Source organism: Euprymna scolopes, chromosome 21, assembly GCF_053919585.1.
Source record: "Euprymna scolopes isolate OS-2025 chromosome 21, ASM5391958v1, whole genome shotgun sequence".
In the NCBI taxonomy this organism is placed as follows: Eukaryota; Metazoa; Mollusca; class Cephalopoda; order Sepiida; family Sepiolidae; genus Euprymna; species Euprymna scolopes.
The window spans coordinates 36,333,813-36,477,991 of NC_136502.1; the positions used below are offsets into that span (position 1 = coordinate 36,333,813).

The 144,179-nt window shown below is 34.5% G+C and overlaps 2 protein-coding genes across 2 annotated transcripts; both read right to left on the reverse strand.

Annotated features, from left to right (window-relative positions):
- Positions 1 to 8,120: 8,120 nt before the first annotated feature.
- Positions 8,121 to 33,584, reverse strand: LOC145242105 (uncharacterized). Its single transcript, XM_080105020.1, has 2 exons — positions 33,522 to 33,584; positions 8,121 to 16,809 (listed from the first exon to the last, which is right to left on the reverse strand). Exon 2 carries the CDS (start codon positions 16,444 to 16,446, stop codon positions 14,632 to 14,634), a length of 1,815 nt encoding a protein of 604 aa, XP_079961146.1. The 5' UTR covers positions 16,447 to 16,809; positions 33,522 to 33,584; the 3' UTR covers positions 8,121 to 14,631.
- A 27,412-nt stretch (positions 33,585 to 60,996) lies between these two features.
- LOC145242764 (uncharacterized) lies at positions 60,997 to 120,548 on the reverse strand. The gene is made up of 4 exons (XM_080105903.1): positions 120,129 to 120,548; positions 109,524 to 109,564; positions 103,261 to 107,648; positions 60,997 to 66,842 (listed from the first exon to the last, which is right to left on the reverse strand). Exons 3-4 carry the CDS (start codon positions 105,414 to 105,416, stop codon positions 64,763 to 64,765), a joined length of 4,236 nt encoding a protein of 1,411 aa, XP_079962029.1. The 5' UTR covers positions 105,417 to 107,648; positions 109,524 to 109,564; positions 120,129 to 120,548; the 3' UTR covers positions 60,997 to 64,762.
- Between the last annotated feature and the right edge of the window lie 23,631 nt (positions 120,549 to 144,179).

The following is a 144,179-nucleotide window of genomic DNA, read 5'->3' on the forward strand; positions in this document are numbered from 1 at the left end:
CTAGATGGGTTGTCTACTATGGCTTAAGAGAGGCCCATCTACCTTCGAGAGAAGGATAGACCACACCAGTTTCCCAACTTAGTATTTAACCTCGCAGTACATACAACGCCTCGCCTTCCCAAATGGTCACCCATCTGGTACTGGCCAGGCTCAATGTTGCTTAACTTCGGTGATCTGGCGAGAACTGGTGTGTAAAGGTGATTGTGCCGAAGTGTCCCATTAGTTTAGTTACTCATCGAAAAGATATATCTTTATGTTATTGCTATAGAATCGTCCACAATATTGCTTCCTCATTGTCATTGTAATCGATCATGCTCCGCCCAAACTTCTAATCCAAACACTCTTGCATCATCTGTCAGTTTCTCCAAATCTTAACAGTTTCAGATGCTTGCTCACATATTCTGTTGATGCAATATTGTCATCGATATATTTGTCATCAGTATATGTTGACGTCGTTCTCCTTATTTTCTTATTCTAACGCAGCCCACATTACTACAAGTGCTACATTCAAGCTGAATTCTAATCTGGTTAGACAATACCTGTATCCTTTAAATATCATTGTCTGGTATGTCCAAAAGGATCACTCAACATGCATCTATAGGTATACCTTTCTGGTATCCAGAATTTCTGGCTGTCTCCATTGTCATATTTTCTCTGCGCAGACATCTACATCGCCAGTCAATAGATCAAGATTGTTGCTTAATTCATAATTCAGAAGGCTCTCATACAAACACGCATGCCCTCACATGATCTGGCATTCCTCCAATTAGAACTGAACAACTTTTGCAAATCTGTTAAATACATGTCTATAGTTTCACTGAGATGCAATACATGTGTGCCTAAGAGTTCTTCTTTGCCATAAATATTCAGTAGAAATGTTATTTAAAGTGAAAGTATAACAAACGAACAAAAATGTTATTTCAAAAGAAAGTATAATGGATGAAAAAATATATTTCAAACAAAATTATAACAAACAAATTAAAATGATATTTCAAACAAAATGGCCAAAATAATTTTGCCACTACAAATTACACACATATATATATATTTAAATAATGGAAATAGTATTTCAAACCATAGCATAACAGACCAGCAAAAATGATATTATAAACTTTAAAATGATGTTCCAACTGTCAACAAAAAAAGTCATGTTCCAACTTTCAGCAAAAAAAATGATGTTCGAAATTTAAAAATATTTCAAAGTAGTGTGATAGAATTTGCCCTTTATATTAATCAAACTGGATAAAAAAATATTCTTAATTTCAAAAGTGGTGCCGACATGAATTTTTATTCCAACAAATATAAAAAAAAAACAACAAACAAGTTAATGTTTTTTTGTTTTTTTTAAAAAGCTTTAATTAAAAAAAGTTTTAAATAGAAGAAGAAACAAAAACAAATAAGGAAGGAATCTGAAAAATGGGGACAGTTGTCGAAAACTTTGTCACGACACATGCATGTCTCATGACACATTGCATTAAAAAATGTCAGCAAAATATAAACAACTCACAACAACAACAGTTATCATTGTTAACACGAGGCAAAGCTTGAGATAAAAGAAACAAGCAGGATGTTTCTCATAAATATTGTGAGTTACCAGCTTCAGTGAATAAAGTGAAACTGGAAGCAAGTAATTTTTTTTTTTTTTTAAATAAAATAAAAATTTAAAAACTGTTTCTTCTCTTCAACATTCTATCTTCTGAACCCAACATATTATTTTCACATTTTTATTAACCTTTTACAAAAATTAGAGTAATCCACTAGTTTAAGGTTGCTAACTATTTATTGTGATAGTGGCACTACCCCAAAGGAACTTATTTGTTTTTAAATTCATAAATAAAAGGAGAGGGAGAAAAATATCTTGCTTAGCTATATAGTAAGATTTCACAGTTATCTCCCTTTGTTACATTCTTCAATACATTTGGACATTGGAACAGTACGATAGGAGGATGGAGAATGATGTTTCATTAATTCTTAGGACGACTCAACAGATATTTGTTGATATTGGACTTGAAAATTACTATGTTGCAGCCTGTAAAGTAGCAGTCCCACAGTAACATGTTCCACAGATACTAAGTTCTCGGAAAGAAAGAGTCTTTATGAAAGTTCCATTTGATTTTAGGTACACAGAGGAACAATTTACATTATTATTAGAAAGAATAATTTTCGTTGAGAAGGTTTTATAGAGGGGGTAGGGGTTAGAACTAGGCATCAAGATATGACGTCACAAATAGGAAGTCCGAAATGAGACGTGACAAAGAAGAGAGAAAAACATTCCTCTTTGGGTACTTTTTTTTACAGTTGTGTCTTCATTCGAGCTTCCTGAGAACGGGTAATGGGGGAGCTCACATGATGATGTCGGCGTTTTTATTTTATTTCATTACGTTATTGCAACTACAAGAGGAAAGGAAGACACAGAGACTCTGGCTGCCTCATCATCACTACAACTTCACAAGTAGTCCTGTATTTTAGCTTACCGGTAGGTGTGTAAAACCATTACACACCAATGCTGCAGTCATGATCATAGGTTCTTTTCGTTTGCTGATAAATTCACTCAGACACCAGGTTTTTTATATGAAAGGTTTATTTTAAAAAAAGAAAATCTATGAAAAACATCGGAAAGATAAACTTGTATACACATAAGAGATAGAGAGAGAGGGAGACAAAAAAAAAAAAAAAAAAACAGGTAGATAGTCATACTGTCCATACTGGCACCCATTGAAGACCTACTGGAAAGAATATGAATGCCTACTAGACACTATCCTCGAGTGTCTAAAGTTTTTTTTTATACAAGGGTTTGTTAGGACAACCTGGCTTGAAAATAATTCTTCCTTAAAAGTGATCCCTGACTAAATATTCAAAATAACATAATATTCGCAGCTAATTAAGATCCCCTCGGTATGGCTAACACACACCGGTATATATGAGAAATGCTGTGCCTTCGCGAAATGATATTGCCTATAGTAACAACATTAAGCTGGATACTCCACCAGACTAGGTGAATTCTTATCTTGGAATTCAGTAAGACCAAGAGACCACAAGAAAGATATATTTTAACATATTTCGATGGTCACTTGGGGAGGGGAAAATTATCTTCTCAACTGATGGAGGAAAGGTTGAGAATGGCTGTTTTAAATAAATCTTGTCCGCATTTCTACATAACTGTCGCATCTCTACTGCACTTTGCATTGCACTGATGGAAAATCCTTCTAGTTTTCTCCCCCCACCCCACAGTTTTTTTGTTCGGATATGATTAGAGAGAAAAAATTCAAAATATAGTTCAGACTAGAACAGCAGTTTGAAAGTTAAACAGCTACTGGAGAGAACCTGAATACCCACTAAACACTGTCCTCGAGTGTCTAAGGTCTCTCTGTACAGGGGTTTGTCAGGATAACCTTACAAAAGGATACTTTTCCCTAAAAGTAAAACCTGACTAAATATTCAATATCACATCGTATTCGCAGCCCAAATAAGATCACCTAAGTATGGATAACCTACAAGAACTCGAACACCTTCTCTGAGTGATGTTACCTCAAGTAAGAACACGGAGCCGGATAATCCATCAGACAAAGGGAATTCCTGTCTTGGAATCCAATAACACCAAGAGACCCCCCGCTAGTCTATATATATAAAAGGCAAAATGTGTGTGACCATTTCGTGTATGTCTTCAAAAGGCTTTTCTCGCACACGCTCCCAGGGTCGTTACTATCGCTTAAAACTTAAAACTGTGTATATAGGTTCTAGATAATAATATGTAGGATTTGGGAATGCATGTAACTTATAGATTTATTTACGTCGACTTTTACAAAATTATTGCTATTTTGGCTTCTCGCGTGTTGATTGGGCTTTTTAGTATAAATATGTGAAACTAAACTCAAACGACGTCTTCTCGGCATTGCGCCAGGAAAAACGTCCAGAAGCAATCAGCTTTGATCAGTTGCTATTCAATCTGGACAATTGGGAGCGGCTTTCCCCCTCCCCAACATCTGTTGGGGGAAGAAAGTTAAATTTGGTTAAACAAACCCAAACGCTGCGTGACTTCTATTTGACCTTCTTAATTAGGTCAAATGGAAGCAGCAGAGTTAACTTTTATTTGCGCACGCCTGTTTTTATAGTTGCTAAACGTTGTCTGTCGCTGTGGTTCAATGGTTAACTTAGCAGGGTTTTTTTTTCACACATTAATTTCCAACTCAAGGGTACGGGTTCAATCCTCATACACTCACCTACCAAAACATTTTTTTTATTATTTAACCCCCCCCCCTGGAGTTTTGATTTACCTCAAGACACCCGGGCATCGCCGGGTACCCCCCGCTAGTATATACTATAACATAAATGGTCAACTGAGAAGAGGAAAATTATGTTCTCGACTTCTTGCTTGCGTTTGAAAGATAAATGAGAACTTTAAGGAAACATTCGAATATTTATATACAATAGAACTCCGAGATATGATGGCCCTAAAATACGTTTTTTTCAGGTTATGATGTGGAATACAATGTTTTTTTCAACATGCTGACTTAAAGGCACACAATGGTGTAACCTCACTGTATATGTGTAATAAAATTAATTTTATTTATTACTAATATTTTACTTAATAATTTTTAGTATAGTAATGGGACGATTCAAACATTTTTCCCGATCCCGATATAATTACAGAGTCCGTGTTAAATTCCTGATTCCGATACAATTACTGATTCCGATTCTTCATAAATCTCTAATCATTTAACTATAAGATAGTTATTTCCGATTATTTTTGTAAAAACACACGTTAAATATGCAGAAATTTACCTAAACGTCAAAATACATGTGTGGTGGATGATCTATCGATTTTAGCTTTACTGGTAATTTAAAATCAATAAATATTTATTATTTCATCATTATTACCAACAATGAAAGATTTTGGTTTAAACAAAATCAAAGAAAAAAAAAAGACAATTAAAAGAATCATTTTGGCATCGGAAAATAGGTATCAATTTTTCTGATTCTGATACCCCAAATCTTCCGATTTTCCTGATTTCTGATTCTGGTTAATCGTCCCAACACTAATAGATATCTATTTTGAATTGTATATCTTTTAAGATGCACAGATTTAGATTTTTTTAGAAATTTTCCATCCATATCATTATAAAATTCGACCATTTATCACATTAACGAGATTATAACGTCAAATGTATATTCACAATAGAAGAATAATAGCTTTCTTATAGACTGCATATGTGATTGATGTTATAACACTAATTTGCATATTGCGTTGAAAAAAGATATTTACTTTAAAGCACTGATGCCATTTTAATATTACACGATTTCATTTACAAAAATTGCGTATTTTAGGTAAAAATATTTTTATATCATGTACTTCAAGTAAAAAGAGTCTTTCCTGTCACTTCTGGGGATTGTAATTCTTGGTTTCAATTTTTTTTTTTTTTCTTTTTTTTTTTACACAGTGATCACCACTTATCAAGGCCCGGAAGCAACTCAGGGATAAGGGTTATTGCAAGTACATTACGTTAGTGTGGAGATTTGATGAAGTGTTTACTTAAGGGGGCGGTTCATTAGCAATTTGTTAACGTTGCACTTGAAGACATCCAAGTTGTAGTCCGATGGGAAGCAGGCAGACGGAACAGAGTTCCACAGGCGTGCAGTTCTAAGAATGAAGCTTTGTTCATGGAATCCGCGTTTTGATTTTTCCCAGATCATGGATCTATCTAACAGGAAATTACTAAAATATATTTTTTTTTTAATGTATTTACTAGCAGGCTGCCCGGCATTGCCTGGTCGTAAAATCACTTAAATATGATATTTTGATTAATGCAGATTTCGTATTTATTATTAGACTAGCCTAGGTACCCGGCATTGTCTGGGTGTTTGGAGGTGTGTGTTGAGCAAAAAAAAAAAAAAAAAAAGTGGTAGTAGGTAGGCAGGCAGGCTCGAACCCGTGATGCGAATGCAGAAAAGAAAGAGAAAGAAAATCTGACGTCTTACCGCTACGCCACGACACGACCAGAAGTCTAAAGCGTTCAACTTTAACGTAGTCAATCAAAAACAAATGGCGTTGCTTTTAAACCTCCAAGGAAAGCAAATTAGACACAAGGTCGTTTTTAATGTGAGGGAACACCAGCTCCCCCAAAAAGAGGGCACTCTAGCAGTATCCAAATAAATAGTAATTGTCTCAGTATGAAGGGTTTCCCCTACATTGACCAAGGACCAATTACAGAACAGATACTACCCGGGCGAAAGGCCAGGCGGTTGTGTTCCAATAGTTTTGCTTTATTTATACGAAAAAGATAAACAAACAGCCGAGACGACGGCCCACGGTGGGAATTTTGTTTAACTTAATCAAAAAAAGATAGAGACAATGTCCGTATGTCAGATATTACGATCTGGGAAGTATGCAAAAACTTCTTGCCGAATCTAACCGACACGAGAAGCCCGATGCAAAAAGCTTTTCGTCGATATACACAAACGCTCGCATCCATTTTGCCCTTTATATAATTGACTAACGGGGGTGCCTGGCGTTGGCCGGGTGTTTGTAGGTGTGTGTGTTGGGGGGGGGGTAGATCAAAACAAAAATAATAAGCGAAGTAATAACCCTGTTTAAATATTAAAAAAAAAAAAAAAAAAAAAAAAACAGCGAAAAAAGTTTTGGGAGAGAGGTAGGCTCGAACCCGAAGCCTTGAGGTTAATAGTCTGATGCCACAAAGGCAGGGACTTGAGAACGGTCGAAAATAAGCGTTTAAAAATGCAGGTGGTTTTTTTCTCTGCTACTGCTATGTAGCAGTAGCAGAGAAAGTGAATTCACAGCGCGAATTTTGTAAGATAAAAGTTGCTGAAATAAAAGACATTTACAATGTTGTTTCGTAAATCATAGATATTATAATCTAAAGAGTATTATAATCTAAGGAGTATATAAAAAGTTCTAAGACATATTAACCCCCCCCCCCGGAGAACTCGCTCAAAAGAAGCCTTTGCCGGACATACAGAAAAAATTGCACACACACACACTAACACACATTTTGGCTTTTATATATATAAATTATATTGGATCCAATATATAGTAATGATTTAAAAAGTTTAAAAAAAAAAAAAAAAAATGAATTGTGCGCCACAACTGAAAATCAAAACCAAAACGTTTTGCTTACGATTTACTTTTTCCTTTAACATTAATGCCTGAGCTACAAAGACATGTTTGCTGCAAGACTAAAAATTAAAGGATGAACCAATAGCTATTATGTTACGCATGCATATTCGTAATGCTGTTGTTTGACTTTCACCTAGCAAATTCCACTTTTAATTTTCACACTTTTGCACTGATTTTCTCCAGCTAAAACCCAAATATAAAGTTTTGCATGGGTTCGAATATCCTATATATTAAGTTTCATATCTGTTGACCAAAAACTGACAGGAATTTGGTAAACAAAATTTTTTAAACAAATATATATATGCATACATAAATATATATATATATATATATATATAAAAAGAGGTTTGTGTTTACTATAACCTTTTTTCACAAATATTACACAAGTATAAATCATGTAGAATATCTGTATGAATATAATTACACATAATAGTTAACTAAAGATGATCACCTCATAAGAAAACCGAAAAATATAATAGGGAATGTTTAAAAGAATATGCAAATTAGCTAGATCTTCTGCTGATGAATGCAATTCCAAGACCCATATATAACAAAGTTGTATTTTCTTTTTAAATAAATAGAAAAAAGGGTTTTTAATATGAATATAAAAAAAATTATAGGATTATAGATGAGGATAGTTCTGCCTATGTCTTTGAAAACGTACCCTGAACAGTGTTTATCAAAATTGAGAGCGGTAAATTATACACATTCCTTATTATTCAAGTTCTTTTGTCTTTCAAAAACAATTAAAAAAATCATGACTTTAATTTGTGCTAATGTACATCATCCAGGGTCAAATTTACAAGACATTTACATGGCAAACTGAAATTTTTATGCAAGTATCAAAAAAAAAAAAAAAAAAAAAAATGATTTTCTCAGATATTATTTTTTTAAATAATTTAAGACTGAATCTGAAGTGATCAAAAGATATTCTTAAAAATATTCTTAAAAACATTGTTTCCAATGAAAAAATAAAAACTTTACAATATTTAAATCATTACAATTTTTCCTTTATTTATTTTTACATACAGTATGGAAAGGTTGAAAACCATTTTAAGAAACAGGACCAAAAAGGTTCTATGGCAAAAAAAAAAAAAAAGGGTTAGCATTAGTTAAAATAATTTTTAAAAAATGGGTTCATGGTTGGTATAACAGAATCTAATGACTAAAAGTTCTATATTTAATTTGGAAAAGGTACAACTCGACTGCTTATTCCTTCCAAGCTATCAAAAAAACGTTGGTATGGTGTAAAACAAACCAAGCAACTTTCTCCAACAAATAAATGTGTAATTTCAAGTCAAAGTTACTAATCAATCAAATATACATTGCAACAATTAAACCAACAGTGCTAACATAAAATGAGGCGGCTTTGCATGACTTCCTCTAAATTGAAAGTAAGCAAAAACACTGATTCTCGAGGGGGCGTTATTTCCACTAAAGGCGAACATTTTAGGACTATAAAAGGGAGGTAAATCAAGGAAATGGCTTCCAAGGGGAGGTACATCAAAGAAACGATTGACAAAACTGTAATTACAAAAAAATGAATTAAACTAATTCGATAAAAAATAAAAATAAAATTAACTGACAAATTTGTCAAGTGAACACATGATAACCATGCCACTGATGCACAAAAAAAAAAAAAAAAATAGAAAATAGCACTATGGACAGCATTTTTGTTAAATTCAAAGCAAAAACTCATCCATCTACAACCACTGTAAAGAATTTCCTTTTCTCCCTCTATGTACTTAAAACTAAACGGAACTTTAAAAAAATTTCTTATTTGTAGAACATAATACCACAGGCCCATCTAGTCATTTTCAAGTTCAATGTTAACAAATTCTTATTGAGCTGTTCTAAAAAAAAAAAAAAAGAAAAGAAAAAAAAACAAATGTTGCCCATTTCACCCATCGTTTTCCAGTCCTCTCAGAGTGTTGTTTTTTGTTTACCTGGAAAACTTTATCCTCGAGTGGCCTGATGCTAGGTAATTTTTTAGCATATTAAAAACAAAAACAAAAATCTAACTTTTTTTTTTTTTTTAACTTGCAGACTACGAATCTAAAAATTATCCCAGTTTTCTATACTGGGATAACCTCAAAGATGTTTTAAAAACATTTAAAAATACTACAAATCTGCCAAATTGTTCGACAACACTTTTGAGGGTGAAAAAGACAGTATTTAGAAATTGATACTATATTTGATGCAGGGATGTTTAAAAAAATTTTACACACGATGGAATAAAAGTAACTATTGCTTGACTAATAATTTTTCTAAATTTATTTTGTTCATAAAAAAAAAGATCCAATCGTGTAGAAATAGTTAAGATACAAATACACACATTTCTTTTTAAAGGATTGCACAATCTGTTAACAATTTTACTTCATGATTCTAATAATAAGCGTCATCATAGTCAGCTATCATTTTTTTTTTATTATTATTATTAATCACCACTTATCAAGGCCAAAAGCCTTTTGAGGATAGAGATGAATAAGAAAGATTATCGGTCAAATGATGAAAAATATTATGAGTGGATTGAATCACACCTCATGACAAGTATTTGTTGACCTGTCATGTTGTGGTTTGTAAGGAAACAGCTCCAATCTATGGTCCCGCTTCACCAAACTTTCATGAAAAACACTCGTCTATCTGAAACCATTATCAATAATTTCCCCTACTCTTTATCTGTGCCTAAACATAAACGTAGATTCCATGAACAAAGCTTCTTTCTTAGAACTGCACCCCTGTGAAACGCTCTTCCGTTTGCCTGTTTTCCAGCTAACTACAATTTGAGTAGTACTTGATGGGCAGAAATCAGAATCTCACAGTATTAATGCTGAAGTCCCTCAGGAGTTCATCCTGGGCCCAACTCTCTTCCTGATCTATATTAATGATCTTCCAAATCACATCCTTACATCATTCATAAACATTTATGCTGATGACACTACTATCTATGGTAGCACATGTAAGACTGTAAACGACCAAGTTCTCTCTGATTCTCTCTCCTCTGATCTTGAGCAAGTGGTACAATGAGGGAAGAGGTGGCTTGCTACTTTTAATGCATCTAAAACCAAGCTTCTATCTTTACATCATCAACACACTGATCCCCATCTGGCATCAATAAAAATGAATGGCTCGCGTCTTGGGGAGGCCTCATGTTTTGACAAGCTTCTGGGCTTGACCTTTACGTCTGATCTTAAATGGAATACATACATTAAATCCGTTGGCAAGGCCGTTGGAAAAATGGTCGGATCCTTCTATCGCTCCAGTAGATATCTCACTGCTGATGCAATTCTCTATCTATATAAGAGCCAGGTACGTCCAAGGATGGAGTACTGTTGCCACATCTGGGCAGGAGCTGCTAGAAAGGACTTATCCTGCCTTGATAGAGTTCAAAATAGACTTTGTAGCTTTGTGGGGGATGTCCTTTTCTCTTCCCTGCAACCTCTTTCTCACAGAAGAGATGTTGCGAATTTGTCTCTGCTTTATCGTTATTTTCATGGCAGGTGCTCGGCTGAGCTCCATTCTATGGTCTCCCCTCGTTAAACTTTCACAAGAAACACTCATCTAGCAGAAAACACTGTCAATAGTTTCCCCCCACTCTTTATCTGTGCCTAAACCTAAGCGTAGATTCCATGAGCAAAGCTTCTTTCTTAGAACTGCACGTCTATGGAATTGTCTTCCGTTTTTCTGCTTTCCAGCTGACTACAATATGGTTGTGTTCAAGTCTAACGTAAACAAGTTTTTGATGAGCGGTTCCATATAAGTTAACAAATTTACTGAATCTCCATTACTAACGGTTACTATATTGTCCAATTTCTACTGTACACTCTTTAACCCTTATCCTCGAGTGGCCTCTCGGTCTTGATAAGTGGTGATGCCTATGTAAAAAAAGAAAAAAAAAAGAATTACGAAAAACAATGAGGAAGAAAAATAATGATTAATGAAGAAATTTGTGATGTGTCTAAATTTAAATGCAGATTCCATAAACAAAGCTTCTCTCTCAGAACTGCTGCCTGTGGAACACTGTTCTGATGGCCTGCTTCTCTGATTGAATACAACATGGTAGCCTTCAAGTCCAACGTAAACAAGTTCTTGTTGAGCTGTACCTTAAATAATCAAATTCTGCCCAATTTACACCCTTAACAATTACTATACTACTACTTACTACCTTACATTCATTAACCCTTATCCTCGAGTGGCCTTTGGACCTTAATAAATGGTGACTCCCAAGTAAAAAAAAAAAAAAAGAAAGCAAATCAATATGTTATACTTACTAAAAAAAGAGATACGTTGACAGGGGAGATAATTAAATTTTATTACTTACATCATGTGACGAACGTAATTCAAAATGTCAAACAAAATTCATTCCCCGGATAAAATTTATCAAAAACAGTTTTTCATTAATAATTATTTTTCTACCTTATCGTTTTCCGTAATTTTTGAAGATGTTGCTATTCGTGACATGACAATTACGTAGGTACCATTTTTTTTACTCGGACGTTAATATTTTTTTTTCATATGTATAATATAGAAGCAGCAAAAAACAATTTGAGATAAAAAAAAAGAAACCGTCAACTTGATGATGAAAATCAGAAATAGACAAGCAGTTTGTAAAAAAATGAAAAAAAAAAAGAAAAAAAAAAAAAAAAGAAAAATAGTCATAATTATTTTCATCCAGAAAACTTCCACAGTCATCTACAGCTATTTCTCTGGCACCGTCAAATAAAAGACAGTTTATTTGGGAATATTTTGTATTGCATACCATAATGTTTAATATATTTTGTTAAATTTCTACTTATAGAAATCTATTAAACTATTTAGAAAATAAAAGAATGTATTCCAGAAATATTTTCAAAATAAACTATTTAAAAATATATATTTGAACAAAAAACATTCCACTTATTAAAAAAAAATGGGTTGATTTCTTTATTTATGATATAAAAACATAGTTGCCTGTGTGTATGTGATAATATGGTTGACCTGCAGCCATTAAGGAAGAAACTGGGAAAACAATGTAGAAAAAAATTCATCAATAAACAATGGACAGAAATTTGTTCTCAACATAGACAAAGATAGGTAAGGGTAGATTTTAATTCAGTGTATGATGAATGACTATAGCTAAAGCATAACAATAGAGAGAGATATTTAGTATTACAATGCTAGGGAGTGCCATGGCGTGCGACAGCCAATGAGTTTTTAACAACTCTATAACAATTTATGGATGACAAAGGTCAACTTAAGTCAAACTTTTTACAACAATAAGAGTTGAAAATTGAGTCGAATGCTTGAACAGTTAGAGAGAGATGTGGCTTGAGCTAGATTTGAAAAGCTTTGGGAGATCGAGATGAACTGACAGCAACAGACTAACCCAGCTTTGACAGGACGTAGATGTGAAGCTTAGCATGTATAAACACACACCCAGAGTCCAACCGACATATATATGATGCATTAGAGTCTGTGTTTTTCTTGTGTTGTGTTTTGTTTTATTTTTCTACTTGTGGACTCACGCATCACCATCAATGGTTGGCAGTTTGAAAAAGACGACAACACAACCAGAAGTAGAAAGATGAGAAACAAAATCACAGCAAACAACGTTTGGGGTTGGCGACTTGTCGATGAGGCCATGTCACAAAACAATACTTCTCTCTTTCGTTATCTGCAGCATATCTTTGATGAAATGCTAGGGCCACATGTATATGACATAATTACATTGACACGCTGATTCGCATTAGATCACTAATCTGGTCAGTATTAGATTAATCAATAGACAGAAATTTGTTTTTAACATAGACAAATGTAGGTAAGGGTAGATTTAAATTCAGGGTGTAACGAGTGACCAGGTGGAATGACCAATAGGTAAAGAACAATGGATTACTGGGGGGGGGGGTACTGTAAGTTAGGGGAACAATAGGGACGACAATCAGGGCTTTACGGCAGTCAGAGTTGAGAGTTCAGTTGGACTTTGGCTACAGTTGGAGATAGATCGTGGCTTAGGCTAAGTCAGGAAAGCTTTGGGAGACGTGGAAATGAACTGATGGCAACAGCCTCGATAGGATGTAGATATGAACCTTGGCATGTAGACAAACACACCCAGAGTCCAACCTACATATATGTGACGCATTAGCATCTGTGTTTTTCTTGTTTCCCGTGTTTATTTTATTTTCATACTTGTGAACCCATCTGCTCCCCATCGACGGTTGCCAGGTAAAAAAGGCGACAATGACATGGCCAGAACGAGAAAGATAAAGATGAAGGAGTAATCCACAGCACACAACGTCTGGTGTCAGCAGCTTGTCAGTGGAGGACTACATGGTAGTACACATGTGTGACTGTTTGGCTAAAACAACAAAACGAATACACCCAAAAGTTAGTATTTTCTTTATCGCCATTGCCCTGGATAAATAATATCTAAAATTTAGAAAAAGATTATTCATTATTTCACCTTAAACCAGCACACGTTTCGTCAGGGGATGCAGATTATGTACTAACCAAAGGGAAGTAACTTTGATTTTTTAATCAAGGAATTAATATTATCATGCTGATTCATTCCTTATGTAAATGTGGTATATTCAGAGAGAGGAATGGGCTGAACAGAAAAGCAAAAGCAGGGATAAGGAAATAGAGAGAGATAAACAAAGAAGGAGAAAGTGAGCGATAGAAGTTTTAATAGAATAGAAAGTGTATCTCAGGTTTACTTTCAGCAGCCACATAATTCTCACTTCCCTTATTTTGTCCTTTAGTTCTCACATTCCAGGAGCAATATTTCTGACAAAAGAGGAAGAATTGCTGTTTTCTGGGTCAGAATTTATTCCATCTACCACTTATCGTTGGCAAGTTTTTGAATTTGAAATAGCATTTTTGTTTTAACTTTCATCAAGTGGCTTCATGCCTTATCTGGATTGATTTCCATAAAAAAAAAAAATTGTTGCACTTTTGCCTTGGGCAACGCTGGGTGACCCTGCTAGTTTGTAATATAAAAAAAAACATTCAAATTATTTTTTAAAAAAAAAAGTTGGTTTTATTACTTGTACAAAAAAATAATTTCTAATTATAAAAACCTGTATGACATGTTCCTTAAAAATAAAAATAGTGAAAACATTAACTGCCTGCCCCCCCACAAAAAAAAAAAAAAAAGAAATTCTGACCTATAATTTAATGAACAGTTTTATGATTAACACCATGTATTTTCTATTTCCAAATCGGAAGCTATCATCAAGTAGACTGTTTCTCTTTTACCCAGTTTGAACAGGATCAAGTGAAAAAACTAAAATAAAACTTGGGAGTATACATCTATGTTTTTGCAGGTTCAGTATAATTAGACTGGGCTAGTGTTAAGGAGAGCTGGAGAATCATGCAGTATGACTTCCTGTAACAAAAAATGAACTAAAGTCTGATTTTCATAAATAAATGTCTGTTGAGTGTTTTGATGTCGTAACTATTCACAATTTCTCACACTTTTTGATCCATTATTATAAAATGGCCACATCTTCAATCAGAGGTGATCATGATAGTCCTACCATGTCGGTAGCGAGTAGGTTACTCATATTAAATAAAATCTGACTAGTATGTATATGGGCATGTGTCATCAGTTCTGAACTTGTTGCGAATGTCCTCTGGCAGATATTGCAGATAAAGTGTTGTTCATTGGCGTGAGTGCGGAAGTGTCGTTTCAAGTGTGAACTGTCGCTGAACTGCTTGCCACACACTTCACACGCGTATGGCTTGTTGTCCGAGTGAATGAACTGGTGACGCTTCAGGTGGGTCGAGGTAGAGAAGGTCTTTTCGCACACGGGGCACTTGTATGGACGGTGGTTTGTGTGCGTGTACTGGTGTCTCCTCACATGCGACATGTCCGAGAAGAACTTGCCGCAAATATCACAGCTGAATGGTTTCTTGTCGTCAGAGTGTATCCGACCATGTCGCTTCAGGTGGGAACTGTCTGTGAAACACTTGCCGCATGTCGTACACTTGAACGGACGCTCGTTGGAATGGATACGAAGGTGTCGTTTCAGATGAGAGTTGTCGTTGAACGTCTTCCCGCAAGAAACGCAGCTGAAAGATTTATCGTCCGAATGCGTTTGGGCGTGGCGTTTCAAGTGCGAACTGTCCAGGAAAGACTTGGGACATTGCCCGCATTTAAATATCTCCTGTTCCTGTTTCAAATGCGTCTGCCTGTGCGTGTGGAGAAGTGCACTGTCGGAAAATTTCTTCCCACAGTCGGAACAGGTGAACAGCTCCTGTTTAACGTGCGTCTGTGCATGCCGCTTCAAATGGGAACTGTCTGGAAATGACTTCGGGCAGAGGTAACATTTGTACGGTTTATCGGCCATATGAATCTGCATGTGTCGTTTAAGGTGGGTACTGTCTGCAAAGCTTTTCAAACATAAATTGCAGGTAAATGGCCGCTCGTTTGAGTGCACGCGTTGGTGCCGTCTCAAGTGAGATCGATCAGTGAACTGCTTCGAGCAGATTTCACACCTGAATGGTTTCTCACTACTATGCGACCACGAATGGCGTTTGAGGTGGGAACTGTCGACAAATGCCCGGCCACAAATATAGCAGGCGTACGGCCGCTTGTCAGTATGAGTCCACAGATGCCGTTTAAGATGGGTGCTGGTGAGGAATGCTTTCGAACAGAGATGACATCGGTGGGGGCGGTCAGCAGTGTGGGAATGCAGGTGTTGCTGCAGTAGCAGGCGGTCGCAGAAGTGCTTGTTGCAGAGTTCACAGACGTGTAAAGTGTTTTTTGGTAAAGCTGGAGTTACTGGCTGCCTCTCATCATTCTCAGTATGCTGCTGATCAACATGGTATTGCAACAGCGAGATAAGAGGGAAACTTTGCTGACAAAACGGACAAACATGCTGTGGTTTCTCATCTGTTTCGTTGGCATGACATTCGTAGTCAGTACTAAATTTGGACGGAGCATCTAGATGATCCGATTCAGTGCCATCAATATCACCTCCAGACGAAGCAGCAAGCGTTGGTGGGGAGTAAGAAGCTGATGGTGGGGGGGACGATGGAGATGTATGTTCAAGATCATTTTCGTGGGAACCCATGCCAGGATCAAAAATACTTTTAAGGGAAAAATCTTCATCTTGGACATGTTGCTCGTCTGTTGCAGTAAGGATAGAGCTGGAGATGGGCAAGTCAGGAGGCGAATATGGATGTTGGGGGTCATTCGTGGAAGTAATACTCTGGTCCGTCATTGAAAACTCTTTCCTGTCACCATGCGCCATCAAATGGACATCAAGCTGCGAACTTTTTGAAAAAACTTGTTGGCAAATGTCACAAATGTAAAGCCGTTCGGTTGTGTACATGTTGACTTTAAGTTTACAGATTTTCTTTTTTCTGTCTTTATAAACTGTAGTAGCTGTTAATCTTTCCCTATAATTTTCTTCCTATAAATTATCAAAAGTTCTATATTTAACACAAGGTTTCAAGCTGCTAGATAAAAAAGAATGTTTAAAAACTTTTATCAAACGTTACACAAATATACTTTTTTTTTTTTGCCTGCCTTTTTTATTATTATACATTTTTTCAGCATTCGAACCAATTTGAAGAAGAACGGTCAGTGCCCACCATGTGATTGCAGAAGGAGAAGTGTGTTAAATTCCAGAAAAGCAGAAGAGGAGTTAAATCTTTGGTGTGTTAGTAGTCCTACATCGTATTAGGTTGCACATCTGCAAAAGAAAATAATATATCATCTTATTATAATGGAGATTTGGTGTCTGTCAGTAAGCAAAATTATAACAACACCTAAAAGATATTGCATCATATTGAAAAATTATCATCTTATTTGTATACTACTATGAATCTTCTTCGATCCCATGCAATGCCATCACAAAAAAAAAAAATAACAATCTACTAAAATTGGTACAATTCATTTAAAAAGATCTTTGTAACAGCAGAAATACAGTAACAAAAGGATGACATTACACATTTAAAACAGAACGTTGACCATAAATTTATATCTATAAAAGTGAGAATGTGTGTGCGTGTGTGTGTGTGAGGACACTTCTCAACCTATATACTCAACAAATTGTTTATCTACAAACTTGAAATTTGGTATCTGGAGGATTCAGACAGGTGGAAAAATGTTAATCCATTTTCATTCCGAAAAAAAGAAAAAAAAAGGCTGCTAAGGAGTCGAATTTGAAAAATTGGTATGTGAAAGTTGTCGGATTTTTATTTGTTTGTCAACTATTTTACAAATGCGCATTCGATGCCGATAAAAATGACACCTTCTTTATGTTAAGAATAAGTAGGCTCAGAAAAGATTTTTTATAGATCGTGTCAAGCTGGTTTAATGGTTATCGTACTTGACTCACTGTCTTTAGGTTTTGATCTCAGCTAGAGTATTTTTTTTATTTTTTTTTATAAGGATTGAACTGTTTACAGAAAAACATAATACTCGTACGCACATGTCTCAGTTTCTTTCCGTTTTTTTTTTATTTCATTTTTTTTTTTTTTAAGAATTTAATGTTACGTTTAATACTGGGCAACACCGGGTACATCTGCTAGTAAATATATGAAAACAACCAAAGCGTGAAGAGAGTGATAAGTATAATAACGGATTTGTCTAAACTCTATAGAATACAAATTCATAAACTAATACATTTTTCTTGAACAAAGACAAACACAGGCAAGGAGAATAATTTTAGTAATAAAATGGTAGCTAAAAATTAATCTGGAGCAAAAAAATCTGGATCTGATACCCGGAATGTTTTGTTCTTATTTTTAAGGCAGGTGGTTTCAGATCAACACTGCTGGGGAGGCATGAGAAAAATTACTGTTTTGTTTTAAAATCCCCAAAACAGTTTTCCATGGTAAACAACTGCTGATCCCTAAAAAAATATTAAGATTAGCATAAATTCTTGGGAGCTAACTAATACAGAAATTATAAGAGATTGATTTACTTACAAAGTAAGGGGATTTTAAAATGAAGGGTTTAGAACTAAATGCGCCTGATACCACACTTCTCCAAACTATCCGATCTTCAGCTTTTCTTCTCCAGTCGTTGAGTTGGTTTGTGTTTTTCAAATGTCTCTTGAACACGTCTTTATAGTGCAGTTTCGATGCGCCTAGGGGTCGTGTACCTTCTTTGAGCTCACCAAAGAAAACTGCTTTTGGGTAGTCTGTTGTTTGACATGCGTGTGATATGCCCTGTCCATCTCAGTTGGTTTGTTGCAATTATTTCTTCAGCACTGGGCATTTTAGCCTTTTCTAGTACTTCAAAATTTGACACATGGTCTTTCCAAGAGATACGCATTAGATGACTTTGTTGTATCAGGTTTAATCTCCTGAAGTGACATCTGTAGAGAGTCCAGGTTTCTGAGCTGTACAGGAGTGATGGTAGGACAATAGCTCTGTGCACTTTCATCTTGGTCTTTAATCTGATTCCTCTCTAATTCCACAGACGGTCTCTCAATTTTCCGAAGGCTGATGCAGCCACTTGGATCCGTTTTGACAGTTCTTCATCGATTTTTCCAGTGTTTGTAATGGTACTGCCCAGGTAGGTGAACTGTTCAACTTCCAGCAATGGGGTACCATTCAGGAGTACTTTTCTGGGGTTAATCTTTGTGTCACAGGTGTCTTGAATCAAAACTTCAGTTTTCTTGATGTTGTTGTATATATATATACTTTTTTAATTACATTTTCACCCCAAACAAGGCACATTGCCACTTTGGTGTAGGGGGCTACTATCAGAGGCAACAACTACTGGGGTACTATTTTGGGATTTGGGCAGCAAGATGTTGGTTCACGTTACATTTGAACTTCTGCATGTCAGTACAGTTGGGGAAGCAGGGACCTGGAATGGAATTCTAGAGTCTAGCGATTCTGGGGAAGAAACTACTGGAGTAGAAAGATCTTTTACATCTAGGGATCTCTACTGTGTGGGGGTGGGATTTAGCTGCCCGTCGGGTTTGTCGAGAATGTCTACGTCGTGGGGGCACAAGTGTCTGCAGTTCGCCAGAGCATTCACCATTAAAATACTTGTAGAACAGGCAGAGGGATGCAACATTTCGTCGATGGGACAGAGGCTGAAGCTTAGATGACAGTTCAGGGCCTATCAGATTGGCGACTCTCTTTTGAACCTTGTCTAGGAGCGAGAGACTAGTAACAGATGCACCAGCCCAAATGTGACAGCAATACTCCATACATGGGCGAATGGTGGCCTTATAGAGGTACAGGATATTTTCTAGCACGGTAGAGAGAGCCTACCTTCTTCGCAGCGGCCCTGGCAATGCTTTCAATGTAATTGTTCCAATTCATGTTTCCTGTGAATGTTAGGCCAAGCAGTTTGAAAGATGTACTCTCAGATAAAGAGTCACTGGCCATTGCTATTGGTGGCAGAGAAGGTTTCTTGTAATTATTGAAGGAAACCAGTTCAGTTTTGGCAGCATTGAATGTGACCATCCATTTTTGGTCCCATTCCACTGCAGATTGGACATCATCCTCTAGTGTTTTTGCTATTTCTTTAGATATGTGTTCATTTGTTTTCCTGTCATGCCTGTTATAGAGTGTGGTGTCATCAGCATATATACCCATCTCAGAGGCAATTTTGTCGGAGAGGTCATTAATGAATATTAGGAACAATAGAGGTCCAAGGATAGACCCTTGAGGCACTCCCGCATTTATATCATATTGTTTAGATGTACGACCGTCAAGGACAAAAATTATATATATATATATATATATATATATATATTGCTGTATATTATATAGGAGTATTGCTGTCACATTTGGGCTGGTGCATCTGTTACTAGTCTCTCGCTCCTAGACAAGGTTCAAAAGAGAGTCGCCAATCTGATAGGCCCTGAAGTCAATATTAATTGCCCCAGTTAATTAAACTCAACGAATATCAGTATTAATAAGTGAGCATATAAATTATAATTTTGCAATAACTAAGACAACAATATATTACAACAGGTTAATCATAAGATGTATTTCTTCAGTGTTACAATCGTTTCTCAACCATTTGGACAAACTTAAACATCATTTCGTGAAAAGATATTCCAAAATGGCTAATCATCAGACAAAATACAACTTTAATATATATATATATATATATATATATATATATATATATATATATATATAAATATACACAATTTCTTATTTTACTAATACAAGCAGTGAACTCATCTCCTCTACCTTTTATTGATTATATATATATATATATATATATATATATATATATATATATATATATATACACACTAGACTACCCGTGACCCATTGGGTCAGTATGTTATATTAGTTATAGAATTCATGTATGAGCGTAACACTTGTGTCTTAAAGAAAATAGTTTTTTTTTTTTTACATAACAGAAACATTTCTATGAAAGTATATTAAAATGAAAAAAGAACATAGATAGATTTCTATGAGTGGTTCTGCTTATTATAATTGATTATTTTTTTTTAAACTTACAGTTACTGAATTATAAGTGGTTGGTCATACTTATAGGTAAATGTGCACTGAACAGATACCATAATACTTATTATAGTTAAATTCAAATTTTGATATATCTTTTTTTTTTCTTTTTTTTTTTACATCGTTCATTTCTGTATTACGTTTAAGTTACTTTAAACCCCACTCTTCCCATGTTAAATAATAATTTCGAAATAATAATGTTAATATTTCAGCCTCCCAATTGTTTTTTTCGGGGTTTTTTTCGCGTTTAAATTATCCAAATAAACAATTGTTAATACTGCCTGCTTTTTTTCTTTCTTTTATTTACATCATTCATTTCTGTATTACGTTTAAGTTATTTTAAACCCCACTCTTCCCATGTTAAATAATTTCGAAATAATAACTAATATTTCAGTGTGCATGTCATGCACGTATGCACAACTTGATGTCATAAACCGGAAAGTAGGTTACATATATCATTACAAGGTCATTTGAGTTTTATAATTATATATATATATATATATATATATATATATATATATATATATATATATAGAAAGAGAGAGAGAGATAGAGAAAGAGTTTTCTTTTCCGTTTCATCTATAGACTATTGCATGGAATCGATGTTACCGCATGTTTTTATATATTCCCCGTGCTATTGAGTTTTCTAGTTAGCCAATCAGATCTTTTGTTATTCAAACACCCAGTTATCACAGCCAATGGTTAAACATTTATCAGGCAGAGGTTCACTTGACCTCTAATTCATCTCTTTCTTTGTTTTTTTTTAAATGGGTCCCTATTTTCTTTGTGTTAGAACTGACCTAGTTTTAATCTTGTGTTTAGATATGTTACATTTTATTTTATACGTGTTTATTTTTTTGCTTATTTATTATTATCTATATATCAATAGGATAGCGTGTGTGTTATTTTGTGTGCCATGTTTACATCGGAGTGACTGTCGTTTAATTGTTACTAGCCCGGGTGTCTGGCATTGCCCGGGTGTTTGGTGGTGCATGCTGAGCAAGAAAAAAAATTGGTAGTAGGCAGGCAAGCTCGAACCCGTACAGCGAAGGACGTGAAAAAAAAAAAAAAAAAAAAAAAAAAAACGTGACGTCTTTGCCATTGCGTCCATTGCCAAACCAGAAGTGGCAAAGGTTTAAATTTAGGCTAGTCAATCGTAAAGAGGGGATGACTTGTAGAAAAGTGCCCAGTTGAGGGTGAAGGAATTAATGTTTTTAGTCAAGTTTTTGATATTTGTCGTCCGAAGGGTCGAGCTCCAAAACAACACTGATCTTGTAAAGATCTGTCGCCTCTGCCAAAAGTTTTAGGCAGACGTATATACATACATTTAAACAGACATTTTTTTTTTTTGTTGCAGATCATCTACTAGATGACTAGTTGTGTACAAATCCCAAGAATGATAGGAGCCTTCTTTCATGTCCAAAAGTGATACAATGTTCAACGAGCGAGATTAGAGATGCACCGCTGTATGACTTATGCTCTCTACCAATCCAAGTTATGACAACAGGACCATTGCCAGCATCCTCAAAATGCATCACTGGATTGCCACGAATAATAGGGACATTCCCAGAGTGATGAAAACAAAGTTTCTGGACACGATTATGGTCTTCAGTATGGTTTCAAGTCAGGGCCATATTATGCCATCTCACATCTTCAAAGTTGGCTTGAAAATCAAAACCAAAGTGCACTTGGATGTGTTGAAGAGTGTAGTGATCCCCTGGTGCAATCAGGTGGCCACTTGCAGGCCCTGGGTGTGGTAGCAGGATTCAGTGCCAGCCCACAAGTGCAAAGAGACCCAAGCTTGGCTTCAGAAGGAATGTTACAACTTCATACCTTTCTCTTAGTGGACCCTCTCCTTCCCGAACCTGAACCCACTGGACTACTTTGTTTGGTCATACATCGAGAACATCACCAACATGACCTCCCACAACACCAAAGCCAGCCTGATCACTGCCATCTGCCAAGTATTCATTAAGCTCCCGCCGACACTTCTGGAAAAGGCATGCTTGCAGTTCTAAACCTGTATCAAGGTGGTGATTGAGGTTCAAGGCGGCTACACTGAATAGATGTCAGCTCTACTACATAATCAAGTTACCTGAATTGATTTTTTCAATAAAAGTTTTAAAATAAAACTGTAGTGTTGTTTTTTTTTTTAGGATGACAAATTTTATCGTTTCACCCTGTATATGGGTTGTCTAAGTTCCTACATGTGCTGGCTTGCTACCTAGCTCTACTTACTTGTGACGTAAATACTGAAAATTTATGTAGATATATATATATTGTATGTAGATATTAGCGTTGGGATGATTAATCAGAATTGAGAATCAGAAAAAAAATTGAGACTTTTGGCAGTATCGGAATGGGAAAAATTTGTGCCTGTTTTCCAATGCCAAAAACGATTCCGTTAATTATCTTTCTTATTTGATTATTAAAAAAAAAAACCTTCTACTGATTGTAGTAATAACAGAATAATAAATATTTATTGATTATAAACCTTCTGTAAAACTAAAACCTATAGATTATCCCTCTCCCACGTGTGCTGTTATGTTTAAGAAAATATTTGCACATTTAACAGGTGTTTTTACAGTAATAGCAAAATAATAGCATCATTATAATTAAATATTTAGATATTTATACAGAATCAGAATTTGTAATTGTATCAGAAAAAATATCGACATCATCTCATTACTAATATATATATATATATATATATATATATTTGCACATGCAAAAATTGAATGCACGCGAGTGAAAACATTGCACGCGAGTGAAAACAATACAGAATATAATGGATAATAAAGATCTTACTATCATTGCCCTTACATTAATAAACGAAAAATCCTTGTTAAATGTGTAGTTTAGCGGCATAAATTATTTGATAGACAAAAAAATTATAAAAACTATTTTTATATAAAACACATCATTAGACCCAAAGGCTGAAATAAAACCAGAAAAAAAAAATTCATTTTTATTGTTTTTTCATCATTTTTTATTAGACTAAAATGTACTACATTCAAGGCTGCCATATTACTTTTAAAATTTGGCCTTTCTAAGGTTGACAGATTGGCCTTTTTAAAGCTAAATTTAGCCTTTTTTACACTTTTTCATGGAACCATGTTTTTGGCCACCATATTTTTTGTCATTAAAGAGCGTGAAAAAGGCCAAATTTGGCCTGAAAATGGCCAATCCGTCAAACCTTAGAAAGGCTAAATTTTAAAAGCAATACAGTGGCCTCGAATGTCATACATACATTTAGTCTAAGAAAAAATTACTTTTTTCTGGTTTTATTTCAGTTTTTAGGTCTAATAATGTGTTTTATATAAAAATAAATAGTTTTTATAATTTTTTGTCTGTTAATTTACGCCGCTAAACTACACATTTACCAAATCCTTTCTATACGAGGGGTGTGCATGTTCTCGTCAAGTGGTTCCAATATGGGGGATCAATTTATTAGAATGTTATATTAAAAACCGAGAACCCCTTCCAGACATTGAAATTTTTTTATTATTATTTGATAATATGATAGGTTCAATCGATAATAATCCGCTGAAAGAAAACAAAAAGAAAAAAAAAAATATGAGGGTGAGTAGCATTGTACAGGTTCACCTTAGTTTTGTTTCAATAGCCTTAAAAATACCAGGAAATATTTAAGTAATATTTAACGGTGAGACCTTTTCAATGCAAATCTTTAAAAAAAAAAAAAAGAAGTGAAAATTGTAGAGTTATAAATTCTAAGTCCGATCCCCACCCAAATGTTTGATGACTCCCCGCCACCAAACTTGAAAAAATGCTAATATTTATGTTTCTTTAATTGAAATATAGCCAAAAAGTGGGTGCTCTTTTTACGTTAAGTTTATATAAAAAAGTGATTCCCCCCCTCTCTAAAATGTTAAATCCCCCCCCCACACACACACACTCTAAATGCCTTTTTTTCTCATATCACCCGCAAACCCTATGCAGCGACATTATCATTTTTGGAATACGTACACACATCATACAAACTTTTCTGTATTTTCTTTAATAAGTGTCAATTTGAATAAGTATAAAATCAAACTACACTAATTTAGGCTTCTGTGTTTGTCGAAGAAGCCAGTTCTGAAAAATCCAAATAAAATTAGTGTATGTATACACGCCTTTATTTTTATTATTTAATATATATATATATATGCATATATATATATCTATAATATAAAGTTGAATGTCTGTGTGTGTATGTGTGTGTCTGGTCACGAATAGGCTCCTATATGGTTGACTATTTTAAAAAACTGATTACATATAATGATAGAAGATGTATCGAGACACAGGAATGGGTATGTTTGATCTAGCAGAACAGTGGTTCATTAAAATTGTGGGGTCTGCGTTCGCGCCTGGTCCACAAAGTATGGAAATAAAAAAATTTAAAAATTAAAAAAAAAAACGTTTACAAGTGTTTTTGATATAGATGTACATAAGAATACTTTGATAAGTATGTTTTAACTTAAATAGGGATGGTATAATAAAATTGTGGAGTCTGCATTCGCGCCTGGTCTCCATAGAATGGAAATAGGCACAAACTTTAATAAAGACTTTTCATATCTATCTGCTTAAGTATACTTTGATAATTATGTTTCAGTTTGAAGAAATATGGTATAATAAAATTATGGGTGTTCGGTCGCACCTGACCTCCATAGAATGGAAATATGTCACAAAGTTTAACAAGGTTTTTTAATATTGATCTACAGAATATTGTGATAAGTGTTTCAGTGTGAACAGGTATGGTATAATAAATTATGAGGTTTATCTATTTTATTTTTACTTTCATCATATTTTACTTTGGTTTTGATACCCCCAAATTCAACCCAAATTTACAACCCTTCCTTTTCATAACCTATCATACTTTCATTATTTTTTTTTTTTTTTTACATGGGGGTCACCACTTATCAAGGCCCGAAGGCCACTCAGGGATAAGGGTTACTGCGTGTACAGTAATCAATGAGATAGTATTGTAGTAATTATTAGTATTGGGGGTTTTGATAGAGTGTCTTACTTAAGGGGGCGGTTTTTCAGGAGTTTGTTTATGTTGAACTTGAAGACGTCCAAGTTGTAATCAGGTGGGAAACAGGCAAGCAGCAGAGAGTTCCACTGGCGTGCAGTTCTAAGAAAGAAGCTTTGCTCATGGAATCTACGTTTGGATTAAGGCACAGATAAAGAGTGGGGAAAATTATTGACAGTAGTTTCAGCCAGACGGGTGTTTCTCGTGAAAGATTGGCGAGGGGGGATGAGGGATTGGAGCACAGATGAGCACCTGCCATGGAAATAACGATAAAACAAAGACAGGCTCGCAACGTCTCTTCTGTGGGAGAGAGGTTGCAGGGAAGAGAAAAGGCCATCCTCCACTAAACCACAAAGTCTATTTTGTACTCTGTCAAGGCAGGATAGGCTGTTTTTAGCAGCTCCTGCCCAGATGTGGCAGCAGTACTCCATCCTTGGACGTACTTGGCTTTTATAAAGATAGAGAATTGCATTAGTAGTGAGATATCTTCTGGAGCGGTAGAAGGATCCCACCATTTTCCCAGCGTCCCTCGCAACAGATTTGATGTACGTGTTCCATTTCAGATCAGGAGTAAAGGTCAAACCCAGAAGCTTTTCAAAACATGGAGCCTCCCCAAGATGAGAGCTATCCATTTCAATTGATGCCAGATGGGGATCAGAGCGTTGATGATGTAAAGATAGAAGCTTGGTTTTGGATGCATTAAAAATGACCAACCACCTCTTCCCTCATTGTACCACGCGCTAAAGATCAGAGGAGAGAGAATTAGAGAGAGCTTTGTCATTTACAGCCTTTGATGTGTTGCCATAGATGGTCGTGTCATCAGCATAGATGTCAACGAATGATTTAAGTATGTGTTTTGGGAGATCATTGATGTAGATCAGGAAGAGAGTTGGGCCCAGGATGGACTCCAGCATTAATACTGTGGGCCTCTGATTTCTGCTCATCAAGCACTACTCTTATGAACCTATCAGAGAGAAATGATTTAATGATTGAGAAAACATTTCCAGTAATACCGTAGCTGGAAATCTTGTGAAGTAGGCCCTTATGCCATACCTTATCGAAGGCCTTCGATATGTCAAGAGCAATTGCCCTGGAAAGGAAACCTTTGTAAAGAGATTCACTAATCCTATGTGATATAACCGTTAGCACATCTGCTGTAGATCTTGCAGAGCAGAAGCCATATTGCATATAGAGTCCATTTTCTGTAGGCTGTTTTTGAACCCAGTCAACAACGGATATTTTTGCTAGTATATATATAAATATATATACACACACACACAACTATATCAGTCAGTTTCGTTTTGTTCCACAACTTTGCAAATTGTTCACAGAGTTTTAATTTAGAGCCGACTTAGTTTGTTGATGTTGGGGCACGTGATTTTATTTTTGTTTTTTTGTATACCAAAAAAAAAAAAGGGAAATTTATATTTTCTTTCTATCTTAACACCCACTTCTAAAATGACGACCTTTAAAGATTTCCAGGTATGCTGAAAACGAATATCACATTCAAATTTGGGGCAGATAGAGTAGTCAACCACCTCAGCAAAAATAACCTTCTTAGTGACATGCAATATGGTTTCCATTCTTCTGGATCTACAGCAGATGTGCTTATATATCATAGGATTAGCAAATCTCTCGACAGAGACTTCCTTTCTAGAGCAATTACTCTTGACATATTAAAGGCCTTTGATAGGGTATGGCATATAGGTCTACTTCACAAGATCTCCAGCTATGGTATAGCTGGAAATGTCTTCTCAATTATTAAATCATTTCTCTCTAGTAGGTTCATAAGAGTAGTGGTTCATAGACAAATCAGAAGCTCATACTATTAATGCTGGACTCCCTCATACATTAATGATCTTCCAAATCACATCCTTAGATCATTTGTTGACATTTATGCTGATGACACTAACATCTATGGCAGCACATCAAAGGCCATAAACGACCAAGTACTCTCTGATTCTCTCTCCTCTGATCTTGAGAATGTGGTACAACGGGGAAAAAAGTGGCTGGTTACTTTTAATGCATCTAAAACCAAGCTTCTATCTTTCCATCATCAATGCTCTGATTCTCATCTGGCATCAATTGAAATGAATGGTTCTCGTCTTGGGGAGTCTTCATGTTTTGACAAGCTTCGGGGCTTGACCTTTACTCCTGATCTGAAATGGAACACGTACATCGAATCCGTTGCCAAGGTCGCTGGAAAAATGGTGGGATCCTTCTATCGATCCAGTAGATATTTACCTGCTGATGCAATTCTCTACCTAAGAGCCAGGTACGTCCAAGGATGGAGTATTGTTGCCATATTTGGGCAGGAGCTGCTAGAAAGACCTTATTCTGCCTTGGCAGAGTTCAAAATAGGCCGTAGCCTAGTGGGAGATGCCCTTTGCTCTTTCCTGCAACCTCTTTCTCACAGAAGAGATGTTCCGAGCATGGCTTTGCTTTATCGTTATTTTCATGGCATATGCTCGTTTGAGCTCCAATCTATGGTCCTCCTTGTCTAGCTGAAAACACTATCAATAGTTTCCTCCGCTCTTTGTGTGTGCCTAGACCAAAACGTAGATTCCATGAACAGAGTTTCTTTCTTAGAACTACACGCCTGTGGAACTCTCTCCTGTTTGCCTGCTTTCCAGTTAACTACAATATGATCGTCTTCAAGTCCAACGTAAACAAGTTCTTGATGAGCCGTTCCCCTTAAGTAATCCAATTTTACCAAATTTACACTTCTAACAATTACTATGATATTGTTCTTTTGATCACTGTACACTCTTTAACCCTTATCTTCGAGTGGCCTCTGGGCCTTGATAAGTGGTGATTCCTTTGTAAAAAAAAACAAAAAACAAAAAGAAAAAAAAAAGTAATTTTCTGGATATTAAGACATTTTTTTCCAATGTATTACTTAATAAATGTTAGTGGCGTTCGCCATTCGCATGCGCATTAGTATTTGTTCAGTTGGGAAAAGACATGGTCTCTAGTGGGATTACATTGGATAATAAAGCTCAATATAGTGGAGCAAATTGCTGAAACAATCTTTCACTTGGTGCTTGTATCACTAAGTGAAAGATTCTTATGGGAATATTGAGACAACCTGCCCACTAATATTCAGAAAACTACTTGTCTGCCCCAAATTTAAATGTGATATTCGTTTTCAGCATACCAGAAGACCTATACAAGTCGTCATTTTAAAAGTGAGTGTTGAGGTGGAAAGAAAGTAAAAAAAAAAAAAAAAAAAATCCCCCCCCACCCCTAAAAAAAAAAAAAAAAAAAAAAAAAAGGGATAATTGCGTTTTCTAAAGCAAAATCTTAAAATACAAAACTTCAAAAGACGTCATGGCGGACGTTTAGGAAATTGATCCCGCTCTCCTTCCTCTAAATTCCACAATTTATATATATTTTTTTTTTCATGTTAATCTCATCGATTACAAACTTAATTTTCAGATTAAAAAAAAAAAAAATGACTTATTGAGGATCAGTTTTCGGTTATAAATTGAACATGTTGCTTTGTGACCATTACCGAGAAAAATATTGTCGAAATATTTTTCTTGGTGATGGTGTAGGTGTATCAGAATTTTTGTAGGAATTTTTGACACACCTAACACGAAACTGCGAATAAAATATAAAAATCTCGTAATTTCTCTGTTAAAAGTGGGTTATTTATTTTCTTTATGGATTATACTTCCAAAATAAACTATTAAAGTTGTTTTAAAAGTAATAGAAATATTTTTTTTTTTTTTTAAACAGTAATGAATTTTCCAAACTCAATATTTTTCAATTTTTAAACTTTAAAAATCTATCAAAATTTTTCTATTGATTCTATTTTTACGATATTTTCAGGATCAATATGAAATTTTATGTTCTTTTCCAATAAACCGAATATAATATTTTAGACAAACGTTTTTTTTAAATTCACGCCCCCCCCCATTTTCAAGTTTCTATTAAAAAGTAAATAATTTACTCACCGAAAAGTAAATAATTAATTTACTCACAAATTGAAGAGAAAAGGTCAATAAATAATATATTCAAATTTAAAACAAAAAACAAGTAGTGTTTTTTAGAATTTTACCTGTAAAGTTTGAAGTTTAAAACCTTTTTTTTTAACCACGTTATTTGTTTTTTCTTTTTTTTTTAATGGAACCTTGGTCCTTACTCCTTTAATTGAAAAAAAAAATTAGGGCTTGAATTACATTTTTCGAGGAGTTATAAGCTTGGAAAGACAGGGGGTCGAATAATTCACGCCTCCCATTTTGAAATGTCTATTAAAAAGTAAATAATTATTTTATGTACCAAAGTCTTATATATCACAAATTGAAGAGAAAGGGTCAATAAATAATATATTCAAATTTAAAACAAAAAAAAAAAAAGAACTGTTTTTTAGAAATTTACCTGTAAAGTCCGAAGTTTAAAACCTTTTTACAAAAAAAACACGTTTTTTTTTTGTTTTTTAATGAAACCTTGGTACTTGCTCCTTTAATTGAAAAAAAAATTAGGGCTTGAATTACATTTTTCGAGGAGTTATAAGCTTGGAAAGATGGGGTGGAATTATTCACTATTTTCACAAAATTTCTGACACACCTATGGTGTGGTCACAAACTACATGTTCAATTTAGTAGAACGTTATAATTGAAAACTGATCCCCGATGATAAAAATCATAATTTTTTTTTTTTTTTTTTTTCCAATTTTTGGCGGACGTAGTAAGGCCCACATTGCGAAATAGGCACCGACTTGCAGGGAGCGTTCGTTAAACAAAAGAAAAAAATGCGTGTGTGGTGCGCGGTCCCATTTTACTTACGTTTTTTTATCTAAAAAAAAAAAAAAGAAAAAAAAAAGAGAGATTATAGGGTTTTTTTTAATTAGCAATTTTCGAGTTTCATCATTCTACATATACAATTTCTAAATAAACAAAAATAAAGAAAAACCTTTATCGTGTATCTACTTGTCCACGGAATGAAGATGGCCGTCAGTAGGGACTGCCAAAATTCACCACAGAATTACCCCACCCTATATGTAAAACGATGTAACTTTATTATAAATTAATATTATCAGTATAACATTTGTACCATCTAAAAGAAGAAGGGCAAAATAAACCAGTAATAATTTTTAAAGATTTTTTTCATCAAACGAAAATAATGAAATTGCGAGACGAAAATCGTGTTTACATAATTGGCACTCTAAAATAACGTTCCCATGTAGTAGACATTCCGAACGTGAAAACATACCCGTATTTAATAAATCTAGCAAAAATCAACTAATAGTCAGATTTTCGTGAAATTTTCGATACTTATCCATTTTAGAATTAAATTACATATGAAATGCAGTTTTCGTAAAATATACGAGGAGAAATATTTTTTTAGTTCGTGTCCCCTCACCCTATTTATTTTTTTCGAAATTCGAACAAAATATATTTCGAAATTTCTATTTATTATGAAACATAAGAGTTCAAATAACTAAAAAAAATTTATTTTTTTTAAATTTAAATACACGCATTGAACAAAAATTTACCTTGAAGTTGCAATTAAAAAATTGATATAAACTTATACTTTTTTTTAAATTAATTAATGTTTACTAAACGTTAATTAATTTTTAAAAGATTAAAACGATTAAAATTCAATTATTTCAAAATGTTCCGTTACAACATATATTTTTAATTGTGTTAAAAAATTTTTTTTAATATTAAGTTTTAATATAAATATGACTCTTGTCACCTATTTTATCGCCAGATTAAAACCGATTTGAAAATATCATTGCATAAATATTAAGCATTTTGTAGGCCTCCCCCCTCATATTTTGTTTGTCTCTTTTTACCGAACAAAATATGGAACCCCGTATGTAACCAAATGAACATTCAGTAAAACCGTATTTCATATTTAATATACAAATGTTTATAATATTATTAATCGTTAAAACCTAACAAAATTGTAACAAAGATTAATTATTAATTGCAGTTTGAAGAAGATAAACAAGGGTTTTAAAAAATTATTAAGTCGCTTCTGCTTTTCCATAGTTCGTAAAGTTAACACTAATCTGACGTCACAGAAACATGCGGTCCATTTTTCCCAATCGTTTGGCAGACCCTAGTCGTCAGAGTTTTCATTTCAATGTCGTCGCTGTTTTTTCTCTTATCGAAAAACAGTGAAATTTTATTTTCTTGAATAAAAAAAAAAAAAAAAATACTCGACGAGAACACGACTGTTTTTGTTTCAATAATTATTTTGGTACTTCTACAGTTTATCGTTGAAAATGAAGACGCAATTTTTTCGGGCACCTGTCCTTAAAATCCGAGGGAGAAATCAGTATTTTAAACTATGACCGAAGTAGGAAATAAATAACAAAAAAATTACAAAAATTTTTTATTAAAATTATATTTGCTTACGCAAACTTTTCAATAAATGTCTTTACAATTATATTTTGATACATTTTTTTTATACAATAAATGTTTTGGTTTTCAAATGGCGCTCCGCTCACCTCACCTCACCCAGTTTAAACAATTATGTTATTTTCGATTTGTTTTTAATAATAAAATATATATACGTTTCATGAAAAACTTGTCCATTTTCATTAATTAAATCGAAACATTTCCAATTAAAAAATTATGGATATATTTTCTCTTTCACTTTATTTACTTTTTTTCCATAGTTCTTTCCGGCTCGCTCTTATTCTAATGGCAGGTGCGCGAAAAAAAAATGGCGGCTCCATTTTCGGCGATAAACTGTAGAAGCACCATTTTTGTTTATCGTCACAAGTGTTAATCTGAACTTGCACCAATTTTCTGTTAATTTAGAAATTGTAAATGTCGGACGATGAAACTCGAAAATTGCTAATTAAAAAAAAGTTCTAACTATAATCTTTTTTTTTAAGATAAAAAAAAAAAAACGTAAGTAAAATGGGATCATGCATTAATCGTCGTGCAGTCGTGCACACACGTATTTTTATTTAACGAACGCTCCCTGCAACGCGCTGCGTTCAACATTGTAATCGGTGCCTATTTCGCAATGGGGGCTTCACTCGTGTACGTCAGCCATTTTTTTTTTTTTTTTTTTTTTAATCTAAAAATCAAGTTTGTAATCGATGAGATCAACGTGAAAAAAAGAAAAAAGTGTAAATTGTGGAATTTAGAGAGGGAGTCATACCTAAACGTCCGCCATTACGTCATTATTTCAGTATTAAGTTTTTAACTTCAACACAAAACAGGGTCAAACATGTAATTAAAAAAAATGGTATTATTATACAAACACCGTGACAGGGTTAGGGTTAATGTTTAGGGTTAAGGTTAGGGTTAGGGTTAATTCGCTGTCACGGTGTTTGTATAATAATACCAAAAAAATACCCCCAAAAGTTAATGTATTTTTGAGATCTTGGTGCTTATGTATTTTTGATACCGCGTTATTTTTAAATAGTTTTTATCATGTTAAATTCAAATTTTACGATATCTTCTTTTTTTTTCTTTCTCTTTTTTTTTCTTTTTAATTGTACGCTGGAAGCACAGAATAGTTACAAAACACTCTCCCCTAAGAATGGCTTTCGAAATAATAACATTATTATTTCAGACCATAAATACATAAGTACCGAGATTTCCTTTTTATGCGACAAATTTGTAGGGGGTTGGTTAAATTGGATATATTCCGATTTTAAATTGCGGCAACAAAATGCAATAAATTTAAAATAATTTGCAATCACTGATGATTGTATAATTTATATATAAAAAAAAATGAAGGTTTTATAAATTATATCTCAATCATTTGACGATTTATCATTGGATACATAAATCTTGTTCATGGTGAGAAATATATATATATATATATATATATATATATATACTCGCTCTCTAAGACATGAATAAACATTGCAATAAACATAATACACAAGTATATAATGAATCGGTTCAGAATAAATACGATATTAAAATGAGAAAGAAAAACAAATCTTACACTGAATATTTTCATAACAACATTTTTCTCCCATTGTTCTGACAATATACGAACCGGTGTCAGGCGGTGTTAAGTCCCCTGCTAATTTTCTTCCGTATAGAGACCAGGTATTTACTTCGTTCCCACCGCATCCGCCCTTGGCCGGAAAATGGGAGAGAACCAAGAAAGGGTACTTTGGCCTAATAAAAATTGCCTGGGCAGCACCGTCGGCATTCCCCGGTCCGGCTGCCTCAGGCAGCTAGCAATAAACTTACCCCATTTCAAAATAAAATCTAAACGTTAATTCTATGAAACAAGGCTTCTTTCCTAGAACTGTCTGCCTGTGGAACTCTGTTCTGCTGGTCTGCTTTCCAGCTGACTACAATTTGGTCGTCTTCAAGTCCAATGTAAACCAGTTCTTGTTGAGCTGACCCCCTGAATAGTCCATTTATACCCTATTTCCACCACTAACTATGAAGTTAACAAGAAAGCTCTTGCGGTTTTCAACTTTTAAATTCAGATGAACATATCTCGACTCAGACAAAAATTTATTGATCGAAATAAACACCATCAGAATCAACACACTTTTTCCAACGCAAAACAAGTGTATCCATGTCAGTAACATAAAAATATTGCGTTCTGGTGGCGATGAAGTCGCTGAAGGCGTTTTTGATATCACTTAGGTCTTTAAAGTATTTCTCATGCAGAAAGTTGTCGAGATGCTTGAAAAAGTGGTAGTCAGTAGGTGAGAGGTCTGGAGAGTATGGTGGATGAGGCAGGGTTTCATAGCCCAATTTGCTCAACATCTGCATGGTTGGTTTAGCAACATATGGTCGAGCATTGTCGTGGAGAAGAATTGGGCCTTTTCTGTTGACTAATGCTGGGTATTGTTGTCAAAGTTTCTGATGCATTTCATCCATTTAGTGGCAGTACTGGCCTGCTATAATGGTTCCACCTTCATTCAAAAAACTGTAATGGATGAGATCAGTCGCAGACCCTCAAACAGTCAGCATGACCTTCTTTTGGTGTAACTCTGGCTTTGGGAAGTGGCATGGAGCTTTGTCAGCGTCCAACCACTGAGCTGAGCATTGACAGTTGTCGTAAAGAACCCACTTTTCATTGCAAGTCAGAACCCAGTTGAGAAATAGGTCGTCCTTGTTGCATTAAAAGAAGGAAATATGACACTTCATAACAGCGTTTCTTTTAGTTGTTGTTCAATTCGTGAGGCACCCATTTATCAAATTATTTTGTCTTTCTAATCTCTCTCAAGTGGTTCGAAATCACCGTATACATTATGTCTAATTCAGAAATAAGTTCTCGAATGGTTGCACGTGGATTGGCTTCGACTAAGGCTCTTAATTGATCGTTGTCAACATCTGATGGCTGATCATTATGTTCATCATCTTCAAGACACGTCGCCACCATAAAATTTTCTGAACCACCATTGTGCTGTGTGTTCAGTAGTGGTTCCTGGGTCAAGCAATTCATTGATATCACAAGCTGTTTCGGCAGCTTTTCAGCCTAGCTTAAATTGAAATAAGAAATTTGTTTACGCCCCCCGCAGAGATAAAAGACGTCGAATTTGTTTGTGTGGGCACTATTTTTTTTCATTTGCTTTGGTCGGTGAGTGAGATTTCGTGTTGTTCGTTTTAGAAAAAGGGTGAAGAAGGGAAATACTCAGTATCGCGAATCAAGGTCAGGAAAGAAAGGGACAGTAAGAAGAAAAAACTGAAAATAGAACATTCTGTTTCAATTTTACATTATAACTTTTACGTTTTTCATGATCTACGTGTTCAGGTATATTGTCGACTGTGCCTACTTTATTTGTACTATGTCACTCTCATTGTAAACAAAGCTTATTTCCTGAACGAATAACACTTAAAGTAGCAATGTTGACAATTGTAGGTTGTATTTCAAAAAACAGACAACATGGCCGCCAATATGTGACGTCATTTGCCAATATGTAAAATGCAAAATGCATCCTCCGGAAACATGAAATGAAATATGTTTTGGTAATTTTTACAAACGTTGTAATTCCCCTTTGTTTTATGGGTTTCGCATTTGCTTGATGTCATACATCTTATCCGGGTCTGATTTAATTCCAGAGGAGGTGTATATGTTTCAAAAAAAGATATACTAGACTACTTTATGAAACACGTCTTGCTGTTCACTAAAAGTTCAGTTTTTGACTGCTTGAGCCATGAGATTATGTAAGTTTTTGTTACGGTCCTCATTACTTTGGTCAAATATGACTACATTGTCAACAATGCTGGCCACGTCAGCTAGGCCTTCTAGGATTTTATCCATTTTTGCTTGGATTTTATCCATTTTTGCTTGAGACATTAAAACGAAACAGTAGACACTTCCAGCATACTCGTCCAAATGGCATCCTGTAGGTTGTCAAGTTTTAATTCCTGATCCAGTATCCTTCCTTGGAATCAAGTTTATTAAACACCTTGGCTCTTGCAAAGGCTGGGTTTAGTTCTTCCACTGCCAGTATTTTTGTGCTGACATCTTTGAGGCTGGCGTTGAGTTTCTGTTCATGGAGGAACCTGTCTTTCTTTGTGCTGTATGCCAAAATGGAGCACCAGTCTGTGTTCCTCAACTTTCCGGAGCAGATTTTCCTCAAAGAGGCTGTTAATTTCCTCCTTCAGTTTGTCTTTTAGACAGATACTACATTTCGATTTTATGTTGTTTTTGTTAAATATTATTAATTTATATTATTATTATTAATTATTTAACTTGAAATGATTCCTTATTTAATAATAATTAACTCAAGTTTCGTTTTTTAGATAAACACGACATCAGGTTAAATTGGGTGGCCATTTTATTTTAATTTAGCTTATTCACTTAATGTTGATAAATTTCAAGCGTGCTTTTCTCAATTTTACAATTGCAGTATCTTGCATGAACAATCGCCAGAGATGTTAGAAATTTTCTGTTTCTATGTCTATCCTTGTGGCCATGTCACTAGTAAGGGTGCTGGAGGTAAACGTTTTATCTGGGCTGACGTTATCCGCCTGATAGTCAAGGACCCGAATCTTGGTTTAAACACTAAGGAGGCTGTCCTATCAGCAGGTGCAAAGTACTGGGGCTGCTGTATTGCCATTCGATGAATGGATTCTTAACCATGCAGTAGCTTCTGGTGGGGCTTCTCGATGCCATATTAGTGGGTAATTGTTACGGCTTTACCTTATCATGTGCTACAAAAAACAATATTTCTTCATTTCCTTTTCTCTCTGACTTCCTTCTCTGCCCTGCTCTAAGCAAGTTTGTCAACCTATTCGACAAATCCCCCCAAAAAAACATAATAATGAAAAGTTTCCAGAAAAAAACACACAATTAAACCCAGATCTTCAGCTTCCAACATAGACCCCTACTACCGTGTCTCCTTCTCAAACATCAGGGGTCTACGTTCCAACCATCCAGAGGTTGAAACCCAATTACAGGTGACTAAACCAGACCTGTTATTCCTAAGCAAAACTGGCATTGGATCGACTATTTCCCTAGCAGACTTTGGAATTAAGGGATACTCTAACTTAACATCCAAATCTGACTCCCAAGATCTCCATGGGCATGGAATATGTGCCTACATTAAAGATGGCTTTTCATGTGGTAGGGACATCTCCAGAGAAGATTCTAAATTACCCTAAATGTGCTTCCAGGTTGCACTTGCTCACATGACTGCATTTATATTTGCCCTCTATCGACCCCACAATAGCAGGGTTATTATCTTTAAAGCATATCTGAAAAAATTGACCACATCCTATCTGCTCATCCTTTGGCTAACATTCACGTCTGTGGAAACTTAAATGTTCACAATGTGGAATGCTTAACCCATTCAAACAAGACAGATGATGAGGGGAGGTTCTGTCACGATTTCTCCATTGCTTATGACTTCACTCAGATTGTTCATGAACCCACCCGTGTCCCAATACTGATAGCCAGTGTGCAAGTTTCCTAGATCTTTTCCCCACAATTTGCCCTGAGCTATGTTCATATTCTGTTCTGTCTCCACTGGGATCTTCCAACCATTCTGTTGTATCAGTTAAAATAAAAACAAAATGTATTAAGTCCTCAGACGTATCTCTCCATCATACAGTATATCAATACTCCATGGCTGACAGGGATAGCTTCCATTCATTTATATCAGATCTACCTTTGCATTCCATGTTTAAAAAGAATGTGTCCTCCATAGTATCAGACCTGACGGAATGGTTAATTGTATGTATAGACTGTTTCATACCCTCGAAAAAATTCTAGCAAAAACTTAACAGCCAGCTGTGCTTCTCTCCAGAATGTGCTGCTGCCATTGTGCACAGAAATCACTTTTTCCATTGCTTCCAACGTAACAGATGTATTAAGACTAAAACTGCTTTCAGGACTGTCAGCAACCACTGTAAAATGTAACGTAATCTAATGAAGAACACGAGAGAGTTGTATGCTCAGTCCGTCAAGTCAAAAGTAGCTGAGCAGCGGCTTGGTTCCCACCAGTTTTGGCAAATAGCAAACAGGATCCTGAACAGAAGCGTGTGCTCTATCCCAACTATCATCAATGGCCTGACGTAATCTTGTCAGCATCAGACAAAGCATAACTCTTTGCCAAGAACTTTGCAGCTAATTCTACCCTATGCGATCAAGGCCACCAACCACCGTATTCATCCTGTATCAGAAAACACTCTATGCAACATACAAATATCTGTACATGATGTTGCCAAGCTAATCAAAAACCTTGATTCCAGTAAAGCAATTGGCCTTGATGGCATTCCAATTATAATGCTCAAAAAACTTCAACCAGAGCTAGCTCCCATATTTACAAATCTGTTTAAGCATTGTCTTAAGGAGAATTGCTTCCCAACACCCTGGAAAACCTCATCAGTATGCCCTGTATTAACGAATTCAGGTGATCGGTCATGTCCCTCTCAGTATAGACCGAGAAGTCTCCTGTGCATCATGAGTAAGTTACTTGATTCTGTGTTAAATAGAGAAGTAGTCAACCACCTCAGCAAAAATAACCTCCTTAGTGGCATGCAATATGGTTTCCATTCTGCTAGATCTACAGCAGATGTGCTTAGTTATATCTTATAGGATAAGTGAAACTCTCGATGGAGGCTTCCTTTCTAGGGCAATTGCTCTTGACATATTAAAGGCCTTTGATGGGGTATGACATAAAGACCGTCTTCACAAAATCTCCAGCTATGGTATAACTGAAAATGTCTTTTCAATTATTATATCATTTCTCTCTGATAGGTTAATAAGAGTTGTGGTTGATGGGCAGAAATCAGAAGCTCATCGTATTAATACTGGAATCCCCCGGGGGTCCATCCTGAGTCCAACTCTCTTCCTGATCTACATTAATGATCTTCCAAATCACATCCTTAGCTCATTCGTAGACATTTTAGATGACGACACTACTATCTATAGCAGCACATCAAAGGCCATAAACGACCAAGTTCTCCCTGATTCTCTCTCCTCGGATCTTGAGCATGTGGTACATGGGGGGAAAAGTGGTTGGTTACTTTTAAAGGCTGGTTACATCTAAAACCAAGCTTCTATCTTTCCATCATTAACGTTCTGATCCTCATTTGGCATCAATTAAAATGTCACTGGCAGACAAGTCTTGAGATTAGCAGGTGATGAAATTCACATAGATTCAGTGGGTGAAAAACAAAAGGATTTGGGGGGATTGGGAAGAATACTGACAGGTTTTCAAAAAGCAAACAGAAGTGAATGGGAAGAGAAGAGAGAGAAACAATAACCATTACAATTTGCCACAAGAAAGACCTTGCATTACAACAGTTGATAGTATGGTTGGTTGGTTGTTTTTGTTTTACGGCATATCAACCCTTTTCAGGTTATTTAATGCTCAATCAAAAGATTTGGAAGAAAAAATTTTTAATAGAATTAGAAGTGAAGAAGAAGGAGGAGGAGGAGGATTGGTTGGTTGGTTGGTTGTTTTTGTTTTATGGCATGTCAACCATTTTCAGGTTATTTAATGCTCAATCCAAAGATTTTGAAGAAAAATTTTTTAATAGAATATATTTGTTGTTTTCAAGTCAGTTTCTATTTAACCCATAGTTGGGACCCTAACAGGTGCTACCACTTCGGGTCAGAGTGGACCTTGGAGCAATGGCAATTAAAGTGTGGCTCCACACTACTCAAAGCCTGCAAGCTGGGGCCTCACCACTGGATATAGTTTAAGGTCGTATCCAGGACCAGCTGATAGTATGTAATGTGGCCACGTTGGTTATAGAAGTGATGTGATACATAGGACAAATATATGAAAATGGATTTGGATGAAAAAGCTCGACTATAGATCAACAATAATATTTATTGATATATTTACGACTGAAAGAATTTACTTTTATAATTATAACATTAATTCAAGTCGCTGTGCGACGCATGTCCGTTGATATCTGCTGGCTAAATATGAATGCAAGGGAAAAAATATCTTTCAAAATATTTTTCCTTTTTCTCACATCCATTGAAATCTGCTTTCTAAAATATGAATACAAGGGACATAACTCTTTTTGACTCAAGGGCAAAAATAGCTTTCCTTTAAAATACAAAATGTTGTCATATTTACTTATTTAGATGTAGTTTGTTTTCATCAATTAATGTGTAATGTTTGCATCCAGAACAAATCAATGACAGATGCACCTTGAAAAGAAACTAAGACTATCCAGAAATACAAAGAAATTCAAGCAGATTTTAAAAGACGGGTATCCTGATTACTGATCCCAAACATGTGGGAAAAACACACCAACTTACTTTCCAACAAGTCTATGCGTAAAGAGTCTTTCTGAAAGTACACATTAAGATTGATAAACTAAAGTCGTCAGAAAAAAATTGCTACAAACCCCACCACGACCACACAAACGCGCACCTCTTGCTCCACTTCTTTTATGGTATAGAAGAGAGTAATCCAAATAATCTAAATATTAATTTACTTGTCCGTACGCCCAGTGCCACAAAAAACCATCATCATCGCAATCATTAAGATTGATAAACTAAAGCCATAAGAAAAAAATTGCTACAAACCCCCACCACCACCACACAAACGCACACCTCTTGCTCCACTTCTTTCATGGTATAGAAGAAAGTAATACAAATAATCTATTAATTTACTTGTCCGTACGCCCAGTGCCACAAAAAAAAAACATAACCATCGCAATCATTAATTAATAAGAAACAAATTACCTCTCTTTATAGTCGCTCTTTATCAGTTAAAAATCATTAAAACTATTTCCTCACCAAAAATTAAAAAAGAAAAAAAAACATGTCTGTTTACTGTTTCAGGTTGATTATTTTGTTTTATAATTTAAAAAAGAAGTCATGTTGAGAGGAGACTATTTTTTTTATTTAAGATTCTTTAAAAAATTTTGAAAAATTTAAAAAATTTTGAAAAATTTAAAAAATTTTGAAAAATTGTGCAAATGAATTGACATCTGTTCCTTTATAATTTACATAAAAAAATTATTTAAAAAGAAACATAACAATATGTTGTGCGTTGAATTTTCATTGAAAAAAATTTTTTTTAACTTTTTAAATCAATTCTTTTTAGTTTTAAAAGGTTCAAGAAGAATTTGCTAAAAAAAAAAAAATTGTATTAAATTCGTCATTATTTGTTTTATTCTATTTTTCATCCATTTTATTTATAACTAGCCTCAGTGTCCGACGTTGCCCAGGTGTTTGGAGGTGTGTGTTGAGCAAAAAAAAAATTAATGTTTTTAGCCAATTTTCCAATATTTGTCGTCTGAAAGATCGAGCTTCAAAACGATATTGATCTCATGAAAAGTTTTAGGCTGACATACATACATACACACATACACACATTTAAACAGACAAGTGAGATTTATATTATAGATGTGTTCTACAAATTTTCAATTACTGTGGAATTTCCACAGGTTCTGCTAGTCAACATAAATGTATTAAAGCTTGTTCAAACTTATAGTAGATTAGAGATTGATGAGCGAGATCGACAAGCTAATATAAGCGACACTTCTTTCTTTTTTTCTTTCTTACTTTGGCTTGCTCTTTCTTTTCCTTTCCTTTCCACTTCTGCATAGCAATCTAGCATTGGATTTTTACATTGGGAAGCAACACTAAAAAACAAATTACTTTAATTGCTATCCTTTTTCTTTCTTTGCTTTGTTGAGATTTGCTCTCTTCATCAAGTTAGTTTTCACAGAAACGTGTGAACTCAAAATATTTTACAAATAATAAAAATCGTTTCAAAAAATAACACATTCATGTGAAAATGTTAAGCCAGTGTGAACTAAAAAAAATCCTAAAAGACCTGGTCAAGAACATCAATTTTCTCCAGACTTTACCAGTTGTACCTGCACGGAAAAGTCCAAAGACGTCTGCTCACCCTCACCCCAGTATCTTTGGGTCGAGGGTGGCAAAAAGGACTCACTGACTCACGTACAAGCCTTCCCCATATTAGTCAAACATTCATGCACACTAGCAAAAGTCAGGCAAACATAAAAGAATTACTAACCACTCACATGCACCAATAAGAACAAGGTAAACCAACACACATACACAATATCATGTTGCTAAATACTCACATACATATATTACTCATAAGCTTTGTTGTGACTGGATTGAGAAGTGATTCCCATGAACGCTAAAAAGCAAATTTTTGTTTTAATTGCATTTTCACCCCAAACAAGACACAGTGCCACTTTGATGTAGGGAGACTACTATCTGGGACATAATTTGCAGAGATTCTATATAGGGAGTTGAGCAGTAAGATGTCTGTTTACATTACATTTGAACTTCTGCATGCAAGTACAGTCGGGGAAGCAGGAACTTGGAAGAGATTCTGAAGTCTAGAAGTTCTGGGAAAGAAACTATTTGAGTATAAGGCTTTCTGGCATCTGGGGATCGCTATAATGTAAGGGTGGGACTTTGCTGCTTGCCGAGTTTGTTGGGGGTATTTACGTAGAGTAGGTACAAGAACTTGTAGTTCATGGCTCTAATTGCTTACCTTCTTTCTTTCTTTTCAGTTTTCACAGGAACGTGTGAACTCAAAATTTTTTCCAACCAATAAAAATCGTTTCAAACCCAAAAAGTAACAATCCTGTGTAAAATTAACCAAGGATATTAGACATTGACTTAGTTAACTGAAATCAGTCAGAGTTCTTCTGGGGGACACTTGCGATGTGACATACTTTGACTCTCAACACCAACAACACCCATCCTAGAAGACTAGAATGTGTCACACTGAAATTCTTTTAAACCTGCTACAGTGAACTCAGCCACCCAGAAGGTTATCTCACACACACACATACAAACACACACACAAACACACACACACAATTTTGAAACAAAGTTTCTGACACTTTTGTCTACTTCTTATTCAAGAACTTTAAAACTTCCCAGTAAACTTTGATCTTTCAAAGTATATTTCACATTTCTGTAAAATTGTCGTTTTGTTTGTTAATTCATGTTTTTTCATTTTGATTCTAAAATTTCATGTTGGGTTAGCACTTACTAACTGGTGACCCATTCATAACATTCATGTTTTTATCCATATTTTTCATTTGTAAATTTATCTACATATATATTAATTGTTAGTGCTGCTACTGGTACTTTTATAAAACGTTGCTATTGCCAAAAGTACATTACCTGAAGCAAGGAGCGGAACTACAAAATCACAACTTCAAAAGGCTGTAAAAAAATTTTTTTCTCTCTTCCATATCTAAAAATATTGCCCTGCTTACAAAAATAATTTCTTTCATCTGGCAAATCAGGGAAATAACCCCCTTAAAATCATTAGGTTTCTTTTTTATATACTTACTTAAAAGCTTTACCACATGCTTGACAACAGAAATCCACCACTTATCACAGTCTTAAGCCAATCTTTCAGCTGTCAGGAACAGCATTCTAGTCTTAACCTTTATCCAATGGACTTATCCTCTTGAATTTTCTTGAATTAAATCTTCTTGGTATAAATTCTTCACATAGCTGGAGGCTGGTAGCCAGAAAACATGTCCAAAACCACATTAATCTTCTTTTTTTTTTCTATCAATCACATTATTCAAAGATCAGTCAATATGAAGCCTCTTTCTGATGTTTGCATTTCTATGCGTCTATCTCATTAAGTTATTCCACAAATAGTCCTTAAACATTTCATTTCAAAGACATTACAGTTTACCCAAAACAAGGTGTATTGTCACTTGGACGTGAAGGGTTGCTAATTGGGATCATGCCTACAAGCGTCTATGGGGAGTTGAGCCACAATATGTCTGTTCGCATTACATTTAAATTTCTGCATTTTAGTACAGTTAGAGAAGCAAGAAATAAGGAGGGAATTCCAAAGCAGTCCATAGGGAGAAACTATTAGAGTATAAAGCTTTTTGGCAGCTAGGGACATCAACAGTGAAGGGGTGGGATGTTGCTGCTTGTCGGGTTAGTTTCGAGTATGTCCATTGAGGGGGAACAAGTGCTATGAGTTCATCAGAGCACATTCCATTAAAGTACTTGTAAAGGAGGCACAGGGATGCAACATTGCGGTGATGGGACAGAGGTTGCAGCTTGGCTGATAGTGTGGGACCTATTAGATTTTAGACTCGTTTTTGGACCCTGTCTAAGAGTGAGAGACTAGTAATAGATGCACCAACCCAAATGTGACAATAATATCCCATGCATGAGTGAAAGGACACTGGTGGTGGGAATTTTTTAAACATTTAACATGCAGGATGGAACGATAAAGTTGCCGCCCCAACGATAACATGCAGGTTGGAACGATAAAGTTGCCGCCCCAACGATAACATGCAGGTTGGAACGATAAAGTTGCCGCCCCAACGATAACATGCAGGTTGGAACGATAAAGTTGCCGCCCCAACGATAACATGCAGGTTGGAACGATAAAGTTGCCGCCCCAACGATAACATGCAGGTTGGAACGATAAAGTTGCCGCCCCAACGATAACATGCAGGTTGGAACGATAAAGTTGCCGCCCTAACGATAACATGCAGGTTGGAACGATAAAGTTGCCGCCCTAACGATAACATGCAGGTTGGAACGATAAAGTTGCCGCCCCAACGATAACATGCAGGTTGGAACGATAAAGTTGCCGCCCTAACGATAACATGCAGGTTGGAACGATAAAGTTGCCGCCCTAACGATAACATGCAGGTTGGAACGATAAAGTTGTCGTCCTAAAGAAAACACCACTACAGCTTTATTTTTTAAATTTTATTGAAAAAATCAATTCCAGTAACTTAGTCGTATCGTAGAGCTGATATCTATTCAATGTAGCCACCTTCAGCCTCAATCACCACCTCGATACAGATCCGCAACTGGGAGCATGCCTTTTTCACAAGCACCAGTGGGAGCTTGGCAAATACTCATATAATATGTGTGTGTGTGTGTGTGTGTCTATCTATCTCTACTATTATATAAAAGTTACTTTGAGTGTGTGCGTGTGAGTTCTTTCCTCATAGGTTCCAAAACAGCTGATCTTACCTTTTTGCACACAAAGTTACTTTATATTTCTGGCATAGATATGTTTTGTACAGAAATTCATCCGATAGGTATCAAAAAAATTTTTTAAATCCAATATTAAAAAAAATTTTATAGATAAAAAAAGAATTTTTACAGGGGAATATTTTACATTACACCAGTGTAACCCTGGCCGGTGTAATGTGAAACATTCTCCTGTAAAAATTCTTCTTTTTTTATCTACAAGAGAAGAAAGGCTACTTTTAAGATCGGCATGCCCAAATATCAGCTGTGATATTGTAAACAAACACAGACGGAATTTGATGAACGACAATATCATATTTTTTTTTTTTTTTTTGCAAATTAGTCCTCATACTATGTAATAATTAAAAGAGGATTGATTCTATAATAATACATATGCAATCTGCATAAATTAAAATATCATGTTTAAGCGCATTGTACAACCAGGCAATGCTGGGCATCCAGCTAGTACATTTCTTCTTCTTCATCATCATCATCATGATAATAATAATTCTTCATCATCATAATAATAATAATAATAATAATAATAATGATGATGATGATGATGATGATGGGGATGCAACGTCTAACAAAAGAAACTATCACTAGACGTCACATCCCTATTATGTTTCCTTGCATCTTCTTTCCTCTTCTGGCTTTGAAAATATATACTGATGAATACAAATTTATTCATTTATTAAATAAGGATGATACATCATTAGAGGTGTAGGCTAAGTAGAACTCTTTATAGAGTTCTACTTAGCCTACACCTCTAATGATTATCATTTCTGTAGAAATATATTTTCATATTATATATCAATCCTTAATTAAGAAGCTCAATTTAATTACAGAGCAATATAGAGAATAAATGACAATATGGCGTAATGGAAAAATATAAACGTATCTGCAGCTTCTCTTCCAATTTTCGGATTTTTACCATGTCAAATCACATTTCAATTCCTTTTGACGGATTGATTGTTGCTATTTCTGATGAGTTAAAGGCATAATAGATTCACTGATTGATATAATAATTAAGTGATTGATTTTGCGCTATGAAACAGATACTGTCAAGAAGTGTAAAAGTCAACTGAAATAAAGGAATATTATCAAAGAACTCTATAAAGAGTTCTACTTAGCCTACACCCCTAATTGATGTATCATCCTTATTGAATAAATGAATAAATCTATATACATTAGTAGATATTTTTTATATTGTCGTTTTTTGTTTTTTTTATTGATACTCTATATATACTATTAAAATAAAAAAAAACAGGAGATGAGAATTTGGTTAAATAAGTTGGGGTTTTTTTTATCTTTTATATAAAGTTTACAGAAATTGGCTGAAAAAAAATTAAAAAGAAAAAAGCGACGTAAAGCAGATGACATTTTTTTTTTTTTTTTTTTTTTACAGAATATTGTCAACAAAGAATTAAAAAAAAAAGGACATTGAATTTAACGCCACATTTTTACAATCACATAACAAGAATGGAGTTTTATCTTTTAATCATTTTGTTCAGTAAAATCAGCATATTTCTAAAACTAAAACTTTATTCAATTCATAGATTTATCTTTTATAATTCATACAATTATGATTAGCAGACCGATTGTGGACAATTCTATGCGCTTCTTCAATGTTTAGTCATACCACAATCTTAAATGATGGTGTGTGCCCAGAGAGAGGAAGGGGTTGAGCAAAGGAGAAAGAGGAGATAGGGAGGAGGAAAAAATATAGAAAGAAAGATATGAAGATGTATAGAAAAACAGAAGTTTTAATCGAAATATCCTACACTTGTGCCCCAGGCAATGCGGGATATTCCTGCTAGTATACAATAAATAAAATCACCATAATAGGATTGAAAAGGGATGTAAATATTAATATCGAAATAAATAAAATTAAATAAATGAAGGAGTTAAAATGTGGCGTAAACCAAAGATAACCTGCCGGACATTTTGAAAAAAAAAAAATCTTGAATAACTGGTAAATAATTGCGTTTCGGAATTTTCAAGATGAGAATTGAGAGTTCAAATTATTTAGACTACTGTAATCATCTTCAATGTTATTCTCACAACATTTCGGCTGATGTAACCTCCAACCTTCTTCAAGTGTATCTCGTCAAACTTGGGGAATTTGAGATGGAACCTTTTATGTCATCCATGGTTCAGTTAGCCACGACCGGGTAGAAGTCTGATAATTCAAAATCACAGAGATCCATGACACACAAATAAAAGTGCTAAGTAATTATGTACTTTACAGTCTTCTGGAGGTGAAGGTTCAATCCTCAATGCAGGTGATACTAAGAATACAATTATGAATTACTTAAGAATTCTATCCAAATGTGGCAGATGGAATGAAAACAAACTATTTCAGTAGTTTCCGTTCAAAATTATGTGCAGAATCCCGGTTTAACATACAGATTCTCTGAGTTCGCTGAAACATACCTGAAGAACGTCGGAGATTATATCAGCTAAAACATTATGAAAATAACATCCAAGATGAGAACAGAAGTCTAAATAATCCAATATTGGACAACGTAGTTAAAATGTAAACTCAGAATGATAAATACACCTATGATTCCGCACCTGAGATCAGTGCCAGATGTTGTAGTCACCACAGGGCCTTAGATTCCTGGAAAACAAAACCATATTTAACTATATCTCCATGATATTGAAGCATATTCAATTGTTAGCAACCAGGACGATGATGGAACTCTCCATGTTTACTGAAGTTAGGTTGAGGTTGCTGTCTGAGCTGATATGTGAAACCCAAATTCAACAAAAGTGGCAGTGCATCACTAAAGATCGTGATTTCTAAAGAATGCAAATTAATCAAAAACATTTGTTTGACCTTATCATTTGTGCCCTATTTGCATAAAAAAATTAAATATTTAAAAAAAAGTTTAAAACAATTTAGTTTACTGTAAACAATCACAATTAAATAAAATAATTCAAGAATCAGAAATGGTTGAATGTGAATTATTTTACTCACAGTAAAATTAACTTGCTTCAAACTTTTTTTTAAAAGTTAAACATTGCATTTTTAATGCAAATAGATCACACATGAGCCGGTAAAGCAAAACTGATTGTTTTTTCACTAATTTCAAAAAGGGTAATTCCTTTAAAATAATTTATGTCGCTAACAGTAATGATTTACTAATCTGTTCTCACTTGAGCAGCAGAGGATGCGGGGGAGACTTGATTCTGGCATACATCAACATCAACAGAAATTTAAATGTATCTTTTGAGGAGATTTTTTTTTACCCCAGTGCCAAATTGCAATCTCCAGATGCACCATCAAAAGATGTACTATACTGCCAATTTTTGTCTGAGTTTCTCTGCCATAGAATAGTCCACCAGACAAAGTCATAACAATAATTAACATATTCGCGTTTAAAGAAGCCTTAAACAAAACATTCAGACCGTATGTGGCTGTAAACATCTTCTTTCTGCCTAGTTGCATGGTTTTGTTGAACTTTGCTATTCTTTTCCAAATAAATTTAATTTCGAGGAGGATATTATAGTTTGCTTGAAGCATTGTGCATAGTGTATAAGGGTTTGTATTTGATGGTTATAACAATGCAGTCTTGTAGAGAAACACTATTGGATACGAGACAAGGTAAGAAGCGAAGCGTAATAACAACATTGAAAGATTTCAATAAATTTTCAATTGTAAATTATTTATTTACCAACATAATGTGTCAAACTAGAATGTTCACTAAACATCCCCCCCCCCCGGAGTGGTTGTACATATTTAAAATTTTTCCTTGTTTCTGAAGATGAGGTATACCGCAAAAATTTAGAAAACATAACACCATGATAACATCCTGGCTGGACACAAATTTAATTTTAACTAAAAATAATCTATGTCAAAATTTGGTTCACAACATAAGGGGCTACTATTTGGGATCGTGTCTAACAGAGGACTGTGGGGAGTTGAGTAACGAGATGTCTTTTGTGGAGTTTTTCACCCTAGCATCAAGTTGCAGTCTGCATAGGTACCCGCAAAAGTAGTACTACTGCGATTTTCAGTAGATTGGTTGTTTTTGTTTTATGGCATATCAACCCTTTTTCAGGTTATTTAATGCCGAATTCAATAATTTTGAAGAAAAAAATTTTTTAATAGAATATATTTGTTTGTTTTCAAGTCAGTTTCTATTTAACCCATAGTTGGGACTCTAACAGGTACTACTACTGCGGATCAGAGTGAACCTGGGAGCAGTGGCAATTAAAGGGTGGTTCCACAATCCCCAAAACTCGCAAACTGGAGCCTCACCATCGAATATAGTTTAAAGTCATATCCAAGACCGTGATTTTTCAGTAGAAGAAAAGCGGCATTGTCTTCCGTCTGCGTTTCGGTCTAACGTGGAATGGTCTACGAAAGAAGGTTGTCACAATGACTACCATATTGAGGTTTAAAGCGGCCTTAGACAAAACATTGAGACTGTATGTGGATGCAAATATATTCTGCCTATCGGTTTGCATGGCTTGTTGCGCTCTATCATTTTTTGCTGATAAATTTGGTTTTAAAAATAATCTACATCAAAATTTGGTTCGCTTCACGGCATGACTTCAAAATGACAGTGCATCTCTTGCAGGAATAGAGTGACGCTATTTCTGAAAGCACTGTGATGTTTTTAGAACATGACGTACACAGATTCAAGTAATTTTTTTTTAATCTTGAGTCTCTTTAATGCAAGGAGAACCAAATCAGCATCGCTAGCATCAATGCTTAAACCAAAAGATGTTCAACAGATGACTACAACCCAATCCCCACTTTACCTACATATGTTGAATATCTTGGCCATATGTACCGAGAAATAATTTTCAACAAAATGGGACACCTGCAAGAGCAATAAAATAATTATCGAATATAGCAATATGTCATTTGAATAAAAATTATAAACCTGACAGACATCTGTGTGGAAAAAAAAACTCGAAATTCTTAGAAAAGTTAAAAGTATGATGTTTGAAAGGTCATTTTTGACAAAAGATTACACAGGTGTAAGCAAAGTCAGATCAATCCAGTGAAACAACAATGGCAGAATAAAACGCTCTTGGGGTACGGCTACAGTGATGATATCATCCCTAAAGGGGTGTTTCAGGTGGTCACAAATGCTTATATATATATTGATTGGTTGACAATTGGGGTCTGAGAAGAATCGACCCGTCGAATTCCCATGTGTGTATCTCCCACCTAATACCCAACCACCCATAACTGTCACCGAGAATAAAGATATAGCATTATATTTTTATATATCAGTGTGTCGTCATTCTTTGAAACAGCAGAAATACAACACTTATTTGCAGATATTTTTATTTATTGATTTTTTTTCATTCTCAGACAAGCACTTCCATAACTTGAACAAAGTAAATAATAAAATATACAAGCTGATTTTTGCAATTTTTAAATATGAAAAATATATAATTTTTTTTTTAAATTTTTATTAATCCATGGTTATAAAACTGTTAGCAATAGACAGAGGCTACTAAACTAATTCGAGAATGCATAAAACTTGGAATATCACGATAGTTAGCCAATACAGAACTCAAAACATCTGACAGTGATACATGTTCATTCACAGAATTCTGAGGCAGCATGTTCAGGACTGCAGAACACAATGTGAAATGAGATCACCTGTACATCTTTGAGCAAACACTGGTGTGATTATGCAGAGGGTCCAATGTAAATGTATTTTTTATTTATTTTATTTTTTTTTTTTTACACAGTGATCACCACTTATCAAGGCCGGGAAGCCACTCAGGTATAAGGGTTATTGCAAGTACATTACGTTAGTGTGGAGATTTGATGAAGTGTTTACTTCAGGGGGCGGTTCATTAGGAATTTGTTAACATTGGACTTGAAGACATCCAAGTTGTAGTCCGGTGGGAAGCAGGCAGACGGAACAGAGTTCCACAGGCGTGCAGTTCTATCGACACAGGTTTAGTCTGTTCAACCATAACACAGGACGATATTTAAGTATTGCGATAGGGCAAGAACCATAAAATAATCTTTAGGTAACAGAAGCAACTGTTACATTCTAACGAGTAGACAACAGATTTAATCAAAGCAGATCATATACTCCACAGGGAAGAGGGTCGTAGCAGGGAATATGTAGTATATATCTGATGGCACGATGTTGTAGATGCTGAAGAGAATCAGAACCTCTTTGCCAACTCTGGCGAACACTAGGAACCTGTATTCCAAGTGAGGATGAATCATTGCCTTGTAAAGCCTAGTCAACAAATGCCATTCATAAGGAACTTGGTAGCTCAGGATATGCAACACGTAAAGCTCCCTATTAACCCTATTGGATACATAAGACAAATAAAAAAAAAAATAATCGACTAATACTAACCAAATGAAAAAAAAAAATACTTGCATACAATACAGATAATAATCGCATATGAAAGATGAACGAATTGCAGATTCAGCATCACAGTTATGATAGCAGTTGGAAAGAATGGATTTAGCATGACACCATATCTGATCTGACATCACTCAAATTCCTTCCCTCTTCCAAATCGAAACAAAACGAATCATATTTACAAATTGAATTGATATTAAAATATTTCTAAGAAACTTCTAAGACAATCAAAGCCAATTGTCAGTTGTAATTCCAATCACCTGTTCATAAGAATTTTTGTGTTTCTGAAAAGTTTTTTGTCAACATCATCCTCATTTTCATTCTGTTAGTCTAATAAGGCTGTTGCTGAAATATGTATGCATCTATGTAGCCAATGGTGTTTGTATACCAAAAATTTATACTAATTAAATAAAAAATTTACCAATATAAATATATTTACATTAGAACCTACTGAGATAAAAGAAAGCTCTATATTCATGACAGAGCAATTTAAAAAATAAGCAAAATTGATGGCCTAAATAACCCAAGAATTCAAACCAAGAATTATAGTTAAGTAATAATACTAGGGTTGTTGCAAAAGTAAGGCTTCTTATTTTTTTAACTCAAAAGCTAAAATGTTGAAGAGCTACAAAGAAAGGCGTGGTATCATTAAAATGAGCGCCTCTTTTGCGCTCCAGAATTTATTTTTCTACATAGTCTACACCATTCTCAATACAATTATTATAATTTATTTCCCCCTCCCCCTCCGTGTGTATTTTCAGATGCTATGTAATTTCTGGTCTTTCGATTACCCCCCCCCCCCAAAAAAAAATGAGAATGTTCCCACAGTCTTAGCAATGTTTGGGTAAGGGAAACATTGTTAAAATGGTGGAGACATTCTCATATTTTTTTTTTTCAGTAATCAAGTGACCTTCCATTACATAGCATTTGAAGAATGCTATCCATGATAAATGGCTTAAATATTGTTTTGAATTTTTTTATTCATATGTTGTTAAGGCTCTGTATTGCATTGAGCTCTCTTACTTCATATCTTCACTACAAATCTCTATATATAATAAAATAGGAACGTTTTTTCCCCTTTACAAAATACCAGTCTAGATTTACAAATGCTGCCGCTAAACATCAATCGAAAATGGTCACACTAGTTGCCAATTATTTTAATATTTTTTTTATTTTAATATGTACCATATATACTTGCGTATAAGTCGATACACATTTTAAGATCAAAAATTGTGTCATTTTAGGTATTACCTGTGTATGTCGACTATAGATTCCAGACAAGTTAAATGATCCATCTTACGGCTCTTTCTTGCACAGATAATTTCCTTTTTGGTGCTTTTATTGTAAGACATATTATAAATTGTTTCTCAGCATCCGCAAGCGATAATATGTGCATTTACGAAAGTGTGGTCTATTCGATTTTCATATATAAAACCGATCCCATGCACACTTACATGCAACGAACGCAGCTGCTGCTAATCAGACATTCTGATGAATGACATGCTGTAGATTCCAGGTGCAGTTACTGTTTTTAGACATAATTTATGTCACGCACAATAATAACGTAAACGCATTCATTGCACGAGCCGTAATATACCGTAATAACGTGAACGCATGCGTTAAGTGCCATTAAATGGTTTCATTAAATAATTGTCATTAAATTGTTAAAATTTGTTGAACTTAGGGAAAAACGATATATCATAAACACTACACTTCCCAACCTCCTAAAAACCCGTTATATCATCATTGAATACATCATATCAAACTCAGGCCTATAGCCACATCTAGAGAGTGAACATTGTGAGAGCTATTCCAATTATTATTAAGCCTCCCACTGAAAATCTGCGCATGTCCTTACATGCTGGCAAACACACTGCAGTGGGGTTCAGAAGGAGTGCAATTAATTACTAGGATTACCGGCATATACCGAGTGCACAAACAAAATGACGTTTTCTGTTATGATCGAGCATTGAGTCAAAAAATATTACCTATGTATAAGTCAACCCTAAAAAATAACCTTAACAGAAATTCCACTTATACACAAGTATATACAGTACTATATTTTATTTGTTTCCATTTTTTGTTTATTTTGTATTTAAAATAATATTTATTATTATCATTACTGATGCTATAAATAGAATAGAGTGGTATAAATTTATATATATATATTTTTTTTTTTGTTTACATAGGCGTCGCCACTTATCAAGGCCGATCGGCCACTCAAGGATAAGGGTTAAAGAGTGTAGATTAGTCAAAAGGACAATATAGTAATCGATAGTAATGGAAGTTCGGTAAATTTGTTAACTTAAGTGGAACGGCTCATCAGAAACTTGTTCACGTTGGACTTGAAGACAACCATATTATAGACAGCTGGAAAGCAGGAAAACGGAAGACAATTCCACAGGCGTGCAGTTCTAAGAAAAAAGCTTTGATCATGGAATCTATGTTTAGGTTTAGGCACAGATAAAGAGTGGGGAAAATTATTGATAATGTTTTCAGCTAGTCTAGTATTTCTTGTGAAAGTTTGGCGAGGGGGGACCATAGATTGAAGCTCAGTTGAACACTTTCCATGAAAATAACGATAAAACAGAGACAAACTCGCAACATCTCTTCTGTGAGATAGAGGTTGCAGCGAAGAGAAAAGGACATCTCCCACCAGGCCACAAAGTCTATTTTGAACCCTATCAAGGCAGGACAAGTCTTTTCTAGCAGCTCCTGCCCATATGTACTAAGAGGTTCTGTTTTCTATAATAACTATATATATATGTGTGTGTGTGTGTGTGTGTCTAGAAAGAGTGGAAGAATAATTGTGAAGTTATTAATCAAGTTTTCATGGGGGAAAACATAACAAAATCAAATTAATATGTACGATCGTTTCGGAACCGATATCCTTTTATTCATTAAATATTTACAAATAAAACCATCGGGAAATAAATTAAAATATTTTCGGATATCGTCTCCACATCAGCATAAATGGCGGAGCGGGGTTAAGATTGGGAAAGACACTAAAATTCAACTAGCCTATTGAAGTAAAAATAGTTGTTGAACCTTTGTGAGGGAGTGGTTCCATATTGTTTTTTAAACCTGTATAGAGGCCTCTCAGTGTGCAAAACTTCATTGATAATGATTTTTTTTTTTAAATCTAAGAGATCGTTGGTATTTGCAACCATTTTTTTTTTAACTCTAAATTACTCTGAAAAAAAAAATATCCTTATCAATGAAATTTTGCGCATATATATATATATATATATATATATGATGAGAAATATGGAAATAGTATTCCGACAAAATAGAGAAATAAAAAGGAACAAACCGTATTATGTGTTCATCAACGTTTCGTCTTTATTTCAGAAGAAGCCTCGAAATAAAGACGAAACGTTGATGAACACATAATACGGTTTGTTCCTTTTTATTTCTCTCTCTCTCTATATATATATATATATAAATATATATATATATATATATATATATTAAATAATACTAAAATTCTATATTTTTCTTGCTTGTAATGAAGAATACAAATGAAAACACTTAAAAATCATCTAAATCAGGGGTTCTCAACCGGGGTCCATCGAATATTTCTGGGGGTCCACAGGCAAAACATAACAGAATGGGGGTCCACAACGATATTTTGGTGGTCCACGAAGAAAATCAACTCAGAATAGTTTTTATTATTAAAAATTTAATTTCTACTGTCTGATCTCCATCGGCTTGACCATGGAAGAAACATTGTAATATAATACAATAATAATACAAGATATTGGTAAAGAATTATTATCACTCTAATTTAGATTATTATTATTATTATTATTATTATTATTATTACTTATTATCATTATTATCATAAATATTATAGTTGTTGTAGAATACCTTATTTGCATTGAATTAGTTTTCATTTAAAAATAAAGCTTAATTTTATATCATTTCTTTGATTATTAAAACCTCAAAATTTATATGAGTGAAAAATAGAAGATTGTCTTATGACCAATAGTTATGAAGGGGCCCACCAAGATAAAAAGAAGGGAAAAGGGGTCCATGAGTAAAAAAAAGTTGAGAACCACTGATCTAAATGATCATACAAAATAAAATCTTCTAAACCATTTTCGAAACGCTCATACGCCAAATATTTATTGTTTGAATTCTTGGAACACATAAATAATGTGCTAATTTTATTTCTTTTAACCTAATTTATATATTTGTAAACAGCAAACATGGATGGTTTGAGATTTATTAATTGTATAAAATATAATTGTGAGATTACGTCAATTTGGAAATGTTTCTAAAAAAGTGACATCAGATATGACATACTTGCGGTGCTGAATATACACTTCGTCATTGAAAATAAATCCAATTCATACATTAATCGATAACTATATCATATGCAGCGGTGGGATTCAGCAAAACAAAAAAATTCTTTTTTTTAAATTGCAAAAGTCTACAAAACCAGTTCCGGAACCATTTTTAAATCAAAGTAATTTCATTATTCGCACGTTATTTCACTAATATTTGTAACTTTTTGATTTTCATTTTTGTGAATCTCAAATCAAAATATAAGTTTACTTTAAAATTATTAAAAGAAAAAAATAAGGTGGTCCATATTTAATTTAGAGCAAAGGAAAGAAACGCAGAGTGATAATACTTTAAGATATTTCTCAGATAGTGTATCATTATTATTCATTTTCGTTTTTTAATGGAAATTGCTCCAGACAAGGCGTGAAGCCACTTTATGTTAGGAGTTAACAAGAACAAAAAATGATCATCGCCAAAAACAGAAAATGCTTATCGGCTTTAGTCTTGAAAGACTATAGTTGGGAGGTCAGCAGAAAGAGAGTTCCACCATCTTGCAGTTCTTGGAAAGAAGCTGCTAAAATAGTAAGTTGTATTATAATGAGGTATTAAAACAGCAAATTGATGGAGACCACTAGACCAATAAGTCAAACGAGCTGGAACAAAGGAAGCAGGGAATAGATCAAACAATTCTGAAGAATACATGCCATAATAGTATTTATAGAAAATACTGAAACTAGCAACATCATGTCTGTGAGAGAGAGAGAGAGAGAGAGAGAGAGAGAGAGAATGCAGAGAAGAAATTGTGAGGTCAATCAAATTACAGATACGTTTCTGCAAGAACCTACAAATGGAACAGAAATTCATAATTTTTAAGATATTTTGGACTTATATGATCATCTTTCTCGTTGTTAAGTTCACATTTCAGTTATTAGCCTCTATGTTTTTTTGTTTTTTTTTCAGGAGTCAGTAAATGCACAGAATCAGCACACGTGCTGGATTATCGTCACCTCTAGGCCAAGTGATATATAGTAAGGTGAACCTGGACAACTAGGACAGAAAGTAGGTTGTCAGGGTGGTCAGAAATTCCAATCTGACATATACAGGGTGGAACGATAAAATTGTCACCATAGCACGATAGAGGGAATCTACTTTCTTTGCAGCAGCCTTCGCCACGAACATGTAGCTATTAAACTAGTACACACACACGCTCTCGCTCTCTCTCTCTCTCTCTCTCTCTCTCTCTCTCTCTCTCTCTCTCTGCCTGAAGTATATACCTAAGATAGTGTAAAAAGAAATAATTATATCAGTGCTCTACAGACAAATTTATCTTTAGTTGACCTTTGACAACTAAATATTTTCGTTTACTAGCCAAACCCACATGATTTTTAGAATATGACATCTTCGTTCTGTGACGAGTATGTACTCCATCAAGATTTGTTTTTTTTTTTTTAATAAGTGTAATTCTAAATATACAAAAAATTTTATGTTGATACTTGAGGGTATAAACATTCTAATTTTTTCAAATATTTTTTTAAACGCCCTTCGTTAAAAAAATATAGAGTATATTGTTCTATTAAACTATTATTGTTTAAATAATTTAACTTTGTTCGTTTTATTAAAAAAAAAAAGTTGGGAAGATTGTCAGTGAAAGAAATACAATGGCCAAAAGATAAGTGTTTCATTATTTCTAGTCGCCACTTAGAAAAATCACTTGCAAAAGCAACTGTTTCACTTGCAATGTAGAGTCCTGTATATGATTTGAGTACAAATCTTCAGAAGGGGAAACCAATTTTTGGAATTATAAAAATTAGCTTCAATTATTTTTTGGAGAATTTTTTGGAAAAGGAAAATCCTTTGGAGAGAAAAAACAAATATGACAATTACATTCAAATTTTGATGAATAATGAACATCATATTTCCAAAACGTGTCTACAACAAAATAAAAAATAACTAAACAGGAGATCAGTTAAGCATTGTCTAGTCATCTTTTTTTAATTGAATCAAAATTATAAAATATAACTAATTTCTTTAAGGCAATATTTTAATCTTTGTAAAATTATTGGATGCAAATATAATAAAAAAAATTTGCAATCCTTTAATTTATTAAGAACTAGACAACCCGTGACCCGTTGAGTCAGTATGTTATATTAGCTATGGAATTCATGTATGAGCATAACACTTGTGACGTAAAGAAAAGTTTTTTGTGACATAACAGAAACATTTCTATGAAAGTATATTAAAATGAAAAAAAGAATATAGATAGATTTCTATGAGTCGTTCTGTTTATTATAATTGATTTCGGAAAAAAAAAATTCACAGTACCTGAATTATAAGTGGTTGGTCATACTTATAGGTAAATGTGCACTGAACAGATACCATAATACTTATTGTAGTTAAATTCAAATTTTGATATATCTGCTTTTTTTTTTTTTTTACATCGTTCATTTCTGTATTACGTTAAAGTTATTTTAAACCCCACTCTTCCCATGTTAAATAATAATTTTGAAATAATAACATTAATATTTCAGCGTCCCAATTGTTCTTTTCGTTTTTTTTTTTTTTTAGTTTAAATTATCCAAATAAACAATTGTTAATACTGTCTGCTTTTTTTTTTTTTTTTTTACATCGTTCATTTCTGTATTATATTTAAGTTATTTTAAACCTTCCCTTAAACTTCCCATAAATAATAATTTCGAAATAATAATGTTAATATTTCAGTGTGCAGGTCATGCGCGGATGCGCAACTGGATGTCGTAAACCAGAAAGTGGGTTACATACATCATTACAAGGTCATTTGAGGTTTATAATTATATAGATTTGCCAACCAGAATTGCTTTTCAACAGAAGCTTCATTACCTTCATAATATCATTGGAACACATGGAGGTGCAGGTACTAAGTATGATAGTTAGTTACTCCCTAAAATGGAGTATTGTTGCCACATCTGGGCAGGAGCTGCTCGGCGCATCCTATCAGGCCTTGATAGAGTTCAAAACCAGCTTCAAAAACTAGTAGGTGATACCCTTTTCACTTCCCTGCAACCTCTTTCTCACAGAAGAGATGTTGTGAGCCTGTCTCTGCTCTATTGCTATTTTTATGGCAAGTGCTCAACTGAACTCCAATCTATAGTCCTCCCCTGTCAAACTAAAAAACACCACTAGCTACAACCACTATACACGATTTCCACCACTCTCTATCTGTGCATAAATCTAAACACAAATTCCATGAATAAAGCGTCTTTCCCAGAACTGCCAGTCTGTGGAACACTGTTCTGCTGGCCTGGTTCCCAGCTGAATACAACATAGTAGCCTTCAAATCCAATGTAAACAAGTTCTTATTGAGACGTCCTGATAAATAATCAAATTCTATGATTACTATACAACCACCTTACATTCATTAACCCTTATACTCGAATGGCTTTTAGACCTTGATAAGTGTGAACTCCCAAGAAAAAAAAATTTAAAAAATAGCAGAGATTTGACTCAAAAAATCTTCTTTTTTTTACGGAAGTTTTCACCTCCATAATTAAATCTACTGCATACACCTTCTGGGTACAATAAAACACAATATAAATTTCCAAACATCAAAAACATCATTTTTAAATTAATTATGTTTTTATTCAGCCATTTAGCTGATATATTGTTTTAAACAGATTCTTACAAAAACGTTTGAATCCCACAGCTGCATTGCAAAGTTTTATATATATAATATATATACACACTAATGCACAGACTATTGGAGGTAGGAAGATTGTATAGCGCCAATGTTCCAAGATTTAAAAAAAAAAAAAATGATTCCTTGATTTGAAAATCTTCATCACATCGTTTTTTAAAGACATATAAAGCTCTAAGAAAATTGCACCCGGGTTAGGGTCGCAGCATCTAACCATGGAAATTGGAGTGTAATATTGAGATTGGGATGCTACAAAAAATAATAAAAAGGAGAAAAAGACAGTGGGGGAAAAATAAGGATTAACTACTTTGCTAAAATTAGAGGTGATTTAATTTATATTTTCAATATGTATATGGGGAATATTTATTTTTAATATTGCTTCTAAATCTGGAAAGTTATTGCTAAAAATGATTTTAAAAACTAGAGCTATTAATCAACTGAATTTTTCTTTTGCTAATAGATGTATATATATATATATATATATATATATATATATATATATATATATATAAGAACAAGTAGTTAATAAAACATATTAAAAAACACTTTGAAAAAGAGTTAAAAACATATTTAATTTTAAAAAGGAAGCAAAAAATAAGTTGATAGTCCTTAATCCGCGGAGTTTTGAAGAAATACTTTCCTTCTCATCAGAGGGTAGGGATTAACAAAATGCAGGATCGGATTTTGCTTGCAAAAGTATTTAATGAAACTACAAGTAAGTCATATATATATATTGGTATATATATATATTGGTATATTAAGGCAACATTTTTTCATTCAAGCAGACATTATTAAATACAACAGAGATACTTTGCTTTATGATTCTTTTTTTGTTTTGTTTTGATTTTCCGTATAATTTTTTTTTTTTATATCAAAATCAAAAATATTAATGAAAGTTCTATAGTCATCATGAGCACTTTTAATTCGACTGCGAATGAGGCGAAAGCGAATAAGAGCGAAAATGGAAAAAAAATACACAATAAATTGTATCGAGTGATGGAAGGTTAAAAATATATAAAAAAAAGTCAATTAAAATTCGGTTAAAAGTCAATTAAAATTCGGTTAAAAGTCAATTAAAAGTTGATTAAAAGTCAATTAAAAATCTGAGTTTTAAAATCAACAAGTCCATAAACCAATATTAGCAAAGCGCGTCGTTTACACACTACACCAGGCATTTTAATATGGTGCTGCTCTTCTTGAATGCTGGGTTATTAATAATAGGGTGCTGGGTTTTAATGTAAGATACTTCGAGAATTTTTAACTTTTTAAAATTGTTTTCGTGTTGTACAGTTTTTGTATTATCAACAAGGATTTGTCTAAGATTGTAGTGAGGACAGTTATATTCTTTTCATTAAATGCTGGTATATGGTGCTGATGTTGTTTAAATGCATAGTAAGTCGGTGGGACAATGTTGTCGTTGTATGTCCAATGTACGTATTAGTCTTATGTTTGGGAGCTACATTCTCCTAGAGGGCATTTAAACTTATACACAACATTGGTTTACTGTAATGTTTTTATAGCCACGGAGGAGTCGTTTTTAATGACGAGATTACTTTCATTAATATTTTCGATTTTGATATAAAAAAGATTATACGAGAAAATCGAAAAAGTAAAAAAAAATGAATCATAAAGCAAAGTATCTCTGTTGAATTTAATAACGTTTGCTTGAATATATATATATATATATATATATATATATATATATATATATATATATATATATATATATATATATATACATTTTAAATCAGTTGAAAGATACAATTATGAACAATGATAACAGACATAAAAACTATTTAAGATGGAATTAGAAGAAATCAAAAATGGTAACTCAAAAAGAATTGGACATTTTTAGGAACTAATCTATTATATAAATCTCACCTGTCTGTTTAAATGTATGTATGTATGTATGTTTGTATGTCTGCCTAAAACTTTCGACAGAGACGATGGATCCTGACAAGATCGGTATCATTTTGAAGCGCAACATCTCAGAGGGCAAATAATGAAAAATTGGCCAAAAACATTAATTCCTTCACTCTAAACTTGGCCGTTTTGTACAAGGAGGGATCGATTTTTTTTGCCAACATTTTAGCAAGTCATCATCACAGCTGGATTAACTACGGTTAATTTCAACGGTTTTGATTTCCGGTCGCGTCATGGAGACATTGGCTAAGACGTCAGATTTTCTTCCACTTTCTTTTCCGCCTTCGCGTCACGGGTTCGAATCTGCCTGCCTGCTACCACTTCTTTTTTTTCTCAATACACACCTCCAAACACACAGGCAACGCCAGCCATCCAGGCTAGTATATATATACATATATATATATACAAAGAGGGGTTGCTTTTTTCAGCAAGTCATCATCACCATTGGATTGACTATGCTTAATTTCAATGCACTCGACTTCCACTTGTGTGATGGAGACATCGGTTGAAACATTACGTTTTTTTTTTTTCCTACTTCGCATCTCAGGTTCAAGCCTGCCTGCCTACTACCACTTTTTTTTTTTTTTTTTAAACACCTCTCTTCACCCTGGCTGCCTACTGTTGTTTTGATTCCCTCCCCACGCTATGACCATGTTTTTTTTTTAACACCTCTCTCCACATTCACAGGTTCGAGCCTGCCGGCCTACTACCACTTTTTTTTTTTTTTTGGCTCAACACACACCTCCAAACATCCAGGCAACGCTGGGCACCCAGGCAACGCTGGGCACCCAGGCAACGCTGGGCACCCAGGCTAGTTAATAATAGAATTTGATCGGTATATTCATATTAGATTAAGAGTGTAAATGTTTTCTTTAAGGTTGGGTCAAAAAGATACCCCTCCCCCCCATCCCAAGTGCCATCCATGGAATCGTTAATAAAATTCGGTCTTGTCGACTAAGTTTCAATAATGAATGATCAAGTCTTTGTTTTATCATCATTTAATGAAATGAGGAGGACTTTAGTGATCGTCTCATCAGTAAGAGGTTTGCTTCTAAATACACTTGATACTCAGTAGACCTAAGAACACCCCCCCTCCCGATTTTTATGTGAAGTTATTTCAAAAGATAATATCTATCGAAACCAATGCACAAACTGTTGCTACATTGCTGTCGCATTATCTTGGTAAATAATTGTTGAAAATTATCGAATTCTTCAACAATTTCACTTGATCTGTTTACCTTGTCTTGTATCTAATGGTGTTTTCTACAAAACTGTATTGTCAGCACCTTCAAAATTGAACTCCTTAAACATCATGCACAATGCTTCAAGCAAACTACAGCATCCTTTTATATTTTTTTAATATTTTATTTCATTCTTTACGCTATTTTCAAATCTGGGGACTATTTTTTGTCAAATTTAGGAACCCGTATAAAATTGTAACATGTTCACGTGGACATACGCTTAATTGTTAAAGGTGTTGGTAAACAAGTGAAAGTCGATGATAACTAAGAATAATATACATGAACGTTTCCTCTTGGCTGACAGAATAAGAATAATCTCTATCCTTACTGATCAAACAATGGAGTTATGTTATTTTATTACTAGAATCCTTTGAGATAAGTAATTTGTATATTTATCTATTTATTTGTGGACTGTTATCCTCATCTTCATAGGCATTGTTTCACCACGTTTTAGCTAACCATTCTTTTGGCCTTCGTCAGGTGGTTAACCGTGAAGGGATAAGAATGCTGAGTCTCTTAAATGCATCCTCAATAATTACTTCCTTCCATAATTGTTGTCGTCTCACCATATTTTGGCCAACTAATCCTCTGGCTGGCTTTGGGTAGGATTGAAACTGCTATCTTCAGACAATACTCACTTGGAACCATGGAGATTCAATGCCTCTATTCACTGCGCCATAGGTCCCGAGGGGCGATCAAGATTGGATTTTTTTTGGTTTTATAAATCTAAGTTTTTCGTTCTTATCTGGTCTTCCATCATCAGGTCCTATCCAATCATGGTTAACTACCTGACAAAGGCCAGAGGAATAGTTGGCTGAAACATGGTGAAATAACAACTATGAAGATGCGGATAAAAATCTGCAAATAAATAAATAAATAAATAATGGATTTAGTTCAAAATTCTGTACAGGTTTGGCATAAAGATTCACAAGTTTGAATAAATGCACCTGATGAATATATAATTATATACAGCAAAATCATGTACACACACCAGTTCTTGTTAGATCATCGAAGTTAAGTAATGTTGATCCTGTTCAGTACTAGATAGGTGACCATTTGGGAATATCAAATTCATAAGCATCCCCCAGTCACTTGTACATTGCCATCAGGGGAGATAACAAGGTTTTTGCAGTTCTTGCAGGGAGGTGTCAACGTCTTCTTACATACTACTGTAACAACATGTAAGAGGATGTCACCTTCCTGCAAGAACTGCAAAACCTAACATTGTTATCTCCCCTGATGGCAATATAAAAGCCACTAAGGAATGTTTATGAATTTGATATTCCCATGAAAGTAACTGTTTTGAAGGAAGCCGCTTCAACCTGCCTAGAGTAAGTGTCGTTTAGATATGGTATGGTACCTAAGGAAAGTTAGAGATTATATCCTTCAAATCATGATAGTCCAAATAATATAAATTATCAATCCTCATCTAAAAAATTTCCAAACATATTTTTTCTTACTTACTTGAACATTTGAAAAGATCAATAATCTATATATATATATATAAACCAGTAAATGTATGTTTGTGTGTGTCTGTCTTTGTATAAATATTTAACTGATAAACTCTCAAACCACTGGTTACATAAAACTGAAATTAACAGGAACTTGTAATCATACACCAAGGATGGTTTATAACAAGTAAAATCTTTGTTTGGATGGATGGATAACGCGTACAGAAATATGTCGCAAGTTGAACTGCAAAATGTTCATTTCAACTTGCCAACATATTTCTATTTTTTTCTGCGCATGCCCAAATTAATTTCTTCAAGTCGTTTGATATTAAATCTTTCTTAGCTATCTCTCGATAATAACAGCGATAGGGAACTAAATGTTTTGGTTTTGATTCTAGCTAATGGTCTTGCCACAAACAGACACGCCAGTCATTTCTTTTTTAACTTTTGAAATCATTACTATATATTAGGTACAATATAACATTCAATGAAGAATTGGCTCTGTAATAATAAATACAAAATCTGCATAAATTAACATATATTGAATTGTATTTTATGACCCGGCAGGGCCAGGTGTCCCCTTTCCCTGCTAGTCATTAAATAAAAAAAAAATTTTAAGTTAAAATTATAAAGTTAATAATTCTCTGAATTTTTAACTACCCATCCCAATAAAACCTGAAATCATGAGTTTTAATTTATTCCGGGTCGCATTAGTAGATGTACTAAGCGTATCACGAAATACACTCCAAAAGAAACAAAAAGAAAAAAGGTACAAAACTTCACCTGAAAAAAAAAAAAAAAAAAAAAAAAAAACACAATATTAAACACAGTTAAAAAAAAAATTAAAAAATCACGACGAGTCCGTAGGATTGTCACATTCACTGTTTGATTTGGCTTTTGTAGTTTCGGTTTTAGAGGAGATTTTCTGGCTAACCTTAGAGTTTTTCTCTTTCTCAGGGCCAATTCCAGAGGAGGTGAGGTCTTTACCAATGGCACTCCACCTGGGAGTGACAGGCAAACCTCTCGGCCACCCATAATGATTGCTCCACCCCGGCGACATCGTGTGGAGATATCCAGAACTCAAAAGCGCCGACTGTAGCCGCAAATCTCCTGCTCCACCCGCAATAGCCCTGGCATCAGCTCCAAGGAAGAACCACGGATTTTCAGGAACTGACGAGAGATGGCTGTTGCTTTGAATAAGGAGGCTAGCAGAGTTTGGTGTGACAGAAGATGGAGAGGATGACGGGGTTGGGAGAGCGCCGTCAGATGCAGACGGTATTTCTTTGGATTTATCTTGCAGTTGTTGTTGTTGCTGTTGCATACAGTTCGTGATCCATTTTGAGATGATGCTTTCTGTTGTAGTTGACTGACATTCTCTGAGGAAGGTCTGATGTTGAAGAAGATTGTTAGCCTCATCAGTGGATTCGATGCACACATGATTATTCAGCTGTACTCTATGAGAAAATTCCTTCTGACATATATCGCAAGTCAAAGAACTTGTCTCTTGGGTTTCTAGCGACATTTTCTCGGATACTTCGGTGTTACTGCTCAAACGAAGATGAGCATCATTCTTAGAGCAATACAATCTTTCATGGTCCACGTCGGGGTTGTGTTCGGAATTACCAAAGTCTCGGCAGATGTTACACCCTTGGCAGTTTAACTGTATACATTTATTTTTTTGATCTTGATATTTGTTAACATCGATACCGATACCGTGAGTTCGTTCATGATTTTTAAGTGTGCTTCGCTGCGAGAAGGCCTTGCCACAAACAGAGCAAGAGAAGGGTTTAAGTCCAGAGTGAATTCGTTCGTGGTTCCGCAGGTTGGTCACCTGACTGAAGGCTTTCCCGCAAACCAAGCAAATATAAGGCTTCTCCCCAGAATGTGTTCGCAAATGGTTTTTAAGGTCCGTCCGTTGGGCGAACGCTTTTGGGCAATCCGTACAGCAGAAGGGTTTCTCTTTCGTGTGGACGCGTAGATGGTTGTGCAGATCTGTCCGCTGGCTGAATGCCTTGGTGCAAACGACACACTTAAACGGCTTCTCTTTGGTATGGATCCGCTCATGGTTACGAAGGTTCGTCAGCTGGCTGAACGCTTTGAGACAGTACGAACATGAATACGGCTTGATACCAGTATGAACCCGCTCGTGGCAGGTGAGTTCAGCCTGTTGCGCAAACGATTTCAAACAGACTTTACAAGTGTAAGGTTTGATCCCAGTATGCGTTCGTTCATGGTTCCGTAAATTCGTCAGTTGACTAAATGCCTTTGGACACATCATGCACTTATATGGTCGTTCGCCAGAGTGTATCCTCTCATGATTACGAAGGTTTGTCCGCTGGCTAAACGATTTCGAGCAGACCATGCAAATATATGGCCGCTCACCACTGTGAATACGTTCGTGATTTTTCAAGTTTGTTCGCTGGCTAAACGCCTTTAAACAAACAAGGCACACAAACGGCCTGTGTCCAGTGTGCGTCCGTTCATGATTCTGAAGATTTGTTTTCTGTGCAAACAACTTCCCGCACGTCTCGCACTTAAAAAGTTTTTGAGCAGAGATAAGCGCCTCGGTGGATATGAAACTGTCCGCTAACTGGCGGCTCACTTCCTCTGTACCTGCTATGTTCGACTGCTGTCTTTTGTCATCAGAAAGACATGAACTGTTGTTGTTTGTGGACGTATCTGAATTGGCGGCAATGTGTGGGTCACGGTTTAATCTCAAGTGCGAATCGGAGTTGCCATTTGAGTCGGAGTCTGCATGCAAGTTTGCACTGAAGTTTGAATCCGTAGGCGGCTGCTGCTGATGATGATTAGGGATCTGCTTATCACCATTATGCCGAAACCCATTTTGGATAGGTAAGTTTTTATTAAAAAAACTCAACGGGTTCATGATGTTATACATAGTAGGAAAAGGATACATGGCTGACATTTGTCTACATCAGAATTAAAAGTGTATGGTCAGAGATATGGGATCAGTTTATAAGATTAATTTATAAGTTATAGGGTCATTTTTTTAAGAGTTCCATCTTGTATTACTCGAGGACCAAAAATTAAATTCATGGTAATTTCTTTGTTTTGTAATAAATATATTTGTATATACTTTCTGAAGGAATAAATAATTTGTTTCATTAAATGGAATAAATATAAATATAAATATATTTTTTTCTCAGCTAAAAATAATGAATGACTTCACATTTGTCAAACAAAAAAATAGCTTTATGGGAAACATATAAGCATATAAATTATAGGTGTTCATATAATTTTAAATATTCTGGACAGAACTTTGTACTTTGTTAAAAGAAATTTAATTCTGGATAAAAATGAAGATGAAACCTTTACGAATCATTGGACAACAGATACATTTATGAGTGTTTTTTCTTTGCGATATTTTCAGTATCATTTCATTTTTTCTTTTATCTGAACAACGCTTTTACGATGTGTCCTTTAATGACACGCTTGCGTTTTCACGAGTCCAGAAGATTTTCGTGATATTGTAAGTCTTCAATGTATATGCATCTACTGAATTATATTAAAATAATTGAAGACAATCAATCTGTAAGAGTTGATGACTAAATCACTTTAGCATAAACGGTTCGCATCAGAATCACCAAAGTTAAGCAACATCAAACCTGGATGGGTAACCATTTTGAGAATATTAGGTAATGTAAGTAAAACACCACATCATGGTACATAAACGGATAGCTGTCTTGATGAGAGTACAAGACAAGCTCACCAATCAGGGAATACTAGAATGTGCATATTTATTATTTATGGCAGCTCTCCTCATATGAAAGAATCACAGATCTCCTCATATGGAAGAAACACCAGGAGAGAAAGATGCTCGAACGACTATCAGTACAACTGTTTTGTGTGAAAGGAAGAATGAACCTAGGAAGGTTCAGACTAAGATTCAAAGATTCAGCAAAAATAAACTGGAAATGAAATATGGTAAGATCATACAAAGGAAAGAACTATAATGTATGTCCTGGCAGATTTTCATAAAACAATATATCATCGCTTTGACAGACTGCATATGATCACATGACACGCAAGATCAAAAAGCGACATTTTTTTTTTTTTTTTTTTATTCACTCCAAACGAAACATATTGCCACTGGAGTGTAAGAGGCTACTGTGATAGGAATCAGATTTGGTGAGAAACTGGGCTTATAAATTAAGTAATGTCAGATATCTGAAAAGATATAATTTTTAAATTACATTAAAACTAGCAGGATAAACTAAATATAATTAAAACTTCCTTAATCAAATTCTCATCATTTGAATTATATTTACTTTTCACTATTTTTTTTTATGGAAGATTTTTCATTTTGTTATAAATATATTTCTACTTGTAGTGCTCTTTAGAAATTTTTTCAAAGTATTATTTTTTTTACATTTTTTTTAAAGATTGTCACAAAGTAGTTTTATTACGTACAAATTATATAAAACTCGCCCATCATAGTGTTGCTTAGTTTTCAAACTATGTTTTCTATACTACAAGATGGCATAGCAGATTTGCTGATAACAGAAATGATGAATGTTTATATTTCAACGTGTATAGAAAAAAAATTTTTTTATTATATTTATTAAAAATAAATAATGATAAAAATGTATGAATATTTTTGTAATCCTTCTGAATGACACTGTCTTACGTTCCTTTACACTGACGCCTACAAAGTCCGTCTCTTCCAAAATAAAATGTCTATCAAATTAAAAAATGCAAATTGGTATGACTGACAAAACAAAAAACATTCTTTGTAAATGGCATAGGTGAAAAGAGAACAGATTTAATTATATACTCTATAGAAAGAATGCTATATATGACAAATTTTGAGAAATAGACCGACTTTACTTTATTATATATAAATACGATGTATATTGACACACACTTTAAATTTTATACTTTTGAATTGGTATTGCTAAATCATTTTTTGTTTATTTATCATCAGACAATAAAAGTTAAATGTTTACCATACTGCAAGTTTCTTTTTTTAATTTGAACAGTACAAATGTTTAAATGTGAGAGATTGCATATTCAAAGAAAACCTTGGATAAAAATTTTGAAATCGTTAAGCAAAGTAAATAAATGGAATTTATTCGTAACCTGTTTTGTAAATTAGAGCAATTTATATTGCTTAAAAGATAATTAATAATTACTGGATTCCAACAAAAGTCTGCTTTTTTGCTAATAACTTATAAATCATATTAAATACAAAATATAAGAATCATTAGAGGTATAACGACTGCTATCAACAAGAGTCGAATCAATTTTTAAAAATATATAAAGATAATAATCTATTATAAATAAGAAAGTGAAATCTTCAAGTCATCAAAGCATTGCATTCAGGCTGCTGACACAGCAAAGAGTATCCTATTTCTTATATGATGTTCTTTCTGCAAACTCATTCCTGAAATATTTCCCCCTCTTTATGTCTCCCTCATTAAACCACTGTTAGAGTATGGTATCCAGGCCTCTTTCCCATATCTAATATGTGATATCTAGAATCTGGAGCGAGTTCAAAGACTTGCTTCTCAAATGATGCAAGGTTTATCGAATCTGTCCTATGAAAGGTGACTCAAAACGTTTAACCTTTTTTCCCTTAAGTGCTGATAATTACGCTGTGTCCTGATTTGAGCCTACAATCTCCTCAATAGGCATTATGATATACCTAAGAACCTTTTATTCACTCCTGCACCAGAAAGAGGACTCCGTGGGCACTACATGAAATTTTTTCACCGCTGATTTTAGTTGGACCGAAAGAGGGCTGCGTTCTCAATCAGAATCCCTGGACCTTGGAATAAATTTCCAAGTGATGCAATGGATACACCAACGATACAACAATTTAAGGTAAATTTAGACAAGTGCTGGATCACTATATCTTTTTATCTGTAAATTTCTATCAACTTTTTCCTACATAGCAATAGAAGCACAATTGTGTTATTTTTTGCCAAATAAATTGAATTGAATCTGTATGGTGGCAGCTTCTATCATTAGAATAAAACACTTATTTTAACTCATTTAGAATCCTTGTTCAATGTGATCATTATTTTAAACATTTTCATATATACACAAAAAAAATGTGTCTTAAGATTTCATAATTTTTAGTCTGATTTTTTTTTTAAATATCTATCAATCTATCTATCAATCTATATAGATATATATCAATGTCTTTGCAAGATCGTTTACAATGTTTTATTTGTCCAAAGAGAATTCAATTTTGCATATGTAAATCCACCCATATTCATAAAGTAACCAAAAAAAGAAATATATTAAAATTTAAAGAAAACAATAATTAAACTTTGCTTCTAAATAATAAATAAAATAAATAAATAATTAAACTTTGCAATAATAAATAAAATAAATAAATAATTAAACTTTGCTTCTAAATAATAAATAAAATGAATAAATAATTAAACTTTGCTTCTAAATAATAAATAAAATGAATAAATAATTAAACTTTGCTTCTAAATAATAAATAAAATGAATAAATAATTAAACTTTGCTTCTAAATAATAAATAAAATGAATAAATAATTAAACTTTGCTTCTAAATAATAAATAAAATGAATAAATAATTAAACTTTGCTTCTAAATAATAAATAAAATGAATAAATAATTAAACTTTGCTTCTAAATAATAAATAAAATAAATAAATAATTAAACTTTGCTTCTAAATAATAAATAAAATGAATAAATAATTAAACTTTGCTTCTAAATAATAAATAAAATAAATAAATAATTAAACTTTGCTTCTAAATAATAAATAAAATGAATAAATAATTAAACTTTGCTTCTAAATAATAAATAAAATAAATAAATAATTAAACTTTGCTTCTAATAAATTAATCTGTTTTTCTTATAAAACGCAAATTAAGGATATAAATAACAACAATAGATTCAGTTAGATTTTGGAGGAGGCATTTTTTTTTTTTTTTTAAATTCTGTATCACCAGCTACCATTTGTTTATAGCTGGGTTGTAACCTTATTCTTTTTTTTTACTACAAATTATTCATTGGTTTTTATATGAAAACAGAAAATCTATCGAAATCAAGTAAAAGTATTAACTTTTCTTAAATTATTAAAATAAGTAAAAGAAAAATATCTGTTAAAAATTAATAAATTACTTATAGAGTGTTTAGTGATTTATATGGTAATTAGTAGAAATTATACCAGTTACATTTTTTAGAAAGCTTGATTATTTATCTAACGTGGAAAATAGAATGAGTAATTAGTCTGAATAATCCATGGAAAAAAAAAACACTTATCAAGGCCCAGAGGCCACTTGAGGATAAGGGTTAAAGAGTGTACATTGGTCAAAAGGACAATATTATAGTAATCGTTAGAAGTGTAAATTATACTAAGTTAAAAAGCATGACTGGAAATGCTAACATTATATTAATAGGTTATTAAAAAGTACACAAATATTTAATGAAATCTTTTTTTAATTATATTTTTACTCTACAAATAATTAAAAAGAAATTGTTGTTTTTTTTAAATTATATTTTTACTCTACAAATAATTAAAAAGAAATTGTTTTTTTTTTAATTATATTTTTACTCTACAAATAATTAAAAAGAAATTGTTGTTTTTTTTAATTATATTTTTACTCTACAAATAATTAAAAAGAAATTGTTGTTTTTTTTTTATATTAAAAAAATTAACCTACTTATGTCGGATTAATAAATATATGAATAACTTTTATTTTTAAAGTTTAATTTTCGACTGGGAGAGTAAAAGAAACTATACTGTCAGCTATCTTTTTCCACTCGACCTGGACTGCTTCTATATTTTTATTATCATTACAGCACAGTTCAACGCAATAACAAATATGCTTAGATGCCTATGTAAAGTAGACGATCTGTTCTTGACTGAGTAAAAGAAAAAGCAAACTGTGGGCTATCTTTTCCAACCTGTCTCGGATGGCTTCTCTGTAATTACTATATAATTAGATAAGAGACCATCAAAAGACTGTTCTAGTGAAAGTGCAAGCTGATAACGACTATCAATCTGTAAATAATATAAACATAACAGTTTTAGGCCGTTTGCTAAGATCAATGCTACCAAAAACTGGCTGGCGATTGATAGATTGAATATAGATTTAGAATATTCTCCATGTAACACTAAATATTTGTAAAAACTTTATTTATAGTTTCAAATTATCTTGCAAACATGTGAACGCACCTCTGTTCAGCTTGTGTTTATAATATGTATTGTGGTTTAGTCAGGAGATAATTTAAATCGGGTTAATATGTCATTAAAAAAAATAAAACCGTATAGGCCAAACCACTAAATTGGTTAAAAATAGGAATTATTATAATTTACATTGGATTTACAAAATTACTTGGCTTGCTTATCTCCCCTTAACTACAAATAAAAATTCCGGTTTTCATTAAATTTTTTAAATTAAGTTTTTTTTTTTATCATGAAGCTTAACTTTTGGTTAAATTTTTCCTTCATTCTTAATTAAAACTAATATCCATACATTTATAAAAACACTAACAATTTACTAATTTTTATAGATTCATAGTAATATAAAGTGCCTATAAATAATTCGAATAGTAAATGAGATTTTTTAATGTTGATAAGATAGGAATTATTTCTTGTATAAATTTAAAAATAAATTGAAATAAACATGTTAATTGTTTTTATGAACATAATCAATTATTTTATATATCTTTTATCTATAATTTTAAAAATCTCAAAAAAAAGTTTCTCAAAATAAAATTAATTCTTGAAATTAAAGAAATTTGTGACATGGATGAAAATTTAACAATTAAGGTATGTTTTAAAAAGTGAGAATTTTAAATTAAAATGCACAAAAAATATAAACGTACACGCATTATCGTTTGGAATTTTTTCAAAGCTCAGATTTGTTTTGAATTAGGAATAGCAAAAAAAAAAAAGAAAATCTTAATTTCTTTTTTAGATATGAATTATGAAAATATCTAACTTTTGCAAAAAACAAAATTTTAATTTAATGAATTGTATAATTCTCAACACCTCTCATTCAATTTAAATATATATTTGTTACATTATCAATCTTTGTACATTCAATTTGATATGCAAGAATATATATTTTTCTTCTTTATTCTTGTTATGCTATTTTTATCTGTTGAAATTATAAAAATTGTTCCAATATTTAGATGCAATTTTCAAAAATATTGATACTACTTATTATTTTCAGACTTCAAGAAAGACGGAACAAACAGATATCAAACAGAAACTTGTAAATGTAATACTTATAATAATCCAGGTTAATTAAAATGATTTTTTTTTCAAAGTATTTGTTGTATGTGAATATCATGTATTCCTTGCAGTATTTTTTTTTAATCATAACACAATGATTCTGTGTCTTATTTATCAATCATATAACTGCTAATATTAATGATAATAAACTTCTAAATGAACAGAAAAATTTTAAAGTTTAGCAAAATAAAAGTTATTTACATTTTTTAATTAAAAAAAATCAAATTCAGAAGATAAAAGATAAGCTGGTTTATTTGTAAGAACAACACACCAGTTTCCAAGAAGCCATTAAAACTTGCAAAAAAAAAAAAAATTTTTTAATTAGTAAAATATATTGAATCGAATCTGTTTTTATCAATTCAAATTTTATTAATTAAAAGTTTAAAATAAATTCAGGTCTACAGACTTTATGACACTGATGAATTTTAAATCAGCTAAAACTAAAAAAAAAAATTTGATTTCAATTTGCTAAATTGTTTAATTAAATCAATTAATTTGTACTTTATAAATCAGATTGGGGGGGGGGAATAAAACAAAATTAAGTAACGGTGAGAGAAAAGATGTAAAACTTGGTCCTAGCAGCCATTTTGAAATTAATCAAAAATAATATCGGTTTCTATAGAAAACAGGATTTCTCATTTGGGAAAATATGTTTGGGAAATTTGATAGAATTGAAAAATTGATTATTTATTTATTTTTTTTTTTTTTTCAAATGGTTGATTCCAAGTGAAGACATGTGAAATCTCAAAATGACCAAAGTTTCTCTTTTGGGATGAACTTCTGAAAAATAAAAAGAAAATATTAAAAATATATATGCATACAAAATCCACAAGACAAAAACATTAAATAAAGATAAATTATAGAAAGCTAATAACAATGTGGAAATATATTTGTTGAAAGAAGTAGAACTGAACCATGAGTAAAAAGGTATATATATATATATATATATATATATATATATATATATATATATATAATTTTATGCGTAAACTTAATGTATTTACTTTAACAGTACTCAATACATAGGTAGAGCTAGGTAGTAAGTTATAAAAATATATATGGCAATTAAGCTACACAGAAAATTCCGCGTTTCATCCACACTAGGATTCGTCTGGCTTATGCGAAGAGTTGTGGTTGTCTCGCGTTTTTATATATGCACATTCTATTGCTAGTGTTGTTTTCATTCTGTGTTTTTTATTTTTGAACATACTTTTGTGGTCATAATATCAGGTTTTGAAATCTAAGGAAGTCATACCTATGTAATATTTCTAGTTATTCAGGTTTTCTTTCACAAATATTGTGGCCTGGTAAACTATGCTTCTGGTTAGACATTTACCCCCCCCCCCCCCCCCGCTAGTATATAATAAATCTTACATGCTTCTCTAAATTTCTCCCCACTCATTAGAATCATGTGTGATGCTGGAATATCAATATTTTGGGAATATAACCCGGTTTCTCAAATGTTTCCATTCTTTTATATTGGGTTACTTTCTGTCTCTGTTGTATGATTTTTATTTTTAGAAATATTTTACTTGATTGAAGAAGGAGAAATCTAGAAATAGATATGGGGGTGACTGGTCATTAGTGTCCAAGTCATATGTGTCCTAGGTCTTAAGTGTACCTTTTCATTTGTGTACCGGTAATGTGTTTTGTTGTCGTTTTGACCCCACCTTAGGACATAAAAGTCAAATAAAAAGTTCATACCAATCACCATTGTTTTGCTAAGGGTAAAAAATATGAAAGGAAACTTAGTTCCATTTATTACAATTACAATTTTATTGCTTGAAAGCGTTTATTTTTATTTTTATTTTTTTTTTTACAAGGTAGTCACCACTTATCAAGGCCCGGAAGCCACTCGGGGATAAGGGTTGGTATGGAATTGTTTTAAATTGTATTTGCATGTACTTTTTTTGATGGCAATATAACATGTATTGTAAATTTCTTCTCATATTTTTTACCCTTAGCAAAACAGTGGTAGTTGGTGTGAACTTTTTATTTTCGGCTGGGGTGTCATGAGCTCAAAACCTCAACAAAAGAGACTTTACTGAGACACAGATGAAAAGGTACACTGCAGACTTGGGACACTAAAAACCTAGGACATTTATGACCGGGACACTTATGGCAGGACACTAATAACAAGAACCTTAATGACCTATGCATACTGTTGTCATATTTGTATGGGTAGATATCCCATTTGAGGATTCTTTATAAGATGCGGAAACATATCTGTAATTTGATTGGCTCCACCCCATGTTTTTCTCTGCAACCTTTCTCTCACAAACGTAATGTTGCTAGTCTCAGTCTTTTTTATAAATACTATTATAGCATGTGTTCTTCAGAATTGTCTGATCTATTCCCTGTTTTCTTTGTTCTAGCTCATTTGATTCATTAGTCTAATGGTCTCCATCAATTCACCGTTTTGATACCTCATTCGAATACAACTTCTTATTCCAGTAGCTTCTTTCTAAGAACTGCAGACTTGTGGAACTCTCTTCCTGCTCACTGTTTTTCTCTGACCTGTATAATTGGTCTTTTCAAGATTAAAGCCAATAGGCATCTCCTGTCTTTGCGGCAATCATCTTTCATTCATGTTAGCTCCTTACATCAAGTGGCTTCACGCCTTGACTGTAACAATTTTCATAATACATACTTTTTTTTTTTTCAAGTAAATATTAAGAATTATATTTTTCTACCTACAGTCACTGTTTCATGCTTTCACAATCATCAGTATAGGAAATGATAATTATTATTGGTCAGGAGATTCAAACCCAGTCACAAAGCCACCCTTGACTTTGTACGCTAGCATCTTTACCTAAAGGCCACCAGCAGTTAACCACAAGTATTGAAGGAAATTAAATGCCAAACAAGTGGGCATTCATAATAAACAACCAGAGAATATTCAACATTTATAAATTGGAATGTTGCATTTGTGCTAAAGTTTACCATATTTTTCTTAATTCCCTAAACAGGGCTCAATTTAATTTCTTAAAAGGGCTTTATAATTATATTAATATTAACAATTTTTTTATACATACAGACATTAGTGTGTCATGCTTCCACAACCGTTTTTCTCATTGGATCTTTATCATATCCTTTTCTTCCTTTTTCCCATTATCTTGCTTTCCCAATATCTTTGAATCCCTACAAACTGTCTAAAAACTGTTAAATGACTTTTTTATGTAAATATGAAAAATTTTATATTGCTTGTTTCCGTGATGCTGTAGAATTCATTGTATATTTTGCAAACCTCTTCCCTCTGATGAAAAGATTTGCTCTCTTCGAAACACAGTGGAATAAGGATTTATCTTGTTTTATTTGTACTCCTTGTCGGATATTTAAAATTTTGTATACCTTCCTTAATCGTTTATAAAGGTTTTGGAAAATTTGAATATTTTCAATATCAAGATTTTTATTGTATATATATATATATATATATATATATATATATATATATATGGTGTCCATAAAGTTTGGCTACATAATCTACAGGGTGCCCACAAAGTCTGGCTACATGATATATATACATATATATATATATATATGTGGCAATTGAGCTACACAGAATATTCCGTGTTTCATTCACGCTAGGATTCGTCAGGCTTATGCGAAGAGCTGTGGTCATCTCGCGTTTTTATGTACACACATTCTATTGAGCTTTTAGTTAGCCAATCAGCTTCCTAGTTTCCACCGCACCCTTCCTAATCAGCCAATAGGCAGGTACTTACAGGATAAAGGCCCAGTTGACCTTAGGTTCAACCCTTCCTTTGTGTGTGCTTTTTTTAGCAGGAAGCATAAATATCTAGTGATCTGACCTATTTTAAACCTAGGTGTAGTTAAATGTGATATTTTTTTATATTATGTTTATATATATATATATATATATATATATATATATATGATAATTTTTGTATATGTATGTTTAGTTTATTTATTTATTTTGTATTGTTATTGTTAATTTAAAAATTATTGTGTATCTCTATCCTAGAGTAAAGTTTATCCTGTGTACACAGTTGTTTGCTATTTCTCTCCTACAGTTTAATAGATGTTGGGGTTCTTTAAAGTATAGGATAGCAAATTTTTCATGAAGGCATAATCTACATGGATCGTCTAGGTCTCAACATGTGTTTGCTTGTCTTACTACTTTCCATTCGACTACCAGCTAATAATGAACAAGATAAATGCAACTGTAAATCCTGCACATGTTGCCTGGGTGTTTGGAAGTGTATATGTAGGAGGGAGTAGGGCCTGTTTTAATATTATAAAAAAAACATGATTTTATAAAAAACTGAAAAAAAAACAAAACAAAGCAAAACCACAAACAAATGTTAAAAAAAAAAAAAAAGAAAAAAAGGTATAAAAGATGAAAAAAGGTTTAGGTAGGAAGACAGGCTCGAACCCGAAGCATCGAGGCTAAGGCGGATAAAAAATGCCTGACAAGTTACCTCTACGCCAAAGAGACACACAATTGAGAACGGAAAAAATTAACACTTTAAAAACACTTGCACGTGGTTGAAACTAACGTCAACTAGGTCTAGTCAAATCTAGGTCAAATATGACGTCATTGTCGTAGTAGCAGGAGGAGGCCGAGTTTAGGGTGAAGGAACACCCACACACCCACACACATTTTAGCTTTTATATTTATAGATGCCCCCCCACCCTGGTTTAACTAATATATGACGCATAAAATTGAAAGGAATAAAAAAACAAAACGAACATGAAAGAATACCAAAGGTAAAAAAGGAAAAAAAGAAAAACACCCAAAAAGTTACTGTGTAAAATGCAAATATGTTTATTTAAATCTAATTTTTTGGGTTTTTTTTTAAATGGAAAAACAAAATTCCAAAAAATAAAACTTACTATGTATAAGGAAAATATGTTTATTAGATTTTATTTATTTATTTTTCTTTGTTTCAATGAAAAAGAAAAAAAAATGAATAAATAAAACCAGAAAACTGACCGTGTTTTTTATTTTTTTTAATGTTAGTTTGTTTTGTTAACCAATTTAAATGTCGTCTGATTCCAATAACGATAGCGTAGAAGTAATTGTGCTAATGAAACTCTCAGAAATGCAATGTATAGAAATAAATAATGAATAAGTAACTAATCCGAAAATAGGAAGTCGGCTCCCCCCCCCCTAGTATCACGTATGAAATCAGTGCAAACATAATAGAAGTATAAAGACAGTAAAATAAAATATTAAAGTGACTAATCAGTGCAGGATTTTAAGAACGCTGGCGGCAAACTGCTAAAGTTTTTTGTAAAAACTGGAATCCAATGTTAGTTTGTTTCGTTTAAGTAATCCTTCGAATCGCAACCCACCCCCCACCCACCTACAAAAAGAGAAAAAATATAAAGGGAGAAAAAAAAGAAGAAATTTATAAAATGGCACAAGTAACCCACAGAATAACTGGAATGTAAAGTCGCATTTCACCCGACGTAAAAATGCCAATCCATATTTTTTAAGCAACTAAGAACTCAAACCGGTATTCCTCGTATATTCCCGTGGACATATCCGCAGCGGTGTTAAGTGGTCGCGGACGGAGTATGAATCGAATAGAGAGAAAAGATTTTACAACTTCCATTGATTCTAACTGATTGTGGCAGTGAACTCTCACCAGAAAAATATAGAAATGTATGAATATCAAGGAACTGTAAGGGTAGTAGGCCTATAGCACACCTCAGATTCTGTGCTGAAGTGTGGGGACATTATATTTGAATGTAATGTTATGATTTTTAATCGTATTCAGGTCAAACTCACACGGGAAAAAATGAGTTCATTTTATTTATATAGAGAAGATATATATATATATATATATATATATATATAGAGAGAGAGAGAGAGAGAAGATATATATATATATATATATATATATATATATATATATATATATATATATATAAAAAATATCATAATATGATCATTCACACTGAGGAAGATCGAAGGATCGGTCGAAAATGATGTGCTTTTGAAGGAAACATTCTTGTTTTTTTTTCAAAAGACTTTTTTATTCCTACATGTCAACACACAGGAAATACATACAGAAAAGATATAAACATTTATATATTTTTCGTATTGATTTTTTATTCATACATATTTAAATGTGTGTGTGTGTAGGATTTGTTGGAAAGAACCCCCAGCAAAGTGCTCGATTATAAAGAAAACTCAATATAAAAGCGTAATATCTATATATCTATAAAAGTGAAATTGTGTGTGTACATTTCCCTACCAAACTACTCTGTCAATTTTCAGTCTACATTTGACATAAGGGATGTTGAGATTTGGGGAAATCTATTTAATCGGTTTTCGCTCAGAAATTTGGCTGACAAGGGGTCAAAGTTGAACGATTTGACCTTTGAAAACTCTACCAAACTCCTCTGCCAATTTTGGGTCTAAACACTTGAAATTTTAGATGTAGTTTACTTGGACATGGATCAAACTTTTAATTTGATTTGAGCCCCAAACAATACATGTTAAGGGGTCAAAATTGGAGTCAAAGTTAAAAAAAAAAATTGACCTCTGCGGTCTCTACCAAATCACACAGCTAAGTTTTGGTCTAAATGTTTTGAAATTTTACATAAAGTGTATTCAGATATAGAGCAAGCTTTTTAATCAGTTTTTCACCGAAAATTTGGCTTTCAAGGGGTCAAAGTTCAAAATATTTGATGTTTGCGGTCTCTAGCAAACTATTCAGTCAATTTTGGGTCTAAACATTTGAAATTTTACATAAAGGGTATTCAGACATGCAGCAAGCTTTTTAATCAGTTTTGGGGCAAAAATTTAGCTGCCATGATGTCAAATTTGAAAGAGTTGTCCTTTGCAGACTCTATTAACTCCTCCGCGAATTTTGGATCTAAACGCTTAACATTTTAGATGTAGGTTACCTCGACATGAGTCAAATTTTTAATATGTACATACGGCCCGAGCAAAGCCGAGCTGAACTGCTAGTTTAATTATATACTGGTTACAAAGGATCAGAAAAACATTGGTATCATCAGTTTCAAATCCGACCAGTCTTAGATCATTTATGTTGGACTCTCTTCAGCCTATATAGGGCTACTATTTTCATGTAGTTCTTATTTTCAAAATGTTTTGGTTAATTTAACCTCCTACCTTTTTCAGGTGTATCTTTTTAAACTTGGAAATCTATATGGAATGTAAAACTGAACCCTTTATTTTATTCCCACAGGTAGTTCGTTCTCATTCTGTCAGCTATGACTAGGTGGGACTAAATGTTAATTATTTTTTTTTTATAAATTTTATATTATGTTTTTATATTATTTCTGGGTCACACATTGATAGAAGATATTCTATCAATCCCTGTAGTTGAGAGAGTCTTTCCCAATTCCTTGGTTGAAGGTTGTCATTGGTCATGGAGAGATACGCAGGGTCTTCACCAAATGCCAAGCCATGTTTAAAGGACCAGGGCCCTTGCACACCGTAGAAAGAAACTACAAGTATATATAAGATGTTTATTTAGAATTACACTTTTACAAAAATACCGAAAAAAAAACTACTTGATTAATTTACATGATATTTGGAATGTGACATCTTCGTTCTGCGATGAGTACATACATCATAAAGATTTTTCTATATATATCTTTTAAATTAAGTGTAATTCAAAATAAGCACCAAAAAATATATGCGTCTTATATGTCAAAAATATTTTACGAGTCAAACTTACCAATAAAAATCGATTTTGTTAGATTATTTTGTTGCTTTTAATGATATTTTTGTATTTCGCGCCCATTTCAAGAAATATATCATAAAAATCAATTTGAGAATCATTATATATATATATATATATATATATATATATATATATATATATATATGCATAAATCATCATTTAATGATTAGATCACTTCGAATGACGTAAAAAACATTTAAAAATAAAATGTTTAATTTCAACGTTATTTCACGCAGTTAATGGTACCTATTTACTATGCCTCCCCACGGGACAGAGTTAGACACCAGGGTCGTTTTTTAACGTGGAGAAAAGGTACAAAAATAAAAATTGTCTCAGTCGTGAAGGATTTCTTAAAAGGCCAAGTTTGGTAGCCGAATGGATACGGTCTTTGCTAATCAAGTCAAAGATGGCTTGTATTGCCAAGTTCGAATCTATCGACTGGTGTAAATCGTGATACCCTGCACTGAAGATTCCCGAAAGGATGAAACACTAGTGTCTGCAGGTATTTAATTATTATAGTAAATAATTTTAACACTTCTTGATCACTTCTTTTGTATTTACATGACTTACAGGTTATATCTATATATCTATAAACGTGAGCATGTCTGTGTGTCTGTGTAGATTTCTCTACACAATAACTTTATCAATTTTAAGTCTACAGACTCGATATTTGATATACAGGGTACTGAGATTTGGGAAAATCTATGTGATTGGTTTTCAGCCAGAAATTTGGCTGTTAAGGGGTCAAAGTTCAACGATTTGACTTTTGAGAACTCTATCAAACTCCTCCGACAATTTTGGGTCTAAACACTTGAAATTTTGGATATAGGTTCCTTGGACATGGATTTAACTTAATAACTTGATTTGAACCCAAAACAATAAATTTTAAGGGGTCATAATAGGGGTCAAAGTTTAAAAAATTGACCTTTTTTTTTTTTTGCTCAGAATACACCAAACACCCGGGCAACGCCAGGCACCCATGCTAGTATATCTATAAAAGTGAACGTGTCTGTATGTCTGTGTGTCTGTCTGTCTGTCTGTGTACATTTCCCTATGCAATAGCTCTGTCAATTTATAGTCTACAGACTCAAAATTTGATATACAGGGTACTGAAATTTGGGAAAATCGATGTGATCGGGTTTCGGCCAGAAATTTGGCTGTTAAGGGGTCAAAGTTCAACGATTTGATATTTGAGAACTATATCATTCTCACGTGATTTCAGAGTTTCTTTTTCCAATGAACTGAGCATCCTCAGCATGGTAAGAGTGGGACTTAGTAGCAATGGGTTTGCAATTTGGGGTCAAGTTTCTGAATAATTTGACAAGAGCACAATTGATTTGGTAACAGCGCAGATTTTTAGACTATTCTGCGACCTGCCAAAAGAAATAGTAATACTCCGGTGCATTTTTAGAAAGGATATTCCGAGTATGATATCGGTGCATGAATTAGGGAGTATCGTGAAATCAATGTCTTTATACTCGAAACCGTTGAATGTAATATTCTCAGTGCAATACTCAGGTAGTTTGAGGGAAAGAGCGGATGATGTCATAGAAATGAGTTCCGTTTCCAAGTAGACAGGTTCAAGGTTTTAACAAGACTAGCACTTATAAAATTATCGGAGCTGCCTGTGTGGTTTACCTTTTAATTTTACCATTTTAGTAATGAGCTACTATAACAAACGAAATAGAAGGTGAAGGTGTCGGTCTTGTAGAACGGCAAACTTTGGCAAATTGACCAAGTTTGCCACAATTTCGACATATTTCATCACAAGCAGGACAATGGCGACGATCATCCTTATGGTGACGTTTCCCGCCACAATTGTAGCTACTGCCGTGAGTAAGAAGGGCAGTAAACAGTACAGAATCAAACTCCATATGAGAATCTACAGAGTCAAAGAGTACGATTTTAGTCATAGTCAGTGACAGCATTGGTAGAATCATTTTAAGTTGGAGTATCAGCAGCAGCAGATCCAGTTTGAAAGACGTGTGACTCCGCACGAAAATGAGCTTGTCCTAATGCCCTAGCATATTGAGTAGCCTCCTTGACATCCAACGTATCATTTTCAAGAAGTCTTGCACGTATTACGGAAGACCGTAAACCACGTATCAAGGCATCATGAATAGATTCATCCTTGTAGCAGCAGTAACATTTTAAAGCAACAGTCAGCGGCAAGACGATTCAAAGCCTGGAGGCACTAATCTAAGAACTCATTGTTACATTGTAGATGTGTTGAAAGTAGATGTCCTGCATGGATGACGTTGGGAGACTTGTTGTAAACCGATTTTATTAGTTCGATGGCATGTTCAAATTCAGAACAACCCTTAATAACGTCAGCAACCGTAGCAGCAATGTTTAAATAAAGGACTTCAAGTTTGTCTAGATTGAAATGCTCAATGGTAGACAAATAGTAAATAAAGTTTTAATACCATAGTTTGCTAGCCTCAAGGTCTGCAGAAGATATGTCGAATCTGTCCAGTCGAATAATTTTATCCATGAGATAAAATTAGGTTGAAAAAAAAAAAAAAAAAAAAAAATTCATTTGAATAAATTGTAATGCAATGAAGACGCAAGCAGAAATATCTTTCCCCCAAATCTTTATTCAACTGAATTTTACGACAAAAAATGTGGCAAGCGGTTAGGAATGCATGTTAATAAAATAAAAAAAGAAAGTATTCAAATAAAATAAAGGAAAAGCAAACAACAAGATCACGTGAGAGGAGATATGCAAATAAAGAGAAAGTCACTTTAATAAGAAAGTTATTATAAGTAAATTATAACAATGAGGTTCACAGGTTGGATTGGTTTCCAATCGGGATCGGGTTGTTTACTTCAAACTAGTAATGGGATAATTCAAAATTTTTTCCAAATTCTGATACAATTACCGATTCTTTTCTAAATTCCCTGATTCTAATACAATTACTGATTCTGTCCCAAGTTCCTAATCCTACACATATTTTTGCAAACGTAACAAATAAATTAGGTACGGGACAGGGCAGATATTAAACAAGTAGATCTAAATATTTTTTTCTCAAATGTTTTCCTTGTAATTTAATGACAACTAGCATTTCAGCCCGGCGTTGCCCGGGTGTTTGGATGTGTATGTTGAGCAAAAAAAAAAAAAAAGTGGTAGTAAGAAGGCAGGCTCGAATCCGAACCACAAAGGAGGAAAAGAACGGGGTAAAACCTAACGTTTATGCTGTTACGAACACCGCCAAACCGGAAGGACATTTTTTAAAATTAAGGCTAGACAATCTAAAGGACAGGATAATTTTCAAAAATATTGTGGAAAAAATTGACCCCCGCCCCTGTAGAAAAGTGCCTAGTTGAAGGGGAAGATATTAATGATTTTAGCCAATTTTTCGATATTTGTCGTATGAAAGATCGAACTTTAAAACGATACTGATCTTGGTAAAATCCGTCACCTCTATTGAAAGTTTAAGGCAGACATGCAAACATACATACATACATACATACATTTATATATTGGTAACTAAAAATTTTTGACCCAAACTGATGAAAAAGCTTGCCCTATCTCTGAATACCCTTTATGTAAAATTTCAAATATTTAGACCAGAAATTGTCTGAGTAATTTGGAAGAGACCGCAGAAGTCAATTTTTTTAAAACTTTGACCCCTATTATGACCCCTTAAAATTTATTGTTTTGGGCTCAAATCAAGTTATTAAGTTAGATCCATGTCCAAGGAACCTATATCTAAAATTTCAAGTGCGTAGACCCAAAATTGTCGGAGGAGTTCGGTAGAGTTCTCAAAGGTCAAATCGTTGAACTTTGACCCCTTAATCGCCAAATTTTTGGCCAAAAACCGACCACATCGATTTTCCCAAATCTCAGTACCCTGTCTATAAAATTTTGAGTCTGTAGACTAAAAATTGACAGAGTTATTGCGTAGGGAAATGTACACAGACACACACACACACGTTCACTTTTATAGATATATAGATTGTGATGCAACTAAATATTTGTTTTTCTTTGAAAACAAAGCTAATTTGCATTAGTTTCTCATTAGATGATAAAATGCTATTTGAATTTCTTCATAAACAATTGAAAATAGTCAACGATTAGTATACGAAATTGGATGTTTGTAAATAATAATGTTACTATTTAGAAAGCCAATCTTACAATAAGGAGGGTGGGGAGTGCTTTGTTAACTATTCTGTGCCTTTTCTTTACCAAGGATGTTCATATTTTTCTTCTAATTATAAAGATTTGATCAGTTATTTCTATTTATTTTACTACAAAAAGAAAAAAACAAGATGCAGATGAGGATAATAATCAAAAGAAGAAGAAAAAGAACGAATGCTAGACCAAATAGAAGTTACCAAGAAGAATGAATAAACCACCTCATGTATATGGATATTCTGAAACTATTTGTGAGAAACAAAGAGGAACTAGAAAAGCTGGTGAACACAACCAGAATTTTCTGCCAAGACATCCAAATGAAATGGAAAAGAGAGAGAGGGAGGAAAACTGGAGGCAACAGATGATATGGAACTACACAACGAAGGGGAGATGAAGAAACTAAGGCAACATAATACCTACAAATATTTGGAAGTCCTGGAAGCAGACAGAATCAAATTAACAGAAATGGAAATTTGAAAAGAATGTCAAAAAAAGAAAACTTTTAGAAACTAAATTATACAGCAAGAACCTAATAAAAGGAATAAACACCTGAGCAGGACCTCTAGTAAGATACTCTGGACCTTTCATAAACTGAACCAAATAAGAAGTGAGCTACCTCAACTAGACTAATGTCCATGCACAATACACTACACCTGAACAATTATGCAGCTGCTGAGGACAACCTGGATTTTTCTCTTTTCTAAATATCTGATTATGTTAAGTATTTGTCCAGGAATACTACAGGATTTAATTTTCATGAGAAGCCTTCTACGTCAAACCTTATCAAAGGTTACAACTCTAGCTTTCCCTGCCTTATTCGGTGCATATATAGATAAATAGAGAAACTAAATTGAATCCCTATTGTAACATGGCTGTTATTTTTTAACTGTATCATTACATTTCGAACCTCTCAGACCCACACGTTGTCTGGTACCGTCGCAAATGTATGAGCAAATAAAAAAAGGAAAGAAATAAAAAATCCGACTCTGCATTTTTTTCTAAGTTCAAATGAAATGCATTTATTTGTGGTTCTTCCAAAACAACGCATTTCATTATCTTTCGAAATTCTTTTTGTACACACGTGTTTTACAATGCTGTGCCATATAACGTGTGCTCTGTTTCTCTGATCGACCACGTGTTGCCCTTTTTTCTTTTCTTTTTCTCCCCTTTTTCTTCTCATAATGTAGCGTGTGCACACTTGCTTGATTTGCATACATGCTTTAACAGGTGCTGCTACTGCTCCTAATATTTTTGCTAGCCAGCTATCTTACAGCTGCTGCTGATTTTCTCATACATACCCATATGTGCTATGTTACCAAGAGAGCACATCGTTTTGCTACACAATTAATAACTGCACAAAACATAAGAAATAACTATATCAAAGTTAAGATCAACAAACCCCAAGAAAACAGCAAATGCAGACTCAGTGGACAAAAAGACGAAATGGTAAAGCACATAATAAGTGAATATTCAGAAGGAATATAAGAACAGACACAACCAGATGGGAAAGGGAGTAAACTGAGAACTATGCAAACAACTGCATTTTGAATATCCGGACAAATAGCTTAAACACAAACTGGTGGCAATACTGAAAAAAAATTAAAATCACAAAATATTGTCGGACAAGGAGGTACAAACAGTTAAACTTATCCACGCATGGAAACAGGATGTCATAATAATTAACAAGAAGGAAAAATCCTGTCAAATTGTAGATTTTGCAGTTCCAGCAGACGACAGGGTAAATAGCAAGGAGACAGAAAAGCGAGGCAAATACATGGAACTGGCGAGAGAACTGAAAGGAATGTGTATCCTCCCAAGTCTTATCTCCCTTCTTTAAGGTAGAGTTAGCTTATTGTTAACTGCCTGAGGAGCCTTAATCAGGAAATTCCAACTGAGCTACCCAGACTATTTTATGAGGCCAGAATGCTCCCTCTTTCATTCTTTTGGTGATGGGGCAATGGGAGGGGATGAGGAAGGAGTTAGCGAACTTTTAGATATGCAGTGTTTATGTTCTTGATTCCATGTAATGCGTCTTCATGTTTTGTCTCTGTCTGGCTCGTTCATGTAGCTCATGTGTCTTAGTCTCCACATTCAAGGGTTTTCCTTAATATTTCAGCTGTTTTCATTATTATTATGTTCACTGGCTTGATTCTCCCTACCTTCCGGCCTTGTGTCATATCTTTATGCAGCAAGAAGGGAGTAAATAACCAGGTGGCACTACAGCTGATACCACGTTTGTTATACATGTGAACTGAACTGCCGAAATGAAAATTCGCCCGAAAATAAGAAATCATTATTTTTATAAACACGTCGAGAAGTGGCTAAGGGCATATAAACTCATGTTCGTAATTTTCTAGTTCCTATTTACTTGCCTCCCCACGAGGGCAGAGTTAGACACAAGGTCGGTGTGGGGAAAATCCAGCTCCCCCAAAAAAGGGGCACTCTGAATAGGAACAAAAATAAAAATTGTCTCAGCCATGAAGAATTTCTCCTACAATGTACGAGGACAGAAAAGCTGAAGTATAGTATCAGAACAGATACTACACTTTGTTCCTAGCCAAAAGACCAAAACATAATTTTCTAGTTAAAGGATAGCGAAATATTTTTTTAATTCTCAAAAAAAAATAAAATAAAATAAATAAATAAAATAAAGGTATTTTACCGTATTTTCAGTTAAAAATTAAAAAATAAAAATGCTTTCCCTTTCCCTGTCTTTTAATTAAAATTCTGGATTTGATTTTTGTTTTAATCTTTTTTATTTATTTATTTATTTTAAATTAACAATTAATTTGTGAAATTGTCAATTTCTTAACCGTGATATGATTTATGGACCCCCCCCCCTTGATTGTTAATGTTAAATTAAATTACTTTTTAATTTTAAAACAATTTTTTAATTTGATTCTTTAAAAAAAATTCTTAAACATTTTTAAAAATCAAATATTTTATTACTCAATAAAACAAAGAAAGATGACAACAATATTTAAAAAAAAATATGATTGCAGAAACACGGGACATAACTCAGATTGTTTATTTTAGAAAGTATACTTTAGGTTATTTTTAATTTTTGCTTATTGTTCGTTATTTAATGAAATTATTATTTTTATTAAAAAAATATTTTTGATATAAATTTACAAAACAGAACTGGAAATTATCCAAATGTTTATTAATTTAATTAAAGTAGTTTTTGTTGTTTGTTGGTACTTTATGCACTTATTATACCGCGCTGAAACAATAACGTTATTACTTAGAAAGCCATTCTTAACATAGGGAGGGGAGGGTGTTTTGTAACTATTTTGTTCTTTCACCTAACAATTTAATAATAAAAAAAAAACTCCCTTGTTTCACGATTTATCTCCCTTGTTTGATCTGTCGCCTTTCTTTGTACATGCATCAATTAAAATACCCTGATTTTAATATGGAGAAATTTATTTTATTAATTTTACTAAATACGTTTGTTAAATCACACCTTGCAATCTCCAGAGATTCGATTAATTTTTACGATAATTCGAGAAACAAAAAAAAGAAGGGTTAAATTTTAGACATTTTTCAGTGCATTTAGTGGGGAAAATTTGACCAATATAAAATTTCGTTTTGTCACAAAAAAAAAAAAAAATGTCGAAATTGACAAAAGTTTTTCGATATTAAATTCTATGGGATATTTAAATTTAAATTTATTTTCGTATGTTTAGAATATATCAGCAAAAATTAAATGTATATGTGTGCTTATATATAAAAAAGTAAATTTATCATATAAAAAAAAACGAAATTTAACTTTTTTAAAAAAATTTTCCTGCATAATTTTATTTATTTATTTATTTATTTTTATATAGCGGGTGTTTCTCAATAAATTGAATGCATAATTATACCGTACCTTATTTGTTTGTTTTATTTAGTCGATCCAGGCTTAGCAGATGGGTGTATTAAATCAAGTGTGATAACACCTGGTTCAGATTTGTTTTGATATTTTTCGCAGTCTGCCAATATACACATGTCACTTTTTTGTGTGCCCAGATATCAAAGCTCGAAAGCGATTTTCAATTGAGAGTTTACACAACGTAAACAACACGAAGGGAGATAACCAAATTCTTCAAAACTATACAAATATTTAAAATAATAAACAAAGAAAATCCTTTTTACTAATTAATATCAATTGATCTAATCAAGCTCAAGTCTTCATTTTCTATTTATGCGATCGTTTTATAAATAGCACAATATCAAATAATGTATAAAATTAAATTGATACAATAACAATGGAGCCGACATTTTTACAGAGGTGACAAACAGGACTTGGCACCGGTTCTATCTCCAGGCTTGTATCCAGGCCAAAAAAAATTATTCCTTAAATCCTTGGCAACAACTAAAAATCAATGGCTGAGCGAGATATATATATATATATATATATATATATATATATATATATATATATATATATATATATATATATATATATATATATATATATATATATATATATATATATATTTGCAAAAAAGATATATATATATTATTTTTTTTTTTTTTTTGCAAATTAATTATTATCGCTTTATTTCAAGGCATAAATGAAATACTTTACATTTTTTTTAATAATGTACTTTAATGGCGTATCTATTGCAAGTTGCCATTAAACTTAATTGTAAAATTAAACAAATAACATTCTTTTTTTTTTTTTTCTTATATATATAAAAATCTGCTGGAAAATTATTCTAATTTTAAGAATTATTTAAATTAGCTTATATATATATATATATATATATATATATATATATATATATATATATATATATATATATATATATATATATATATATATCCCACTTGCAGTTAAAGTGTTATTCTTCCCATTTACAGTTAAAGTGTCATTTTTGGATGATGATAATAATAATAATAAATGATAATTAAAAATATATATATATATATATATTGAAATTAATTTTAATTAAATTAATAAATGTATATATTGAAATGATTGCTATTATTTTCAGATGGAATAATTACTGAATACAGTAGGAGAAGTAATAATTTAATTATAATAAATGGATTTACGTCATATTTTTTAGTGGAAAAAAAATGAGTTATCGTTCTTGAAAAACTACCATCTAATTAATTATTGAGAATTATTCTGAAAATTTTAATCTGGGCGTGTGCGAAAGAGAAAGCGCGCGTGCGTGCGTGCGTGCGTGTGTGTGTGTGTGTGTGTGTGTGTGTGAGATAGAGAGAGAGTGGGGGCGCGTGTGAAAGAGAAAGGAAGGAGCGTGTCGGACGAAAGAGAGCACGCGCGTAAATGTTATGGTTGTCATTCCATTCTGTAAGAGAAAAAAGAAACACAAAAAATGTAAATCCTTTTCCTCCGTAATCATTTATATTACACTTGATTTATTCAATCAAATCTCATAAATATCTCAACAATTATCTCATAAATAATTGAATAGTTATGTGAAAACGATTACAAAATACCAAAATAAAACGGACATTTTGGTTTGTTTCATGGGACTATTTTATGGCATATCAACCCTTTTAGAGTTATTTGTTTTTTTTTTATGGAAATTGCTCCAGACTCGGTGTGAAGCTACTTAATGTAAGGGAGCTAACAACAACGAAATATGATTATCAAAAAAGACAGTAAGAGATGCCTATTGATCACGGTTATATGTGACAGGAAAACAGCCAGCAGGAACAAAGTTGCAGTTCATGGAAAGATGCTACTGGAATAAGAAACTGTATTATAAGATATCACGACAGCGAATTGATTGGAGTCAAACAAGCTGGAACAAAAGAAGCAGGAAATAGATTAAACCATTTTGAAGAACACATGCTATAATAATATTTATAGAAAAGGCTGAGACTAGCAACATCACGTCTGTGTGTGAGAGAGAGAGAGAGAAAGAGAGAGAGAGAGAGAGCTTGAAGAGAAGAAGGTGGGGCCAATCAAATTGCAGATACATTTCTGCACCTTATCAAAAACCCTCTAATAGGACAGAGATTCAGCAGCCCAAATATGGCAACAATACTACATACATTGAAGAAATTTATTATCCACTTCTTCCCGTGGAAGGTAATTCTTCTTAATCAATTAGACGTTACTACTAAACTCTGAAACATCAAGGAAGAAAACAAACAAAAAAAAGAAAAATATGAGAAATAGAATTTATTAAATATAATGGCAAAAAGAAAAGTTCGTGACCTCTATGGGCTGCCAAAAATGTCCATCTGGCTTACAAGTATTCTTGTAGTAGTAACCGAAAGGGGAGAGAGTGAAGAGAAAGAGAAGGAAAGAGAGATAGAGAAGGTGGAAGAAAGAAAGAAAGAAGGGAGGGTGCACTTACTGGAAGCTTCTGGGCGCCCTTTTCCGAATGGAACATTTAGAAAGTTTGTTTTGTTTGGGTTTTTTACTTTCAGAGTTTGTGTTATTTAAAAGTTTTTTTTATCAGTCCTTTTCCTGGAAACTCGTTTCCGTAGTCCTTTTTGCAAGGAATAAAATTCCATGGAGGCAGAATATTTTAGAGTTTTCAAGTTTCTTAGAAACTTTCCAGCGCAAATTTTCTTCTTAAACTTCAATTATCCTTTTCTCGATAATTGAATTCAGTTTTCAAGTGTCTTAGAAAACTTTGAGGCGAATTTTTTTCTCTTGGTTCTTTTCAACAATTTTAACGTCTTGTTAGGACAGAGTTGTACTTCGCCTAAGTTATTTTCCAGGCTTGGTTCTTTTCAACAATTTTAATGTCTTGTTAGGACAGAGTTGTACATCGCCTTAGTAAATTTTCAGGCGTCCCTTTTTATCCGCGACCTTAAAGGAATGCATTCGATACTTGTTGTCTCGACGACGCCCTTTTCACAACTGCTGAATTAATTAAAAAATGTCACACACGTGCTTCAATTAAGCACGAAAACGTCTCATCCAATCAACGGGCATAAGGGAGTCAGGTGACATAAAAAAAAAGGGGGAAGCTAGGGAAGGGGGGCAGGAAGAGAGTTAAGAAGGAAGGAAGGAAGAACAGAAACAGCAGAAAGAAGGAAAGAAAAAAGGAAAGAAAGATGGTGGAAGATAATTTCCACAACATGGGCTGAAAGTTGGTTTGTCAAGATAAAGATCAGGTATGAGAAAGTGATGAGAATGATAAAAAGAACTGATTTCACAAGACGCAAAACGAGCAATGGATCTAATATATGAACTCCAAGAAAGATTTGATAAAGAAGATCAGAAAGTTTGATTTCTTCTCAAGACCAGAGCCATCCATCAAAATCTCAGATAAAAAAAGGTACATGCCTATGATTAAAACAAAACTAACCATTGGAAACAGTTCATTGCATGCAATTAAGTGGACAATTGTGAAAAAAAAATTTTTTTATTCTAGCTGTTCCATAAACCTATTAAAAATAATTTCAAGAGAACGTTTTTCTTCTTCCGTTAAAAACCATGAGTTAAATCTTGCGTTAGTCCTTAATTACCACTCTGCAGCAGTATATAGCTTACTTGCAGTTCTGTTTTTATTTTGTTCATAATAAAATACAGCTGCAAACGTTGTTTAAAAAGCTTAAAAGTTTCTGCAAGATTTGGAGTGTCCAAATCCATTACAGGTTATGATATTGTTATGAGATATCATAGTTATTATTGAACAGAAGATTCAAAATGGCAGTCATAGATATTGCATGTATGAAAATAGTTCCATGATATCACGACAGTGTGAGAAATTGATGAGAGCAATAAAAAGAACTGATTTCATGAGAAGCAGAACGAGCAATGGGTCTAATGTATGAACTCCAAGAAAGATTTGATAAAGAAAGACCAAAAAGTTTGATTTCTCCTTAAGACCGGAGCCATCCATCCAAACGGTTAAGTGGACAATTATGAAGTATTAAAGTATTGAAAATGATAGGACTTCATGGATAAAATTCAAAATTCAAAATCAGTTCCCATTTTGATAGAAAGAAATAATGATAAATTCTTTTATGGAGAAGTTGATTAAGAAGAAAGTTAGGGAGAATAAAGTAACTTGGTAAAGTTAGTTGTGTTTGGCTGCATTTGACTGAAATAAAATATCGAACAAGAAAAAAAGAGCCATCGGGTTTGTATTACTGTACACATAGATTCGAAAAAGTTGTCAAAGAACAAATATATAACAAATAAATGTTATCAAAGGCAAAATAAGTTACTTTTCTACCAAACTGGATATATTTTTTGTGTTTTTATTCAATGTAACATGTTTATTCAGCTCGAAAACCATACAGTGTTTACCGATGTATTGGAAAATTCAAGATGGCGTCTGACTCTCTCTTTAACACGGTAAGTTTGAGAAAAGGTGCTATAAATAAAAAACTGGATAAAATACTGTTAAAAACTCGCTCAATATATGTTACCGTGACATAGGTCGACATATATTCGATGGGTTTTTAATAGTATTTTGTTTAGTTTTTTATTTATAACACCTTTTCCCAAACTTACCGAGTTAAAGAGGGAGTGAGGCGCCATCTTGAATTTTCCAATACATCAGTAAACACTGTATGTTTTTCGAGCTGAATAAACATGTTACATTGAATAAAAACACAAAAAATATATCCAGTTAGGTAGAAAAGTAACTTATCTTGCCTTTGGTAACATTTATTTGTTATATATTTGTTTTTTGACAACTTTTTCGAATCTATGTGTACAGTAATACAAACTCGGGCCATCATATTTCATAAATGCAACCACATTTCCATTACTAAATAAGTGTGGATTTTTATTCAAGGGAAAACTGGAACATGACGAAAATTGTTTGATAGGCTTTTGTTGATAAACAAAAGGTGTATCATGAAGTTCCATTCTAGCTGGTCGCTTATAGCGACACCGCAAGTACAGGATAATGTACTATCAAGAGGCAATCAAAATGGGAACTGATTTTGAATTTGGAATCTTATTTTTGGTATCACTATGTATATGCATAGTGTTTTGCGTTTTTTTAATGGTGGAATTATGATTCATTATTTAATTAATTGGAATTCTTTTTGAGATGAGTAATTTGTATTATTTATCCATTTATTTATTTATTGCGGACTATTATTTTCATCGTCTAGTTGTTGTTTCACATTTCGGCCAGTTACTCATCTGGCCTTCGTCAGGTGGTTAACCACGACAAGATAGGAACGCCAAATCTCTTAACTGCATCCTCAGCAATTACTGCCTTCCATAGTTGTTGTCATCTCACCACGTTTTGACCAACTAATCCTCTGGCCGGCTTTGGGCAGGATTGAAACCGCTATCTTCAGACAATGCTCACCTGGAACTGTAGAGATTCAACGTCTCTATCCACTACGCTGACAAAGGTCAGAGGAATAGTTGGCCGAAACGTGGTGAGACAACAATTATTCTGCAATGAATGAATAAAGATTATGATTTGCTGTTTAGGGAAAAAGTCAGAATGAAGAACCTAACTTGTTAGAGTTGGTTGTATCTGGCCGCATCTGAATGAAATACCTAAAGCGAACAGAGTATAGGCCATTATTGAAATGGTTTTTTCATTGTGGTTTATGTTGGTCGTCCTGTGCAGTTCTAGGAAGTCCTTATTTCCCATCTTTTTTTTTTTTTTTTTAATTTTTTAATTTTCACCCCAAACAAGGCACTTTAGTGTAGGGGGCTACTATCAGGGGCAACAACTACTGGGGTACTATGCTGGGATTTGGGCAGCAAGATGTCGGTTCACGTTACACTTGAACTTCTGCATGTCAGTACAGTTGGGGAAGCAGTGGCCTGGAATGGAATTCCAGAGTTTAGCGGTTCTGGGGAAGAAACTACTGGAGTAGAAAGATCTTTTACATCTAGGGATCTCTACTGTGTGGGGGTGGGATTTAGCTGCCTGTCGGGTTTGTCGATGGTGTCTACGTCATGGGGGCACAAGTGTCTGCAGTTCGCCAGAGCATTCACCATTAAAATACTTGTAGAACAAGCAGAGGGATGCAACATTACGTCGATGGGACAGAGGATGAAGCTTAGATGCCAGTTCAGGGCCTATCAGATCTGCGACTCTCTTTTGAACCTTGTCTAGGAGCGAGAGACTATTAGCAGATGCACCAGCCCAAATGTGACAGCAATACTCCATACATGGGCGAATCTTTTGAGGGAAGTAAGTTTATTGATTGCTGTATGAGGCGCCCCTACCAAGGAATGCTGATGTGGCTACCCAGGTAAGTTTTAATAGGTTGTTAGAATGCTAGTTTGATTCTTCTCCCACCTTCTGACCTTGTGTCACACTTTACTGCAGTGAGAATGAAGTAAATAGCATCTTCTGTAAATAAGACCACATCTCCTCAACTAAGCAGTTATCAACTTTTATTCAAGAGAGAACAATAAAAAGTGTTTAGTAGGCAGGCTTTTGTCGATAAACAAATGCCAAATCCTGGAGTTCCATTCTAGCAGGCCTGTTTATAGTGAAAAAGCAAGAACAGGATAACATCCTATCAAAAGTTTATCAATTGAATTGTTTCTTTTGGAACCAAGATATCTTTATGCATATTAATCTTGCTTCTGTATATCATAATTAGAACAACAGAATATTCTTATCATTGTTTTAACTCTCAAGTATATATCTGTTGATATCTTAGATGTTTTATATAGAGTGATGTGCTTCTCGGTTGATTAACTGTTTGTGTCGGATATATACTCGCAAGTCCAAGCAATTCTAAGAATTTTCTATTGTCCTAGCCCTAATCATAACACCTCTGCAATTAACAGTTGAGTGGGTTTGGAGATGGCTTGTTAGACCGATTTGAGTTCTGAAGTATCTGTGGGACGATTCTGTAGCAGAAGCGCTGACTGCTTTATCTTTTCTAATAGTCTTTTCCTCTTGCATTCTTCAATGCTTGCAGATTCAGCTATTTTAACCCCTTTGTCGCTTACAGTACACCAGGAACATCTATCTTGAGTTAGTTTTTCCGAGTTAGAATACAAACCAAGTTGTTTGAGGGGGACTTTCAGACTGTTGAATTGTTTCCACTGTCCTCCTGCAGGTTTTTTTTTCCTTTGATAAATCAGCATAAAGCAGATGTTTTGGGAGTCTTGAGTCTGATATGCGGCATATATGACCTGCCTAACAAACCCGTCACTTGCAATGTCCATTGACGGGAAGTATACAGAGCTGCGATTCTTACCATCCTCATGTATGCTTGCGAAATTTCGATCGTATATGTCAGACCTGCCAAGAAAATGAACCATTTCTACATGACCTGCCTCCATAGAGTGATGAAAATAAAGTAGCCAGACAAGATAGCGGACAATGAGGTTTTAGCCTAGTCAAACCTTCCGTCAGTATACGGTGCATATAATTAAACAAAATAGGCCCCTCATGTGACTGCTATGGTGTCACAAGTAAAGTTAGGAAAAGTTTTACACTTCAAAAAGTCCGACAAAGTTCAGTCAAAAGAATAGCTTTTCGTGTAAGGAGAAATTAAGTACACATCTCGGCTACTTCGTCGTGCATTAAAAGGAATAGAACAAACACATCCATTTCAACTGGCACCATGTGCGACTACACACTACCATACCAACTGTAACAGAGCCACTACAGCAGTAGCCGCATGACACATATGCAAATGATGCGCGATGCAGCATCACAGCAAAGGAAGAGAAGGAAAAGAAAAGCAGAGAGATAAAAGGACACACACGTGGGCAGCAAGCGACAGAAAAGCTCATGTGTGGCGACCGCGAGACATTATGTGGTGCGAGGACCAAAAAAAGCTTGTGCCAGCGTAAGATGGACATGTGGCCCCGTGGTGGCGTGAGAGACTTTTAAGCACATATCGAGTAGGCAGGGTTTGTAAACTATGTAGCGAACTAAGAGACTCTTAAGACAAGATGCAATGCATTGTTAGAAAGTACCATGAAGGGGTGTGATTTTGTTGCTAAGCGAGTTTGTCAGGGATATGTACGTCGAGGGGAACAAGTGTAACGAGTTCATCAGCGCACATTCCATTAAAATACTTATAAAACAGGCATAGAGATGTAACATTGTGGCGATGCGGCAGGAGTTGGAGCTTAGTAGTGAGACCTATTAGACTGAAGACTATTTTTGGGACCCTATCCAAGAGGGAGAGACGAGTGGTAGATACACCAGCCCAGATGTCACAACAATACTCTATCCATGGGCGAATGGTGGCCTTGCAGAGGTACAGGATATTCTCAGGTATGAGTAGTATTCTAGCATGATAAAGGGAACCCACCTTCTTTGCAGCAGCCTTAGCAATATCCTCAATGTATTTGTTTCAGTTCACATTGCTCGTGAATGCTGAGTCAAGGAGTTTGAAGGAAGAATTCTCAGGTAAGGTGCTATGGATATCGGTGGTTGGAGAGGCGGTTTAAGTTCAGCACTGATTGGTGTAAGCATTCAACTTCCTTTCTAGTTTGTCCAATCAGAGACTATTTCTCGGATGAGCTAGATACACAGCTGAAGTTGATAAAAGGGAGCATCAGCTAATTTTTTTCTATTTCCGGCCAGGAAACCACAAGGAAGCTGACTGATCTACTCTGTTTCTTTCAAGCCCCTAAACTTTTCTCTATTAAGATACAACCGAACCATCCCAATCTGTCTAACTTTGAGGTTCAACAAGAAGCTCCAAGGATTCAATAGTCATACACATGTGGCCTACATAATGCAACACACACATGCCCATATATATATATATATGCATATTTTGCAACGAGAAAGTAAGTGTAAAAAATTAAAAATACTTGAAGCACTATAAAAACCCAGCACCCATCTATAAATAGCATGAATTTTGAAAGTAGCAATAATGTGCTGAAATGTTTAGCATAACCAGTATACGACTGGTTTTACTAACATTGCCTTTTATCATCCTAATTTTTAATCGAGTTTTTTTATCACTCGTAAATGTATATTTTAATCGACTTTTCATTGACTCTTTTTATCATTCGTAACTATATATTTCACTTCTATTTTTAATATTTTATCTCCACCTGATGATGATTCAAGAAAGAATCGAAAGCGTTCGTGTGAACCATGGAACATTTGTAAATACCTTCCATCTTGAAGTTAAAAAAATCTGACGAAAGATCGAAAAAATGAAAAAAAGAATCATTAAGCAAGGTATCTCTGTTGTTTTTAATAATGTTTGCCTGAATGAAGGAATGCTGCCTAAATACACTAATATATATATACACTTGACTATCATGTCGACTCTATAATCTTTGGTTTTCAAACTCATAGACGTATTCATTTATTAACATAAAAATAACTCCAAAAGGGTTGATATGCCGTAAAATAGTCCCATGAAACAAACGAACCAGTTATTAATTAACTGCACCAAAAATCCGTCTGGGAACCAACATGTTGTAGTCTCAGTCACAAAGGAGACCAAAAATCGAAAAGAACTTCAACTCGTTTTTTCTTTTTAACGATGACATTTCCTCATTGTTATGGCCATGACGTCACCCATGTGACCATCTCCTCTTACATGATCTCAAACGTGTTCCCCATCTCTAATGTGATTGTCATTCTTAAAGTCTTAATTTTTCCATACCAGTGACGTCATTTCATAGGCATTTGTGTCCGTGCTATGTTACCTCCTTCTCTTTCATTCACTTTTAATTGTATGTTAACTGTTATATACTGGTGGTATTAAGATGACGTATATTCTGTATTGTTGTTGTTGTTCGTCTTAGTGAGATATCTAGACAGGGTACACACTTCTATAGGAGCACCAGCCTGTAATTTAACTATAAGATTTTTTAATATCTCGATAGATAGAGAGATAGTTTGTTTGAGATTTATACATATATGTTTGTTATAAATCGTCTAGTGATTGGAATGACCACTGTTCATTTATTAATGAATAACGAGACACTTTGTTATAAACAAACTTGGTTTATTTAACAAACATTTATATATACACAATATGGTGGTGGAGAGAGGTGTAGGTTGTAAACGTGACAGGCAGTTCTTCATCGTCTGTCCCTCATTCCCCGTCTCCACGTGTCTCTGCTTTGTTTTTGTTTAGCATCTTACTTTTATGGACTTTCGACCTGGTAACCCATAAACCAATTGACGTCATTGATCAATTGTTGATGGCTACACTCTTTTAAATATACATTTTTTCTCTCGTTGGAACTACACAACCACCACTTTAAATATATATATTATATAATATATATATATATATATTATATAATATATATATTATATAATATACAGTGATGATCATATTTATTGGCACGGTAAAATAAAAGTTAAATTTTGTCTAATAAATTCTAAAAAAGGGATTAAATTAAAGAAAATAACAAAGTATATTATGTATTTTTAACTGGCCTTTCCGATGCAGCAATCGGATTTTAGAAAAAATAAATAACAAAGGAACAACAAACATAATTGCAAAAAAACCCTTGTTCAAAATTATTGGCACGATTTATTTAATAATCAATTGTATCGCCTTTGGCCTTGATTACCTTCCTCAGTCGCTTTTCATAGTTTACAACCAAGTTGTTGCACTCTTCAGTAGTAATTTTAGCCCACTCTTCCTGACAATAATCCTCCAATTGAATAAGATTCTTAGGCTTCCTTTGCATTACCCTCAATTTTAATGTTCTCCATAAATTTTCAATTGGATTAAGGTCTGGGCTTTGTGATGGCCACTTCAAAACATTAATATGATTGTCCTCAAGCCATTTCTTAATCAGTTTAGCCGAATGCTTTGGGTCATTATCTTGCATGAACCACCAACGACGACCAAGTGAGAGCTCTTTAGCAGAGTCTTTCAGGTTTTCATCCAATATTTTAACATAATCTTCCTTTTTTATGCTACCTGTGACCTTAACAAGTCGCCCTGGTCCAGAGGCAGCAAAGGATCCCCAAAACATCAAACTGCCTCCACCGTGCTTCACTGTGGGTATGGTGTTCTTAGGCAGGAAAGCTTCGCCAGATTTTCTGTAAATATAAGACACTTTATTATGGCCAAATAACTCTATTTTCATTTCGTCAGTCCATAGAACACGTTTCCAGAATGCAACATCTTTATCAATATGACGTTTTGCAAAGGCTAGCCTTGCTTTCAGGTGCATAGGCTTCAATAAGGGAGTCTTTCTCGGACGACATGCTTTTAAACCAGCTCTCTTCAAAACTCTACCAACTGTATGTCGAGATACATTCACTCCAGAGGTGCTCTGTTCATCAACAATCTCCCCAACAGAGATTCTTGGGTTTTGTTTTACTTGTCGAACAATTTTCCGTTCATCTCTTGGGGAAAGAATCCTTTTTCTCCCTCTACCCTCTAAACTCATAACGTGGCCTTGCGATTTGAACTTGTTTATTATGGCTCTAACAGTGGATTTGGGAAGGTTTAGCTTCTTTGAAATCTTATCATAGCCCTCCCCATTGGTATGGCATGCTACAACAAGCTTCCTGACGTCTTCGCTGTATTCCTTAGTTTTAACCATGGCGATTGAAAATTATAATTTAGTCACTTATAATAGTTTAAATAAATCGCTATCTAAAAATTATCTGAAAAAAATTATTCACTGAATTAGCGTTAAACAAGCATAATATGGCTATAAAAAAGTTCAGAAAGCACGTAAACCGGAAATTGATTGATATTATACTGATACTAAAAGAAAAACAAAGCCGTGCCAATAATTTTGAACAAGGGTTTTTTGCAATTATGTTTGTTGTTCCTTTGTTATTTATTTTTTCTAAAATCCGATTGCTGCATCGGAAAGGCCAGTTAAAAATACATAATATACTTTGTTATTTTCTTTAATTTAATCCCTTTTTTAGAATTTATTAGACAAAATTTAACTTTTATTTTACCGTGCCAATAAATATGATCATCACTGTATATATAATATATATATATGTATATATTATATGATATATATATTATATAGTATATATATTATATAATATATATATATTATATAATATATATTATATAATATATATTATATAATATATATTATATAATATATATTATATAATATATATTATATAATATATATTATATAATATATATATTATATAATATATATAATATATAAAATATATAATATATATAATATATATATTATATAATATATATTCTATACTATACAATATATATATATATTATATATATATTATATAATATATATGTATTATATAATGTATATATATTATATAATATATATATTATATAATATATATATTATATAATATATATATTATATAATATATATTCCATAATATATATTACAAAATATATATGTCTTATATAATATATATGTTATATAATATATATATGTTAAAAAATATATATATGTTATATATATATATATATTATATAATATATAATTTATCTAACAAAAGTCAATTATAAATTACTAAAAAGGGTCTCAGTATTTAGTATAGCCTCCATTATCATGAATTACTTAAAAAATTCTCTTCGGTATGCTTGCGACTAAGTTTTTTATCAGTTGTGAAGGAATTTTATCCCATGTACTAAAAACTGAATCAGAAAGTTCCTTTATTGAATCATACTTGGTTCCATCCTTGAACACTTCTTTTGCCATCCATCCCCAAAGATTTTCAATGGGATTGAGGTCCGTTTTATCAGTCAGAATCTATCATTTTACATTTATCATTGGCTAATTTTCGAACTTGAGGTAGCATTCTTATGCTATTTACATCAAGTGGCTTCATGCTTTGTCTAGAGCTATTTCCATTAAAAATAAATCCTTGTCTGAAAAATTATGAAACATAAAAACAGTTATGAAATAATTTTGTCCATTTCAAATATTTTTTTTATGAACTTTGTTTATTGAGTTCTTTTGAGTGCTTATAAAGAACGGTAAAAACGTGGAGAAACATTGTCAAGCAGATGGAACAAAAAAAAAATCCTGTAATCAGTTCAGAATTTCATCAGAATTGGTAAAGTCTTCATATAAAAATGACATTTAGTTCAACAATATAGAACGTCAATGGCGTCCAATATCTGAGGGTCAAAGTAAAGTTTGTCATGTATAAAAATGAACAAAGTACAAAGACTCAAATAGATCCTAAAAACAATACATATTGGCTCAAATAAATCTAAGAAAAAAAAAAAACTATATCGATACAAGTATAAAGGACAAAGAAAATTTAAACTAGAAATATTATAAAGTTAAAGCCTGATTCAACACAGGTTGATTCATAATTAAAATTAGTTTATTAGAAATAAAAATAAAAACTTTTTAAATTTGTGTATCTTGAACAAAAGGTTCAAATGAATCTAATTAAGTACAGAGGCTCAAATAATTTTAAAAAGAACTGAGGCTCAAATTAATCTATAAAATATGTAAAATGACTCAAATTAAGGCATCAAACTAAAATAGAGGCTTAACTAAATCTTTAAAAGAAAGTATAATAGCTTAAATAAAACTAATGAAGAAGGTTTAAAATAATATATGAAAGTAAAACAGAGGCTCTAATAAATCTACAACAAAAAGGACAATGGCTCAAGTAAATATAAACCAAATACAAATGGTTGACAAATTCAAATATGAAAACAGGGTGCAAGTCCAGAATTCAACCTAATTATAAAAAAAAGAAATACAGAAAACTCTCAATGATGGATGTATCCATCACGGACCAAAAATGTCATATTTCAAAAACCACGTAAACTGACCAACTAGTCCTTTTTTTAATTAAAAATCAAATCAGTTCAAATAAGGGAAGCAAGAGTTAGAAGGCTATTGAATCAAATTTTATCAGGAAACAAGAACAGGGTGTCCTGATCTGCCATATTTAATAGACAACTCAATTAAAACAACCAATATTTTAAAATCAGTATTGCAATAGCTACAATATACTATAAATAGTAAAATAATGATTTTCTATTTAAAAAAAAACTACTTGATCAATTTACATAATTTTTGGAATATGACATTTTCATTCCGTGACAGGTACGTATATCATAAAGATTTTTCTGTATTTTTATTTTTATTAAGTTATATTCTGAATAAGAACAAAAAAAAAATACAAATCAGAAGTACAAAGGAGTCAAACTTGAATCTATAAAAATTATAAATTTGAAGCCTCTGTTTTAGCACGAATTAAAAATTACAAGAATTAGTCTATTAAAAATTAAAAATCAACTTTTTATTTATTTTATTTTCAGAGTTTAAATTCAACTTAGTGTAAATAGGGGGGGAAAAAAAAACAAACAAAAAATGAAATCTCTCAAATTGGATTTTTAGAAAGTATCTGAAAGATCTTTTTCATCTCAGACAAATCACATGACCCTTTTAGCTTATGTTGTTTGGATTGAAAGTTCTCCTTAATTTGTCACATGACTCCAGCCTGCTGACCTGCCTGTGATCGATTGGATGTCTGTTTGACAGGGCGAGAACTGCAAGACAGCGGAGACTGTGAATTTGCCCAGCCAGGACTCCAGCGCGGTCCCACAGCAAAACCACGAGACCAGGCATAGTTGTTCTCCCAAGAAGGTACCTCCACCTGGTGGGCACAGGCTGAACTCACCCATGACGGGGACAGACCAATGGGTTGCAGCCGGAGGGAATGGGAAGAGGGTGGCGGAGCAGGAAGAGGGGGAAGAGGAGGTGAAGAAGCAGAAGTGGGAGGAGGAGCAGGAGGAGGAAGTGATGATGTAGGTTGATTATTATTATTACTATTATTATTATGATGCTGATTATTATTATGGTTGCTGATGTTGTCCAAGTGACTTAGGTGGCTGGTAGATGACGAGGGTGATGAAGATGCTGAATGATGTGAAATTGGTGGATTGACATTTGACATCGAACTTGGCATCGACACCAAAGATGAAGAAACAGCAGCAGGTGCCATGGTTACTGACGATAAGGTTGTAGAAGCCAATCGACTCATGGTAGAACTATTTCTAGGCAAAGATGATGCTGAAGACGAAGGCTGGGATTGCTTCAAAGAGTTGGTCGGCTGAGAACGTGACGAGTGTTGATGCCTGCTATCGGACACGCCAACCGCAGGTGATAACAATGATGATGATGACGACAATGATGTTGCTGTGGTTGTTGTTATTGTGCCGGTTACCGATGCGACAGTTGTAGCTGAGGGTGCAACTGCTGCTGCGGCGGCAGCAATTGCAGCAGCTCTTATCTCCTCGCGACTGTGCGATCGTTGGTGTTTCTGTTGGTTAACTTTCTGGGCGAAACCTTTGTTGCAGACGGAGCAGTGGAACGGCTTGTCGGTCGAGTGTGTAAACATGTGCTTCTTCAAATTGGCCCTCTGTGTAAAACTGCGGTCGCACGTTTCGCATTTGTATGGTTTTTGCCCGGAGTGGATTAACATATGAATACTCAGATTAGCCTTTTGTGTGAATGTTTTCTTGCAAATCTCGCAAGAGTGAAACTGATTCGCAGCTTTACGACTGCTAGGTTTCACAGCGTGCAGTCGAGCTGGTGGCGGTACCTGTACTTGCGCTTTCGGAGACGTCAACATCTTGCAGCATAAATTGCAATTGCACGTCCTCATACAACAGCATGCGCTTTCGCATTTTCTATAATCTGGGCAAGGGCTTAACGGTTTTGGGCAATCTTTACATTCATTCGATGGCGACACCGAATGCGTCTTTTCGTGATCCTGCAACTGGGATTTCTGATCGAAGCTCCTGGAGCAGAAGCAGCAGGTGTATGTCTTCAGTTCGTTATTCGCGCACTCGTGGTTGGCCAGGTGAACTCGCTGGCTAAACTCCTTGTCACAGCTATCGCAGTGGTATGGTTTCAAGCCAGAGTGGGTGCGTTCGTGTATAGTAAGATGAGCCCGCTGTACAAAAGCTTTACCGCAGTGACACACAAATGGTTTGAGCCCTGTATGGATCCGTTCATGGCAGGTGAGATGTGCCTTCTGGCTGAAAGATTTCTGGCAAACATAGCAAGTGTAGGGCTTGATCCCTGAATGGATCCGTTCATGATTCTGAAGATGCGCCCGTTGGCTGAACGATTTGGCACATACTCCGCAGTGAAATGGACGCTCACCAGTATGGATACGTTCATGGCTCAAAAGGTGTGCTCGTTGGCTGAAAACTTTGTTGCAGAAAGTGCAGGCGAGATTTTTAAAGCTCTCCGTTGAGTGTTCACGCTCATGGCTGACTAGGTTAGCTCTCCTTGAGAAGGTTTTCCGGCAGATCTCACAACGAAACGGCTTAGCGCCTTCTCCAGCAGGGATGCTGACATCGTTGTTGCCCTGGCTACAGACATCATGAGAACTATGATGTTGATGGGAATTATCATTCTGATGATGCTGGTCGTCATGTTGGTGGTGGCTTGATGTAATCGTCCTATCGTCTTTGATTGCACTGTTAGTAGGAGTGGATGTTGTAGTAGGAGGAGGTGGAGGAGGAGAAGAAGAAGAGGAGGAGTTTGTTTTCCAGTTTTCAATTGTAGGAGTATGATGATTGCTTGAGTCATAGACGGCAATCTGTTTTCCCACCGAGTATATAGACTGGTACATCTTGTTGAGTTTTTTTTAAAAAAAGCTTTTATAAAAAACTTTTATATTTTATTTGTTAATGATAAAAGTTAAAATACTATAATGAGCATTTTACTATTAAATATATATATATATATATATATATTTATTCCAGATTTAAAAAAACACTCAATTTCAATGACTGGCCTTGAATAAAACCAAAGGTCTCTTGTTGCCTGACAATGTCTTTTAAGACTGAAACAGTAAATTTATCGTAGTGACTTATGGTAATTTTGTTACCAAAATTGAATAAAATAATATATAGATGTATATTACAATAGAGTATACAAGGTAGCTTCTACGAACGGATATATTTTTTAAAGATGTCTAGGTTTACGGCTCCTAAAGTAACCTGTAGATTTTTTTTAAACTTTTATAAATGGATATCAGAGATTTGCAAAATCCAAAACAGCTAAGTGCGCTATGTTTTAATCGAAACTACTCTGAAAAAACAATATTGCTAGATGTTTGCCATGAAAAGAATTCTGAAAAAAAAAAATAAATAAATAAATAAATAAATAAAAGCCTAAAAAAACGATAGTAATAAAGCTTTTTGTAATTTACCAAAAAAAATATTCCATTCTATAATAAAGACCAATGTCTATTTATCTGTGTGTGTGTGTGTGTGTGTGTATATATTAATAAATATGTATACGTCCCATTACATGAAATTTAATGAATAAAAAAAATGTAGCAAACAAAACCATTTCAAATGTTTCAGGAGAAAAGGGGAAATCAAATCCAACAAACCCCCTGCAACCTCTAACGGATTCGGAAACAAATAAATTTTTCACTCTATTTTTATAATGAAACTTTTTTTATATATCGATTGATACATTTTTTTTTTCTTTCTATATATACTTTCTTTTGTGTTTTAATTTTTCAGTTTGAGGATTTACTTTCCTCTTTATTTTAATTTCACCAATTGAGCTGCCATTTTATAGAAAGACGAATACCTGTATGAACACAAGTAAAGCTAATTTTTCCTGTCATTTTTTGACGAAGAATGTACACCTGTTCCAATTTCTTTTATTTACATTTTGTTTTTCTATTTATTATTGGGTGGGGGGGGTAAATTAAAAAATGAATAAATACTGTCATTAAATTGAATTAAAAAACGAATAAATATTGTAATTTAATTGAATTAAAAATGAATGAATACTGAAATTTAAGTGAATTAAAAAATGAATAAATACTGAAATTTTATTGAATTAAAAAATGAATACTGTAATTTAATTGAATTAAAAAATGAAATGCTGCAATTTAATTGAATTAAAAAATGAAATGCTGCAATTTAATTGAATTAAAAAATGAAATGCTGTAGTTTAATTGAATTAAAAAATGAATAAATGCTGTAATTTAATTGAATTAAAACATGAATTAATACTATAATTTAAGCTCAATCAAATTTCAATAGTTTCTAACTGCATATATAGATGCGCACATATTTTGTTTTACATGGCTTGTTGCATACTTTATTATTTTTTGACAATAAATTTGATTTTATTAATTCCTGTAAGATTTTTTTAAACTTTTTAATTTGAAAAATCTTAATTCCTGTAATTTTAATTTTATAAAAATTTCTAATTAAATGGAATTACAAATCTATTTTTTGATTACTGTGTTTCCTAAAGAATCTTTTTCTATATATTTTAATAATACAAAAAAATGTACACATCCAAATATTTCTTGGTTATGGGATTGGGTTATTTAAAAATAACCCAATCAACTTTAATTGTTCTAATTCAGCATTATTTACTTTCTGTCAATCACTCTCACCTTCTCTTATTCCATACAGTGTCTATTACTCTTACCTCTGTAACCCTCTCTTAATTGACAAGACAAAGATTTAAAAAATTCTAGTGAACGTTTTCTGTTGTTGGTAACGGTGGTTTGAATTAAAATTAAATTTCTACAATAATATGCATAAAATAAAATATATTTATATATATTTCAGTACCCAACTGACAAAAAAAAATATTACCAAAAGAAAAAAAAAGAAAATGTTAAACTGATGTATAAGAAAAGAATTTGTGTATATGTGATTTGATACTATCAGATGATTAGCAAAAATGAAAGAAAATGTATATATATTTTTTATATGAAAAGTACAATTTTATCCAGCACCCGTGATTCTGTCAAACAACTTCTGTTTGTCATTGAATGCAGATGTGTTTGTAAAATTCCATCATAGATAAAAAACATGTCAGCAATCTGAAATGATAAAAAAAAAAGAGATCTATTATATTCACAAGAAACAAATTGCAACCAATACATTGAAGACATTGACAAGACTGCTGCAAACAAGATGGGCTCATCTATATGTAACTTTGATAAATACACATGGAATTAGTTTTTTTTTTTTTATTGTTATTTTTGCTATTAATAAAATATTAATAATCTATCCTTGGACCTTTATTATTCTGAATATTCATTCATAAATGACCTCCCTGATAAAATTGTCTCTGAGATGAGTATATTTCCTGATGACACCACTCTCTATGGAAGGCACGAAGGGAAAAAAAATGAATACACATCTAAGGAAATGACCGAAACACTAGAGGATGACCTCCAATCTGTAGTGAAATGGGGACAAGAATAGAGGGTCATATTTAATTTAATGCTGCCAAGACTAAGCTTGTTTCCTTCAATAATTTCAAGAAACCTTCTCTACCATCAATAGCAATGACCAAGAACACATTACCCGGAAGTACTTCCTTCAAACTCCTCGGCCTAATGTTTACAGGGAACATGAACCGGAATAGATACATTGAGAGCATTGCCAAGGCTGCTGTGAAGAAGGTGAGCTCTCTCTACCGTGCTAGAAAGCTACTTATGCCTGAAAGTATCCTATACCTCTATAAGGCCACCATTCGCCCATGTATGGAGTACTGTTGTTTGGGCTGGTGCATCTGCTACTTATCTTTCACTTCTTGACAGGGTTCAAAAGAGCTGATAGGTCCTGAACTGTCATCTAAGCTTCAGCCTCTGTCCCATCGACAAAATATTGCATCCCTCTGCCTGTTCTACAAGTACTTTAATGGTGAATGCTCTGACGAACTACAAGCACTTGTACCCCCTCGACATGGACACCAGCTGAATCCCACCCCTTCAGAGTAGAGATCCCTAGGTGTAAGAAAGCCTTCTACTCCAATAGTTTCTTCCCCAGAACTGATAAACTTTGGAATTCGCTTCCGGGATTCTGCTTTCTCAACTGTACTGACATGCAGAAGTTCAAGTGTAATACTGAACAAACATCTTGCCACTCATCTCCCTTCATAATACCCCTGCAATTTATGTTCCTGATAGTAGCTCCCTACTTCCAAGTGGCACTGTGCCTTGTTTGGGGTAAAAATTGAATTAAAAAACAAAAAATTATCGTAATCAAAAATAAAATAAGAGAAAACTAAAACAAACTTTTAAGTTTTGCAAAAAAAGAAAACCAAAGTATGAATATATTTTGAGTTATTTTTTTTCTAAACTCCCATTCATGCAGCATCAACTAAGTACATCGAGCAAATAATACCACTGTTACAGTATCGCAAAAATTTATTGATCAAAAAATAAGCACCATCAGAATCAACACACTTTTGCCAACGCAAAACAAGTGTATTTATGCCAGTAACGTAAAAATCTTGTGTTCTGGTGGCGATGAAATCGCTGAAGGCGTTTTTGATCTCATTTCTCTACACAGAAAGTTGTCAAGATGCTTGAAAAATTGGTAGTTGGTAGGTGAGAGATCTGGAGAGTACGGCAGAGTTTTGGTAGCCCAATTCATTTAATTTCTGCAGGGTCAGTTTAGCAACATGCGGTCGGGCATTGTCATGGAGGAGAATTGGGCCTTTTCTGTTGACTAATGTTGTGTGTTGTTGTTGAAGTTTCCATTTGTTGACAGTACTTCTCCGTTGTAATAGTTTCCAGGGTGCGTACAGATTTTCAAGGATTTTTCAAAGCCTTCTCCAGACGAAATTCAAGTTTGAAAAACAAGATTTGGGGTTTGTTTTACAATATACAGCGATTCGAAAAAGTGGTAAAATATCAAGTATACAGCAAATAAATGTTACTATATAAAGTTATTTTGCAACTTACCTGCCCAGTTTTTCGGTGTTTTTAACTTTATCTATATACACCTGAAAAAGATGAAAATTCACTAAATATAGAGATTAGGTTGAGAAGAAAGTTCTTGCCGAATTTTAAATTTTGATTTCAAATAAGTGCTTTTAATCTCAAATATTAACTCTGTTTACGGTTTTTGATTTCCAACTAAGATGGTGGCCATCTTGTCCATTTTTTGGTCTGGCCAGCCTAATTTTAAATTATCACAATTTTTTGGGAGGTGGAGTGGGTGTGTGTGTGGGGGGGGTCGCCCTTGGAGCGTCTCATCTGCACAATGTATTTATTAGAGAAAGGGAAAGTATTTTATTTATGGAAGCTGCCACTACTTCACCCCTTTGTGCCTCCCTCCTCCCTCCCAAAAAAAATTAAATTATAAATAAATAAAAAAAACAGATGGAGATTTGAATCTTTATCACGAACCTACCAAAAGCAGTTTTGTGACAAAGGGACGTAACTCTTGCATCCACAAAAAACTATGCAATTTCAGAACAATGTATTTCAATTTTATTTATTTTTATTAACACTTAAAAAATAATTTAATAGTATTTATTTCGATTTTATTTTTAATACTGCAACACAAACTTTTACTGGACATAAAGAATATAATTTTCAAAGCATTTTCAAGAATTTTTCAAGACATTTTTCATATTTTCAAGAATTTTCAAGGTAATCATAAAAATAAGGCCTTTGCAAGGTAAAAGTCGAAATCCAAGAATTTTTAAAATCTGTGAAAACCCTGGTTTCGCCTGCATTCAAAAAACTGTAATGGATGAGACCGGTTGTAGACCACCAAACAGTCAGCATGACTTTCTTTTGGTGCAACTCTGGCTTTGAATAGTATCATAGAGCTTTGTCAGCATCTAACCACCGAGCTGAGCACTGTCAGTTGTTGTAAAGAACCCACTTTTCATCGCAAGTTACAACTTGGTCGAGAAACGGGCCGTTCTTGTTACGTAAAAGGAAGGAAGATGATATTTCATAATGGCGTTTCTTTTGGTTGTCATTCAATTTGTGAGGCACCCATTTATCAAATTTATTTGCCTTTACAATCTTTCTCAAATGATTGGAAATCATTGTATATGTTACGTCTAATTCAGAAACAAGTTCTTGAACAGCTGTGCATGGACTGACTTCAGCTAAGGCACTTACTTGATTGTTGTCAACATCTGATGGACGACCACTACGCTCATCATCTTCACGACGCTCGTCGTCGCCATGAAATTTCTTAAACTATCATTATGCTGTGCGTTCCTGGGCCAAATTCTTTGTTGATATCGCAAGCTGTTTCTGCAGTTTTTTGGCCTAGCTTAAACTGAAATAAGCAAATTGTGCAAATTTGCTTTTGTTTCCATCTTGTATTCAAGATTTTGAAAAGAAGACATAATTGTTTTAAAATGATTGTAATTTAAACGGTTAGACAGAGCAAAAAATGCTCTTATAAATGATATATAAAGTATTTTAACAAAAACTTATTTGAAAATACATCGTTTGAAATCAAAAATAAAAATTCTGCAAGAACTTCTTCTCAATCTAATATCTACATTTAATGAATTTTCATGAATTTTTATCTTTTTCATGAGTATATATGGATAAAGTTTAACTTGAAGATTATTTTTGGCAATATGCCACATGATTGAGTGAAATGAATTGCCATTGTAGAGCTATTCAACTCCGGAAAGTCTGCAGAAGACATTGTGAAGACCTTAAATGTAAACTAAATGTTGGTGTGGATAGCACTAAAACGATTTAAGTCAACAGTTGAGATCACTAATGTACTTGGTCAGGGTCGGCTTTGTTCTGTTAGAACAGAAAAACTGATAAAATCCACCGGGGAGAAACTAAAGAGGAATCCAAGATAATCCTTCAGAAATTTTGCAAAAGATGGTAAAATGAAGAAATAACCCACAAAACAAAACAAGCCTGGAAAATTTAGAGAACCAAGACCTAAGATGCTTAAATGCTAGTGGCTTCACTGATCAACAAAAGAAATCATCCGAGCACCAATGGAACTTCTTTTTGAAAGCTTAGAGTGAATGTCGATTTTAGGATCCACCGATTCCACCTTATGCGATACCGTCAAAAGCTAAATGAATCATTAGACGACATCATTACATGAAATAGAACATTGGCACAAAAAATGTGATTGCAGAGATGAGGAGATGAGCAAGAGACTTTTAGAGCTCATCCTATTCTCAACATCATATGCTTTTGGGGACAAGCTCTACAACAAACGAAAAGGCTACAGCATAGCCAACGTACTGAAGGCCAGAAATACGAAACCCTTATTGCTAAAAATGAACAGCTTGAACCAGCTGAACCAGCTCAGAATGCCGAAAGCAAAAAGAATATATAGCATTAACCAAAACAGGAAGTGCAGGAATTGCGATACCAGCCACAAATCTCAACAGTGCCCAACATACAGTGATGAGTGCTCTGTATGTGGAAGCAAGGGACATTAGGCAAGGTGATGCAAAAAATAAATAAATCAAGGGAACACAAATAGAAAAGCAGACACAGGAGCAAGTTTTGCAACCACCTGCACCTAACTCCAAGGAGGACTGAACACAGGAGATAAAAGGAAAACATTGACCACATAAATATTGGAAGTAATGAAAACGATTACTTACAGCATTTCCACTTCTTAACTACCAGTGCTAAATGCATGGATAGTATAATGAAGAAACCCTGTAACGAAGCCTACATGACCCTGAATATCAGACCACCCCACCTGAAATGTAAAACACACCACATGAAAATCGATTCCGGAGCATCCAGCAACACACTCCCACCGAAGATATTTTCAACACCATATGACGTTTTCCAGAAAGAACTCTGTAACAAACAGATGTACTAACCAAACGTCGGAAGTACGAAGCCCTTACCATCAGAAATAATCAGCTAGGAATGTTGAAAGCAGAAAGAATATATAACTTAAACCGAAGCGAGATGTGTGGAAACTGTAATACAAGCCACAAGCCTCGACAGTGCCCAATATACAATGATGAGTGCTCTGCATGCGGAAGCAAGAGACACTGGGTGAGGTGCCAAAGAAAGACTAAATCAAAGGAACATAGAAAAAACAGCAGACACAGTCTTGCAATGATACCAATCCCCAAGGAAAACTGAACACAGGAGAAAAAATGGGGGGCTTTAAAGAATGTTTTCTGGCTTTGTGACATACTTCCACCGGGCAAAGCTGGTACATGGGTCTTGCTAGTTTGTTATACAGTTGAATTGTTTAACCCATTCTTTTTTTTTTGTTGTTTATTGGCTTCTCTGCTAAATCCCTTTTTTTTTTTCGTTTATTGGATTAAATCCTTTTTTTATTTTATTTTATTTTTTTTTTTGACAGCTCAACAACTGAAGAACAAACGTGTCTTTGAATTGTTCTTTAACTTTGCGTTTCGTTTCATCAATTTTAATAATGGAGGTTTTCTATGCACAAAACTCTAAATAATTAATTCCCCACCCAAAAATGTTTCTATTCACTTGCCTCCCCACAAGGGCAGAGTTAGACACAAGGTTGGTTTTTAATATGGGGAAAATTCAGTTCCACAAAAAGAGCACTCTGGATAGGAACAAAAATAAAAACTGTCTCAGTTTAGAAGGATTTAAAAGGTGAAGTATAGTATCAGAACAGATACTACACTTGGTTAATCGCCAAAAGGCCAAGTTGTTTTCTTAAATCTTATCTCACACACTCTTTTTTTTACAAAAGGATCAGTAAGGTAAACATTTCATGTCTAAGTATTTCTCGCCTCAAAGTAACTTACACATTTTGTTATTGATTATTTTTATTATACTTTTTTTCACAAGCGATGTCTCCGTTCAGTCTCGAAAGACAAAGGATACCCCCTGTAGGGGCGGCTGTGCATCTAATTGTGAGGCAAAGGTTGCGCAATCCCAACCACACCTCTCCCGAATCGGCACTGCTTGAGTCCAGTAGCAAGGAGAAGTGCAGGACGACTGGAAACAATACCGATATAAGCGGAGAGCACATACAGCACCTGGAAGTCCCAAATGGTCACCTATCGGATACTGGCCAGGCTCATTGTTGCTTAACTTTGGTGATCGGACGGGAACCGGTGTGTCAAACGTGATTAGTGATTATGCTGTATATATTTCAAAATAGAATAAAAGAAAACAAACTTTTAAAACTGGTACTTATGCAGAGAAGTTACCATGCTGAAATAATAACATTATTTAGAAAGCCATTCTTAACATGAGGAGGGCGTTTTCTACTATTCTTTACTTTCACTTAACAAAAAGTATTGCTTATGCACTTATGTTACCGCACTATTTTTTTTAAATAGTATTTTCAAATAAAATTAAAGTTGTACATTATCTTTTTTATGTGAAACTGTTAAGTGGAAGTACAGAATAGTTACAAAACACCTTCCCCATGTTAAGAATGGCTTTCTAAATAATGTTATTATTTCAGTATGGTAAAGTACTAAAAAGATATCAAAAAACTTGAATTTAATTTTAAAATATTATTAAAACAAGTGAACCATGCATGGTCCTCCATGAATGCACAGTAAACGAGGCATAAAAAAAGTTACTAATTTCAGCAGTTACACCCCTTCTCCCCGATAAGTCTCCAGGGGACATCATATCCTAGCAAAAATTAACAAACAGTGCAGTTTTAGGCCTTAACATATGTAAAGTTGAGTTCTGCACCATGCAAGAAAAAGAAATGACTAAGTCCATCATTTGCCCCTCCCCCTCCCCATTTAGCCCAAAAAGTCCCCAATTTATTTAAATTTGACTTCAGCACCTTGCAAAACTACTAAATAGACATACACAGAAAATTTTGGATAAATATGATAAAATAGTCCCAAAAATGGAGTGTTTTTATTAGCCCTAAAAAAAACGCTGGGGCACATCCGAGAGTTATCGCGAAGTATAGACAAACAAAATTATATAGAAATCAGTTAGTTACAACTTTTCAGAAAGTTTTATAAAAATCCAAGGCATCAATTTTTTTTTAATAAGCACAAAAGTGTCAATTTTAGCCATTTTAACATGAAAGGCACCCCTAAAGGGGCAACCGGAGTTTTCCCGGAAAATCCGTTCTGTTACTTTTTTTACTCATATCATGATGAATGTTTGTGCAAAATTTCAAAAAATTCCAAGGTGTAATTATTGAGAAAAGTGTGGACAGATGCACGGACAAGGGTGAATTTATAGGTCCACCCTCCTTTTGTTGGAGGACCAAAAAACAGTATAGTAACTTCTCTGCATAAGCACAATAAATTCTTATATATATATATATATATATATATATATATATATATATATATATATATATATACACACACAAACTTTTCTGTTTATTTGCTGGATACTTCGACAGAATTTGAATCTTACACTAAACTATCTTTTAGCTTTCATTCGGTTCCAATTCAATTTAAGAGTATATCTGAGAAAATTGACCAGATCCTGTCTGCTCATCCTTCGGCTAATATTCACATTTGTGGTGACTTCAATGTCTACAATGTGGAATGGCTGACCCACTCGAACAAGACAGATGATGAGGGGAGGTTCTGTCATGATTTCGTCATTGCTTATGACCTCTTCCAGATTGTTCATGAACCCACCTGTGTGCCCGAGACAGTCAGTACGCAAGCCTTCTAGACCTTTTTCTCATAACTTCCCCATAGCTATGTTCATGTTCCGTTCTATCTTCTCTGGGATCTTTCGACCACTCAGTTGTATCAGTTAAGATAAAAATGAAATGTAATAAGTCTTCAGATGTACCTCGCCACCGTACTGTATATCGATACTTTATAACTGACTGGGATAGCTTCCGTACATTTATACCTGATCTACCTCTGAGCTCCATGTTTAAAAAGGATGTGTCCTCTATGGTATCAGACCTGACTGAATGGTTAATTATAGGCATAGACCGATTCATACCATCCAAAAAAATTTCAACAAAAACCTAACAGCCAGCCATGGTTTTCCCAAAAATGTGCTGCTGCCAACGCGCACAGAAATCACTTTTTCCATAGCTACCAACGTAATAGATGCACTGAGACTAAAGCTGCCTTCAGGACTGCCAGCAATTACTGTAAAAGAGTAAAAAAAATGCAAGAGAGCTTTATGCTCAGTCCGTTAAATCCAAAGTAGCTGAGTAGCAGCTTGGTTCCCACCAGTTTTGGCAAATAGCAAACAGGATCCTGAACAGAAGCGTGCGTTCTATTCCAACCATCATCAATGGACCTGAGGTCATCTTGTCAGCATCAGACAAGACCAAACTATTTGCCAAGAACTTTGCAGCTAATTCTACCCTATGCGACGAAGGTCATCAACTCCTCGTATTTCCTCCTATAACAGACAACACGCTATACAACATACAAATATCTGTGTGTGAGGTCGCCAAGCTAATCAAGAACCTTGATTCCAGTAAAGCAACTGGCCCTGATGGCATTCCAATTATAGTGTTGAAAAAGCTTCAACCAGAACTTACCCCCATACTTACAAAACTGTTTAAGCGTTGCCTTAAGGAGAAGTGCTTCCCAACACCCTGGAAAACCTCATTAGTATGCCCTGTATTTAAGAATTCAGGTGATAAGTCATCTCCCTCTCAGTACAGACCAATAAGTCTCCTGTGTGTCATGAGTAAGTTGCTGGAATCCATATTAAATAAAGTAGTAGTCAACCACCTCAGCATAAATAACCTTCTTAGTGACATGCAATTTGATTTCCGTTCTGTTAGATCTACAGCAGATGTGCTAACAGTTATATCTCATAGGATTAGTGAATCTCTCGACAAAGGCTTCCTTTCTAGGGCAATTGCTCTTGACATGTGGGGTATATGGTTAGAAAAGAAAAGAAAAAAAAAAAAAAAAAAAAAGAAACATACCGGGCGTATCTGCATCGCTCTTTGGGAAAGAAGAAGAAAAGGATGGTCAGCGCATTTGTATACGCAAAGGGCATCTTGGGAAGGCAGAGCATGATGGGAGAAGCTATATTTTTTTCTTGTCTCTTCCTTTTTTTTTCTAGATAGGAGGATATAAAAGCTGGGAAAAATTCCCTGGGGGAGGAGAGAGAAAAGAGTCATGGACATCTTCTCTTGAAAAGAATTTCGTATTGCTGACGTTCGGATTGTGCGGTGTGACATTGGTGGCAAGAGGCCAGGTGTGGTCGATTGGAAAAGAAGAGGGCAGAAACGTGCTGTTGTCGAGAGAGTGACACTCCTTCCCAAACCCCAGAACCGAATCCTGATTATAACTCAAAGGCCTTCGATAAGGTATGGCATAAAGGCCTATTTCACAAGATTTCCAGCTATGGTATAACTGGAAATGTTTTCTCAATTATTAAATTATTTCTCTCTGATAGGCTCATAAGAGTAGTGATTGATGGGCAGAAATCAGAGGCCCACAGTATTAATGCTGGAGTCCCTCAGGGGGTCAATCCTGGGCCCAACTCTCTTCTTGATCTACATTAATGATCTTCCAAAACACATACTTAAATCATTCATTGACATTTATGCTGAGGATACGACCATCTATGGCAACACATCAAAGGCCATAAATGACAAAGTTCTAATTCTCTCTCCTCTGATCTTGAGCACGTGGTACGGTGGGGGAAGAGGTGGCTGGTTACTTTTAATGCATCTAAAATCAAGCTCCTATCTTTACATCATCAACGCTCTGATCCCCATCTGGCATCAATTGAAATGGATGGCTCTCATCTAGGGGATGCTCCATGTTTTGATAAGCTTCTGGGATTGACCTTTACTTCTTACCTGAAATGGAACACGTACATCAGGTCTGTTGCCAAGGTTGCTGGAAAAATGATAGGATCCTTCTACTGCTCCAGAAAATATATCACTGCTGATGCAATTCTCTACCTATATAAAAGCCAAGTACGTCCAAGGATGGAGTACTGCTGCCACATATGGACAGGAGCTGCTAAAAACAGCCTATCATGCCTTGACAGAGTACAAAATAGACTTCATGGCTTAGTGGGAGATGCCCTTTTCTCTTCCCTGCAACCTCTCTCCCACAGAAGAAATGTTGCAAGTCTGTCCTTGTTTTATCATTATTTCCATGGCAAGTGCTCATCTGAGCTTCAATCTCTGATCCCCCCTCGCCAATCTTTCATAAAAAACACCCGTCTAGCTGAAACCACTGTCAATAATTTTCCCCATTCTTTATCTGTGCCTAAATCAAAATGTAGATTCCATGAACAAAGCTTCTTTCTTAGAAGTGCACGCCTGTGGAACTCTCTTCTGTTTGCCTGTTTCCTACCTGACTACAACTTGGATGTCTTCAAGTCCAACATAAATTCCTGATAAACCGCCCCCTTAAGTAAGACACTTTATCAAATCTCCATCACTAACGATTACTACGATATTATCCCATTGATTACTGTACACGCAATAACCCTTATCCCCGAGTGGCTTCTGGGCCTTGATAAGTGGTGACTATCATGTAAAAAAAAAACTTTAAAATACTATTTTAAAATAGCACGGTAACAAAAGTTCATAACACCGTTTTGGGTGCTATCTATTTACATATAATCATTTTAGAAATAGAGATTAAAACATTACCTTAACAAAATTAGTTGATGCCATTTTCAGATAGCCTTTTGACTTTCTGACATTTTGGGTTTTTGTAGAATCCATTCTTAGACGACTTAGTTTTGTTTTGGCGTTAGTGTGAAGCCAGAATCTCTTGCTTTTGGGGGCTAATCAAGCTATTTTTTTTTTTTTGTACAAACAAGGTTTTTTTTTTTTTTTAATTCAATATCTTAGGACTTTACTTTACTAATTATCTTTGAAATAAACCCAGAAAACTAATATTTATCTTTCAAAAGATTTTTTACAATGAATTTATTTAACTTCAAAATCCAGCTGACTTTGTCAGCACACGAATGCCACTGTGCAAACATTTTTCGTTATAACTCTCTTTTTACGTGTACAAATATAATTTTTCTTTTTCTTTTTTGAAATTAATTTTTCAAATAGAATAAAAAAACATTGTCAGGAATTTACAAAAAATACGGGTTTGTATTACTGTACACATAGATTCGAAAAAGTTGTCAAAAAACAAATATATAACAAATAAATATTACCAGAGACAAGATGTTAGATGAGTTACTTTTCTACCTAACTGGATATATTTTTCGTGTTTTTATTCAATGTAACATGTTTATTCAGCTCGAAAAACATACAGTGTTTACCGATGTATGTATTGGAAAATTCAAGATGGCGTCTGACTCTCTCTTTAACACGGTAAGTTTCGTAAAAGATGTTATAAATAAAAAACTGGATAAAATACTGTTAAAACTCGCTCAATAAATGTAACCGTGACATAGATTGACATATATTCGGCGTTTTTTTAACCGTATTTTGTTCACATAAATTCGAAAAAGTTGTGAAAAAGCAAATATATAACAAATAAATGTTATCAAAGGTAAGATAAGTTACTTTTCAACCTAACTGGTATTTTTTTTTTTTTTAATGTAAAATGTTTATTCAGCTCGAAAAACATCCAGTATTTACCGATGATGCGTTGGAAAATTCAAAATGGCGCTGAACTCTCTGCTAAACACGGTAAGTTCGTGAAAATGAGTTTAAAATAAGAAACTATACCACATACTGTTAAAAACCCACCGAATATATGTCAGTGTATGTCACGGTAATATATATTGCGCTAGTTTCTAACAGTATTTTGTATATTTTTTTATTTTTAACTCATTTTCCCAAACGTACCGTGTTCAGCATAGAGTTCGGTGCCATTTTGAATTTTCCAACACATCGGTAAACACTGTATGTTTGTCGAACTGGATAAACATGTTACATTAAATAAAAACATTAAAAAGTTATTAAGTTGGGTAGAAAAGTAACTTATCTTGCCTTTGATAACATTTATTTGTTTTTTGAAAACGTTTTCGAATCTTTGTGTACAGTAAACAACCCCAGAGGCTTTAACTATTCTGTACTTTCACCTAACAATTTAATTGGAAATGTCGAATTTAACTTATAAATCCTTTCTAAACAAAACAAAAAAAATAAATAATAATAATAAAATAGAACATTGTGTAACGTGCAGAAGGTATCTAAAAATTAAAACTAAAAAAAAAAAAAAATGTCCGGGGTAACACGGAGATATATATGGATATTTAGATATTAAATGATTATCATTGAAAATTTAGTTTTACAGAAAATAAGCAAAAAAGAGCAGAAACAAAGCTCCAAATTTTAAAGAAAAAAAGCAGGAGGACTTGGGGAACTAATAACTAGATAGTTTAGTTCATTTCTAATGAGATGAAGGTTTTGAAATTCTTTAGACTTTAGAATTGTAAAAACGGAAATAGATTTACATAATAATTGCTTATATTTTTTTAGTTCAAGATATATATATATATATATATATATATATATATATATATATATATATATATTACTTTCGCAAACATCAAGACAAAAACGAGAACATCTTATTAGGTATTTTGTTATGTGTTACAATTGTTTCTTAACTGTTTGGACAATTTTAAATTATATATATATATATATATATATATATATATATGCATGCACAAAAAGTTCTCTCGTTTTTATTTTACCTGGAAAAATAAACGTCAAAACTGGCTTTTCGGCAAGAAGCAAATGGAAACTCTTCGAGTGGAGATGGATCTCCACTGGTTGGAACATTTTTAAGTTGAAATGAAACCCAAAGACGTTTAGAGGCAAATCCCCTAAAATATAGACATGCTTTTCTTTTTTCTTTTTTTTCTTTTTTTTTTTTTGATTTTCAAGTAGAATTTCGGTACCGACTTGGTACATAAAAGAAAGTAAAAAAAATAAAAATAAACAGGCAAGGGAGACGATTTTACGGACAAAACCATTTTCGGAAAGTTCTTCACGATAAATTTTAATACAGAGCTCAAATTAGATGAAGTGGCTATTCCATTTAGTAACGACTTTTAAATTGTGTAGGTAATTACTAAGATAATACAATATTTGGGAGATATTGGAATAACTTTTTTCAATTAAAAGTTCCAAATAAAGATACAACTGGAAATGTTTTAGGCAAGGGAATTTTTCTGAAAACACCGGTTAAATTTAGCCTTCAGCTTTTGTTTTTTAAGAAAAAAATATTTAAACAATTTTATTATTCTTAATCGTAGTTTCTTTTTTTTTTTTTTTTACACAACAGAAATATGAAAAACCTTATTTAAGTCTTAAATAACAAAAAATCTGTTTCTATTTATTTTATTAACTTATTCAATGTCTAGCAATTTTACTACAAATGGAAATATGATTATTTTTTTTTTTTTTTTGTACCGTTAAAAAATAAATTTAGGCGACTTGTGTAGTGTTCACAAGAAAATAAAAGGAGGATGAAAAAAACGGTAAATTTTTACGACGTGCCCCAACTGCCCCATCATATTATAAACACTCTGACCTCCTCATGTTACAAACGGCTTTCGGAATAACCCCCCCCCAACCTCCCCATGTTAAGAACGGCTTTCGAGGTTGAGGGGCGTTTATTCCGAAAGCCGTTCTGGTATAACATGTGGAGGTTGAGGTGTTTATAATACGATGGGGTCGGGTGGGGTGGGGCACGTCGTAAAAAAAAAAAAAAAAAGTAGAATTGTCATACTACATTCCGTGGCCTTAGGGTCCAGATCAAAGTGTAGCCGCACTTCAATTTCTTGTTCTCTGTCAGTGGAGGAGAAATCCTTCACGACTGAGACAATTTTTATTTTTGTTCTTTTTCTCCACGTTAAAAAACGACCCTGGTGTCTAACTCTGTCCCGTGGGGAGGCATTGTAAATAGCTACATTCCGTGGCCTTCGGGACAAGATCAAAGTGTAGTATCTGTTCCGGCAGATACTGTAAGCTATGACTAGCTATGACTAGCTATGACTAGCAAAGACCACATGCCTGACCATTAACCAGCTCCCATTTCCCACTTCTCGGGAACTGGTCCCCTTTTTCCCTTCCCCCTCCCTTCACTCCTCACATTAAAAATCGGCCTTGTGCCTAATTTGCTCGGTGGGGGAGCAAATAAATACCATCTGTTCCGGCAGATGCTGCACTTGGGATGATTTGTACCAGTCAATGGAGGGGAGACCCTCTATACTGGGACAATTATTATTTTTGGTAACCAGAGTGACCCCTTTTAGGGGAGCTGGTTTTTACCTCACATTAAAAACGGCCTTGTGCCTAATTTGCTCAGTGGGGGAGCAAATAAATACCATCTGTTCCGGCAGATGCTGCACTTAAGATAATTTGTACCAGTCAATGGAGGGGAAACCCTCTATACTGGGACAATTATTATTTTTGGTAACCAGAGTGCCCCCTTTTTGCCTACTTTTAGGGGAGCTGGTTTTTACCTCACATTAAAAACGGCCTTGTGCCTAATTTGCTCAGTGGGGGAGCAAATAAATACCATCTGTTCCGGCAGATGCTGCACTTAAGATAATTTGTACCAGTCAATGGAGGGGAAACCCTCTATACTGGGACAATTATTATTTTTGGTAACCAGAGTGCCCCCTTTTTGCCTACTTTTAGGGGAGCTGGTTTTTACCTCACATTAAAAACGGCCTTGTGCCTAATTTGCTCAGTGGGGGAGCAAATAAATACCATCTGTTCCGGCAGATACTGCAAGCTATGACTAGCTATGACTAGCAAAGACCAGATGTGGAGGCAACCCCACATGCCTGACCTTTAACCAGCTCCCATTTCCCACCTCTCGGGAGCTGGTCCCCTTTTTCCCTTCCCCCTCTCTTCACTCCTCACATTAAAAATCGGCCTTGTGCCTAATTTGCTCGGTGGAGGAGCAAATAAATACCATCTGTTCCGGCAGATGCTGCAAAGCTAAGACTAGCACAGACCAGCTATGACTAGCAAAGACCATATGTGGGGGTAACCCCATATATCTGACCTTGGTCACTGAAGGGGCAACCCTTCACACCAACAGTTTCTAATCCAGCTCCCACTTCCCTCCTCTCGGGAGCTGGATCCCCCTTTCCCTCCCCCCTTCCCCCTATCTCCACATTAAAAAACGGCCTCCTGCCTAATTTGCTCAGTGGGGAAGCAAATAAATAAAAAGTGTAGTATCTGTTCCGACAGATGCTGCAAGCAAAGACTAGCTATGACTAGCAAAGACCATATGTGGGGGTAACCCCACATATCTGAACTTGGTCAATGTAGGGATCACCCTACAGACCACAGTTACTATCCAGCTCCCATTTCCCACCTCTCGGGAGCTGGATCCCCCTTTCCCTCCCCCTTCCTCTCTCTCCACATTAAAAAACGGCCTTGTGCCTAATTTGCTCAGTGGGGAAGCAAATAAACCCAACAAAATCAAAGTGTAGTATCTGTTCTGGCAGATACTGCAAGCAAAGACCATATGTGGGGGCGACCCCACATATAAGACCTTGGTCAATGTAGGTGCAACCCTTCATACCAATTGTCACTATCCAGTTCCCCTACTCCCCGGGGAGCTGGTCCCCATTTCCCCTTCACTCCTCACATTAAAAATCGGCCTTGTGCCTAATTTGCTCGGTGGGGGAGCAAATAAATACCTCAAAGTGTAGTATCTGTTCTTCAGATGCTACATTTCAATTTTTTGTCTCTGTTAGTGGAGGAGAAATCCTTCACGACTGAGACAATTTTTATTTTTTGTTCCTTTTCTCCACATTAAAAAACGACCCTGGTGTCTAACTCTGTCCCATTGTAAATAGGAACAAGTAGAATTGTCACCAAAATATTGTTCGACTTTACTATATGTTTATTTATTATCTATCTATTAATTGGTTATCGTCACTTTTACGTAGCTCTCCCACAGGAACATTAATTTGGATGGACTTGGTCGTGAATTTCAAGTTTACAAGAAAAAAAGAGGGTATAAAAAGGGAGTGTAAGCCTGTCTGAGTGTGGTTGTCAATCGGATATGGGTGCTTATAGCGTGATTCCTTAGGTGTATCAGGATTTTTGTAGGAATTTTTGACACCCCTAACACGAAACTGCGAATAAAATATAAAAAAAACTCGTAATTTCTCTTTTAAAAGTGGGTTGTTTATTTTCTTTATGGATTATACTTCCAAAATAAACTAATAAAGTTGTTTTAAAAGTAATAGAAATATTTTTTTTTATTTTTTAAAAAACAGTAATGAAATTAATTGAATTTTACGAGCTCAGTATTTTTCAATTTTTAAACTTTAAAAATCTATAAAAAAAATTTTCTATTGATTCAATTTTTACGATATTTTCAGGGTCAATGTGAAATTTTATGCTCTTTCCAATTAACCGAATATAATATTTTAGACAAACGTTTTTTTTTTTAATTCAAGCCCCCCCCCCATTTTCAAGTGTCTATTAAAAAGTAAATAATTAATTTACTCACTGAAGTATATCAACATTAACAATGCATAATGAATAAAAATGCACAAGACAAAATAACATTATAGATAGATCGGCAGACGGTACGTCTCGTAGGGAAAGATCGTCTCCCGGTCCTTTTATTTACAAAAAGAACAGATTTTAAGACTGTCGCGCCCTCTAGTGGTAGTTCATTGAAGTGCAAGGGAGATAATCCTGTCCAATATATTACATCCCTTCAATCTTACTCTGGATCACGAACATAGTCTTCAAATTTTTTTGGTGGTCTCCGAATACGCCCTGACTTGCGAGAGGGTGGTGATGTCGATTTTTCTACCACTGCTGGAGTCTCTGCAACCTCTTCCATATGCCTGCTCTCAGGTATTAAACTTTCCTCAGGACTGTCGGGTGTGCTGGAAGCTTCAGGTGTGCCGAAACTCTCAAGATTCTTTGCAGCATTATCAGCTTGTATCTCAGGCGTAAGTTCCACTGCTACTGGTGATGAGAGTTTCACAAGCTGGTCCACATGCCTCCTTACTAACCGGTTTCCACTTCAAAATTCACTGCTCCCAACTGTCTGGTAATGGTACCTTCAATCCATCGCTGAGTAGATCCATAGTTACGCACAAGCACAGGATCGGCTACTTCAAATTCACGGAGCGGCACCATTACCTTGCTCCCCCTTTCCATTTTATTTTTTACATCCATAGCCTTGTACGTGTCTGGCTTTGCCAAATGAAACGCTGTTCGTAACTGCCGTTTGAACATCAGCTCGGCAGGAGAAACCCCAGTTGATGAGTTTGGAGTTATCCTATAAGTGAATAAAAATCGGTTCACCTTGGTTTCAAGTGTTGCCTTGCCGTCTGTATTCATCCTTTTAAGCGCTTCCTTGAAGGTGCGTATACTGCGTTCTGCTAGTCCATTCGAGGAAGGATGGTAAGGAGCTGTGAAAATGTGCCGAATTCCATTAGCATTCATGAATGCTTTGAATTCTTCACTTGTAAAACAGGGACCGTTGTCACTCACAATTAATACCGGTAGTCCATGAGTTGCGAAGATCCCTCTCAATTTTTCAATTGTGGCCATAGCAGAAGATGATTTTGTAATGCAAACTTCAGTCCACTTTGAATGAGCATCCACTACTATCAAAAACATGTGCCCCAAAAATGTACCAGCATAATCTAAGTGGATTCTCTCCCATGGTGAACTTGGATATTCCCAGCAATGAATGGGAGCCTTGCCGGGGTTGCTTTGATAATGTATGCAGGTTCCACAAGCTTTACCGGCTCTCTCAATATCTACATCAAGATTTGGCCACCACACATAGCTGCGAGCAAGGGCCTTCATTCGCACGATCCCTATGTGTGTTTGATGTAATTGCTGCAACACTTTTGTTCTGAGTATAGCCGGAATTACTACTCTACTCCCCCATAATACGGTACCATCTTCACATGTCAACTCTGTCCGTTTGTTGAAGTAGGGCTTCATTGCCGTGTCTGGAATACACCTACTCCAGCCATTCAGGATGTATTCGTACACCCGACTCAAAGTAGGGTCTCTTCTTGTCTCCAATCTCACTGCCGCCACAGTCACTGGAGCATCAACCAAGTTCATCATGTGTATCCTGTTAGAATTAGGTGTGACATCTTGCTCCTGCACACTGATTGGAAGACGACTGAGGCAATCTGCATTTCCATTAAGGGACCCGGCACGATACTCCAACCTGTAATTATAGGCAGCCAGAAATATGGCCCAGCGTTGAACTCTGGCAGCAGCAAGAGAAGGGATCGGCTTGTTTTCAGCAAACAACCCCAATAACGGTTTGTGGTCAGTGAACAACGTAAAATTATTCCCATACAGATATTGGTGTAACTTTTTCACCGCAAAGACTAGGGCCAGCCCCTCCTTCTCAATGTGCGCATAATTCCGTTCTGCCTCAGACAGCGTTCGTGATACGTAGCATACTGGTTTCTCCCTTCCATCTTCCATTTTGTGAGCCATTACAGCTCCCAGTCCATAGGGAGAAGCATCTACTTGCACCAGAATCGGTCTAGATGGATCAAAATGAGTTAAAAGAGGTGCAGAACACAGCATTTTATTTGTTTCTTCAAAAGCCCTGGTTTGTCCAGCACCCCATACCCAGGGAGCACCCTTCCTCATTAAGTTGTGAAGCGGTTCAAGTATAGTTGATAAGTTTGGCAAATGACTATGATAATAGTTAAGTGCCCCTAGGTAGGCTCTTAATTCTGTGATGTTTTGTGGTCGAGGTGCCTCTGTCATGGCGGCTACTTTGTCTGGAAGAGGCGCTATGCCTTCCTTACTAATTCTGAAACCCAGATATGTCACTTCAGGAAGGAGAAACTTGCACTTACTTCTCTTTAATTTTAATCCGGCCTTATCTAGAGCAGCAAATACACTGTATAAATTCTTCAGATGACTACTGTCATCACTACCTGAAACCAGGATGTCATCCACACGCACCTTGCAAAAAGGAATGTTCTTCAATCTTTTGTCCATCTCCCTTTGAAAAATCCCTGTAGCACTGTGTACCCCAAATTGTAGTCTGGTGGGCTGGTATAATCCTTGGTGAGTGTTTACTGTTAGCAGTTCCTGGGTTTCTGCATCCAATTCCAGCTGCTGATAGGCATGGCTCAAGTCGAGCTTGCTAAATTTTTGACCCCCTTTCAAAGTAGCAAATATATCTTCTGTCCGAGGAAAAGGGTAATAGTCACATGGTAATGCCCGGTTTACTGTTTGTTTGTAATCTCCACAGATCCGGATGCCTTCATTATTATTTTTGGCAACCGGTACAATGGGAGCAGCCCACCTAGAGTATTCCACTCTTTTGTAAATTCCCTGGTTTTCCAGGCAATCTAGCTCCTTTTCCACATCCGCTTTTATGGCATAAGGTACTGGTCTTGCCCGACAAAATTTGGGACTCACCGTTTTATCAATGGGTATTTTGACCTTAAAATCCTTTAAACACCCCATTTCTTCACTGAACAGCGAATCAAATTCTTTTAAAAGCCTTTCCAACCTCGAAGGGGAATCTTTCTGGTATAAAGGAAACTTGCTTCTCCAATCCAGCTTTACCTTATTCAACCAGTTGCGGCCAAGAAGTGTCGGTATATTACCTTTCACCACCAGCAAAGGTAGTCAATGCTTTAACCCTTCCTGGATTACTTCCACGTCTGTGGTCCCATGTGGTTTCACTAATTCACCAGTGTACGTTCTCAACTTGACATGGCTTTCCTTTAGATCACGAACTTGGCCAATTTTATTGAATTTTTCTAGGCTCATTACTGTGCATGCAGCTCCAGTGTCCACTTCCATGACCACTTTCTCTTGATTAATTAGCAGTTCCACTAACACTGGTGGTGTCCGAAGGTTAGCAACTGTGTGCAAGTCTAGCCTTTCCATACTTATTTCCATTTCTTCACAACAATTTTCCTCCACATTGTTCACCATCCTGCTTTCCTTACCTTGTGTTGTGGAGCTAGGAGGCCTGCTCTCTTCTTGCCTACACTTCCTACACTAGTATGCCCTATTCGCCTGCATTTAAAACATTCCTTGTTTTTAAACTGGCACTTGTCCGCTTGGTGGCCAATGCTTCCACAACGATAACACTCTCGTTTTAATGGTAACCTGTGTACGGACGTTTCACTTCCACTCGTCTGTGCTCCCAACATCAACTTGGAATATTTCCTTGCCGATTCCATAGACACTGCTATTTCAATGCCCTTGTGCAAAGTTAGCATTCTTTCGCCCAGCAAGCGCTCCTGTATCTTCTCATCTTTCACTCCCACAACCAAACGATCACGTATGTGTTCATTTACTTTTTCTTCAAAGTTGCAATGTTCCGACATTTTTCTCAGTGTGGCCACATATTCACTAATGGACTCACCTTCTTGTTTGTCTCTCGTGTTGAATAAGAAACGTTCATGTATCTCGTTGGGGGCCGGCCTGATGTGCCTCTCCATCACAATACATAGTTCTTCAAATGTTTTCTGCTCTGGCCTGTTTTCGGCTAAACCCCTGAGAATAGCATAATTTTTTGCCCCAATAACCGACAAAAATATAGCACGTTTCTTACCTTCATTCAACACATCATTGGCAGTAAAAAAAAACTTTACTCTCTCAATATAGTGCGACCATTCTTCTTCCGCACTATTCCATTCTCCAATGGTGCCTAATAAAGCCATTTTTATCCGCTACTCGGCAACTTTCCTCGTTCGATTTGTTGTGGGTGTTCGCTTTTAATTTTAAATTGTCTTGTTACTCCTCCGCATTATTCGTTCTTCGTCGCCAATTGAAGTATATCAACATTAACAATGCATAATGAATAAAAATGCACAAGACAAAATAACATTGTAGATAGATCGGCAGACGGTACGTCTCGTAGGGAAAGATCCTCTCCCGGTCCTTTTATTTACAAAAAGAACAGATTTTAAGACTGTCGCGCCCTCTAGTGGTAGTTCATTGAAGTGCAAGGGAGATAATCCTATCCAATATATTACACTCACCAAAGTTTTATATATCACAAATTGAAGATAAAAGATCAATAAATAGTATATTCAAATTAAAAAAAAAAAAAGTAGTGTTTTTTAGAAATTTACCGGTAAAGTCCGAAGTTTAAAACCTTTTTTTTTTTAAACCACGTTGTTTGTTTTTTCTTTTGTTATTTTTTTTAAATGAAACCTTGGTCCTTGCCCCTTTAATTGGAAAAAAAAATTAGGGCTTGAATTACATTTTTCGAGTAGTTATAAGCTTGGAAAGACAGGGGGTCGAATGATTTTACGCCTCCCATTTTGAAATGTCTATTAAAAAGTAAATAATTAATTTACTCACCAAAGTGTTATATCACAAATTGAAGATAGATGATCAATAAATAATATATTCAAATTCAAAACAAAAAAAAAGTACTGTTTTTTTAGAAATTTACCTGTAAAGTCCGAAGTTTAAAACCTTTAAAAAAAAAAAAAGAAAACACGTTGTTTGTTTTTGTATTTATTTTTTTAATGAAACCTTGGTCCTTGCTCCTTTAATTGAAAAAAAAAATTAGGACTTGAATTACATTTTTCGAGTAGTTATAAGCTTGGAAAGACAGGGTGGAATTATTCAATATTTTTCACGAAATTTCTGACACACCTCGGGTCTAAGGTGATTCGACACTATTTTATTCTATTCTATAAAACATACTGAAAAATCCATAAAACGAACTTTAAACAATCAAAACTTCGTTCGTCAAAATTGCAAAATTGAATTTTCACTAATAAAAAAAATAATAAAAACTTGTTTAATGTCGCTTACGATTGCGATAAATTGGTCTTGGTGTCTTTTCAAAATACACCAGTAGTGTTCATCCAAGTGTGACTGGAGTAGATGCTGTGGAACTCCTTGCTTTTTCTCCAAAATCTTGATATTGCTGTCTAACCAATTCCTCTCAATTTGTTGATAAAGCTTCAAATTACAGTGGAGCCTTCCATTCAAATTAGAGTAATGGAAGAATTTGTTCCCTTTTCTAACTGACCGAACTGACTGGCAACCTTTTTTTCTGCACCTCCATACTGCCACATTCTGTCCACGGACCCTCGTGTTAGTTAAAATCACTGGCCCATAGAACTTTTTTTTTTTTTTAATCACCCATATTGAGGTAGGAACAGAAAATGATGGTAGGTATGTAGTGGACTGGTGGATATATTATACATATCCCCCAGTCGTACAAAATAGGAGAAATGATTTGAATTGGGAAAGGAAAAATGAATTGCTTTGAGGAAGGAACGAACAACGCGTTTACTTGAATTAAACAAACTAGGATTTATTTTGTGAAGAAACAAGTGAAAGAAAAGGGTACAACATGTGTTCATATCCGCGTTCGTCTCTCGCTGTTTACTGGTGAGAAGAAAAGTCTATTGTCATAGAGAGAGAGAGGGAAAGAAAGTCAATTCAGTTTGGTGTGCGTCTCTCACTGTTAGCTGGTGAGGAGAAAAGTCTATGTGGTATAGGGAGAGAGAGAAAATGAAAAAAAGTCTATCCAGGCCATGGAGATAGAAAACATGAAAGGTGTACGTACAGTCTGTTAGCTCATGCCCCATACATAGTCGCAGGGGACATGACACGCGCGGGCGCCCCGAAAGGGGGCGAATATTCCGACGACCGCTCAGCTCGAGAGCTAAGTCGAAAAGGGCTGGAAACAGCTTGTCTCTTGCTTTTATAATTGTTTCCGGTGGTCTTTTGCGCATGTGTGGATTTCCTTCGAAAGGGGAAGTGACGTTGTCCTTGTGTGCATATGTGTGAGCGTGTGTGAGTACATGTGTGTACGTTAGCGTGTGTGCGTATACACGTAAATGTGAGTGCATGTATGCAAACGTGAATATATGTACGTGTGTGGTCGTGCGCGCATATGTATGTGACTTGAAATGTGAACACATGTTTTTGTGTGAGACTAGAAAAGGCTCACACAGGTATCACGCTATAGTAGCACCCTAATTTAAATCTGTTATTAAATTTATTATCTTCATTTTTACTGGATGAACTTGGTCACAAATTTCATGATATAACAATATTGCGAGAAAGGTCCATTGGGATATATGCAAGAAAAGAGGATTGAAATACAGTGGAAAATGGTACAAGCATGTTTCAAAACGAGTAGTGGAGATACTGTGCCCTGGAGAGGACACTCCAACACCTCAAAAATGTGGCAGCAAAACATGGGAAATGATGCAGGCATGCCAGCACTCAAATTTGCATAGAGCAAATGCTCCGGTGCTCATTTCTATTAGTACGAGGGAGGGAGCGTCATATTCCCATTGGGTAGCTACTGCCCACTTAATCTAGGCAGACTCTAGTTAGGTCCTATCCATCATGGGCCATCTGCTTAGAATTTGGAAAAGTCTGAGAGGTGGTTTGTAAATCCTGCACCAGGCAATAAACATATGAATAAATCAAAGGCAATAAATGTATAAATAAATCAAAGGCAATAAACGTATAAATAAATCAAAGGCAATAAACGTATAAATAAATCAAAGGCAATAAATGTATAAATAAATCAAAGGCAATGAGTGTATAAATAAAACAAATGCAATCAAGAAGCCTGTTTTGAAACTTGAACTAAATATTGCCGCATTGCAAGAGATCTGCCTTATGGAGACACTCACTTTGAGAGAAAGACTACACCTTCACCTGACATGGCAAAGTGGCTGACGAAGTCAGGAAGCACAGTATTGGCTTCATTGTGAGAAATCCGCTAATCATCACCGAACCTGGTAAGGAAGGAACAGAGAGGATCCTATCTCTATGCTTCAACACCACCGACAGTCTGGTTACACTTCTCAGCATGTACGTTCCAACCCTCTACTTCATCTACGAGCAATTGCAGTCTGCCTTGAACCAAGTGCCACCCTCTGATAGCCTAATGATTGTTGATGACTTCAATGCATGAGTGGGATCAGACAACACCTCTTGGCCCAACTGTCTTAGGCCTTTTGGCATCGGAAGCATGAATGAAAATGGTCAACGGTTCCTTGAACTGTGAACTCTTCACAACCTATGCATCACCAACAGCCTTTTCAAAACCAAATCTCAACACAACACCTCTTTGTGGTACCCCCCACTCAAGGTGCTGGAACCAACTGGTCCTGATCCTCATATGGCATTTACAACTGAGTAATGTTCTCTTAATACATTTCTACCATAGCACCAATTGTGACACCAACCATACCTTGGCGTGGAGCAAGATTTGGAGTTTAATCCAAGATGGTGCATCAAGCCAGGTCACCAGGAAAACCAAAAATCAACACGTATTAAGATCAAGGGTACTTTTTTCTTTTTTTTTTTACATGATAGTCACCACTTATCAAGGCCTGGAAGTCACTCGGGGATAAAGATTACTGCGTGTACAGTAATCAATGGGATAATATCATAGTAATCGTTAGTAATGGAGATTTGATAAAGTGTCTTACTTAAGGGGGCGGTTTATCAGGAATTTGTTTATGTTGGACTTGAAGACATCCAAGTTGTAGTCAGGTAGGAAACAGGCAAACAGAAGAGAGTTCCACAGGCGTGCACTTCTAAGAAAGAAGCTTTGTTCATGGAATCTTCGTTTTGATTTAGGCACAGATAAAGAATGGGGAAAATTATTGACAGTGGTTTCAGCTAGATGGGTGTTTTTCGTGAAAGATTGGCGAGGGGGCACTTGCAGGGTGAAGTTGCTTTCCAAGAAACTGATTGAAGGCCTAGAGATCAGACCTCCCCCCTCCCCAAAGGAATGCTGAGTAGAGGTGGGAATGGATCTGCAATGTGATTTATACCACTGCCTTTGGTTGGAAGTAGAGCAGGATCAATGATTGGTTTGTCACTTATGCAGTTGAGCTGACTCCACTGCTGGAAGAAACACATACAACTCTGCTTAACCACAAGAAACAGCCAACAAAATCCACAGATTGCATCAAAGTCCAGCGTCTTGTTAGGAGTTGCATCAACCAATACTGGACGAACTTCTGTTGAGACATTTAACAGGCCTCCAACTCTAGTGGAGTGCATACAATGGCACCAAGAAGACACTTGGTCCAACATACAGCAAAACAGCTCCACTAAAGTCAACCAGTGAAAAGTCCATCATCGACAAGAATAATCAAATGAAATAGGAAGTCTACCACCTCAGACGTCAAACTAGAGTTCACCAAATCTTTTTCCGCCATGGAGAGGCTGGATGAGTTGCCAACCCTTGACATGCTCACCGAGGCCATTAACAGTCTGCCCAATGAAAAGGCATCAAGCTTGGAGAGCATCCCAGCCAAATTGATCAGAATCAGTAAGGGCCCACTCTTTCAGCACCTCTAGGAACTACTCTGCTGGTGCTGGAGGAGGTACTTACCACAAGATATGAAAGACTGCAACATCATTACACTCTACAAAAATAAATGCGACTGTAGTAACAACGTAACAATTACAAAGGAATCTTACTGTTTGGCCAGTGTGTCGGCACTAACCCTATTCAGGTTTAACTGGCTTCCTCCAAAGGAGGAAGTTTTATGGGAGTATGAAATACACAAGCAGTCCCCAGTCACATATATATCCCCGTTAGGGAGGTGTCAATGTCTTCCTACATACAGCGCCTGGAATTCCCAAATTGGCCACTCATCCCCAAATCTTCCGATTTTTCTGATTCCGGTAATCAGATGGGAACCGATGTTGAGTCAACGTGATTATACCATATATGATATTGCTGTTGAGCGTTGTGGGAAAGTTCTTTGCTCGTGCGGTTCTGAAATGACTCCAGAAGCTTGCTGACATAGTATATCCAAAGTCGTAGTGCAGTTTCAGGGTCAAACGTTCAATGGTCGACAAGATCTTCTCTCTCCGACAGCTCCAGGAGAAACGTAGGGAGCAAAAGCATCCCCTATACATAGCATTTATCGATCTTACCAAGGCCTTTGACCTTGTGAGCAGAGATGGTTTGTTCAAAGTGCTGGATACGATCAGATGCCCAGAGAGCTCCTGAGCATTATCAAGTTATTTCACATAGGCATGAAGAATGTTGTTCAGTTCGATGGAACAATATCATCACCTTTTGATGTGAGGAGTGGCATGAAGCAAGGCCGTTTGCTCGCCCCAATCCTGTTTGGCATCTACTTTGCCATCACACTCAATCAGGCCTTTTGTAACTCCACAGAGGGAATCTACTATCACACACGTTCAAACAGTAAACTTTACAACATTACCAGACTAAGGGCCAAAACAAAGATCCGGAGGGTCCTTATTTGTGACCTGCTGTTCACTGATGACACTGCACTAGCTACTCACAGCGCCTCATAGACTGCTTCTTCAAGGCTTATGATGATTTTCAGTTGACCATCAGTTTAACAAAGACTAATAATCATGACCCAGGATATTGACCTCCTCTCTTCTATTACTATCAAAAAGTACTAACTTGCAGTTGTGAAAGTGTTCACATACCTGAAGTCAATTACAATAGTCAATTTTGGCATGTGACCAGAGCTTGACAGACACATTGGCTGTGCAGCCTCCACATTCGCCAAACTTGCTCCCAGAGTGTGGGAGAACAGAAAATTAACAATCAATACAAAAATGGTGGTGTATAAGGCTGTACCTGAGCATGCTACTGTATGGCAGCGAGTCTAGGAAAAGCCCCTCCACATCTTTCATATGTGCAACGTGAGGAAGATCCTGGGTATCAAATGGTCAGACTTTATCACGAACACAGAGGTCTTTGCTTGAGCATGTGGATGTGCCCAATATGTACATTCTCTTGCATCAGTGTCGACTGCGCTGACTTGGACATGTCCGTCAGATGCAAGATGGCATAATCCCAAAAGATACCATCTTTGGTGAACTGATAATTGGCAAAAGAAAAAGAGCACGCCTTCAGCTTCGATTCAAAGTAAAGGTCGGCATAGACCTTGAAGGTTAGGGGGCACTTGCTGATCAGCATGATCTGTGGAAACACTAGGTCACTAGGGACGTCAAAAGAGGTGAAGATAAACTCTGTCAGTCATGGCAGGAGAAGTGAGTCCAATGCAAAGAACGACCGCCACCAGGTTCCCTATTCAAGCCACAGAACTAAGATCAACCATGATCAATAGATGCTCATGATGACAATGATTTCTTTACCTGCTTCAAATTTTTCATTATGTACCACACTTTTTGCATATATATATATATATATATATATATATATATATATATATATATTAGGGTTGGAACGATTAATCGGAATCGAATGATTTGGGGGTATCGGAATCAGAAAAATTGATGCCTATTTTCCAATGCCAAAACGATTCTTTTAATTGTTTTTTTTTTATTTGATTTTGTTTATATCAACATCTTCCATTACTGGTAATAATAATAAAATAATAAATGTTTATTGATTTTAAATTACCAGTAAAGCTTAAATCGATAGATCATCCTCTACAAGTGTATTTTGACGTTTACAAAAATATCTGCATATTTAACGTGTTTTTACGAAAATCAGGGGAAATAACAATTTTATAGTTAAATAATTAGAGATTTTTAAAGAATCGGAATCAGTAGTTGTATCGGAATTGGGAAAAATATTGGAATCGTCCCATCACTAATATATATATATATACACCAATTTCAATCTAGTAAAATTTAAAAAATATCTTATCTGTTCAATTTTTACAAGGTTGATATAAGATTGTTATTTATATTATTATCTTTTTTGTATACCATTACTAACCATCAGAGCTGATATTTACTTCCTTCTGTTACGTTGTCGTATCATAAAATGAGCGTTTGTTGTAATTTGGTTGAAATTGGAATGGAGATGCTATATTAAAACGTGTTTATAAAGGATTGAGTGTTTGATTATCTTATCAGAGTTAATGACGTTGTGTGTGTGATCGTCTAGAGGTCTTTCTATTACATATGTTCATATGCTGTTAAGTGTGAATATGTGTGTGATATGTCATTTGAACATACCTTCTGCCATTTTGTTGGTCCATCTGGAAATTCTCGTCTGGGAGGGAGACTTGATACCTGTTTTTGGGGATGAAGATTTATTTCACACCAAGACAAGAAATTGGTTCTATAGTTTATTTCACTTTCCCAGATGTCTTGCAGAAGGTGGAAAGTGAATTTGACCTGTGTTGTTTTTTTCTTCTAGGTCTTATTTCTACCACGTCAGCATTCGCCCCCCCCCCTAGCGAAGGGGAGGAGACAACGGCGAAGCCGTCCGCTCTCGTCCAAGTCGCCACCAAATCTCCACGATTCAGCTCCTGATCACATGACTCACACGCAATCCAATCAGCTGATCTTGACTTCCGGTCAACGTGTCTGCACTATAATTCACTCTCACTCTCTCTCTCTCTCTCTCTTTCTCTCTCCATTCTCTAACACTTCCCGCTGTAGCAGTGGGTATATATATGATTCGTACTTAGAAATTCGGCCTCGGCAGAAGCATCTTGAAATCTCTCCATTTCTTCATTCTACGCACAATTTATCTTTCTTTTAATAATAATATTTTGAATTCACTCTTTTTTCCTTATACCCATTTGTAAACTATTTCACGGAATTTTGCCTTTTGGATGACATCGAAATATCTTCCAGTAAAACGATTCCTTAGGATTTTTACTTCTTGATACCAGACTTTTACCAACTTTTCTTGTATTTTACTGTTATTGGATATTCTACTCGTCACTCGACCATCCATTCACGTGAAATCATTTTTCTTTTTTCCCCCCATTCCCTCTGCTTCATTATTTTTCAACTCTTACCAAGTAAGCTCTATGGCTTACTTGTAGTTTCATTAAATACTTTGCAAGCAAAATCCGATTCCGCATTTTCCAAGCTAATTCCTACCCTCTGATGAGAAGGAAAGTATTTCTTTTGAAATTCCGCAGATTAAGGACAATCCACTTAATTTGTGTTTCCTTTTTGAAAATTAAATATGTATTTAACTCTTATTAAATTTTTTTTAACATGTTTTATTAATCTTTGTTATTTATATATATATATATATATATATATATATATATGTGTGTGTGTGTGTATATATTCACACACGTCTTCTAATGGTTAGATCGCATGAGAGTGAATATACATGTGTACATACGTATCACAGTCATCCATCTAATCTAGAGTTAGTTGTGTATGTTTAAATACAGTTTATGACAGGAAAAGAATATACCTAAATACCTTTACAACACAAAGGAAGAATAACACTTATTTGGGGTTTCAACATCTGGTCAATCAGGAACATATCTCGTTCATTTTTCGTATTGTTTTGATGGATTCTACAAATGAAGATTTGTAGAACTTGAAGTCTTGATAGTATTTGCAGCAGCTTTATTCTGAATGTTTCCCCCTATTGGAAAGCTGCAACTGTTGTATATTGGTTTATATTGGAGGAGATGATATATTAAAACGTGTCATGCGTTATCTAGTGGATGTAAGATATTGTTCTCTAACAGACAAATAATAAACGTATAAATCGTATGTATGTTGTATAGCGAGGAGGACATGATATTGACGTGTAAACGGAATCATGTTGTATCAGAATTATCACACGGGATATTTTTACACTTCATATGTAAGAAGAATAATATATGCCTCATACCTTTTGTTTTCTTGAAGAGTTCTTCTGTATCTTCCCGCTGCTCCATGACGAACCATGAAGCGATCACCATCCAATTGAGACATCTGTTCTTATTTGTGAAACCATTAAAACAACTCTTTATATTTTTATATTATAAATTTATTACAGTTGTCTCAAATGGTTTTCACAGGATCTGCAGTTATTCTACATTTTCTGTTCATACAGCCCGCTCCTAGCTGTCTGTCCACCCCTGTCTAGGCGTCTGCCCGCTCTGGTGGTTAATCCTCAACTCTCTGAATCTCTCCAAAAAACTAACTACATCACATGTTCTCTTACGTCATCTAATTACGTGTCTCAGACCAACCTAATGTCTACAGCTAGTTATTTGTTTATTCAAAATCCCAAAATAATGTTTACATATATTTTCTATTTTCACATTCCTTTTGCGATTCACGCGTCAATCATTTCTTCTGCAATTTAATTGTTTATTCTTCTAATCATAATAACTGATCCAGCGATCATCCGTCGCTCAAATCAATTAATAAGAATGCAATAACAATAATGTTTTGACCATTGACCTCGCTTGCCACAGTTAACTGATACTACGCTATGATCACAGCCTAAAGGGTCATAACATTACACAACGCTGATCCTAGCCTTACTATCTCTATTTTTATCCCCTCTCTACTAGGAGCTATCACAATCTGAAAACCATCTCTGTCCCTCTCTCAACTCCGACTGACTCAATTAAAATTCCACGTATCTTAAAAAGACAATCTCCCCTTCTAGATGACGTTGTTAGTATACGTTACTAAGATAATCACTTGATGTTTTTACATGTCATTATTTCCAAGTTGTCAACTAAATTGTTAATATAAATAAATATTTATTTTAAATATTTTGATTATTCTAAAGCATATTTTAGCTGACAAAACGCAAATGGTAACAATGCTGCAGAGATAAATAACAACTATAGAGAATTGGCTTTATAATAATAGATAATTGGTTTGAATACTCATAATAATCGCCGACTAGCACACCTTCGGCATTTCCCTGCCAATATGTAACACTAACAATCAGAACTGATATTTACTTCCTTCCCACCACCAGAGAAAGATGTGATACAGGTGGAGAGAATCAAGCTAGCGCCTGTAAAGGAGGAGCACTCCGGCATTTTATAAATTGGCTGGGCAGCCCGTTTATATTCCACAGTCAGGGCACCTCAGGCATTAAACTTACTACAACTGAAAGTCATAAGGCAAGGCCTGAGAGGTTAGACTTCTTGGGACTTATTAAAACAAATTCCTCAGCCCACTAGATAAAAGACAACCAAAATGACCAAGTTTCTGTTGAGATCTTCACTTTATAAACCCGAGTACTTAGCACGCAGGCATGAAGTACCACATTTTTGGTTTAGTTTTTCAAATTAATACTTACTAGCAGGCCACCCAGTCGTAAAATATGCATATTATATTTTGATTCATGCAGATTTCTTATTTCTTATTATAAAGCCAATTGATTATTATCCAATATATAGTAATGATTTCAAAAGTTATAAATAGTTATGACTTGGGTACCATCTGCTAGAATCAAAATCAGAACGTTTAACGCTCCAGCCTTAGTTGCTATTTATCTCTGCAGTATCGTTAATATCTGAGCTATGGGCAGATAAATATGAAAAGTAAAAAATTAGCGACTTTGAACTATGGATGCTTAATTTGTGTACAAAAAAAAGAAAAAAAAAATACAGCAGGTGTAATGTGTTATTCAACTTACCCTGCTATGGTTAACTGTTTTGTTTTCAATTTTGACCCCTTAGCAGTATTTTTTCCCAGCTAAAATCTGTTACAGGTCCAAACACCTGATATATCAAATTTCGACTCGATAGACCAAATATTCAGAACGGAGTTTGGTAGAAACTTTTTGTTTACACAGCGTCAAGGTCACATTATATATATATATATATATATATATATATATATATATATATATATATATATATATATATATATATCTGTGCATTAGAATGTTTTCAACTTAAATTCTACACACTTATACAGAAACTATGCATAAATAAAATTCTGTGAAATAGAACCAATGATCCAATATGAAACCATAAAAAATGAATTAGTAATTAATTAATGCTCGTTTTTCACAGGAATGTGCAAATTAGTTAACCTTCATGCAGCCGCTCGCATATTTATAATTGAGTATATAAAAAAGTTTGTTTTAATAATTTTTAAATAGAAAAGTATGCTTTTAATATCAATGTCAGAGCGAAAAAAGAACTCAACTTTACAGCTATATAGATTTTCAAAATATTGAATTAAAAGAATTTTAGCAGGAAGTGTGCCATCAAGAGTTCACCAATCTTTACGTCACATTTCATTTGCAATTTTATGTGAAGTTTGTATGGTAAGAATAAAAAAAAATACAATTCTAACGTGGCTTACCTGATCACAGTCTGCGACATATATCTATTAGGCTGATCACTTAGCTTTGTGATTGTCTTGATAGCTTTCTCTGAATTTCCAAAACTGGAGACAAGTATAGTTTTGAAAAGTGTCAAGTTTGTAAAAGAACCCTGCTTAAGATGGGTAAAGCAAAAATACGGTTTATAAAAAAAAAATAAGATCAAAAGAAATTATAAAGAAAAATCTACATGTTATCAACCAAATGATGTGCAAACTTTACAGAGATGTTATCGCTTCTCTACGGAGTGGAAATATGGGTACTTGTTGAAAATTTGAACCAGACGTAACTAACTGGCCGCTTGACTTTGCTCGGAACATGACGTAACTGCCGGCTTTCACTGAGCGTCGCTTAACATTAAAGCCTAACAACGCCACTCAAGAAAAATACTGAAGAAAACATTTAAAAATAACATAAACTCGAAAAGATAACTGTCAAGAAGCTCTCGGCTGGTCCCATTAAATTTTTCTTTTCCAATATTTTCCCCAAAGATCGTTTGCTCCTTTGCCATGCATTGATCGGCGTCTTACATCAGATTACAGTCAAACCTAAGTGCAGGACGTCATGTTCTGAGCAAAGCCGAGCAGACGGTTAGTTATGTCTGGTTCAAATTCTGCACAAGTACCGAATTATGGAATATATCACTAGTGATGACACGATTCTGATAGAATTATAGATTCCTTCCTAAATTTATTTTTTTATGGCATGAAGTTTCTTAATATAAGGAACTATCAAGAATGAAAGATGATTATTAATATTAGTCTTGAAAATACCAAGGTTAAAAGTAAGGGGAAACAGTCAGCAGGAAGAGAGTTCCACAAGTCTGCAGTTATTGGAATAGGAAGCTGCATTACAGTGAGGTATCAAAACAATGAATTGATAGAGACCATTAAACCAACGAGTCAAACGAGCTGGAACAAAGGAAGCAGAGAATAGATCAGACAATTCTGAAGAACAAGACATAATAGAATTTATAGAAAACACTGAGACTAGCAACATCACATCTATGAAAAAGAGGTTGCAGAGAAGATGGGGGGGGGCTAATTAAATTACAGATAGGTTTTTGCGACTTATCAAGAACTCTCAAATGGGACGGATTCACCAGCCCAAATATGACAACAGTAATATATATATATGGTCTCATAGTAGATTTGTAACGTGTGAAAAGGTATTTGAAACGATACAGAGAAGCCACTTTACGTGACGCAAAAAGAGCAATGGATAATATATGTACTCCAAGAAAGATTTGATGAGAAAAAAAGCAAATTCCCAATTACTGATTCTGATTATTTTAAAAATCTCTAAATGTTTAGTTAGTTTTTTTTTTTTTTTAAATTTTCAGATTACCACAAAAACCCAAGTAGAATGTGCATATATTTTCACAAATGTGGGAGGTGGGGGTGATCTATAGATTTTAGTTTCACTGCTAAATTAAAATCTATGAATATTTATCATTCGGTACTAAAAACGAAATACTAATTATTGACAAGCGTCCGCTTTCCAGTAATTTTTTCGCTAGTCATATTTAGAATCAGTGTTTTTGTTTGTCCAGAATTCACCCACATAAAAAGAAATAAAGAAACATTTATATGATGTATGCACCCGTAATGAAACAAAAATATCATATTCCAAACATCATGTAAATTGATCAAATAGTTTTATTTTTAACCCTTTACCGCCAAATTGTACTTTCAAGTCGCCTTTCAAAAATAAACACTTGTATAGGAAATATTTCTTACTCTTATCGCTTGTCAGTCCAATTGGTCTTCAAAGTACAGGTATATGCATGATTCAACAAGTAAATGAGGGAATTGTTTATGTTCGTGCGTCAGTTGCGCGTTAACTTCCGTCACGTGGGTGTGCCACCTTGCAGCTGTGATTTTGATGATTTTTTTCCCTTTATCCCCTTCCCTTGAAGAAAAACAAACATTTACTCATGATTAAGAATTTTTTTATTGCGCAAAAAAATTCTAGTGGTAAAGGGTTAAATAAGAAGATCAGATTTTATGAATAACTAAAGAGCTGTCTGTCTGGTCTGCCATTTTGAGGACATTGCAAAGGCTGCTGCAAAGAAGGTGGGTTCCCTCTATCGAGCTAGAAGACTACTCAAACCTAAGAGTATCCTGTACCTCTACAGTTCACCCATGCATAGAGTATTATGTCCACATCTGGGCTGGTGCATCTTCCACTAGCCCCTCCCTCTTGGATAGAGTCCAAAATAGAATTTTCAATCTAATACGTTCCACTTTGTTAACTAAGCTCCAACCCCTGTCCCATCGCCGCAACGTTGCGTCTCTGTGCATGTTTTACAAATATTTTAATGGAATGTGCTCTGAGCAACTTGTTGCACTTGTGCCCCCTCGACTTATATATCCCCAATTATTCTGCTTAGCAACAAAATTTCACCCCTTCACTGTTGAGGTTCCTAAATGCCAGAAAGCTTTCTACTCTAATTGTTTCTTCCCTAAAACAGCTAGACTTTGGAATTCCCTTCCTGCTACCTGCTTCCTTGCCTGTACTGATATACAGAAGTTTAAATGTAATGTAAACCAACATCTTAATATTTCCTAGGCATGGTTTCAAATAGTAGCCCTTATGTCCAAGTGGCGATATGCCTTGTTTTTCTGGAGGTTGAAGGTTTAATCCTCAGTGCGGACAATACTAAAAATACAATTGTAAATTACTTAGGACTTCTACCCAGTCATGGCTGATGAAATGAAAGCATGCAACCAACATCGATTAAATAAAAGTTGCGGAATCCCAAGTTCAACAGAGAATCTAAATAATACGCAATTCGGAGATAATAAATCTTACACACAATTTCCACACTTTTAAAGTAAACAGATGAGTAAAAAATAAAATTTTAATATCTTTATATTAATACGATAGCGTGTGTATTATTTTATGTGCCACACGTACATTTTTTTTTTTTTTGAGTGACTGTCGTTTAATTGTTATGACCTATTTCTTGTAATAATTTTTCCAAGAATTCTTCATAAGTTTTGATTTCAGTTTCGTTTCAAGCTGATGCACCCAAGTCATATGGATATATATTTTTTTTTATTTTGGACATCACAACTTTATAATATACTAGCAGGACCCATTAACCAGTGACAGCATGAACAGATCCAGAACAGAATCATTAAAGGACACCCCCCCCCCACACCACCTTGAACATCATTACAAAATTAAACTACGGTTATTGGCGGCCACTGCTGTCCCTGGGAAATAGCGGACAATGGTGGCCGTGGCCCAAATAAAATAATCTGGCTTCCACTGTCGGGCATTGTTTCCCCTATCTGTGATTGCCAGAATCTGCAGGTACTGGTTGATTATTAAAAAAAAAAAAAAAAAAAAAAAACAGCATTTAAGAAAAAAAACATTATTACATACTTATTTGTCATGCTTAAATCAGTATAACTTCAAATAAATTATGAAAAATGGTCTATTAGATAAATAATAATAAGTAAAAACTGAAGCTTTCGAAATTAGGGATTCTCATTGTATATTAATTCATTAGATTGATCGAAATCAGTGGTAAATAACTACCTTCTACCGATGACAATATCTTTGAAGTCGACCATCGTTTATCTTCTCGGTATACTGCACGCATTTTGCTAGCACATTTTTTTTTAAATAACAAAATACTCCTAGCAACTAAAAGAGGTTAAATACAAATATCAAATAAGTGTTTCCGTAGCCAATAAAATTTACTTGCAAACCTATCTGCATAATATTTTTGTGTCATAACTTATTTGAAAGCATTCAGTTATAAAAAGAAAGTGCTGATATGATAAGTCACAGATTTGAAACCTAGGTAATCGGTCAAGAATATAAAATTAAATCGTCAACAGGAATAAAAAATGCAAAAACAAATATAGCATTATTAAAGTCTTGATAATCGCTCATAAATAGAAAATTAAATATTAATACCTGTAAAAGAATGTTTTGTTTTTTTTTAATTTTAGTGCCGTTTGGGGTGGGTGTAATGGCATCTGGGATTTTGTGCATATGTACATTCTCAAACCAATGCTGTATGTACATTTTGAGAGTGTTCCGTCCAAGCAAGGAAAGAGCAGTATGCTTTTGTTTACATGTTATGATAGTGCCTTGTACGCAACGAAAGAGTTAGCAATGCGTGTTAAAATAATTCTTAAACGTTTTGTTAGAGCTAACGGTAGTAAAACTTTAAGAGTTCCAGTAATTGAATTTTAATAACTTTGTACGCAACGAAAGAGTTAGCAATGCGTGTTAAAATAATTCTTAAACGTTTTGTTAGAGCTAACGGTAGTAAAACTTTAAGAGTTCCAGTAATTGAATTTTAATAACTTTGAGCGATTATGAAGACTTCATTATTCATCAAACTGCATCTGATTTTGTGCAAATATCGTCTTCCGCTTGTAGGCGATCAGAATGAGAAAACAAAGTGTTTTTTTAACAAATTAGTTGACGTCTAAAATTAGATGTGTAATGAGATAAATAAGCAAACATTAATCATTAAACCGATATAATATCGATCAACAAGTACATGTAAGAAAGAAGAATGTAGAAGGTACGTATCGTATCTAATAGTAAATGTTTGTTTGTGAAGGTTTTAATCGAAGCAGAAAAGCTAAACAGTCATTAGGTACGTAAAAGGGATAGACGATTCGTTTGCTGCTGTTATATGTTGAAAATTAAGTGTCTATTAACTGAAATGGACGTCGTGCAAATATTATTTGTCCTAGCAATGCCA

What these genes read in the sequence shown, in the direction of transcription:
- LOC145242105 (XM_080105020.1), bottom strand. Translation starts at nt 16,446, where the DNA reads ATGTACACAACCGAACGGCTTTACATTTGTGACATTTGCCAACAAGTT.
- LOC145242764 (XM_080105903.1), bottom strand. Translation starts at nt 105,416, where the DNA reads ATGTACCAGTCTATATACTCGGTGGGAAAACAGATTGCCGTCTATGAC. An exon ending in GGTCAGCAGGCTGGAGTCAT is followed by an intron (nt 66,843 to 103,260) that starts GTGACAAATTAA and finishes ATTCTGATGTAG; the next exon opens with ACAAATGTCAGCCATGTATC.